Here is a 143,501-nt window from a genome sequence, read left to right on the forward strand (position 1 = left end):
CCTCCAGTCCCTTCCCCATTAGTATCTTTTAAAAGTGACTAATGAGGGGATTTGATGCCTTCTTTCGTCCTCCTCAAGTACCCCCACACTTGTGCACACACATATGTATACACTCACAACACAGAAATAAATAAAAGTGACTAATGAACTTTGTGTAAAATGAAATCATTATGAGTGGAGCTGGGATGTAGCTCTTTTGGTGCAGACTTGCCTAGCATGCATGGAGCCCTTGGAACGTCATAAACCAGACACCGGGCACACATTGGCAATCATGGCATTTGGAGGGGGAGGCAGGAACATTGGAAGATTAAGGACCTGGAGATGGCTCAGCCGCCACCCTGATAATGAGTTTGATACTCGGGAGGAACCTGGTAGAAAGGGAGAACTAGCTCCTGCCAGGGGTCCTCTGACCTCCACACACGTGCTGTGACCCTTAGGTGGCCCCCTGACACTTGTGTATACGCACATTTTGAAAAATGAGTATATGAGAGCTAGGGTACATGAGGCCCTGTCTCAAGTGCAGATGAACAACAAAAACACAACAACAAATCCCTACGAGCACATCTGAATACAGCAGCATGCCAACACAGTGCACTGAATTCCCAGCCCCTAAGAGGCTGAGGTAGGAGGATCACCTACAAGACCCTGTCTAAAAACCATAAGGTATCATTATAAACTCCTAGACTTCATGTGTATATACATATTTGGGGCTTGTGAGATGGTCTCCTATAGCCTAGACTAGCCTGGAACGCATGTATTGGAGGATGGCCTTGAACTCCCCATCTTCCTCAGGCTTCACATGGTGGGATTACAGGCATGAGTCAGCACACACAGCTCTAAGCTTTTCCAGTGGGGGAAGAATCTTGAAGGAGAAGCAACTTTGTGAGTTCACAATGAACAAACAAACAAACAAAACCCATTTCTATATAGATGTAGCTCACGAAAGGAAAAAGAGACCTTGACCAGTCAGCAGCATTTGCAGGTTTGGTCGGGGGTACAGCTCTGAGAAGTCAAGACCCCTGCTGAACTTTGTGCCACCCAGCTTTCCCCAAATATCTCTGCCTCCACAGCCCCATCTTTCAGATTCTTCCACAACTGGTGGGAGCCTTCTCTGTGGCTTGTTCCCCTGAGTTTCTGGCCTTGTCCACTGGTCATTGAATGCCTAGTTGGGAAGAAGTGTGGACAATCTCTCCGGAGCTTGTCCTGCCCCACCGGGTCCCTTCTGAGGACAATGGGAAGCTACTGATGAATTCAAAAAGAACGGCTCAGAGAGTTCTTTCAGAAATTTGAAGGGTGTGCAGCTCCAGAGGCTGGACTCAAGACAGGTTGTTCCCGGTGTCTGTAGCCCCTCAGGAGACAGTTTCCAATGCCCCCCTCCCCATCCTGGGCCCTGGGAATCCACCGTCACCGGCTGCACAGGGACACCCATCACTATTCCCCTGTGGCCTCTGAGCGGGCTTGGCCGTTGGGAAGCAGCATTGGTAGACTGGAGAGCACAGGATTTGTTCTGCCGGATCTCTGGGAACTGGCTCCTCTTTCTACCCAGGGCCCTATCAGGCAACTTTTCCAAACACTCCTCCCCAGGGCAGTAAACAATCTTGCCCGGAGACCCTTGGGCCTCGAGCTAACGATTCTTGCTGTAACTGGCCCCAGAGGAACTGCGTTATTCCTAAGCTCTGCCTTGCCTCTTAATTAACTTCTCCGCAAATCACTCCATTTGAGTGGACCACCTGTTTCCTGCTGGGATCCGGGCCGATACACAGTGGACCAATTAAGGTCTCAATTAGGGAGAGCGTTGGTGGTGTGCACTGGGTGTTGGGATGGAAGGAGGTGGGGGAGTTCTGGACGTATTTGGGAATTGGAACTATTTGGTGGCAGTTGTAGGAAGAACAATGGGCCCTGGATTCTTGGGCTAACAAGCGTTACTCTCTTCTATTACAGAGCAGGTGGGGGAGCACAAGCTTCCATCACCCTGCACAGAAGATAAATACATAAGCGGCTCTGATTTTTTTTTTTTTAGAAAGACTTATTTTATTTGTAATTATGTGTATGCATGTGCATCTCTGGGCAGGGGGCAGACAGGATGTATGTGCATACGAGTGCTGTTGCCCAGAGAGGTCAGAAGAGAGCGCAGGATCCCCTGGAGCTGCAGATCCAGGCAATTGTGAGTCACCTGACCTAGGTGCTGGTTACTGAACTCAGGTCTTCTGCAAGAGCCGTACAAGTTCTAACCACCCAGCCATCCCTCTAGCGCCCCAACTTTGATTTCTCTCTCTCTCTCTCTCTCTCTCTCTCTCTCTCTCTCTCTCTCTCCTGTCTTTTTCTTCTTTAAACACCTGCCCGATCCTAAGCATACTTGTCCTGTACTCTGGGCTTTCTCCCTTTCTCTGAAGACCTCCCTATCACCTCCTGGCACCTCCTCACCACCCTTCAGCTCTGACCTGCCTGCTTTCTTGGCTCCTAACTCAAAGGCAAGACTCTCTTCCTCTTCTCCGTCTCCCTCCTCCCAACCGCTGCCAGGATTTACAGCCTGCTGGCCCTACTGGTTTTCTCTCAAACTTTAGTAATATTGCCCTCTGGCTAAAATAAATAAATATATAAGGAAGAAAAACAACAATAAAAATCCAAGGAAAGCTGAAATCAACCCGTCGTGAAGCCCACTGAACTCCACGGAGCACAGCTCTCCACAGACTTTTCTATCCTCACAGTCCCAGCTTGCCGACCCTTCCCAAGGCCTCACCGGCTGTCAGTGTGACTTATGTTCCAGGGCTGCTCTGAAAGTCTCGTGTAAGAAGCAGCTAGGATTTACCGTAGGCGAGCTGTAAATGGTAATACTATTAGAAAACAAAAAAGGGGAAATTGTGCACTTGTATCTTAAATTTGGGTAGAATTTTGGACTTCATACTGCAATTGTATTATTATTATTGTATTATAGTTTTAGTAAGTTTGTCTGAAAAGTTTGTGTTGGCGCAGCGTGCATAAGGATTTCGGCTCAGTCTCCACTGAAAGTGCACACATATGCACACAAGCAAAGCCAGCTGAGCTGCGGGTGCTGCTCAGAAAGTGAGTCCTTGGTGCGGCCCCCAGCACCTCATGGATTGAGGAGTGGTGACATACACCTATTGTGGAGGATCCGTAGTTCAAGGTCACCCTCAGAAATGAGTTCTAGTTCAGTCAGGGGTAAACGAGACCCTGCCTGTAACAAAGAGTAAAATAACCTTTGGGAGACCGGAGAGGTGACTTAGCTCTTGTGGAGGAACTCACCCAGTCAGGCTCCCAGCACGCCAAGCAGGTCCACAGCGTCACTCCAGCTGTGGGGGATCCGACGCCCTCTTCTGACTCACATGCACAAACGTGTGCACAGACACACAGAGTAAAAAATAAGTATAACCTTTTGGTCCTCAATTTTTATCTTTTACTCCTAGAAAATAATTTTGAAATGAGTATATAACATATATACTTGTGGTAAAGTATTGGCCTACCACAGACAGGTGCAAGGCCCCCTTACTGGAAAAATAAAAGGTATGCTTGATAAACGTACTCGGTCACAGCCGCTGGCCCTGGTTACAGGAGTAAAAGACATTAACTATAGATACACAGAGCTCGGAATTGTGGCGGCAAGCTCTTGAGAGGAGTTACCAGACACTCAATAGAAAGGCTAGTGTGATGTGAACTAAAGAACAACTTCTATAAAAGGCCAACTCTGCTTCTTCAGCTCCCGAAAAAGCAGAAGGTACCCACACACCCGTCTTCACTGCCCGAGACTAAGTTCTGTTCAGTGGGAAAGGGACAGGGCTCACTGGTGGCTGCTGAGGACCTTTTAAAAAGAACAGACGGGGAAGGCAGATGGCAAAGCTGGAGCTGCTCCCCTTCTGGATTGTGACTTTCAGAGGGAGGAGAAAGTTTCTCAGAGAACGGCACTGTGGGAAAGTGACCTTTCCTTAACCTGAAGTTACTTTCATTTTTTTTTTTTTTTAAATGAAGTGTGTGCGCAGGATGTGCCTATGGAGCGCAGAGGACAACTTGGGGGAGTCGCTATTCTCCTTCCACCATGTGGGGCCCAGAGATTAAACTCGGGGTGTCAGGTGTGGTGACAGTGCCTTCTTTACCCACTGAGCCCAGAATTCATGTTTGAGATCCAAGGATCTGGATCAAAAGCACAGAAATACGGGGTTGAGGAGACGGCTCGGTCAGTTCAGCGCTTGTAATACAAGCTCAGTCCTCAGGTTCTCGTCAACAGCAGCAACGAGGCTGGGTATGGCGGCCTGTGTTTCTAAGCCCGGCTCTGGAGCTGGAAGCAGACACAGGCAGCTCCCTGGGGCTGGCTAGCCAACCAGTCTAGCCTCATCAGAAAGTTCCAGGTCCCAGTGAGAGACTCCATCTCTCTAGCCTAATCAGAAGGTTCCAGGTCCCAGTGAGAGATCCCATCTGAGACAACAAGATCTTTAGATTGAAATACACTCTTAAGTAAACAAGCTCTTTAGATTTAAATTTTCGAAATCCTAAAATCCATATCTTGACGCACAGAACAAAATTGCAAAGTAGTCAAATGAAGACAGGATTGTCTACAGAGAAACAACTACGGGGGGCAGGGACAGAGGGTTGGGGAATGAAGTTCAGTTGGCAGAGTGTTCACCTGGTAAGAAAACACCTGATTGACCTCTGGTGTTCACAGGCACACACACATGTGCACTCACATATACAGGAACAACCATACACGTGTTCACATACAAGAAAAAAAAAAAAAGAAGGGGCTGGAGAGATGGCTGGGTAGTTAAGAGCACTGGCTGCTCTTGCAGAGAAACCTGATTGGGTTCCCAGCACCCACATGGTATCTAGTCACCCTCTGTAAATCCAGTCCCAGGGGTTCTAATGCCCTCTTCTGGACTGTGCGGGCACTGTGTTTGGGTGGCGCACATACAGAAAAGCAGAAAACACGCTTACACACATTAAATAAATAAAAGAGTCAGTGAGTGAATAAGCAATGTTTTTTAGGGAGGTGGGGTAGAGGGAACAGGGAAGGAGAGAAGGAGGGGAGAGGAGGCAGAGTATCATGTTGGGGGGCAGGATAACACACACGGTGAGATTAATGACTTATTCCAAAGACGGCTTTGCTAGAGAGCGGGCATTTTAAGATAAAACAAAAACCAAAGAACAATTTAGTTGAGCCACATCTGTTATCCCTGTTCCAAAGAGAAGATAGGGATTATCTACAAAGTAGCAACTATCAAACTAACAGGGAAAAAAACACCCAGAACCCTGGGGCCCAGTTAGAGATGCTCCCCTAGTGCACAGAAGGTTCTGGGTTGTGCCCCCAAAACCTTCGGTGTGTTTGTTCTCACCTGTAATCCCAGCAGTGGGGAGGTGGAGGTAGGAAAACTAGACCAAGATGGTTCTTGGCTACATGGTGAGCTGGAGGCCAGCCTGGGATACTTGAGACCCTGTCTCAAAAAGTCAACAGCAGGACAGTGAGACAGTTCAGTGAGGAAACAAGAAGGGAAGCTTGCCGAAGAGAAGTGAAGTGTGTGTGTGTGTGTGTGTGTGTGTGTGCGCGTGCGCGCGCGTGTGCTGCTGCTGCTGGGGAGGGCTGTGGCGGTGGTGTCTGAGTTTCCTACGGTGGCTTCTCACCGTGACAATGCAGTAGCGGCTCCCTTGTGGTGGGACTCCATTCTAGGGCCCCCAGTGGTTGCATGAATTACAGACAGCATTGAGTCCTCTGCATACACTTTCCCAGAGCCACCTTGCCGGCCCCCACTGGCGCTTTTTATTAGGTGAAATAAAGGTGACCAAAGCATTTTATGGCAGTTGATCTGCTACCCGAGACCCTGTGACCCAACAGGCAGGTGGTCTCTACAGCACGGACGGACGGACATGCTGGGCAAGCGGATGCCTCCCATTCATTTGTGAGATGACACCAATTTTCAGTCTGCTACTCAGATTGGCAAGCAATGTAAAACTCATGAATTATTAATTTTTGGAATGTCCCACTTAATATTTTTAGACTATGGTTGATGGAGTGTAATTGAAACCTTGGAAAACGAAACTGTGGGTGGGGAGTATTCCTCCTCCTGTGTGTTTTCAGAGCTGCTAAGTGTAGTGACAACTTTCTCATCCGGTTGGTGGCTTCCTATTTCAGGAGAGGTAGTGGTTCCTTTGCTGGCTCGTTTCTGGAGCCAGGCCCTCAGCATCCGAGTCTGCTACCAGCCCTCCGAATAGGTTACCAAGCAATTCCTTTATTATCTGAACTAGCTAGATGGATTTCTAGTTTATTTGGTTTCGTTTGTTTGTTTATTAAGGTGGTGGGGAAGGGAGCCTGACTCACTATGTGGACCTGGCTGGCCTCGAACTCACAGAGCTCTACCTACTTGTGCCTCCCAAACGCTGTGATTACAGGTAAGTGCCACTGCACCTGTTTATATGCTTGTGTTGGAGACAGGGTCTCGGTATGGCAGCCCTGGCTGGCCTGAAACTCAATATGTAGATCAGGCTGTTCTCTAACTCACAGAAATCCTCCTGCCTCGGCCTCCCAAGTACTTCAGTGTGTGCCATCATGCCTGGCTTTTTTTTTTTTTTTAAGATTTATTTTGATCATATTTAATTATGTCTGTGTGTCTCTATGTGGGCATGCACACATGAGTGCAGGTCCTGTGGAAGCCAAAGGTGTTAGCTCCCCTGCAGAGGGAGTTACAGGTGGTTGTGAACACCCAGTTTGCTGAGTACCAAACGGGTCCTCTCAAAGAGTAGCGAGTGCTCCTACCCACTGAACCATCTCTCCAGCCTGTGCGCACTTGCTATTATCTATCTATCTATCTATCTATCTATCTATCTATCTATCTATCTACCTACCTACCTATCTATCTATCTATCAATCTATTTATTTTTGAGGCAGGGTTTAACTACACAGCCTAGAATGACCTCTAACCTGTAATCCTCCTGCTCTACCTTCCAAGTGCTGGGATCTCAGGTATCTGACACTATGCCCAGCCTGGCCTCTTCTTGTTTGAAACTAAACTCAGTGTGACACAGAGGCAGAAAATAACAGGTAAAGGCAGAGCTTGGGTGAGGCTGGAGAGATGGCTCAGTGGTTAGGAGCACTTACTGTTTTTGCAGAGGGCCAGGGTTCAGTTCCCAGCACCCACCTGGCAGCTCATGACCAACCATCTGCGACTCCAGTTCCCGGGGATCTGATGCCCTTTTCCAAGCTTTCCTACACACACATCTCGCACATAAACTCATGAAAGAGCACATATACACATGAAGATGAAGAAATAAAAAACAAAAAATGCATGGTGGATAGGCCCGACACAGCAGATATATAAACCTAATTATAACCAAAGAATCTGGGGCTAGTAAGGAAGCTCTGTAGGTGAAGGTGCCTGCACTAACCTGAGTTAGATGCATGGGACCCACACGGTAGGAGCAGAGAAATAACAAAGTCAACTTGACACGTGAACACACACATACAATAAACAAATTTTAAAAAATCAACACATCCTAAAAACATCACAGGAAATAAAAAAGTTGCATATCATGTCTATAATTATGTTTTTGTGACAAAGTCATATAATCCAGACCGGCTTCAGTCTCAGGAAGGATGACCTTGAACTCCTGATCCTCCTGCCTCCGCCTCTCAAGTGCTGGGATTACAGACTTGTGCCATAATACACAGTCTCATTTTTGTACAAACTTAAAACATAAAACTTCATATTCTACATACAGTCATTGGATTAATAAATCATACACAATAAAAGCATAAAACATGAACAGTAAATCAGTGTATGTTAATTTTGGAAAAGATGAACAGTAACGATAGACATCAACAGGAACATGGTCACAGTTTATGGAGACAAAGAAGAATGAGGGCGGGACTTTTTTTTATAAACTCCATGGGTATGAAGCAAAATGACTTTTTAAAAGTTTTAGTGTGTGTGTGTGTGTGTGTGTGTGTGTGTGTGTGTGTGTGTGGTATATGCTTGCCTCAGCCTGGGTGTGGAGGTCAAAGAACGATTTTCAGGACTCAGTTCTTTCCTTCCACATGGGTTTTAGGGATCAAACTCAGGTCATCTAGCTTTTATCCACTGAGTCATTTCACTGGCCCCAAAATGCTTTTTCATATTTATTTGCAATGCTGGAATCAAACCAAGGGCCTGAGGCTTGTCATACAAGCGCTCTACAGCTGAACACCATTCCTGGGCCCTGCAAAAATGTTTTGATGGTTTAATCATGAGGTGCGTGGGTGTTATTAATGTTACTTTCTGCATGTCTCTAATACGTCCTAATTTATAAAACACAGACATGCTCAACACTCTCCAGGACATCTTGGTGTACAATTATGCTGGAAGCAGCTTCCGGGCTGAAAAGGGGGAAACATGATTAAGCAACCGGTTGTTTTAAAAAGACAAAATTGAACAGGCTGGAGAGGCGGCTCAGCGTTGAAGACTGGTTCTCAGCCTATGGGTCGAGACCCCTCTGGGGTTGAAGGACTCTTTCACAAGGGTTGCATATCAGAGATCCTGCATATCAAATATCTACACTACGATTCACAACCGTAGCAAAATTAGTTATTAACTAGCAATGAAAATAATGTATGGTTGGGGGTCATTACAACATGAGGAACTGTATTAAAAGGTCGCAGCATTTGAAGGTTGAGAACCACTATGTTAAGAGAATCCCAGCACTTGGGAGGTAGAGACAGGCAGATCTTTGTGAGTTCAGGCCAGTCTGGTCTACAGCGTGAGTTCCAGGACAGCCAGGGCTACACAGAGAAACCCTGTCTCAAAAAAACTAAACTAAAAAAAAAAAAAGTATATACTGCTCTTGCAGAGGACCCGAGTTTGGTTCTCAGTCCAGGGTCGTCTGGATTCTCTGATATCCATGGGCAACTGCATACACATGTCCACACACTTATACATAGTTAAAAATAAAACGAATCTTTAAAAAAAAAAAAAAAAAAAGATAGAGTTGGCACCGCCTGAAGCTGGGGTTTTGTAGACACCACAGGGGCATTTGCAAAGAATGGGGGCTGGCGCTCCGGCTGTGAGTGACAAGGCTGCTGTGGCCTGCACAGTGTCCCTAGTTGGTGTAAAACAGGAGTTAGGGTTAGAAACTGAGATCCAGGCTTAGGCTGATTTTGGTGGTGGTGATGGTGACCTCAGAAGGCCACCAGGAAACTAAACCGGAATGGGTAGGAGGCGGCAGTCGTTGGCCTCCAGGCCGTTCCAATGAGGTCCCCAGGTACGCTCCGTGGAAAACTCCTCCAAGTGAGGTCCATCAGGTCGCACCCGCAAACTAAATCACGCTCGCTGGGAGAGCGTAGGGGTATTGATTGGCACAACCCTCTTCTCAACGAGTCCCCTCAATCCAAAGTCCATCCCGAAGCCGGAGGATGTGGGCAGTGGTACCCAGCGGCGCCCACGCATGGGCGCGGTTTAGCTTTGCCGACGGGGAGGTAGGTGTGAGGGGACCACCAGGCTGGGGACGGCGGGCTGAGCGCCGTCCGCGCGCGGGAGGTCGGTCGTTCGGTCGGGCCGGGCGGCGGGGAGGCCCGACGGGACCGCGGGAGGCCGGGCTTCGGGGCCGGGAGGCCCAGCCAGCAGGCCGCGCCGAGGGCGGGGCCGGCGCGTGGGGCGGACCTCGGCGCGCTCCCGGCCGCTCGCTGGCTCCGGGGCCGCGGCGGCTCCTCTGCCGGGTCGCGCCGGAGGACAGGCTTCGGGCGTCGGCTCGGGCGGCCTGCGGAGCGACCGGGTGGGCCGAGCCGCCGGGGGCCCCGCGCCTTTGCCGTCTGCCTAGCCCGCTGGCGCGGGGCGCGCGCCATGGCCGCCTCGCCGGGCTCGGGCAGCGCCAACCCGCGGAAGTTCAGTGAGAAGATCGCGCTGCACACGCAGCGGCAGGCCGAGGAGACGCGGGCCTTCGAGCAGCTCATGACCGACCTCACCCTGTCGCGGGTGAGGCCCGGGGCCGCCGCGGGCGGTGCGGGCGGGAGGCGGGGGAGAGGTCGCTCCGGCCGAGACGGCGGCGGCGGCGGCGGCGGCGGCGGGGCCGGGCGGGGGCCGCGGTGGGGAGCCGGGCCGGGGCGGCTGCGGCCTGGGCTCTGGCCGGCCTGGCGACACCAAGTGCGCCTCGCGATCTCGGTGGAGGTGCGAGGGTCGCCCGGGCCTTCGGTGGGTGCGGGGAGCTGGGAACGGCGGAGCCGGGGAAAGGCGGGCAGCGGCGGCCTAAGCGGGAGGATGACCCCGAGAGGAAATCGCACGCAGCGCCGAGGCGGGACCGAGACCCGCCCGGTTCGGTTCGGGCGGTGCGGCTCCTCGGTGCTCTGGACACCCACCGCCCACGAGCCCTGGACTGTCGGCCTGGAAGGGGCTCGAGGGTCGCGCATCCTCCCCCGGGGAGGGGGGGAGCTCGGTGCGCGCACAAGTGAATGGACGGCTGGCCCGAGTGGCAGGGGGCCTGGGTACCGCGATGTGATTCCGTGACGAGTTTGTGGCTTTCCCCCTTTTCGCCTCTTAGAGGTGCTTTACGTGGTCCGGTGTGTTTGCTCGACATCAGATGTCGGGTGGGATGGACGGGTCCCGGGCGGAGACGGGGACTGAGGAGGGACCCAGAGGAACGAGTAAGGAGCAAGTCGGGACAAACGCCTGGGAGGCCAGGTCTCTGGAGCAGAGCTGCAGAGGATGGAGAGCAGGAGAGTCTGTGCAGGACCGCAGAGGGTCGACGTGTGAGTGGGCAGCCTTGAGGATCCTGAGTGCTGGCCTTGAAGGCACGTTGTCAGATGCGAGAAGCCGGGAAGATGCTGGGGGTGGGCAGCTGGAAGGAGACGGACGTGAGGGCAGATTGCAAACTGGTTGTTTCCCTGATCCCTGATTTGCAGACTTACTATATTTTTGGCCACCATAGTGTTCAGGAACTTAAAACAAGAAAATCTGTTGCCAGGGTTTTAATATAGGGTGTTTTTCTTTAAATATAAATTTAGCACAGACTGAACTAATATAAATTTATAATATAAACTACATTTACTTTAAAAATTGAGAGACCTGGTAACGATCTTGAATTCTCATGTTGCCACTCTCAAGTGGAGTATGAGCTCTATTTTTATTTTGCTATAATACAAGCCACAGCACTCACTGGCACAGTCCCCCACACCAAGACCATTTATAATATTTATGTAATGTTTTCTTCTGGTGTAGCTAAGACAAAAAAAAAAAAAAAAGGATGGATAAAGAATGTTTTAAGAAAAAATTTGCTCGTGCCCTGACTAGCTCCACCCCTTACCAGTTGACATCCACAGGCCTTTACATTTCGTGACCTTGATTAGGCTGAATTTGACAAGTTTAGAACACATTGAAGAGAATGTGTGGGTAAAAGCCACGGATTAATATAAGGCCTGTGTTTTGATGCTTAGAGGCATATGCTGTACACAAACACGTAATCCATATGTGTCTGTGTGCCTAGAGTTGATCCAATCACTCATGGGATTTTTGAGTCCCCTTTAAACCATCCTTCGAGGTGAGGCTGTAAGTAATTCACAGGTTATTTTTATTTTTATGAGACAAGGTGGCCCTCTATAGCCCAGCTGGCTTCTAGCCTGCCATCCTTTTTCCTTAGCTTCATAAATGTTGGGATCATAGGCCTGCACCATCATATCTGGTTCAGATTTTTAAACATAAAAAAAAATCCTCACAGATTCTTAATGTTCACCTGATTGTGATTTTACTCATGTGTGTTCACACATAAACTTGTGTGTGAAGTTCTTTGGGTCGGGCTTTGATACACCTGTAAACCAAAGCATTTATTTGTGCAGCATAAACTCAAGGTTACAAATGCAATAAATCCAAGTAAAATTTAATTTAGTATGATAATGCCATTCTGCTGAACTGAACTGAGGCCCTCTGTGTGACTATGTTGACTTTAGCAAGCCTGATCAACTGTGGCTCATAGGCTAATCCAGTTGCTGTTTTCTGCTAATAACTACAAAACTATGTCACTTTGCCCTTCACCTGGCACAGGGAATCATTTGCATATTAATTCCCCTTGTGTCTTCTCCCTGACCAGTTGGTCCCATTGTATTCACACATACAAGTACCAACACTGACTTTACCCAGGGGTTTTTGTTTATTCTGCATTTAAAGGATTATTTTTCCCTAAGAAATCACTTCTTATAAAGAACTCCTAGACCCTCAAATATGTGAGCTTCTGCTCATTTGGAGAACAATCCATCTGGTTCATAGAGGGTAACTGGATGGCTGCTACACTGACCTTCCTTACTGCTTATAGAAGACTTGTTATTGGTGGGCAGGCATTGAAACTGATCTAGGTACCCTTTCTTCTCAAGACTGTCAAGCTTCCAGATTCTCACTGTAATCACAGCCAGTCTTTCAGGGCTGGACTTGAACTTCACTTTCCAGGTAGGTAGGATATTCAACCTGTGGGTCCCGCCCCCACAGGGCTCTCCTATCTGATATTTACATTATAATTCATAGCAGTAGAAAAATTGCAGTTATGGAGTAACAACGGAATAATTTTATGGTTGGGGGTCAGCACAACATGAAGAATTGTATTAAAGGGTCACAGTGTTAGGAAGGTTGAGAACCACTGCTCTAGATTTTGGAGAATTTTTTTCTTTCCAGCTTTAGTAGTTCAGCTGCATCAGAAAGCAGTGTGAAAGGTTTGGTTTGTTTGTTTGGTTTTGGTTTTTCGAGACAGGGTTTCTCTGTGTAGCTTTGGAGCCTGTCCTCGAACTCACAGAGATCCGCCTGCCTCTGCCTCCCGAGTGCTGGGATTAAAGGCGTGTGCCACCACTGCTGGGCGGGTTTTGGTTTTTCAAGACTGGGCTCTGTGTAGCTCTGACTGTCTTGGAACTTGCTCTGTAGACCAGGCTGGCCTCGAACTCTGGGATTCTCCTGTCTATGGCTCCTGAGTACTGGGATTAAAGGCATGTTCCACCATGTCTGGCTAGCAGCGAGAAAGTTTTGAGAAGGGAGTACTAGGAGGATTTCCTGGTAAGGAGAAGGAGGAAATTCGAGGCAGATCTGCCTGGGAAGAGTGCTGTGTTGTCCATTATTCCTGTGTTGTTTGTGAGTTGGATGCTGTTGGTGGGGTTAATGGACTGTCTGTGGTATGTGTGTGCAATGCAAGACAAGGTGTTTGCTGGGACAGTCTCCTTAGTGTGCTCACAAATGCTGTGTCTGTAGTGTGTGCCTGGGTTATGGTTAATTGGGATGCGGTAGTGGCCTAGCAACAGTCTTCTGATGGATGGTAGGCTCTAGAGAGGAAGATTTTTAAGGAGGAAAGACCCATTTGGGTAAATGTTATAAAAAGGAAGTAGCTGGCGCTCTGGGCATGTGTAGGAGAAAGTCCATGCCACTTCTGATGGCCTAAAGGATCACTGGTATGGGGAAGGAATGTGGGGCTATGTGTGTGAGAAGGGGGTGTGCTTCAGGCAGAGTTCTAAGGTCCAGCAGGCAGATTAGAAGAGAGATTTGAGAAGCTGGAGACTTCACAGGATCAGGTTGTAGAGATGGGATTTGGGACTTGATCTTAGGACAATAGTAGGCCATTGAGGAGGTTGAACCTGGATTGATTTGTATCTTAAAAGGATCCCTCGAGCTCCAGAATAGCCTTAGAATCTAGGAGGCCAGAGTGGAGAAGCTGCTTCAAGGCTGTGACCGTAAGCTCAGGCAGGAGCGTGGTGGCATTGACTGGGGTAAGAGTGAGCTGAGGGATATTTAGAAAGTGGGAGGAGCTTTGGAGAAGTGAGACCGGTAAGAGGGGAGGGTCCAGATGATGCCCAGACTTCAAGCTTCAGGCACACCAGGTCCTTCACGAGAGAACTCTGGCAGGAGCAGGGTGTGGCTGTGAAGAGGTCCTGAGTTTGAGGAGGGTCTTCGAGGCTCGGACAGCATGTCCAGCAGGCATTGGTTTGTATGGACCTGGGGCTCAGGAAGGAAGGCTGGGTGATGATACAAATTTGGGGCTCTTCAGAGTTTAGCCACAGGGAATTTGGCTGCTTGGGAAGAGGCCACACCCTAGTGGTAGGGTGCCTACATTGAATGCTCCAGGTCCTGAGTTTGGTCCCCAGCAGAAAGCAGGTGTGGTGGCCCACACTTGGAATCCCAGCACTTGGGAAGTTGAAGCAGGAGGATGAGAAATGTAAAGTCATCCTTAGCTACATAGGAAGTTGGAGGTCAGCTTACCCTATTTCAAACAAAAGAAAGCAACACACACACACACACACACACACACACACACACACACACTACAGACAGACTGTTGGCCTACACCCTATTTTTGGCTCTCGGACATATTTTTATTTTGTTTTCTTGGCCCAAAGTGTGTGTGTGTGTGTGTGTGTGTGTGTGTGTGTGTGTGTGTGTGTGTGTGTGGTGGGGGTCATATGTACATGCACATGCCTGTGGAGGTCAGTGGACAGTTGGCAGCAGTCAGTTTTCTCCTTCCGCCATGTGGGTCCTGAGGGCCAAACTTTCGTCATCAGGCCTCACAGCAAAGTGCCTCTACCTGCCGAGTCATCTCACTGGCCTTTCCATCATATTTCGGAAAGCATGGCAGCAGTAGTCTGGTGATGCCCCATTAACTAGGACATGTGGTGGTCTTCAGTCGGCCACAGTCTCCACCACCTCTGTGGCCTGCCTCATGATGCTCCAGATTGCCCTGCTGACTGAGCTTCCCTCCCTCAGACTTGAATTTGTCCCCTGCTGTAAAGGGAAGTGTGAAGAGGGCCTAGAAGCCAGGAGCCCCGACGTTTAAAGGGGAGATAGAGGATGAGGTGCCCTCAGAAGCTAAAGGACAGCTTGACTGGCCAGAGGGGTTGCTGTGAGGAGGAGGGATGTCCGCCGGCTCAGCCAGCGCCGCCGCATGATAAGGACGTGTCCTTTGGTCCCATTGTGTACAGGCCATCGGTTCCCGCTGCATGTGCGGACGCTGTGGAAGGTGGAGTGTGAGGTGTGGAGAGATGGGTGGACAGAGAGGGAGACTGTTGGGAACTTCAAGGTGCTTGGCTGTGAAGGGCACCTTGCTTTGTTTTTTTGTTTGTTTTGTTTTTGTTTTTGTATTGTTTCTATGACAAGGTCTCATATAGCCTTAATAGTGGCCTGAGACTCACTGTTGTCAAAAATGACATTGAGGGCTGGAGAGATGGCTCAGAGGTTAAGAGCACTGACTGCTCTTCCAGAGGTCCTGAGTTCAATTCCCAGCAACCACATGGTTCACAACCATCTGTACTGAGATCTGGTGCCCTCTTCTGACCTGCAGGCATACATGCAGGCAGAACACTGTATACATAATAAATAAATAAATCTTAAAAAAAAATGACCTTGAACCCCTGACTCTCCTGCTTCCATATCTAGATGTTAGGATTACAGGTGTGTACCACCGTACCTAGCTTATACTGCACTAAGGAGTGAACACTGGTGACTCAAATGTTAGTCAGGTCCTCCCCCAGGTGAGCCACAGCCCCAGCTCAGTCCATTCCTTGGTTTTCTGTTAAAATAAGCAATGGATATGCTGTAGAATGGTGAGGCCTCTGAGCCAAGAGTAGAGAAAAAAGCCTGGAGAGACCGGGTTTGGCTTAAATCCGAGGCTCTGTGACAGGTCCTACGCTGATCTCTTCACTTTTTATCTCAGGCAGTTTTCAAAATGACCTTGTGGTTTGTCTAGATTTTCCATCATTTTGTGAATGGAGTAAACTGAGGCTTAGGGAAGTTTCTTTACAAGGCTGGTAAGGGCAGAGCTAGGACTGAATCCGGGTGGCACACTGATGTCTGTGCACTCAAAACCTTTCCCTTAGTAAAGGTGTGTGTGTGTGTGTGTGTGTGTGTGTGTGTGTGTGTGTCCCCATCTGTCCGTCTGTCTTTGTACTCTCTGTCACGTTTCCTGACCTTTCTCTCTACCCCACCTCCTGGGATTGAACCTAAGGATTCATACATGCTAGGCAGTACCCTAGCCCTCAGCCAGTATTTCCACCCTAGACTTGTTTACAACAGCATGCTGGGTTACTATAGCTTTATAGTAGATCTTGAAACTATTAACTTAAATCTTGTAATTTAGCCCTTCTTAAAAATTGCTCTCGGGGCTGGAGAGATGGCTCCGGGGCGAAGAGCATGTGCTGCTTTTGCCGAGGACCCCCGTTTGGTTCCCAGCAGCCACAGCTCATAACTGACTGTAACTCCAACTCCAGGGCGCCCAGTGATCTATTGGTCTCTGTATGCACCTGCACTCATATGTGTTTATCCCTACATAGACACATAATTAAAAAATAAATCTTTAGAAATATTTCCCGCTAAACTGGGCCATTTGTACTTATATAAATCTTAGAATTATCTTGTCAATCTATAAAAATAAGACTGGCTGGGTTTGTTTTTTTTTTTTCACTTTTATTTCTGTTTGGTCCTGGAGATTGAACCTTCAGTATGCTAAACTGTGCTCTGCCCTGAGCTATGCTCCCAGCTCCCTGCTGGGATTTTGATTAGGATTGTGTTGACTATTGTGAGACTTTTCCAGAAAAGAATTAGAGCAGGTTATGTCTCATTTATACAGGCATTAGAAGAAATTCTACTAAAGTGTGTGACTGTAGGCCAGATCTTGCTAATGATTGTTTCAGCGTGAGGTAGATAAGGAAGATGAATGGAAGGACCAGGAATTGATGGCAAAAGGTAGCTAGCTAATTCTTAGCCACAGAGGTGAATGACAGGGCTTATGGAGGCCTGGGGCAAACAATCGGGGCCCTGGGAAGAGCAGGCAGTGTTGTCAGGCAAGAATATGAGTTAGGGCTAGTGAGCCTGCTCTGCCGGTAAAGGCACTTGCTGGCCGCCCCAGGACCCACATGGGGAAAGAGATGGTCAACTCTTGCTTTCTGAAAACTGCCCACACAAATGCACAACTACGTGTTCAAAACGCATGAACGTGTACACACACACACACACACACACACACACACACACACACACACACACACATATGAATTTAGTGTTGTTTGCTCTTTCAGTCAATGAAGTTAGAAGTCAGGATTTTATGCAGACTCCCAGGTTCTAAACTTGAAGTTGAAAACACTGAACAAGTCAGAACTCCCTGTGGGCTGCCAGTCTGTGACCTCTGCCTTAGTCTAGTCATTCTTTAGTCCTTATTTTCATCATCTGTAAGCACGGAGGTGTTGAATTCAGTCTCAAGTTTCCTTCTAGTTTAATGATTCCAAAATTGCAAAAGAGGAAAGTGTCAAAATAACCGAAAGGTTTTAGAGGTAGCTGAGAACATCTACAGAAATAGTAGCCAGAGAACTTGCCCAGGTCTCTGTAATTCACATAACACCATCGTATTTTTTATAGTTATCCTTATATCCTTTGTGAAGGGCACAGGATGACTTGGCTAGCCACATGAGAACTCACGCTGGTGTCACACAGCCTTTGAAGGTTCTGGAGAGAGGCTCCTCCAGAGGGCGAGCAGTTGTGGGGTCCTCTGCAAGGGCCTCAAGTACAGCTGAAGGCAGGTCCCCAGCTGGCGTATAATTGGGCCTGGTTAAGTGTCAAGGCTTCTGGGTAAGGGTTGACCTTTGTGGGAACCCTCAGGAGGAGGAGCTTTGGCAGGTGTGTACGCTGTAAGCTCGTGCCTGGCATCGTATCTGACACACAGTGAAGTTTTTATATAAATGAAGAAATGGATTGGGTGAGTCTGTGAAGAAGGAATGAAAGGCTTTAGATGAAGGTAACCAAGAATCCTGCCATAGCATCTCAAGGATTGCGAGTCAATGCTTCTAGTAAGTGCATTTAGAACGGTAAGTGGAAAGCTGGCTTTATTCTTAAACTTGGCTCATAGGTAGAAATAGCTTACTGAGTCTTCAGATTTGACTATGAGATCTGAGTATTAATTTTGATTAATATATATAACATGATTAATATGTCTCCCTATACAGCATATTGAGAAATCAAGTACTGTAAGTATAAGGAAGACACCCAAGGGCTTCTTCATATGCCTTTAAAATTTACAAACAAATATGTGTACTTATTTTTTGAATATGCATATTAAATTAAGGAATATCATCACATCTGGGGGTTCTCTTAGGGTACCAAAGGTAGTGAAGGAGGCAATGATGATGTCTCAGTTGGTAATCATAGAAGCTGATGGATAGACAGAAGATGATTTCATTCCAGTCATTTCTATCTTCTGCATATCTGAAAGCTTTCATAGTAGGTATTCATAGATCAGAGTCATAGGCTCCACAATGAATTGTGAATCTTTCAGACTTTGTAAATCGTATGGTCATTGAATTTTTCTTGTCATAATTTCCTTACTATCATACTGACAGAATACTTATATTGTATTAGATAATTTTTGATAATTAATTTTAAAATTTGTGTGTATGTGTGCCTGTGTGAGTTTATGTGTGTGGAAGTGCTCTGGAACTGGGATTATAGGCTGTTGTGAGCTGCCTGATGTAGGTCTGGCACCTGAACCTGGATCGTCTGCGAGAACAATACACTTTCTTAACTGCCGAGTCGTTACTCCAGCTCCTACACTGTATCAGATATTTTAAATAATAATAATAATAAATAGTATAATCATTAAGGGAGAAATGGAAAACAGAAACATAGCATGGTAGGAATAGGAGTGTGGGTTTTGAATGTAGCAGCTGTGGCTTGGCCTTGGGCAGGACATTGAACTTACCTGCATCTGTGTTCCCTGGTCTGTAATGCAGGGTAATGCAGTTTCTCTGCATTATTGTGCAGAAAGCTAAGGGTGAAGTGGACCAGGTATCTAAGGACAACACCTGGCCTACCCTAAGGGCGCAGGGCTGGTGTACTTCATTTCATAGTTAAAGGACAGAGTATGGGAGGGTAAGAATCTGCCTCGGGCGTCTCTCTAGGACCTTTCTCCCTTGTATGAAGTGTAAGTCAAGGGTTATATAATTCACAGTTAATGTATTATTTTAGAAGCAAAACTCATGAAGGGCAAACTGCATCGCTGTGGGCCTTAGAAGAACTATGACATTTGACTGCCCTCTGAAAGTAAGAATGAAGCTGTGAAATCTGTAGGATACTGCTTGATGCCTGCTTGCTTGGCCTCCTTCATTAAATATTTGCGTGTGTGTGTGTGTGCGCGTGCGCGCGCGCGCACACACACACGCACACATGTAGAGGTCAGAGGACAGCTTGCAGGAGTTGGTTCCCTCCTTCCACCATATGAGCCTGGGGATCAAACTTGGGTCATCAGGCTTGGTGGCAAGTTCTCCCACCCATTAAGTTATCTTATTAGCCTGCCGTGTCCTCCTTTAATGAGTCCATATCTAGAGATTGAATAATCACTCATGCTTAGAATGAGTTAGATTTCAGGAAAATAAATGTTACATAGCCATTAAAAATTACGGAGAGAGAGAGAGAGAGACAGACAGACAGACAGAGAGACAGAGACAGAGAGAGAGACAGAGACAGACAGACAGAGACAGAGAGACAGACAGACACACACACACAGAGAGACAGACAGACAGACAGACAGACACACACACATATTATATATTGATCTAGAAAAGGCTCATGATATAAGTATGCAAGATGGTGCCTATGTTGGCTGAGTGTGGTGGTGCTATCCCAGGACTTGGGAAGGAGATGTGGTTGTGGGGTTGGGGTATTGGGATTCAAGGCTTGCCTCTGCTACATAACGAGTTTTAGGCTAGCTTAACTATATGAGACTCCAGCTAAAAAAAGAAAGAAAGAAAGAAAAAAACCAAACCAAACAAACAAATCCCCCAGCAAGTTATATCTGTGCTATGACCCCTCATACATAGTTATGACGCATAAATGTACATGGGATTGGGGAAATCTGTGGAGAAGGAAAGGAAACAATGTTTTTGGTTTTTAGATAGCTTAATTTTCTTTTAAAAAGTCTTTATTGTTAAATATTGTGCCTGCATGCCTACACACCATGGTGTGTAGGACATTTGGAATATTCATAAATTCTTTCTAAAACATAAAGCAGCCAGGCTGTGGTGGCTCACGCCTGTAATCCTATACTTAGGAGTCAGAGGCAGGAGGCTCAGGATCCTTTGCTGTGCAGTGAGCGTGAGGTCACCCTAGTTGTGTGGATCCATATCTCAGAACAAAACTCAAGAGACAGATCCCAGAAAGCTCTGGAAACTGAAGATTGTGGTCACTTAAGTAGAAAAAGAAATCGAAACCAAGACTTTTTTTAAAGCATTCTACAAAATACTGTACTTGGATGCCTCTTTCAGATCTTGCTGAACATTCTTGAAATCACTCTGTTTCCAGGTTCAGTTTCAGAAGCTTCAGCAACTGCGCCTTACACAGTACCACGGGGGATCCCTGCCTAACGTGAGCCAGCTGCGGAGCGGCACACCTGAGTTCCAGGTACTCCATTGCCTGCTTTTGTGACATGGAGGGAGTGTAAAGAGACAGATAAGCCTGAGAAGATTAGCGTTTGAAGAATGGCCTCGGCCTGAGTGCAGGTCGGTCTTCTGGGAAGTCCAGGAGTAAATTCTTTCATAGTGTCTGCCAGGGAAGGTGATGTGATGTCACAAGTAGTCAGGCTGAGCATCCAGTTGAAATGTGTGCAGAGAACTTGCCTAGCATGTACCAGGCCCTGGATTCCATCCTCAGCATCATCAGAAAACAAAACAGAGAGCACCCCAAACTGTAACGGGAACCACATGTTTAAGTTAGAGTTTCCTACTAGCTACACTAAAGGAAAATAAACCGGTGAAATGAAGTTTAATATAATTTAAACAAAAGGTATTTATTTGAAAACTTACTATCATTGAATGGATGTGTGATGTGTGCATGTGTGTAGACATGGCTTGTGCCACAGCATGTCTGTGGAGGTCAACTTTCTTTTTGTTTGTTTATTTTTTGAGACAGGGTCTCTCTGTGTAGTCATGGCTGTTCTGGAACTCTCTCTGTAGACCAGATTTGCCTCGAACTCAGAGATCCACCAGCCTCTGTCTCCTGAGTGTTGGGATTATAGGTGTGTACTACTATGCTCAGCTTCAGAGAACAACTTTCAAGAGTAAGTTGTCTCCTACCATGGATTCTGGGAATAGAACTCAGGTCATCAGATATTTACAAGTGCTTTGACCTGTCAGTATTCTACTGGCCTTAGCTTAGGGTTTTTGAGATAGAGTCTGTATAGCCCTGGCTGCTCTAAACTTGCTGTGTAGACCAGGGTGGCTTCAGTGTCCCTATCCTCTTGTCTGTACCTCCTGAGTGCTGAGAATACAGGTATCCCACGACATCGAGCTTGTTGTTCAGTTTTCTCTCTTCCTTCCTTCCTTCCTTCCTTCCTTCCTTCCTTCCTTCCTTCCTTCCTTCCTTCCTTCCTTCCTTTCTTTCACTTTTTGTTTTTGTTTTTTTGAGACAGGTTCTTACTGGTCTTGAGCAGATTAAGCTATATAGGTGAGGATAACTTTGAACTTTTCATCCTCCTGCCTCTGTCTCCAAAGTGCTGGGGTTATTGGGGTGCTGGGGATGGGACCTAGGACTTTTGTAAATGCTGTTCTAGGCAAACACTCCACCAGCTGAGTTACATCTTCAGCCCTGGTCTTAAGTCTTGATTTTCTTACTGTGGCTCTCCAAGTCCTGGGATCATAGGCATGTGCCAGCACGCCCAGCTTCGTTTAAATACTTTGAATACTTATATAACCCAAGATATACCTTAATACCATTTCAACATATAATCAACGCACAAACCTAAGAGAGTTCCCATATTGTTCTGTGCTGAGTCTTGCAGTCTGTTGTGTATTTTATACTTAAAGCCTATCTCAGTCTTGACTACTCATGTCACCAGATTCAGATGACTAATGATGGCCTCACGGGGCAGGTGGGCCAGAGGCATAGATAACAGTCTCGCTGCGCTGAGATTAGTGCAGTCTCAGGCGCTAGAGTCATTTACCAGAAGAGCCTTACTTAAAACAATGTGGGATTAGTGTTGCAGACAGTAGTAGTGCCTGGTACTGCAGTTAAGATCTGAGTTAGACCTACTTTGATGTCCTACTCACAGAAAAGTTAGAAGCCTGCCATTTTTAATTTAACAAGTTAGGATTTGATGTTAGAGTTGATATATAAACTTTGTGATAAAGCATCATAACTCCATGCCTTTGGATGACCATCTATCTTATTTTGGGGATGTGTATACGTGGTGTGTGTAATGTCTGTGGTATCTGTGTGTTTGTGTATATGTGTGGTATGTATGTGATCTGTGTCATGTGTGCATGTGGTGGGTAATGTATGTGTGTGGTATGTATGTGATCTGTGTCATGTGTGCATGTGGTGGGTAATGTATGTGTGTGGTATGTATGTGATCTGTGTCATGTGTGCATGTGGTGGGTAATGTATGTGTGAGGTATGTATGTGATCTGTGTGATGTGTGCATGTGGTGGGTAATGTATGTGTGAGGTATGTATGTGATCTGTGTGATGTGTGCATGTGGTGGGTAATGTATGTGTGAGGTATGTATGTGATCTGTGTCATGTGTGCATGTGGTGGGTAATGTATGTGTGTGGTATGTATGTGATCTGTGTGATGTGCGTATGTGGTAGGTGACATGTGTGTGTGGTGCGTGTGCGTGCATGAGCGTGTGTGAGTCTGAGCTCAGTAATACTGAGGTCATGGGCACACAAAGCCGTTCTTAGCTTTTACGTGGGTGTTGGGGACTTGAGCTCAGCTTCCCAGGCGTGCAGAGCATGTGTTCTTACCCAGCTGTCTTCCCAGCCCCACCTCCCTTCAGTTCGAAAGCTGGGTCTTCTTTGTTGAGAAACGGAGTTCATTGCTTTTATGAGAGCCAAAATATTGTGGAGCATTTGTGTGTGTGTGTGTGTGTGTGTGTGTGTGTGTGTGTGTGTGTGTGTGTGTGGTGTACTTTTGTGTTTGTGTTAGAATGGACACAAGCATGTCATGGCACACATGTGGAGGTCAAAGGGCAACCTTAGTTGTTAGTCTTCACCATCTGTCTTTTTGAGACAGGGTCTCTTTGCTGCTGTGTACACCATGCTAGCTCGCTCTCTCTTTGCTACTGTGTACACCAGGCTAGCTCTCTCTTTGCTACTGTGTATACCAGGCTAGCTCTCTCTCTCTCTTTGCTGCTGTGTACACCAGGCTAGCTGTTGTGCAGGCTTTTGGAGATTGTTCTCTCTCTCTCCCATCTCACTCTAGGAGTACTAGACTCACAGATGTGTGCTGTCATGTACAGCTGTATGTGGATTCTAGGGGCTGAACTCGAGTCCTCATGACCATGGCAAATGCTTTACCCATGGAGCCATTTCCCCAGCCCAGAGACTGGAATGTTCAACCAGTTCAGCTTTTGCTAATATTTGAAGACACTGGGATCTGTGACACTTCTGCTTTTAAACATTCATACTAAGAATCCTATTTTTTTTTGTTTTGTTTTGTTTTTTGAAACAGGGTTTCTTTGTGTAGTTTTGGTGCCTGTCCTGGAACTCACTCTGTAGACCAGGCTGACCTGGAACTCACAGAGATCCTGGCTCTGCCTCCCGAATGCTGGGATTAAAGGTGTGCGCCACCACGCGCGCCCAGCAAGAATACTTTTTTTTAAATACTAAAAATTGTTATTTTAAGCTAGGAATAATGACAGATGCCTTTAATCCCAGCACTCAAGAGGCAGAGGCAGGCAGATCTCTGAGTTCAAGAGCAGCCTGGTCTACACAGAGAAACCTGGTCTTGATAAAATAATAATAATAATAATTACTATTATTATTATTTGGGGGAGCTGAAAAAAAAGTCCAGCAGTTAAGAGCATTTGCTGCTCTTGGAGAGGACCCAGGTTCAGTTCTCAGCACCCCATCAGGAAGTTCACAACTGCCTGGAACTCTAGTGCCAGAAGATCTGATTTCCTCTTCTGGTCTCTGTGAGCACCTTGCACACACATTGTGCACATTCATACATTCAGGCACACGTGTGTACACATAAAATAAATAAATCTTTTTAAAAATTATCGTTTGAGGGCTTGGGGAGACAACACAGTAGAGGAAGTATTTGCTGTGTAAGTATGAAGACTAGAGTTTGAATCTCCAGAACCTACAGAAAAGCTGGGCCTGCGTGGCCACCACCAGAAATCACAGCCCTGAGGAAGCAGAGGTGGCCAGCCACACCACCTGTGCTTGGTGTACCCACACTTCAGCAAGAGGCCCTGCCTCAATAAAGTGGGGCGGCTTCAGACCTTCATATATGCCTGCACACCCATCTACCCCCCCCCACGTGTGCCTATACACATGTGTAAAATGTGTTTTAGTTCGTTTTTTGGTATGTATCCCAGGCTGGCATCAAACTATCCCCCTGTCTTGGCCTCTAAGTGTTGAAATTATAGGTTTGGTCACCATGCACAGTCAAATTATTACTTTGGGGTAAGGATGTTACTCAGTTGATGGAGCCCTTTGTTGGGTTTCTAGAACAATGTGAGCAGGAGGGTTAGAAGTTCACAGTCATCCTTGACTATAGAGCAGGTTTGAGGCCAGCTGGGATTAATGAGACCTTGCCTCAAAAGAACCCGAAAAACCGTTTTGACTTGTGTGACCCGACATTTTTGCAGTTATAGGCAATTATTTTCTAGCACAATCCCTGCTGTCTTTGAACACTTTCCGGTTCTCAAGATTGAACCCAGGGCTTCACATGTGGCAGGGAAGCCTTCTCCCGCTAGGCGCAGGCGCCAGCACCGCTCTCTTGGGGCTCGTGTTGTATCTTTGTGATGAGATTCAGATGATGGTGTGTCGGAATAGCTCAGAAGTGATGGTTGGATCCCATTAGGCATGTGATTTCATTTCTGTCCTGTGACTGTGGCTGTGCCTTTTACCAGATACAATCGGTCTTTCAGGCTTCCCGCTCTGAAGTTGCTCTTCTTCTAATGAACGACTGTTCTGTGCACAGCTACCTTAAGTCTTCACTAAACTTCATTAAACTTTGCATTATAAACACACATGCCTACACACAAATGTGTATGTATTTATTGATATATATTTATTGATATATGTATATTTATGTATCCTTATTGACATATATTTAGAGTATATCTGTGTATGATTTAAGAATTCCCACTTTGTTCAGTGGATTATGGTCTGTAACTGTTATTTTTATTTGATGATGATATACTCTTCATTTAGGCTAGTAGGAGCCTTCTTCCAGATAGAAAATTTTGTAACAAACTGATGTACAGTTCTTGGGGCATAGGTTTTCGTCTGTTACCTTTCTTGAGGTATAATCGACTCTTAGATCTACTGTGTCATAAACCGCCATCCCAGTCACTGAGGTCTAGACGGTTCCTCACTGCAGAGAGGCTGTGTCCCTTGGTGGACATTCTCCGTGCCCCCCCAGAGCGCCCTGTGAATGGAATCAAAAGGATGTGGTCTTCGGGCTTCTTGGTGCCTTTAACCGATCACACTGGAGTCTCATCTGTGTTGGTGCATACACTCGTTTCCTGTGGCTGCTGGTACAAAGGACCACAACTTGGTGGCTTACAGTAGCGAATTCACTTTCTCACAGTTCTTAGTCCGGGAGTCTGATCACGGAGTCGGCAGGGATGCCCATCTGAGCGCTCCAGGAAAGAGTCTGTCCTTACCTTTCCCTGGCATTGGTTAGTAGCTCTGTCACTGACGTCTGTGGCTCTGTTGTCATGTGACCTTTCCATTTATCTGTGATTTAACCCCGTCTTTTGTCTCTTATAAAGACACCAATTCTTGAATGTAGGGCCATGCTACTCTAGTATGACCACCTTCTGAGTTAATGAATGGTGTACAAAGATGCTGGGATTTTTTTCCTTTCCTTTTTCCTCCTCCTCTTCTTCTCCTTCTTCTTTTTTTGTTTTGTTTGTTTGTTTTTGGTTTTTTTTCCCTGTGGTTTTTTTTTTTTTTTTTTTTTTTTTTTTTGAGCCAGGGTTTCTCTGTGTAGTTTTGGTGCCTTTCCTGGATCTCACTCTGTAGACCAGGCTGGCCTCGAACTCACAGAGATCCGCCTGGCTCTGCCTCCTGAGTGCTGGGATTAAAGGCGTGCACCACTGCTGCCTGGCCGTTTCCCCTCCCCCCTTCTTTTGAGACAGTGTTTTATCTTGCAACCCAGGTTGTCCTGGAACTCATATAACACAGAGTGACCTCAGACTTGGAGCAATCCCTCTGCCTCAGCCTCCTGGGTGCTGGAATTATGGGTACCACCACATCCAGCTTCATGTGCCATTGTGCTCTGTGCAGATGCCTAGAGGGACTGGTGGATCCTGTGGTGATTGGGCTCTGTGTGTTTCTGGTGCAGGGGACTGGACTTGGCTTTTTGGTACGCCGACCAAGCCCTTTACCCCAGTCGGTACCCCAGCCCTCCTTGACCTTTACAAGACGTTGCCACCCGGCTTCCAGAGTGCTTACCGTGTCACACTCCCACCAGCAAGGTGTAAGGGTCCGAGTTCCAACGGACCCTTATCTTCTCCAGCACCAAAAAACCAGCCAGGTGTGGCAGCATGTGCTTTGAATCCCAGCAACTGGGAGGCACAGGCAAGTGGATCTCTGTGAGTGTGATGGTTGGCCAGGTAGGGAGGTATAGGAAGACGTCTAAAACAAAACAAAACAAAACCAAAAACAATCATCCAGCCAGCCCCCACCCTCAAACACACAACTTGCCATCTTAATAATTTTTAAAATAGACAATTCAATGACATTAAGAACATTCATATGATTGTGCAACCAATCTCCAAGACTTACAGCACTGGAACTCGGTACTCATTGAGAAAACGTTTCTGTTTTCCCTTTCCCAGCCTGGGAGCTGCCCTCTGCTTTCTCTCCGTGAATGGGACTGCTCTACGTGCCTCATTTAATCAGACACTGTCTGTCTTTTTGTGACTGACTTGTTTCGCCTCACATAATTTCCTCAAGTTTCATCCATATTGTGACAGGACTTCCTTCCCTTTTAAGGGTGAATACTATTCTATTGTATGTGCATACCATGTTTTGTTTATCTGTTCATCTGGCGGACACTCGCTTTGCTCTGCCTCTTGGCTGTGGTGCGCAATGCTGTGGTGAATGTGCTGTGGTGTGCAGATATCTCAAGGCTCTATTTCCTGTTTTGTGACAGGGCTCAGGTAGCCTAGGCTGGCCTCAAACTGGCTAGTAGCTGAAGATAATGGTGACTTTCTAATCCTCCTGCCTCTACCTCCAAGTTTTGAGAGTACAGACGTGTGCCTCACATCTGGTTTAAGAATCTGTTTTCAGTTTTTTTAGGTATAAATTCAGAAGTGGGAGTGCGAGATCATTTGTAGGTCTCAGGAAGTGCCTGTTTTCTGTAGCAGCTGCTCTAGTTTGAGTTCTTGGCCATAGTGCAGAGGGTTCCAGCTTCCCCACACCCTGGCCAAACTTCCTCTCCCTCCTCCCCAAAAGCCATCTTAATAGATGTGTTATTGCAGTAGAAAAAGCTTTGTGTCTTCAGTTTTCTAATAACTGATAATGTTGAGGGTTTTTTTTTTGTGTGTGTGTTTTGTTTTGTTTTGTTTTTTTTAAGAGATAGTGTCTCACTATGTAGCCTTGGCTAACCTGGAATTCACTATGTAGACCAGGCTAGCCTCAAACTCAGGGATCTGCCTGCTTCTGCCGCCTGAGTGCTGGGAATGCTCATGCCCAGCTTGAGCATCTCTTTTTGTATGCTCAGTTGACTTGGGGCCGCTGCTGTCCCCTCCTCCCTCTTCCTCCTCTGTTCTCCTCCTCCTCCTCCTCTCTTTCTCTTGCCCCTCACCCCTTCCCTCCTCCCTCTTCTCCGTTCCTCCTGCAACATTTTCCTTTCCTATTCTCTCCTTCCTCTTTCTGGTAACGGCAACAGCAACTGCCATCACTGCTGTTTTCATAGACAAGGTCTCACTTTGTAGCCCAGGCTGTCCTGGGACTGCTAGTGACCCTCAGCCTCCCTAGTGCTGGATTTCGGGTGGGGAGGTGGGACATCTTGATAATATGGCATCTTTGTTCTTGAGTATGGTTCCAGTTCCAAATACTGCAGAAACACAGATTTTAATTAAGTTGCTTGTAATCATTTACTTATACACAGTCCTTTTCGTTATGTCTTTCCTTTATTATATTTTAGTTAACAAATAACCGTGTATACTTACATTGTACAACTTTTTTTTTTCTTCCTCTACTGGGGATTGAATTTAGGATGTAAACATGCTGGTCTAGCATTCTTCCACTGAGATCCATCTCCCAGTGGTTATAACATGTTTTGGTACCTGGAGAATGGCTAAATCAACCTAATTAGCCTCATATTCTTATCACTTTTTGTGAGACTCCGCTCTCAGAATTTTCAATTATACAATATGTTGTTAGTAATTATAGTCACCATGGGTCCACTAGATCCTTTGAGCTGTCCTCCTGTCCACTCATACTTGTGTTCTGTTTTGGGATTTGTGTCTATATAGCCCAGGCCAGCCTACGACTCGCTATGTGGCTTCAGGCTGACTTTGAACTCTCTCCTCTCGACTCAGTTTCCTGGGAGCGCACCAAGCCCAGCCTGTGATGTTACTTACTATCCATTGGCTGGTAAGCAGAGTACTATTTTAACATGACTAAAGGCCAGTTCTTTATCTTAGGGGCCGACCTGAAAGCACATTCTTTCCTCTGCTCCAGAGGCCCCTCACAGGCGACACAGATTCTCAGCTGAGTAAAGCAAAGCATGCCATTGAAGTCCTCTTCTGATAGTCCTTAGCATGGGGTCCAAGTCCTTAGCTGTCAGTCAGAGCTCTCTCCTGGTGGGACTGGCACATGCACACTGCAGCCAGTGAGGCGGGAAGCGGGCAGGTCCTTTGAGAGCCAGCGTTGCCCCTTTAGGTTAGAGGAGGAGTAATTTTTCCACTGTCGTCTTCCAATCTGAATCACAGTTTGGGCACCTGTTGGTTCTGTGTGTCCGGTTTAGGCAACCACAGAGCAAGGGACTGAAGGCTTCTGTTTATCTGCACTGGACTCTCTGACTGTAACTGCAGCTTTTTGTAGCCTTCCTAGACCATACCCATCCTTTCAGATTATATCACCAAAACCAGCTGCGAATTGTATCACCAAAGACTTCTACATTGTAACAAAATTGCATCATCATGTTTATAAACTGAGTTCCTACATTCTGACTGAATTTGAGAACAGTCTGGTAGCCAAGGGAGAAAGCTTTGTTGCATGGTGGCAAAGGCTTTCAGGGAGAATCCAAAGGTAACTCTGCTGAGGTTCACTACCAATACATGTGGCTATAAGGAAGCCGGCCGGAGTCTGCACAGGCGCTGTGTTAGAGAGCCAGGGCTTAAAGATCAAGGCTTTGACCCTAGTTCAGTCTCAGTGGGCTTCCTGTACTACGTTTCCTTCCCTAATTCCATGGGGTTCTGAAAAAAAGGAAAGGAAAGCAAGAAAACAGACGGACAAAAACCTACTAGTCCCCACAGCAGCATAAACTGAGCTCACACTGTGTGCCAGCTACTCCATTCAGTTCTTTACGTAGACGTACTTTTTACAGAATCCCCTTGGGGTTGATGTATGATGTGGTAGTTGTCAAACAGCGTAGTAACAAATTGCCCGAAGCGGAAACCCCCAGTAAATAATAATGGGACAGTAGCACAATTGTGGCTTTTAAATTCACTGTAACGGCCTGAGTCACGAGACAAAGATAATGGAGAAAGGTACCAGAAACAAATTAGAGTCCCTGTCTCCCAAAGTGTGTGCATGTATATATGTATGTGTGTATATATGTAATTGATTATTAAATTATTATTAAAAATGCATCTATATACACACTTATATATTTGTTCTCCAAAAGGAAAAATACATTTTTTACATACTCATAGAAAAAAATTAAAAATATTTCTCCTGATTTTGAATGTGATAGTTGCTTATTATAGAAGCAGATAGCATCTTTCTTTGTATTTTGATTTTTTTTTTCCAGTGGCTTTGCTGTGATAAGTGTTCTTAACAAATAAGTATTATATTGCATGACTGTTTCATATTTTCTCCCTCTTTCTGTTGTGAACAGTGCCTCCTGTGTTTAAACAGCCTTCTAAAGAATGATCTGGTTTCTCCTTGGGTTTTGTCACACACATGTACCACAGTTTACTTAGCTTCTGGCTCCCCACTCTTGGGCATTTGGTTGCTTTGCTCTTAGTTCAACAGACACATGCTTGTGCATGTTGGTGCATACATGCATGGGTCATTTATAAGACAAAGTCGTTCTCAGGAGAAACCAGACCTGAATGATATAAAATTATAAGCCAAAATTAATTTAAATTAAAATATTCTGGGCTGGAGAGTTGGCTCAGTGGTTGAGGGCACTTCTTATTGTTATGAAAGACCTGGGTTCGATTCCCAACACTCATATGGAGGCTCACCACCTCCTCAGACACCAAGCACACATATGGTACACAGATACACACACATAAAATAATAAAAATAAATCTTAAAAAAAGTTGGAAAAAAAAAATCCAACCATTTGAAAAAAATTAAAACTTTAAAAAAAAAACATTGGGCCGGGCGGTGGTGGCGCACGCCTTTAATCCCAGCACTCGGGAGGCAGAGTCAGGCGGATCTCTGTGAGTTCGAGGCCAGCCTGGGCTACCAAGTGAGCTCCAGGAAAGGCGCAAAACTACGCAGAGAAACCCTGTCTCGAAAAACCAAAAAAAAACCAAAAAAAAAAAAAAAAAAAAAAAACATTGGATGTATTGTTAGATCAGTTAGACTATGTCAGTCAGAAAAAGGACCACATTTGAATAGCTTATATACACATAAGTATATTACATAAATATATAACTATATATTATATAAAACAGAATGTGTTTATATTTAAGGCACTAATTTTTACCTAAATCTAGAGAACTGTATGATGCCTGGTGGTCCACACCAGGAATTCTAGCACTTGGGAGGTAGAGGCAAGAGGATTAGGAGTCCATGGTCAGCCTGACTTACATGGGACCCTGACAAGCAGAACAAACAAACAAACAGATAGAAAAACAAGAACTGTATGAAAACAAATAAAGCTGAAGGGTGTATAACAGAGCTGGAAGAATGTCTTCACACTGAAATCGGCTGAAGGCTGTCGATTTCTCTCCAGAGAGACATGTATGCACATGCGTACCTTATTCTCTTCTCTGAAATTATACTTTAAAAAAAGGTTTTGAGGCCGGGCGTTGGTGGCGCACGCCTTTAATCCCAGCACTCGGGAGGCAGAGCCAGGCGGATCTCTGTGAGTTCGAGGCCAGCCTGGGCTACCAAGTGAGCTCCAGGAAAGGCACAAAGCTACGCAGAGAAACCCTGTCTTGAAAAACCAAAAAAAAAAAAAAAAAAAAAGGTTTTGAGATGGGTCTCAGCATGTAGCATTTGTTAGCTGGGTACTTGCTATGTAGCCCAGGCTGGCCTTGAACTCACAGAGATCCTCCTGCCTCTGCCTCCTAAGTGGTGGGACTAAAGGTGTGCACTACCACACCTGACTTAAAAATATTATTATTTTAAAAATTATGCATATGTGTATATCTGTTTGCAGGTATGTGCATGTGGGTGGGGTACCTTTAGAGACCAAAAGAAGGTGTCAGATCCACTGGAGCTGGAGTTGTAGATGGTTGTAAGCTGCCTGATGTAGGTGCTGGGAACCGAACTTGGAAGAACAGGAAATGCTCTTAACTTGCTGAGCATCTCTTCAGCCCCCCAACACCACCATTTGAAAAAGACAGGGTATGGCTAGGTAGCTCAGACTGGCCTGGAACTCCTGACTACCTCATCTTCCCAAGTGCTGGGATTATGGATATGCAACCCCCCTGGGAAAATACACTTTTGAATAGGTAAAACTTTGAAAGTATCACTCTCATTTTTGTCTATATATTTATCTTGTGTCAAGAACTCTTGGCCTAAAATGATTTACATTGTAAATTGTATTAAACAGAAAAATATCATTGAAAGTGGTGGTGTACACCTAAGATCTCAGCATTCAGGGGCTCAGTCAGGAAGCTCACAAGTTCATGGCCATTCTGGCCTACATGAAAAACACCTCCCACTCCCCCAAAAGAAAATGATGCTCTTGTTTTTTAACCTGGTTTTCTGGTTTGTAAAGTGTGTGTAAAGGAAAATGGAAGAAGATTTTGCAGTGACTTGGCACCGTGTCCAGCAGACAGAGAGGAGTGGAGTGAGATAACCTGCTTCTCCATCGCCCCCTTAACCTCCTCAGTAACCTGTGAAATCCTTTTGTCCTCATGCAGAAAATCATTCCTTGTGTGTGTTTGCATGCCAGCTCGTGGGACCTGGTGCTTTTGAACTTCAGAGTAGTAGCATAGTGTCATGAACGCAGCCAAGCAGTGGAGAACACCCTTGCCTTACAGGTGGAAGCTAACTTCTCAGTTCTCCAGGCCTTGTCCTCTGCCTCCGGGTCCCGAGTCTGGGAAGAGGGATGCCCTGGTTTGATGTCTTCGCTGTGATAAAGCACACAAACAAAGTCACCTTGAGGAGGAAAGGGTTTATTTGGCTGACCTATTCCGGGTCACAGTCTGTTGAGGGAAGCCGAGGCAGGAACTCAGGTCAGGGACCTGGAGGCAGGAACAGAAGCAGAGGCCATGAAGGAGTGCTGCTCACTGGCTTGCTCCCCATGGCTTTCTCAGTGTGCTTTCTTGTCCGCTCCAGGCCCCCTGCCCGGGGATGGTACCACTGACTTGTAGCCTTCCTTCACTTAACCACTTTCCGGTGTATGCATTTGAAGCAAGGACACCTGCAAACTTAGACTGGTGGGATGGCCCACTGGAAAGGCAATGATGGTCTGTCACGGCTCTTCCTCCTCTTGCTGTGTGCACAAACTGGCCTGTGAGGGCGTCCTCTTCTCTTCCTGTTCTGCTCCCTCCCTCTCCTAAGAGAGTTAACTACTTTCTTCCTTCTTTCCAAAGAAAGAAAGTTGGCAAAGATGTCTTTCTTTTCTTTTTTTGAGACAAAATCTCACCATGTAGCCTCTGGTCATCCTGAATTATTTCCACTATATGGATCAGGCTGGCCTCAGACTCACAGAGATCCACCTGCCTCTTCCTCCAGAGTGCTTTGATTAAAAGCGTGTGCCACCACCACGCCTGGTATAATCTCTGTTGTTTGTTCATTTGTGTGGTGGTACTAGGAACTGCAGCCTCTACCGCTGAGCTATGGCCTCGTCTGGCAAATGTATCTTGAATACCTACTGTGTGGCAGGCTTAGTGTGGGATCCAGGAAACATGGGATTGAGGAAGAGCCTCCCCCAGCAGTTGCAGGGCCTCTAGTTCTGGTTTAAAACCTCCAGCTCTGCTTCTGCTCATGAAGAAGGGCTTCTCTGCTTCCAGCCACAGATGGCCTTGAAATCCCAGTCAGCATCTGAGGAGACCACCCAGCAGTTCTTTGGAACATCTTCAAATCCTCTGTATCTTTGGGGTCAGCTCCTGACTCCTCAGGTCCCCTGACCAGCTCTCCTTTCTAGACTTCAGCTTTCTGCAGTTTTCCCTTGGCTTGCTCTCAGCTGCTGTTGGTTTGGTAGTGCTTAGGCCGAGCTCTTCCGCAGGCAAGAGTGTGGGCTGACACATGACCCAGACCTAAATGGCATCCTCATCTGTGAGTCTGTGCTGTGGGCATTTTCTCAACCTCTCTAAGGCTGTTTGTGGGGTATGATACTGATAATTGTATGTAGGGTAAACTGAAACCACAGGAAACAGGAGGCATTGACCAAGGGATTTGGGAACTGGCGTGTGTCAAGAGAACTAGCGTGGAAAGATAACAGATTCCTTCCAAAGCCACCAGCTCAATTCTGTTTATATATGTTCACTCGTCATAGTTTGTGGCTTTTGTGGCAGAGTCATCTGTTCAAAACTTAAAAGTGAGAGGGAATTTTGTTCCCAGGGTCATAAACCTTAGTAGCCAGCCCCCCTCTTGAGCACCGGGTGCTCTTTGCCAGCCCCAAAACAACACTGGTTCATCCAAGTGCGATTTGAGAAAATGAGATGGGGCAGTGACCTTGGGTCTCTGCATGAGATTTAGAAGACTGCTTCACAAATCATTTTAGCATGAATTGTTTCCAGGAAAGACTTGCACTGGCCACGGATATTTGTTTTTATGTTGCGTCTTACTTTCTTTTGCAGAAAGTGACCTTGTTTCTAAGTTCTGCGCGGAGTCCGTCCCTTGCAGACTAGATACGCTTTGCAGCTGGGACTTCTCTGTGTTGCTCTCTGTTTGCCTTTGATTTTTACCCTCGGCTGTGTGTCCTTCTTTCCTGCTGCAGGGAAGAGTGAGAAGCACAGAAAGTTAGTGGCTTACTTAATGCTTGTGGAATGTGCATCTGTCCTAAAATAGGAACTGTGACCAAGGATATGGTTGTCATATTTTAATACAAATTTGAATTGTGCTTTTTTTCCCTCTTTCTTTTTATCTAGCCATATGTGTTGAATGAGAGACGTAGAGAGTAAGAGGGAAACGTAGACAGCTCATGAATCTCTAGTAGTCTGGAATAAAGCCTTTGTTTGAAATTAGGGAAGGAGTAAGGAAATACTGGCCCCAACACTGAATTAGGAACATCTGTATCTATGAGAACTTGGCCGGGAACCCTGAGCAACTGGAGCAGTGCCATCTGCACGCTGCCCTTCCATCCGACCCCGGAGTTCCTGCAGCAAGGGTCAACAATGGCGCGGATGCCTGAGGAGCTGGGGATGGGGCTCATTGGGATCGTGCTGGGCTGACATTCATGAAACCCTAGGTCTGGTCCCCAGCACTGCATAAGCAAAGTGTGATGGTGCTCACCTTTAACTCAAGCATTCAGGAGAAAAAAGCAGGAGGATCATAAGTTCAAGGTCATCCTCAGCTACATTGCAAGTTTGAGGTCAGTCTGGGATAGAGAGATACTGGTGGGTTTTTGTTTTGGTTTGGTTTGGTTTGGTTTTTGTTTTTTTGAGACAGGGTTTCTCTGTGTAGTTTTGGTGTCTGTCCTGGAACACACTTGGTAGCCCAGGCTGGCCTCGAACTCACAGAGATCTGCCTGTCTCTGCCACCCGGGTGCTGGGATTAAAGGCGTGCGCTGCTGCTGCTGCTGCTGCCACCACCGCCGCCGCCGCCGCCGCCGCCCCCCCCCCCCCCAGCTGAGATACTGTTTTCCATAGTGTTTTAAAAAGGCACTTGCCACAATAACACCCACTTGTCCCAGCTTTTCAGGAGGGCAGTAAGTAGGCTTGTGCCTCGGTTTGTCCACCTCTAAACTGGAGATCATCAATAATGCCAGTGTCATTGGAATTTTTGTTTGATTGGGAGGTATAAATGAGTTCCTCTGTATAACACCCCTTGACTAGTGCTCCGCACAGGGTGAAGCAGGTAGGTGGTTCCTCAGCGTGGTTTCTGCCGCCCGCCCCTGCTATTGCCGCCGTAGTGACCCCTCCCACCGTCACTGCCCCCCCCACGGCACCTTGCCCGTGTAAGTCCAGACGTCACTATTTCTGCTAATAGTGCCGACCTTCGAGGACCGTGGTGGGGATGCAGTAGACAGGCTGCATGGCAGTGTGGGTGACTGCTAGGTTGCAAGAAATGCTTCCCATGGGTGGTATTGTTGGGACCCCAGCAGCTCCTGACACAGGAGTTGTTCACACCAGGGCTTCGCTCTCCACTGTGCGTCGTGTCCCTTGGGAGTCATTTGTTCTTACCAATGAAGTACCAGTGCCCGAGAATTAATTTCCTTTAATGATGAGAGGCATTGGAGTCAGTGGGTAAGCATGGGTACTGCTCTTGCAAAGGATCCAAGTTCTGGTCCCAACACCCAGGTTGGACAATTCACAACTGCCTATAACTTTAGCTCCATTGTTCTCCTCTCCTCTCCTCACGTGAACATATCTCCATGTAGACACACACACACACACACACATACACACACACACAATTAAAATAAAATAATCTTTAGAAATAAATTAAAAGTCTGGGTGTGGTGGTGTATACCTTTAATCCCAGCATAGGCAGACTGGTCTCTGAGTTTAAAGCCATCCTGATCTACATAACAAGTTCCAGGATAGCCAAGACTTCATAGAGAGGCCCTGTCTCAAAAAAGCTTAAATAAATAAATAAATATGGCTAGAGCTATATCAAAGCTGTCTGCGTCCTCATATTACTACTACATGTCCATCTTGAAAAGCAGGAGGGTGTTTGCACCCCCAGGATTGGTCACATCCTGGCTATACTCTGGGTACAAGGTTCCCACAGCTACTGGTGAGTTATTTGTATGGTCAGAAAAGAGATTTGAAAATCACAGGCCCAGGGTGCTGTTAGGACACCAGGACTTCAGTTTTGCTCGTCTGTGTTCACATTTACCGTGTGGCAAGGCTTGGCTCCTAACGATTGCCAGGCCAAAGCACTATAACCCTGTGCAACCCAACTGTGCTTATCTTGTCCAAACATACTTATATGCCAGGAAATACTTGTTCAGATTATTAAAAATCACTTTTCTGTTACATTAAGCAGCTATTGTTACTTGCTCTGAATTTATTTACTAATGTTATTGAGTGCCTGTTATGAATAGATATCTGTGGGCTTGTGAAGATAATTCAGAGACTATCTGTTTAAGAAGTCTTTAGTTGGACATAGTGGTGTATGGCCGTAATCCCAGCACTTGGGAAGCAGAGGGACAAAGAGAGTCCAAGGCAGCCTGGGTTACATAGCCACACCCTGTCTCAGAAACAGCAATAAAAACCACTTAGAATCAAGTCTGATAAGCTGAGTATTTGCATAATAACTGTAGCACAATATCCAGTGCTCTAGCATACTTGTCCGTCCGTCCCTCCCTCCCTCAACCCTCCCCAAGACAAGATGTGATAGGGTATCAGGTATCCCAGGCTGTCCTCAAACTTACTGTATAGTCAAGGCTGACCTTGGACTCCTGCTTGTCCTAATTCTCCTGCTTCCACCTCCTAAGTACTGCCTCGCATTTTAAAGCTTAAAATAAAAAATATAAATATACATATATATGTATTTTTTTACTGTTTTTAATTTTTAAGTATATGAGTGTTTTGCCTGATAAGTGGCAACTACCAATTATAGATAATTGTGAACTACCGTGTGGTGCTGGGAATCAAACCCAGGTCCTCAGAAGAGCAGCCACTGCTCCTGACTGTTGAACCTTCTCTCCAGCTCCCTCATTTTAAAACCTCCTGTTCACTAAGAGTGTGGTGGTACACATGGGTAATTCTAGTACTTGGGAGGGCAAGGCAGGAGGATCAAGATTTGGGGGCCAGTCAGGGCTATGTAGTAAGACTGTCTCCAAAAACAAAACAAAATCTTTTATATTCAGGGAAAGTAATAAATACATTACATTTGTGTGTAGCTTGGTTCTTAAGCCTTTGTTTTTCACTATAAAGTAATGCATGCTCACTACGTAAAATTTAGAAAATACTCAAAATTAAAAAGGAGTAAGTTGGATGTGATACTTGGGAGGTAGAGATAGGTGGATCTCTGTGAGTTCAAGGCCTGCCTGATCTACATAGTGAGTTCCATGTTAGCCAGGACTACATAGAGAGACCCTGTGTCAAAAGGGAGGACAGAAAACTAGTCACATATTTATGTATGTATGCACACACACGCGCATATGTATATTTTGCTTTTGAGACAGGTCTTACGTACTGCAGAATAGCCTGGAATTTGCAATGTAGCTGGAGATGCCTTTGAACTTCTGACCCTCCTGTCTTCCCTCATGACTGCTGGGATTGCAAGTATGCGCCATCTTGCCTAGTTTATACATCAGACCCAGGGCTTGAAGCACTTCACCAGTAGAGGCACATTCCCAGCCCCCAGCCATATCTGAGGAACTGGAAAATAGCATTTTAATGTTGCATTTCAGTCCTCATGTATCTTTTATACAGATGAAGTCATCCTCTGTCCCTGTCTCGTCTCTGTCTCTGTCTCTGTGTGTGTGTGTGTGTGTGTGTGTGTGCGCGCACACACACACACACACACACACACACACACACACACACACACACACACATATATTCCTGAGCATTAGATTCAAGGCCTCATGCCCTGTAATCAGGTCTTCTTCAGTTGATCCTCCTGCTTCAGTCTCTCCAGCCCTCACCTTTCATATTTGTATTCTGGCACTTTGTTTCAGCTATTATCTAATAATTTTTCCCATGCCATTAACATACTTTGTAAATACAGTCTTAAAAGCTAAACAGAATTTTATCATCTCATCTTTGACATATAATTCACACCCATTCCCAAAATATCAGATTCTGATTTTCTTTGATTAGAAATAATATAGTAGTAAGTAAATTTATGTATGACTCATCTATACTTTGACCCTAAATTTCTGCCAGTAAAATAAGTCAAAGGGAACTGTCTGCAAGGGTTTTACTACATGTGGTCTCGTTGCTTTTGGCAATGATGGTTAGTCTTATAAAATTTGTGGTGCTGATTGATCTGGATATTTATTATTTAACTACAAGAGACCCTTAGCTTTTCTGGAACTCACATTCCAAGTGTATGTTTACCATTCAAGAATGACTCCAAAGTCCATGATGTAAAGAAGTTTTTGTGTTTACTGAAGCTCACAGTTTGATCACATGGGCTGAGCAGCTGAGAGGTGACCAGTGCTGCTTAGCAAATGTCCCTGGGGCTCCCTATCTCTGTGCAGTACCTCTTATGTATTTATTGACTTAAATATTTTACCTTTTTTGAATATAGAGAATGTCTGTGGGGACTGGAGAGATGGCTCAGGAGTTGAGAGCATGGGCTGCTCTTCCAGAGGACCTGAGTTCTGTTCTCAGCACCACGTGGCAGCTCACATCTGCAACTCCAGCTCCAAGAGATCTGATGCCATCTTCTGGGCTCTGCAGGCACCGGAAATGCATATATGTGCAGGCAGAACACCTTAACACATAAAATAAAAATAAATGAATCTTTTTAAAAAGAGGAGTTTTTGCTGGGCGGTGGTGGCGCATGCCTTTAACCCCAGCACTCAGGAGGCAGAAGCAGAAGGATCTCTATGAGTTCAAGGCCAGCCTGGTATACAGAACAAGTTCTAAGACAGCCAGGGCTATGGCTGAGAGAAATCCTCCTCCCAAATACACACACATAAAGAACAGAAGAGAAGACTTTTTTTGAAATTGTCCAGGCCATTAATTTATGGTATACAAACCTGTAGAAGAAAACCGTACCTGCCCCAGAATTGTACTCAAGGAAACCCCGGAGGACACTGACGCTTGTGACCAAAGACTGCAAGCGCCGCCTAGTTTCTAGTGCCTGGATTATGTGTTCATCTTTTACTTCTAGCAGATAAATCGGGTTTTATTCTTAGTACCAACTCAAGTAATTATTTTCTTTATAAAAAGTCATGAAATTATATATACATATAATTAAACATGAAAAATAAACACATCATTGAAGCTGTCATTGATGCATTGAGCTACTGATGTCCTTCCCCCATTTACTTGCTATAATTTTAAAAGAGGTTCTTTAGGAAAGGAAATATGTAGAAAATAGTTTAATCTGTTTCTGAGAAAAACCTAGCTGGAGAGACACCGCTTTGATCAATTGCAAGTCTGAATTAGTGTCTTTCCTTACCCATGCCGACTTCCTTGAACACATGTGTGCTTTGTTTTTGTTTCTCATATGTGTGCTTTTTGTTTGTTTTTGTTTTGTTTTTCGAGACAGGGTTTCTCTGTGTAGCCCTGGTTGTCCTGGAACTCGCTCTGTAGCCCAGGCTGGCCTGGAACTCACAGAGATCCTCCTGCCTCTGCCTCCCCAGAGCTGGGATTAAAGGCGTGTGCCACCGCTGGCCTGTGTGTACTTTTAAGAGAACCAGCCACCTGCCAGCCCCCTGCACCACAGATAATGCTTCCTTCCTTCCTTCCCTCTGCTGACAGGGCAGGTGGTGAGCTACAGTGGCCTCGTGTCTGGTGCCCAGAAAGCTCATCTTCTTTATTTCATAGTCTCTGGCAAACTTGCACCCCAATCCTTCCTTTGAAGGATTTTTTTCCATTAAGATCTTAAATACACACAAAATGGTGTCCCTCTTGGCCAGCTTTATACTTCTTCATTTCTGGGTCTTTCATTTAATGATCTAAATGATAATAAAGTTTTAGGCATAAGCTTGATCTATAATATGCCAACCTCCCCAAGTGTTACGGCTGTTATGGAGGTATAAATAGAGTCAGCTCTGATTGGCTTCTGGTTCCTGTCGTTGCCTCATCCCCTAGGCTCCTGGGCTCCTTGACCCCCAGCTGGCATTCATCTTGCCCATCTCTAGGTTCCAGCCAGAATTGAGGCAGGGGACTCAGAGTGCTGCACATTCTGTAGTTTGTCCTCTAGTCACCATAGTTGGCCTTGTGCCTTAGCTCTGAAAGCTGGACTCAGGTCCAGTCCTCTGTGCCAGGGTCCCATGGTAACCGCCTCATTTCTTTGTGGCTGCTTTTTATCAGCCCCATTCCCAGGGAGTGAAACCCAGTGACCATTGCGCTTTCCTGGTATCAGCCTCCAGCCTGCCGTTTGGACCACACTGTGGAGAACTGTTGCTCCTTGTTCTGGTGCCCACAGTCAGGAAGTCCCTGTTCTGGACACTTATCTCAGCAAAGAGCAGCTGTGTTCTTCCAGTTCCTCAGGCCAGAATTCTGGGGCCATCCTTCACCCCTTTTATTCATTCACATCTGCTTTGAGCCTTCAGCAAATTCTTGACTCTACTTTAGGAGCACATTTAGTGCCGGAGATGTAGCTGGTTGGTAGAGTGCTGATCTAGGTAAGTAGCATGCATAAAACCCTGGGTTCAGTCCCCAGTACTGGATAAACAAGGCCTGGTGATACATGCTTGCATCCCCTGCACTTGGGGGGTAAAGGCAAGAGAATCAGAAGTTCAGGGTTATCTTCAGCCACATAGTGAGTTTGAGGCCAGCCTGGGCTCCATGAGATCATGTCTCAAAATAAGTAATTGAATGCATACATACAATAAAAGCACTCCAGAATCTTGACTGCTCTGGTCTGGCCCATCCCCTCTCTTCCCTGGAACCTTACAGTAGCCTTCCTGCTGGGTTCTGACAGGGGAGTCCTTCTCAGCTGCCTCTGAGTGGTCCTCTACAACATGACCTGGATTTATCACAAGAAGCAGTCTTGGAGGGGCTTGATGGCATCCAGTATATAGCCAAAGTACAGACGAAGCCCATCGGTGCCCCACACGCTCCCGTCACCTCTGCTCCTGGCTGACGCCTGCCCCAGGCCTGACTCTCTTCCTCGCTCTGGACACTTGGCCACACTTCCATGTTCTCTGTCCCTTCAGCCCTCTCTAGGACTTCTTTAACAGGGCCATTCTTCCAGCTCTTCCAGCAGCTTCTTTCCTCACTTTCCCCAGCTCTTCATTCCCATCAGTGAGGCAACGTCAGATCCTGAAAGTTACATTCCCATCCCAATCTTTGCAGGTGTATTTTCCTCCTTACTCCTTATCACTGTCCAATACATGATAGGGTTTTTATCTGTTATTTACATTATGTCTCTTCTATCAGAATGTAAGCTCCAAGAAGGAAAGGTGCCAAAGTCTGAAACAGTACCATCTCCAGAGGAGTGGTTCCTAATTATTGACTGAGTGGAGGGATGAGAAGTTGACAGTTCTTTACCTGTGTGCTAATACATTTCATATGTGTTAACAAATGCTCACAGTGACCTTATGTCACGGTACGCTCTTGATTCCCATTTTACACGTAGAAAACTGAGGCTAAGCGACTTACTCAAGAGCATCTGAACCTCCAGACAGATGCTCAGATGGGCAGCATGGCTGAAGGAGCAGACTTTGGCATGTGACTAGCTAGGTCTATGTTCAGGTCTCAGCCCTGCCAGTGATTGAGTTTAAACCTCCAAGCTTCAGTTTCCTTATATATAAAATATGGACAGTGATTCTTCCTCTCAGACTCCTGGAAGGGTTATGGGAGTTCTTAAGTATGTCATTTTCTTTTGTCTTTCTCTGATTATTGGCAAGGTTGAATTTTTTTTATATATATTTTTTATTGACCATTCAGCCTTCCTCTGGAGAGTTTCTGTTTATAACTTTTCCCAGCTTTCTTTCTAATTAAGTTGGGAGGAATTCTTTGAGTATTAGAGATCTGGGTTGTCTTACAAATAGTCTTTCTCACTCTTTACCTATTGAATGATGTTTTTGGTAATAGCTTCTCTTCATGTGGTCACAGGTCCAGTGTTAGTTGATAATCAAGTCAATGAGAATACAGATTTATTCACTCAGCAAATATTTGTTTCCTTAGGGCTAGGACATTTGGGGGTGCCATTTCAGCTAGGACAGCTCTAGATCCTGACTTCCAGTTTGTGCCACTGCCCTTCAAATTGGCTTTAGCAGATTCTTGAAAGAGGATATGTTTTCTCAGAGCCAAAGAGACCCAAACATTTTCCAGGTTTTGGCCATATAACCAGAAATTTCAAAAGTTCTGGAATTTATCGGCTGGCCTCCAAGTTATCAGGCATCTGTTGTGCTCTGAGAGCGGCTTTCTCTCAGCTCACTCCACCCCCCAGCTGCGCAGGACGGATGGGTGGGTGATGAGTGCTTCAGATGTCCCTGTGGGATGAACCCCAGAGGCAGTCTCTGGACTTATAATTCATAGGGTCCAAACGTGGCAGGCTCTGCGGAAGTGCTCTGACTTCCTGTCAGACCACCGGCTCTGCAGACCCTCCAGGTCCGGGTGCTGCAGCCCTGGGGAATGAGGATGGCACCCAGATACTGCCTACCCTAGCTCAGGTTCGCTTTGAATTTGAACAGAAAACCCGAGGCCTCCAATGTGGCCCTGCGTGGCCTGAGTGGCCCTCTTAGGCCAGGTTTGATTTGTGCAGATGTCTCACACAGGAAATATCTTGGAGGTCGAGCACTTGATGGTCGATGAAATGGGTCTTTCAGATACTACTTTTTTAAAAAAAAAGATTTATTATTTTACTTTTAATTATGTGCACATGGCGGGAGTTGGGGAGGTGTGTGCACATGAGTGTGAGTACTGGTGTAGGCCAGACGTGTCCCTAGAGCCAGAGTTACAGGCAGTTGTGAGCTGCTCAACGTAGGTGCTGGGCACCAAAGTGCTCTTAACCACTGAGCCGTCTCTCCAGCTCCTCTGCAAGTCCGTTTTGTGTGTGTGTGTGTGTGTGTGTGTGTGTGTGTGTGTTTCTGTCTCTCTTTTGTTCTTCATTTGAGACAGGGTCTTATGTAGCCTAGACTGGCCCACAACTCTCTATGTATAGTCTAGGATAACTCTGAACTCTTGTTCCTCCTGCCTCTACTTTCCAAGTCTGGGATTATAGGCACACACCACCATTCCAGGATTACGCAGTGATGGAGATCAAAACCAGGACTTCTGCACATGTAGGCAAACACTCCATCAACTCAGCTACATCCCCAGTCCAAGATTTTTTTTCTTTTTTTAAGATTTTATTTTTACTGGTGTGTGTGTGTGTGTGTGTGTGTGTGTGTGTGTGTGTGTGTGTACATGTGCATGCATCACGCAGAGGGAGCTGAAGTTACAAATGGTTGTGAGATCCCCTGTGTGGGTGCTGGGAACTGAACTCGGGTCAAGAGCAGCAAGCACGCTTAACTACGGAGCCAGCCATAGACCTGTGGCACATGTCTATAATCCCAGCTCCAGAAGTTGAAGTAGAAGGGTCCCAAGTTTGAAGCCTGCCTGGGCTACATATTGAGACTCTGCCTCAAACAAAACAAAACGGTTAAAACCTGCCAGCCATCTGATGCATGAAATATCTAAAAGTTTCATGTCCTGATTTGACGTCTTAGATTGGCTGGTGGTCAGGAGTGTTCTCCCTGAAGTCAAGCTGCATCTCGCTCCCAGCTTCTCAGTAACTAGCATTGGGTCCTTCGGTAAGATTGTTAGCTCTCTGCACCTAATTTATGATCAGTAACTCTGGTGACTGAGAGTACCTAAGGTAGACTGGCAGGATTAAGTTAGCTTGTACATGTACATACTCAGAATAATGCCCGGCATGTAGTTATTGCTCAATGAATGTTGCAGAATTCCTGTACCAGCTTCTCTTGAGTGACATGCTGGAGGCTGGGCATGTCAGCCTTCTTGCGTGATTTCAGTAAATTGTTGATACCACTGTTCCTCTCTATGGGGTACGCTTTCTAGGGGTAGAGAACTAAGTTTTGCTATTTCTATAAAGCTTCTTTTATTTTTATTTTTCTAAGGTGAGGTTTCATGTATCCTAAGCTGGACTAGAACTCATTTGAGGATGACCTAGAACTCTGTGTGTGTTTGAGAGAGAGACAGAAAGAGAGAGACAGACACAGAGAGAGACAGAGAGAGATAGAGACTCTCACTATGTAGCCCTGGATGGCTTCAATTCACCTTGTAGATAGATCAGGCTGACTGGGTCTTCATAGAAATCTACCTGCCTCTGCCTCCCAAGTGTTTGGACTAAAGGTATGTGTCACCACACCTGCAACCTTGAACCTCTTCTAATCTTGCTGTCTCCACCTCCCAAGTGGTGAGACCACAGGCCTGTGCCACTATGCCCAATTTATGCCACGCTGGGGATTGAACCCAGGGCTCCACGCATGTAAGGTGAGCACTCTACTAATCGAGCCACACCTCAGTCCCCCTCCATCCCCAACTCCCGTCAAACAGACCTCGCTGTGCTGCCTAGGCTGTCCTGGAACTGACAGTCCTGTGTCAGCTTCCTGAGGGCTAGAATTACTGGCCTTCCATAGAGCCTCTGAGATTCTCTGCAGGCTGCTTCACATCTGAGTGATTCCTCATTGGCTGGCTAAAAATACCCCTGCTGGAGTCTTAGCTGGCCCAGCCCGGGGTCATCAGACTGGATGTGAGTGTCCTGCCTCAGTGTAGCTCCAGGAGAGGCAGGGACTCTCAGAAAGAAGACAGCCAGGACATGGCAGAGCTGGACAAGGGCCGAAGCTCTTTCTCCGGGTGCCCTTGCGTTTGGACTCCTCCGACTGCCAGGCCACTGAGGAGCAGGGAGGGAGCAGCAGGCGCGCAGGGCCTGCCTCTAAACTTCTAAGTCACCACATATTTTGGCCGGAGAATCAGCCAAAGTTTTGTTCCAGTTCCTTACAAAATTTCACAATATTCAGGCGTTAGACTTGGTCCCTATGTTGTGAAATGCCTGGGTTTTATGCTTTAGACTTGAAGATGAAGACTTAGTTGTTGATTATTACTTTGGATGTTTTCCAAGAGTCAGTCAGAATGCTATCTGTGGAAGTTTCTCCACAGGCCTAAATGCCAGATACTGGAGCAGTTTCCCTGTTCAGAGACAATAGTCCGTGTTTCAGGACACTCCCTGGGTACAGAAGTTGGTTGCCTTGACAACCGATAGCTGATGCCTTAGCTCTTTTCTTTCTTTACTCCCAACCTCTTGGGAATGTGACTTCAGAAAGCTCTCCCCTCCCATTTTCTCCTGGAAACTTGTTTGTAACACAGTAGTAACCATTTTGTATTCTAGTTCCTCTCTACCTCACCCCCCACCTCCCAGTACCAAGGATGAACATAGTTTTAGCTAAACATCCTATCATTGAGCCATATCCTCATCCATTTTTAATTATTTTATTTGGGGACAGTGTCTCAGTGAGGTGCCCAGAGTGGCCTTGCACTCTCTCTGAAACCCAGACAGACCTTGAACTTTCAGCTTTCCTGCCTCAGTCTCCTGAGTGGCTGCAAATTCAGGCTTGCACCCCCAGGTCCAGCTCAAACTTTCCCCCTTTTTTTTGAAGGAGGGAGGTTGGGGTGCTGGGGATTGAACCCAGGACTTCATGTGAGTGCTGGCAAGCGCACTACCACTAAGCTAGACTGCTAGCTGTTCTGGTTTGCTTATTTATTTGCACGAGCTCTGTGTGTGCGTGTGCGTGTGCGTGTGCGTGTGCGTGTGCGTGTGCGTGTGTGTGTGTGTGTGTGTGTGTGTGTGTAGACATTGCAAGCCACAGAGCATGTGTGGAAATCAGAGGACAGCTTGCAAGGGGAATCGGTTCTCTCCTTCCACCATGTGGGATCTGAGGATGTCAGCTTGGCAGCAAGTGCCTTTACCTGCCGACCCCTCGTGCTAGCCTTTATTCTAATGTATTTGTTTGTGACTTTCGTATATACCTTTTAGTATCGTGTGTGACGTGTGTGAATGTGTGCATGCAGGCCCCCCTCCCCCAGCACACGTTTGGAGGTCGGGTTTCAGGATTGAACTCAGTCTTGGGCACAAACACCTTTATGACTGAGTCGTCTCAGCAGCCCTACTCTAGTTTTCCGAGTGCAAAGGAAAACACTTCCCCCAGATGTTACAGATGTTAGCCAGGAGGCATTTGTTTGGTTGAGACAGAGTCTTACCGTGTAGCCCTGGCTGGCATGAAACTCTTCCCATAGACTAGGCTGGCCTTGAAGTTGTACTGATTTTCCTGTCTGCCTCCTGGATTGCTGGGGTTCCAGGAATGCGCCCCCCTGGCACCTGCTGTTTTCAGTCTTGTTTTGGCGCTTTGGATTGAACCCGCTTTCCGAAGCCGCACTCCAGCCTCTAGGCAGGTCTCTCGGGGAGAGGACAGAGCCACTGAGTACTGAGCTCCATTCTGTGTGTTGTCACTTAATTCTCCTGCTGGAGTAGAGACTGGCGTCTTGTCCCCATTTGACTAATGCTTAGACAGTCACCCAAGGCTACGGTGGCAAGGGACACACCGGGTTCTGACCCAGGATTTTCACCTCCCCTGTTGTCTGTTCAGGCCTTCGCTCTTATTTAGCAAATAAGATAGGACACGCAGGGTCAGATGTTTTCCGTGGAGCTGTGGTTTATCCTTTTCCAGGCTATATAAAGGCCCTTTCTGGCCTCTGGAACCTTCACATGGCCACTTAATGTCACTTTCGCCTGGTCATTCTCTTAGATTATACTGTTTATTCACTCCCCCGCCACCTGAGACATAGTTTTGTTAATATAATCCTGCTTTCAGCCCTAAGCAAACTTGTCTTCCCTTAACTACCAAAGAAAGGTTTCCTTTTGTCAGTCCCAAGTCCCCGTTCTCTGAGACTTTCACACTGGAACCTGGTCAGAAGAGGCTGGAATTGGGAGTCTGTAGTCCTGATGGAAGTGGTCTGTTATCAGGGAAGAAAGCATCCAGACCAGAGGACAAGCAGCGCCCCACAGGTCAGAAGGCCAGGGAGGGTGAGTGGCCAGCCAGGGCAGACATGGCCACACAGAGCACGGCCTTCCTTCCCCTGAAGCGCGTCTGCCAACACTTAATCTCTTCCATATCTCATCGCCATCTTGGCATTCATGAAGTTGCTCAACAGACACACTGGACCAGTCTGTGCCTGTTTAGGCTCCGAGTAGTTTTTGAGGTTTGTTTAGAGTTAATTAATTAGGGTAGTCATTTAAAAGTTTTAATATGCAGTCATTACATGTTAATTAGAAAGAAAAAAGTAGAAACTCACACACAGCTCCTGAGTTAAGTGTGACTGAAAACAAGCAGAGAGACGGCTGAAGCGAGGCGTTGAGGGCAGCGCAGCCTGGCTTGGGGGTCTGCCAGCAGCAGTGGCTCGAGCTTGTCACAGCCCTGTCCGTTTCATGACTCGCCCTGGAAGAGCAAAATTTACAGCACAGGGGGACTCTAGGCTGTCAGTGCACAGGCGCAAACCGGAAGCAAGAGAACTCAGCAAGCAGTTAGTGTGAGTGTGAGTGTGAGGCCGGGGCGCTGCTCTCCAGGCTGAAGCCTCCCAAGCCCTGTGTGAGCTTTGCCGCCATATTGGCCTTTGTCTCTCAGTCAAGTGGAAAGGGAAGTCTGCTTCTCTCTGCTTTTCTCTCTCCCCCTCCCTGGCCTCTCTCTCATCTCTTTGCTCTTGTTTTGCCGTTGAGACAGGATCTTGCTGTGTAGCTTTGGCTGGCCTGGAGCACACTGCATAGACCAGGCTGCTCCTGAGCACTTGGTGATCCTCCTGCCTCTGTCTCTCTCGTGCCGGATGACAGGTGAGCCTCAGCTTCACAGCGCCTGACTCCCTTCTTTCCATCAGTTTCTACCAGGAGTATTTGGTGTCCCGCTAACTGCCGCTGCCATTGCGGGTTAAAAAGCACGTTCGGTCTGTGCCACGTATCACATGGGCGCGGTGGCTAACCCTGGAGTAGGTGCCGCTCCTGCCCCCAGCTTACAGACAGGGCAAAGACGGGGTAGCCAGGCTTCCGGCCCTTCCTGGGGCAGCCTTTCCCTCTAGAGTTGACGCTTGGAACCGTAGCTCTCCGCCAGTAGCTTTTGCTCTTTTGTTGGTTTTCCGAAACAGAACTGTTTTCTCTGAATGCAGAAGTTGAAACCTGTTAAGGAAATTCAACCAGAGTATTTCTTGAAGAAAAAAAGAAACCATTTCCTGAGTTCTTCATTTGTTAACTCCATGATGTCATCAGGCTGGTATACTCAGCTCTCTTGACTTCATACTAAGAATGAGTGGAGATAAATCCTTTGGGAACTGAAGCTGTTTAGGGGCAAAGCTTGGCGCCCTTTGATTTTTGTTTTTGGGGTTTTTGGGGGGCACCCTTTGTTTGAAATTTTTTCTGCCTTACATTTGGTTCTTGAGGCTTGAGTCAGGAGTAAAAGCAGGGAGGGAGGTCCCAACTAGTCCCTGCAGGGACTGAGTCCTCTGGTGGGCTGGGCAAGTGCTCAGAGTTGTGCTAGTCTGATGGACCCTGGACCCAGCTGTCTCCAACCCTGTGGGTTTGTTTGTAGTTCTTCATGGGTAGAAAATCAGGAAGTAGGAAACTAAACCAGCAGAGAAACGTGTGGAGGTGTCTTTGTAGTTAGTGGCGTGCACCACTGCAGGCCGGAGGGGCAGAGTTAGGCTTAGAGAGCCTGGGTTCAGACACTCTCCTCCCTGCCCGAGCTTTGCATTCCAGAACTGGAGCTGTCCAAGCCTCAGTTTCCTTGTCTGTTTGATGGGGTGGTACTAGTCCCTCTTCACAGAGTTGCTGTGAGGATTAAGAGTGTGAGCATCAGCATTGTTCTGGCACATTCTGATTGCCAGTCCAGGTTCATTATCAGGCCAAGAGTTCAGCCTTGTCACCCAGTTAGGTGACAATCTGAGTTGAGTTACTCTTTGGTGTTGATGAGAATACTGAAATTTGTTCCTGGTATTATTACAAACGTTGTGATTTGGTACATGTCTTTTAAAAACAGTTTAAGACCATGTTTCATATTAGTATAAAGGATATTAAGACTTTAGCCTGGTGGTGGTGCACGCCTTCGATCCCAGCACTCAGGAGGCAGGGGCATGCTAGGCAGGTGCTGCACCCTTGATCTCACACTCCGGACTAAGTCACTTTTCAGCACATCCTCAAGGAAACTTGAGTAGTTTCTTCAGTACCACATGCATAATGACACCAAGTAGTGATTACTGTAGCAACCCAGAAGGCTGTAATTTAAATCACTGTTTTTAAAGCTAGTATTAGGACAGACATAGTAGTGCATAGCTGTTATCCCAGTTCTCGGGAGGCTGAGGCAGGAGAATTGTGTCAAGTTGGAGGCTGGTCAGGACTACATAGTGAGTTCTAGACTAGCCAGGGCTATGTATTGAGACTGTTTCAAACAAACTGGGGGTGGGGGTGAGGGTGAGGGGCAGAAAACAAGCCAGGCATGGCACACACCCCTTTAAAACCCAGAACTCTGGAAGTAGAGAAGCAGGATCAGGAGTTCAAGACTATCTCCTTGGCTTACACAGCAAGTTTGAGGCCAACCTGGACTACATGAGACCCTGTCTGATAAAACAAGCCAACAAAAATAAGTGATTTGAAAAAAAAAATAGTATTTTACCACATCCTCCTAAGAACTCAGCAATGCTGTCGTTGCTGAGAACAAAGTCACAGTCTCCAGCAGTGACAGCAAGGTGACACGTTTGGTGTGTGTATTTACTACTTGCTCTTTATTTTGGCTTACAAAAGGCTTGGGCTTCAGCAGGGTACAGCAAAGCATTCCCTAGCTAGAATGGCTGTCAGCAAGGTCCTGACAAAATGAACAGACTTAGGGCACAAAACCATCGGATACAAACAGTGTGGTATCTGGATGGAGGGAATATAATCCATCTCCCACCATCTGTGTCCCTAAATGATAATAATATGCTTATGTTTCTTGATAGTAAGAGTCTTATTCAGCACATTATAATCCAGGGCTGGGGAGGCTGAGGCAACAAGATTGTCACAAGTTTGAGGCCAGGCTGGGTAACAAAGTAAGATCCTCTCTCAAGCAAAATACTGAAACAAGTCGCCATCACGTATTTAGTGCATGCAGTTCGTAGTCTAGACACTCTGCTTGATGTTAGAGATACAGTCATGACCCAGACATGCCGGGTCACTGCTAGGCGGAACTTCAGGCCAGAGGGAAAGAGGGATGATTTTACAACTTTTAACACCATGTGATAAACCTACAGTTGAGTGCAGAGCTGCAACACTTCAGAGTGGTGCCTAATCCAGACTGCAGCCAGGGAAGCCTTCCTGGAGGAGGAGGTGTGGAAGTGTGACCCAAGGGCAGCGCCACTAGAAGTTGGAGCCCTGTGTTCTAATGAGAAGCACTGTTTGGCCAAGAGATCCATGGGGTAGGAGAAAGTGTGCACTGTGTGAGGAACCGAAAGTTTGGGGAGTCTGAAACTGCCATCACTGTGAAGAGGAGCAGAGGAAGCCTGGAGGGGAGCCAGAACCAGATCACACACCTCACTCCTTTAGTAAGGAGTTCCAGTTTGTCTTGAGGACAGTGCAAGGCTGGTGAAGGAATAGTTATTGCTGTTTGCTTACTTGTTTGCTTTTCAAGTTTTTTAAAATAAAAAATACATTCATACCTATATTTAAATAAATAAACTCAAATAAGAGCTAGGCGAGTTGGTGCACACCTTTGATCCTAGCACATGGGAGGCAGAGGCAGGTCTCTGTGAGTTCAAGGTCAGACTAGTTTATATAGCAAGTTCTAGTCCATCCAGGGCTACACAGTGAGACCCTGTCTCAAAGCAAACAGACAAACAAATAAACAACCCAACAAAACAAACAACTGAAAAAAACCCCTTCAAATAATATTTGAAGCCTTGTAAAATGGAAAGCCAAAGTCCCCTTCTCTCATTGATGTCACATCAAATTCTAGTCCCCGGCAGGGCCTTTTATTGCCGGGTGTTGTGTTCATCTTTTAGGGGTTTCCGTGTATATGTAAGCTTTTCAGCCTGTGTACACATACTGTCCTTTTCCTCAGATGGCATTGTGTCACCACACACACACACACACACACACACACACACACTCACACACACACACACACACACACACACACACACACAGCAGTACAGTTTACTTTTCTGTACTGTTTCATTTGCTGAACCAGTTTCATACTGAGAGGAATTTAAATTACGTGTAATTGTTCATTATTATAAGGGAAATCTTGGGCACGTTCTGTAATCCCAGCACTTGGAAGATGGAAGTAGGTGGATCAAAAATGCAAGGCCTTTCTCAGCTACACCAAGTTTGAAGCCAGCCTGAGCTACAGGAGACTTGGTCTCCAAATCAAAACAGAGAAACCCTGAAGCAAAACTGCAGTGAACACCCTCGATAGCATCCGTATTTGGATGTTTACCTGAAGGTGTCTGTGACACACAGTTCCTAGAAGCAAAACAGTCAAATACAAGCCAGATCTGTCGTCCAGTATGTGAAAGGCTGAGGTGAAGAATGGCGAACTTGAGGCTAGCTGACCTCACATAGAGATCTGGGCCTCAAAAAAGGTGTGTGTGTGTGTGTGTGTGTGTGTGTGTGTGTGTGTGTGTGTGTGTGTGTGTGTGTGTATATGTACGGTTTTGTGGTGTTATGTATACTCACTTGTTATGCAAAACTGATCTCCAGTACCTCTTCATCTTGGAAATTAGAAAGTCTGTACCCATTAACAACAGCGCCCGCTTCCTCCTCCCCTCCTCCCCTGGTCCCCACCATTCTGCATCTATGACTCTGACTGGGCTTGAGCCGCCTAAGTGAAATCAGACACACTTTGTCTTTGTGTGGTCAGTCTCTGTCATTTAGCACGATGCCCTCAAGGCTCATCCATGTTGTGGTGACAGGCTTTTAAAGGCTTAGTAATATTACCTTGTGTGTATATACCACCCCTTTGCCCTTTCACCTTAGGATGGACAGCTGAGTCGTCTCCACCCCTTGGCTGTCATGCTTAAAGCAGCTCTGAAAACAGTTAACAAATACACTGCTGGATGCGTACCCAGAAGTGGTTTTGCTGGACCATAAGGTACTTTTAGGTTGGTTCATTTGCACAGGCTGGCCTGGAACTCCCGGGGAGCCAGGAGTGTGGGCGTGCAAACGGCACCCTCTTCCTTGGTGTTTGTTCTGCTTTTGTGTGGCGCTAGGGAGTGCACCCAGAGCTCGGGTGTGTGGGTTCTGCCACTGAGCTTCTCCAGCCGCAGCTCCCGGCTCTACGGTTAGTGGAGGGGAGACTGCTGTCGTGGTTTCCATAGCACTCACAGCGTTTTATAGTCCTACTAACTGTATGCCCCGGCTCCCTTTCTGTTGCTGAGAAGACACCCCACAGAAGCAGTTTAGGGGAGAGGGTTTGCTTTAGCCCAGCACCTTCTGGGTTTTGTTGGTGAGCTTAGACAGCTTTATTTTTTATGGTAGTCATCCAGCAGGTGTGAAGTGATACCTCCTCAGGACTTCATGCTTCTCAGATCTTAGATAGGAAGCATCTCTCGACGGTTCTCGGCCATTCATATCTTTTTTGGGGAAATGCTTATTTCAGTCATATCTGTCATCATCTTCGCCAAGAATGTAACAGGCAAACTTTGGAGGAGATATCTCCTTGTTTTATCAGCACAGCTCTTACTTTAGTGAAATTAATTCATTCAACAAATAAAATTGAGGGATCCCCATGTGTCTAGGCTTCTAAAATCCGGGGGTGTAACATATAAGTCAGGCTGAATACGTTTATGTTGCTCTGGCCACTTTATCTTTTATTAGCATATAAGAATACTAGATATGTTAAGCAAATTGGCTTTTGGTGTATTAGTTGTCTGTTCTTGCATTTCAAATGGCCTTAAGTGTGGTGTGGCAAAGCAGTATACATTTTATTATCTGGCAGTTTCTGTAGTGAATCCCAGACATGGCTTCCCTGGGTTGTCCGTTTCAGGGGCTCACCAGGCTCATCCAATTGTGGGGACAGGGCGTGGACTCATCAGACTCGGCTGGGGATTATTTTCTCCTCCCTCAGGGTAGCCAGATTTCCTTCGTGGTTAAAGCAGTACAGCATCCATTTGGGGCAGCAGCTCCTGAGCTCCTCGAGGCCTTTCCGACCTTGCAGACTTCTTCAGCATCCACTTGCTGCACAGACGCTTACTCCTGGAAGCCAGGCGAGGGGAGGCTGCTAGTCCTTCTGCTAGAAAACAGGGGCGTCACCCTGGGAATGACACCCCATCACTGTGGCTTATACGGTTAGTAGAGGCATGTTCCAGGCCCTGCCACAGTCAAAGAGTGTGAGCACGCGCGTGCAGGCATATGTGTGAATGTATGTGTGTGCATGTGTAAGTGTATGTGTGGTGATGTATATGTATGTGCGTTCATGTTTGTACATGTAGGTACTTCATGCCAAGGCATGGAAACTGTGAGGTGGGGCTGTTGGGGCCCCTTTTACCTTGTTTCCCACAGTCTTCTATGTATATTTCAAACAATCTCTCCGTTCAGAATGTGTCTGGGAGTTTTCTGCTCTGTATATTGAAGACACTGGTATTTTGTAAGGCTGGCTTTTAATTTCTAGTACGCTTAGAATAGACTTCACTCTAAGACTGCCCATTCACTCTTTAAAATCCATATTCTTTCCTAATGCTGTAACCATTTTGGAATTTACCACCACCTTTAAGGCAGGGTCTTGCTTTGTAGCCCAGGCTGGCCTCAAAGCTAGAGTTCCTCTCCCTCAGCCTCCTGAGTGCTGGGATCACAGGCATATGCTACCACATCCACAGAGTGTTTTTATTTTCTTTATTATTGTGTGTATGTGTGTATATAATGTGTATTTGTGAGTGTGGACATGCATGTGTGTGAAGGTCAGAGGACAACTTTCAGTAATTGCTTCTGGGAGTCAAACTCGGGTTAGTCCATGATAAGTTCATTTGTTTTTCTAAAAAAAATTATTTTTAATTACATGTACTTATGTGTAGGGGGGGGAGGGGGGCGGGGTATGTGCACACGATTTTAGGGCCATTGGATGCCAGAAGAGGGTATTGGATCTCCTAGAGCTGCAGTTATAGGTGGTTGTGAGCCACCGTGTGGGTGCTGGGACCTGGACTCAGGTTCTCTGCAAGGGCTTCTTAACTGCTGAGCCGTCTCTCCAGCCCACCACCATTTATTTCGAATATGGTTTTCCCAAGTTTTCTTACTAGTTTGATCCGCTGGTGTGGTTGACCATTTCTTGGTGTGTCTTTCTGTGGGTTTAGAATATAGCCTTTAAGTTTAATTTTAGTTATATGTTTTCCAGATCTATGAATACATGTTCACGCGGTCCAGAGTCAAGGGCAAATGAAAGATGCTCAGCCCGAGCATCCCTTATGTCTCTGCTCCAGTTACTTCCTCCCGGCAACAGGTGTTGTCACATGCTCTTACTCCTTTGGGGCAGGTCATAGACACATCCACAATGGTCCTCTGACTCTCTTCCCTGTATTTCTGGACCTGGCTCTTTCCCACTTAATATATCTTGGGGATCTCTCTATACCATTTTTAAAAGTGTGTTTGGTGTGCATGTGTGTGTGCAGGCATGTGTGTGCCATGCATGTGTAAGTGTATGTGGTGTATGCACGTGTGTGAGTTCATGTTTGTACATGCAAGTCTCAAGTGCACAGCCTCAGATGTCAGTCTTCACCTTTCACTTTGGGACAGGACTTCCAGGCACTGTTGCACACGCCCCAGGGATCCTTCTGCGCCCGCCTCCCTTGTTGCTGGAGGAGCACTGGGTCACAGATGCTTGATGCTGTTTTACGCAGGCTTTGGGGATCGGCGCTCAGTTCTTCACACTTCTCAACGTGCTCTGCCCGATGAGCCCTCTCCCCAGGATCGGCGCTCAGTTCTTCACACTTTTCAGCGTGCTCTGCCCGATGAGCCCTCTCCCCAGCCCAACCTCCTTATTGTTTTGAGGCTGAGTCTTCCACTCCTTTGGAGCTCACTGGTCCAGCAAGACCAGCTGGATAGTGAGCACCAGAGATCGTCCTGGGTCTGCTCCCCACTGCTAGGGTTAAGAGCATACACCGTCATGCCTGGCTTTTACTGCAGGTACTGGGGATCCAAACTCAGGTCCTTTGCTCGAATGGCAAACACTTCACCAACTGAACCATTTCCTCAGCCCCTCTCTAAGACAAAACAAAATAACACAGTCTTCTACTAGATGAGCATACCGTGATTTATTCTTGTTATACACGTACAGTTTCATATACGTACAGGCGTAGCTGCGAGAACAATTTCTAGAAGTGAGTTGATGGAGCACTTGTTGGTTTACTTTGTATTGCCAGTTCATCCTCCTGAGAAGGTGTACCAGTTTATGCCCGTGTCTGTTCTGTTAGAGAGCCTGTTTGCCCACATCCTCCCCAGGGTTTGAGAGACTTTGTGGTGTGTGTGTGTGTGTGTGTGTGTGTGTGTGTGTGTGTGTGTGTGTGTTCGTGTGTGAGTACAGGTGCACACGTGTGTTCCGTGGAACAGGTATGAGAGGACAACCTCAGGTGTCAGCCCTTGCCTTCCACCTTGTTTGAGGAGGGGTCTTTTACTTCTTAGCAGCTGCACATGCCAGACCACCTAGCCTACAGATTCTGGGGTTCTCCTGCCTGCTCCTCCTCAATGGAGGTAGGATGCTGGCTTTGTGTGGGTTCTAGGGAATCCAGCTCCAGTCTCTGTGCTTGAGCAGCACACACTTGACTCACTGGCCATCTTCCCAGCCCTGGGGGGTTGGTTTCCCTTGTTGCCTTTTGTTTTTGAGACAGGCTCTCTCTGGGACCTGAGATTCAATAAGTGGGCTAGACTGGATGGCCAGCAAATTTTAGGGGTTCCCCTGTCATTGCCTCCTGAGTGTGGGGCTGCAGGTGCATGCCACCATGCCAGCATTGTCTGCCAGTCCCGGGAATCAAATCCCTGGTGCTTTACCTACTGAGCTGTCTCAAATCCTCTGTCTCCCTAGTGCTGGGATTAAAGGTGTGCACCATCACCGTCTGGCTCTCTATGTAGTTTTAATTTGCATTTCTCTTATAAATGAAGTATGCATTTTTCCTGTTTTTGAGCCATTTGTATTATCTTTACTTTGCATAATTTATGTCTTTTGCCCTTAATTTTAGTGATTGGGTGTTATACGTTAGAAAATGTGGCCATTTTTTCTGTGATTTGAGTCATATATATTTTCACAGTTTACCATTTCTTATCAGACTTTGTGATGGGATTTTTTCGTGTGAATTTTTTTTTATGAACGAAAGTTTGGGGACTAAGATTACAGTGCAGTTGTTCTGGTGCCTGAGTTCCAGGCGTGTGCCGTCTGCCAGCCTCCTTTTTGTGGATGTAGCTGTCCTTGTCCAGTGTCATACTGTTTTGTCTAATTACTGTCAGCTTATATTACAGTTTAAAATAGTAATCCACTTTCATGTGGCTTTTCAGTTATTTTTTCTTTCTTGGCCTTTCTTGAATGTTTGTTTTCAAGATGATTTTAAATTGGCTTATTTGGGGTTGCGGTGGTTTGAATGGGAATGACCTCCATAGACTCAGACATTTGAATGCTTGGTCTCCAGGTTTTTTGGAACTGTTTGGGAAGGATGAGAAGCGTGACTTTGTTTAAGGAGGTCATCAATAGGGAAGACTTTGAGGTTTCAAAATCCCATGCCATTTCCGTTTGGTGCTCTGCCTTGTGGATCTAAATGTACTCTTAGCTACTGCTCCAGCACCATGCCTGTCTGCCTGCGGCCATGATGGTCATGAACTCTAACCCTCTGAAACTGTGAGCCTCCAATAAAGCCTTTCTTAAGTTGCCTTGGTCATGGTGTCTTAGCACAGCAAAAGAGATGTAACTAAGACAGAAGTGATTTTTTAAATGTGTTGTTAATAACTTCTACCACTAAGCAGGGCTGTCAGATTCACATTTTAGGGGCTTATCCTGACGGCTGTGTGGAAACAAGGGAGGAGGTAACAAGACTGGAGGCGACAGACGGTTCTAGCTCAGCGTGGTGGCACACACCTGTGGACCAGGGGAGTGTGGCCAGCCTGGCTAGACAGTGAGACTTCGTCTCAAAACAATCAAAAATAAAACACCCAATCACAAGGCTGTTTCAGATTTCTTGGAGAGAATAACTGGATGGGGAATTAAGGATCAAGGTGAGTGTGGAAGAGACGGAGACCCACGTAACCAGGTGTTGCTGATGAAGAGAGGAAAAGGAAAAGTGCTCAAGAGTCCAAATGCTGTGGGTTAAACAGCCAGAGAGGGCCGATTGCTGAGGTCCAAGGTGTGCAGGCCAGGCCACTGTGGGAGGACGGAGGCAGAGTGGTTTGTCAAGGTGTGCAGGCCAGGGCCGGTGTGGGAGGATGGAGGCAGGGTGGCTCGTCAAGGTGTGCAGGCCAGGGCCGGTGTGGGAGGACGGAGGCAGAGTGCCTCGTCAAGGTGCGCAGTTGGAAACGTCCACTGGAGCCCTCCGCAGCTGTCCGGGGACTGTTGACTGCAGTCTGTAGCCTGGAGAGATGTGGGCTGCAGGTGGAGTGGTGTGACTGACCCCCAGGGAAGCTCAGCATTTAAAGGATGGTTCGTGTGCTCAGATTCTGTAGAGGCAGAAAAACAGGAGAGTGTGGAATCGTGGAATGGAAGGTTTCAAAACAGAACAAATCATCCCAATTTCATGCTTTTAGGATGTCAGTAAATTAGGAGCTGAAGAAGTCCATTTGGATTTAAGGGCAGAGAAAGGCTGTGAATGCCACGGGAGTTTCAGTGGAGTCGAAGAGGGTGGGGGCTGAGAGATGATCAGGGTGCCGAGGCGACTCCCACACCAGGAAGCCTGCTGCTTAGAAGAAGAGACGTGGGATGAGGGAGAGGGGGCATCGTCATGTTCATGGCCCTCCCGAAGCGTCACACAGGAGAGTCTTGGCTGTGCTCCTGTGCTGACAGGAAGAGCCAGTGGAGCAGAGGAGGAAGAGGGCTGGGATCTGTTCCGTCAAGAGCAGCAGGGTTAGAGAAGTCGGCCAGCATGGTCTGTCTGGGAGAGAGAAGTCCGCGGAGGGGGCGGGCGGGTGGAAGTTAACAAAGAACTAGTGTTGCCATCCCAGCGCTCTGGAGGTTGAAGTGGCAGGATTGCTGAAGAGAAGAGAAAGGAGGGAGCAACAGGAAACACAGACTATCTAAGAAATTGGAATCAGCTTTAGGAATTTAGTGGAAGAGTAAGTTTAAGAAGCAGGCACCAGCCGGGCGGTGGTGGCGCACGCCTTTAATCCCAGCACTTGGGAGGCAGAGGCAGGCGGATCTCTGTGTGAGTTCGAGGCCAGCCTGGGCTACCAAGTGAGTTCCAGGAAAGGCGCCAAAACTACACAGAGAAACCCTGTCTTGAAAAAACCAAGAAAAAAAAAGAAGCAGGCACCAGCAAGTAGCTCAGTTGGTTAAGGCGCATGCTGCCAAGCCTGGTGATCCGAGTTCAATCCCCAGAACAGAACTGACCCCTGAAAGTTGTCTCTGACCTCCACGTATTGGCCGTGGCATATGTACCCACCCCTCTATACTAGCCCATCCTACCCTCAAACGAAAATAAATAAATGTAAAATAAGAAAATTAAAAGTAAAAAGCAAGGTGTAAGGGCCGAGAACGTTGCTCAGTAGTACACTGCCTGCCCAGCACGAATAGGACCATGAGTCCAGTCCCTGTTACTGCGGAGAATAAATGGAGAAATAGAAGGGGCTGGGATTCCTCAGCTGGGGAAGTGCTTCCTGCACAAGTGCCAGGCCCGGGTCAGTCCCCAGAGCCTCGGAAGAGCCAGCTGTGCGGTGGGTGGGTGGGTGGGTGCGTGTGTGTGTGTGTGTGTGTGTGTGTGTGTGTGTGTGTGTGTGCGCGTGTGCGCGTGCGCGCGCGCGCGTGCGTGCGTGCGTGGAGTCCCAGCCCCAGGAGTGGTCACTGTCCAGTCAGCTTGGCCCGCTCAGCAAGTCCCAGAGCAGGGAGAGAGTCTCTCAAGAAGGAAGCCTGGTGAATGGTCCCAGCGTAGACCTCTGGCCTCTACCATGTGGGCACACACTTGAATAAATAAGTCACAAGCAAGCTGTAATTATGACTATGTTACTGTTGGTGCTAAAAGAGGACTGGAAGGATCGTCTGTCCCTGCTTGCTGTACACACTAATCGTGATTTGAAGGACTCGTGAAGCTATTACCCTGTTTACGTATTGGGAAGCAAGAAGGGGAACTGGGATTAGAGGTTTCCTCCACACTCTCCATCTTTACATTTTGTATTTGTTGAGAATGTAAATAAATACTAATACTCACTAAAATAACTTGATAAAATGGTTTATTGTTTTTAAAAATAATAATTCCAACAAGACTTGAATTTTCTTTTTGAGACAGATTCTTGTGTAGCCTGGGCTGGCCTTGAACTTGCTGTGTAGTTGAGGATGACCTTGAACTTCTAACCCTCTTCCTCATACCTTCTGTGTGTTAGGAATAGAGGTGTGTGACCACCGTGCCCTGTTCTATGGGGAGCCGGCGGGGTGCAGCCCAGGGCTTTGTCCGGGCTAGGCAGGCACTTTGCCACCTTAGCAGTGCCCCAGCCCCAGGGTCTGGGTTTGCTCAGCTGCTCTGCAGAGCTCTAAGTGTTCCTCATTTGTCTGTTGAGCCTCTAAGAAACAAACGCTTGCTTTTTGTCTGAGAGAACGTTGCCTTTATTTGACTCTCCCTGATTGGGGACCAGCAGGCTTGGGGAAGCATCCCAGGATCCCTGGGTCAAGGAAGAGGTCTGCAGCCTGCCACAGCTGGTCCTCTTAGCTGTGGGTTTTAAGGCTGGCTTACAGCCTCAGAAAGGAGGAAGAGAGAAGTCAGGATCTTGATGGAGCTCTCCACACTCAGCTGTGACACACGCCAGTGGCAGTTGATCTTCCAACTTTGCCTCTTCATCACCATTATAAATGATTCCCAGAGACTACAAAACCTTAAGCATTTCCCCAAATAAGCAGGCGTAAGAAACAGAAAATCGAAGGGGGAATAAAGGATTCCAGCATTTCTCACTTCGTTCTGGTGTTGGAGCAATAGTGAAATGATGGCATGGGTTTAGCATATTTTATTTTAGTGTCTAGTTCTTATATTCCCCGCAAATAGTGACTCTCACTTGAAGCATCAGAGGAAATACAGAAAACCCCCTCAGATCTTGGATGAGGTAAAAAGGCTCAGTGGCAGAGTCCTTCCCTAAACTTGTGTCAGAGTCTGGTTTGCTCCCCACTACCACACAGACAAGAAAGGAAAACAATTCAATATATAAATTAGACATTGAAAGTCCACAAGACTCCCAGATTCACTAGTGGCCATTTCTCTTTACCCATTTTTAGTGTACCAAGTAAATCATCTAACCTGAGAACTGTGTTAAGAGTATGGATGACACTGAGTCAGCATTCAGATTTCTCCTTTAAAATCCTCAGGTGCTGTGTGTCTCAGGTCACGAGACTGAGGGGCTTTTTAACCACTGTTCTCTGGTCTAGACCATCACTGCTAATGAGCCTGTGAGAAGTCAGTGAAGGGTCACTTGTCAGCTCTGTTTATGGTGCCTCAGGAACTCCTAGATCTGTGGGCTGGACTGTGTGAATGGGTCGCGCTTCCAGGTGAAGCCAGCTGACTCAGCTGGAGCCGGGCTGCCAGGGGCTACCAGCCCCACCCTTCCCAGCTGTAGGCTGAGAAGCTGGGGAATGCCTCATGCCTGGCCTGGGAGAGAGCTTGCTAAGACTGTTGGGAACTAAGAAGCTGCGGCTGCTGCCCAAGCCTATGACACATACATGTTCAAAAGAAAGGCTCTCACCAGCACAGGCCTATGACACATACATGTTCAAAAGAAAGGCTCTCACCAGCGCAGGCCTATGACACACACATGTTCAAAAGAAAGGCTCTCACCAGCGCAAGCCTATGACACATACATGTTCAAAAGAAAGGCTCTCACCAGCACAGGCCTATGACACATACATGTTCAAAGGAAAGGCTCTCACCAGCACAGGCCTATGACACACACATGTTCAAAAGAAAGGCTCTCACCAGCACAGGCCTATGACACACACATGTTCAAAAGAAAGGCTCTCACCAGCACAGTTGGAGAGGTCTGTTTTCCCTTCCATGTCTAGGCAGAAGTAAGAGCTTAAGATGGGAAAAGACTCCACATGGGTCCTACAAGTTTGTCTGTTTAACAGAAGAGTTTCAAACAGGTTTAACCCAGCTATAAGTAAGCAACCAGATCCAGTTTTTTGTTGTTGTTTTTGTTTTTTGAGATAGGATTTCTCTGTGTAACAACCCAGGCTGTCCTGGAACTCACTCTGTAGCCCAGGCTGGCCTCGAACTCACAGAGATCCACCTGCCTCTGCCTCCTGAGTGCTGGGATCAAAGGCGTGTGCCACCACCGCTGGGCCAGATCCGGTTTCGATTCAATGGAGAATCTAGGAAGGAGGGAGGAAGGAAAGAAGGAAGGAAAAAAATTGAAACCAAAATTGAAACCAACAACCTGAAAAGAATCTGGTTCTGCAGACCTATTCTTCACTTTTGGTAGCTTGGTTCCTCATGGGGACAACTGATTGAGAATTTTTAGCAACCTCTCATCTGGGCAAATGCCCTCAAGAGATGGTGAATGCTTTGAGGGTACTGCAGCTCGGCCTGAAAGAGAACATCCCAGGAGCATGCAAGAGAACAAGGACTGCACCCTGAGAATGTAGTGTGTCCTCGTGTTCAGTGGGACCTGGAGGCAGCCAGGCAGTCAGGGTTAAGGATGCTGCCTGCTTGGCTTGGCTGACCCGAAAGGTCATCATAAGCTCTTGTGACTTGGTGAATCCTGAAGAACAGGACACTGTGTCTCATCATGAGCGAGAAGCCAGATGGGGATAGTACCCTATGCTCTTTTAAACCAAAAACAGGATGTAAGGGTTGCGGGTTTTTTAACCCGATATCTTTATTTAGAATTACCATGTGCTGTATCTAACTAAATGTTCCAGATTATTTTATTCTTTCCAGACACATTTTCTTATACTTTAATACTTCGTTTGTGAAATTAAATACTTGTTTTGTTCTTTATTAATTTACTTCCTCTTTTCCAGTGCTGGGGATCAAACCCAGCATGCTAGGGAATTGCTCTGCTAAAAGCTAAATATTCTAATTTTGTCCTTTAAAGACATCAGGAATGGGCCAGTGAGATGGCCCAGTGAGTAAAGATGCTTGCTGCCAGGTCTGGCAGTTCCAAATCTGAGTTCCATCCCTGGAGCCCACATGGTGGAAGGAGAGACCCTGCTCCCACACGGTGTCCTCTGACCTCCACCTCACACTGTGGTGTGCATGCACTGAGCAACCTCTCATCCAGGCAGATGCCCTCGAGAGATGGTGAATGCTTTGAGAGTACTGCAGCTCGGCCTGAAAGAGAACATCCCAGAAGCATGCAGCACAACAAGGACTGCACCCTGAGAATATGCCTGCAAATACAGACATTTTAAAAAGAGATATCACTAGTAAAATAAAACAGCAATAGTTAAGAAAGAAAAACAAGACATAAAGTTATACATACTCTGTAGGGGTGAGGGGAGCTTTTTTGTTAGCCAACTATATGTACTCTTACTGGTTTCAATATCTTCCAGGTGTCCTGCCCACCCCACTCCCAAACCCCCCACCGCCCACCCCCGTCTGCTTGGCATTAACCTAGGATTTTATGCACACTAGACAAGTGTTCTACCACTGAATTATATTCCCATCCTTTTTTTTTTTTTTTGGTTTTTCGAGACAGGGTTTCTCTGTGTAGCTTTGCGCCTTTCCTGGAGCTCACTTGGTAGCCCAGGCTGGCCTCGAACTCACAGAGATCCGCCTGGCTCTGCCTCCCGAGTGCTGGGATTAAAGGCATGCGCCACCACCGCCCGGCCTCCCATCCATTTTTGCGCTTTTTAATTTGAGACAAGGTTTCACTAAGTTGCCCAGGCAGGCTTTCAACTCACTCTCACTCTGTAGTCCAGACAGGCCTTGAACTTTTGATTCCCTGCTTCAGCCTCCTGAGTAGCTGGCATCACAGGCCTGTGCTACCAGGCTTACTACACTATCTTCCACATTAGTATCCTCCACATTTTGCTATTCTTGTCTTGTCTATTCCCCTCTCAGGTTTTTTGTCTTTTAATCTAAATTCTAGATCTCTCTGAAACTCAGTGAAGTGTCTCACCAAGTTTAATCACAGCGGTGAATCTGGTGTGAGTCAGAATGCATCAGGGCTATAAAGAGGGGAGCAGGGCAACACCCCATGACTGTCTCCTCCTCTACCCATCCTCTGTGGCAGGTGCTTTGATCTCTTCCTAAAAGGGGGGCCTAGAGTCTCTGTCTGACCCTTTGGCTGTTTTCTCAGCATCCTCCCTCCAGTTGATCCCATTTCTAGGTCTGGCTCCTGCTTCGCCCTGCCCTGACTCAGCTCAAGCCTTGGTTCATCAAAAACGAGTTCTCTCGGAGGGCTTTCTGACCTACAACAGAACAGGATGTGATGGCACATACCTGCAGCCCCAGTACTTGAGAGGCTGAGGCAGGAAGGATGTCCAGTTTGAGGAGAACCTGGAAAACACCCAACTAAACAAAAACCCAAGCCATTTCTTCCCTCCTCGGTTCTTTCTGTCATCAAAAGAAACATGGGCCGACTGGAGCTGAGTGGGCAGACCTCAATTTCCCAGAAGAAAGGTCTCCAGTCCCACTCAGACTTCAAGGGAGCTGTGCTGAGCAGGTGGCCTTGCTCACCACTAAACATCACTCCAGGCAGGGAGGTGGGAAACAGGAAGTTTAAACCTCTTCTCCGGGAGCCAGAGTGGCATGACCCAAAGCAGAGTACAAAGCCTTTCAACGGTTCCAAACCTTCATTCTCCATGGCCGCCTGCCCTGAGGATTTGAAGTTGAAACTCTTTGTTTTAATATGGAAATTTTTAGCTGGACACAAAAGTAGAAAGAATGGAATAATAAACCATCACTACTTTTAATAATTATCAACATCTTGCCATTAAACTTTCTGATCACTCATGCTAATGATAAAAAGAGTTTTGTGTCACCAATTTGGGCATATTGTTTGTTTATAAATTGTATGCATATGGCACTTTCCTGTTAAACACATACACAAATATAAAACTAAGTGGGAACAGAACTATATTCATGCTGGGAACCCTTGGGGGACACACTCTGCTCTGGAGCCTGAGTTGCTAGAAACATTAGATAATTAAGCAAACACGTTGGCACCCGTTACAGGGCAGGCACCATGTGGTGCTGGAGGGAGGGATTGGCGCTCTTGGCTCTCAGGTCTGTCAGCCAGGGTGCCACCTCCCCTCTTTAGGATGGGGAGCCCTGCCAGAGATGCTGTGCTTTTCATCCTCATCGTCTTAAAAGGCTGCCCCGGCTGAGCCCGAGCCTCCACACTCAAGCATGTTTGGGGTGCTGTTCTTTGTTAATACCCTTGTAACTTTTTTCTCTTTTGAGACGGTCTTGCTGTGTATCCAGGCTGGCCTGGCACTCACCTGCTGCCCTGGCTGCCTGCGTGTTAAGATTCTAAGCATGTGCCACCATGCCCCAGCCTTTATTTCTTGTTTGGACAGATTCTTTGGCCTGGCCCTTTGTACTCATACGAGCTGCCTTGATTGTGACCTTCACTGCCAAAGCAAACAACCCAACAATCAAAACCGTGTTGTAGTCCAGCATTTTGTAGAGCAGTCTTTTAGCTTGGTTCATTTAATTAGGCTTCCTTTCCTTTTGTGTGGCACTTTAGGCTGAGGAGGAGGAGATACCTGGAGAAAAGCAGGACTCCACGACAGTTAGGAGCTCGTGGGAGTTTGTGCACTGAAATCCCATTCTCTGCTGGGCTCTACTGCTGCAGAGGGCAAAGGGATGTGGGGATGCCGCGGTCAGAGAGCCTGGCAGGACATTGGCATATGTGGCTGTGGGCAGGTTGGTCTTTGTCATGTGTGCTGGTTGATTTTGTCAACTTTACACAAACCTAAACATGCTTGGGGAGAGGGAACCTGCACTGAGAAAATGCTTCCATCAGATTGACGTGTAGGCAAGTCTGTGGGCCATTTTCTTGATTAATGATTGATGTGGAAGGTCCCAGATCACTCGTGTGTGTGTGTGTGTGTGTGTGTGTGTGTGTGTGTGTGTGTGTGTGTCTCTGTGTGTGTGTGTGTGTGTGTGTGTGTGTGTGTGTGTGTGTGTGTGTGTTCCCTGGGCAGGTGGTTCTGGGTTGTATAAGAAAGGAGGCTGAACAAGCCATGAGGGGCAAGCCAGTAAACAGCTTTCCTCCATGGTCTCTGCTTCAGTTCCTGCGCTGGCTTCCTTCCCCCGGTGGACTGTGGTGAGCTAGGATATGTAAGCCAGAATAAGCCTTTCCCCCTAAGTTGCTTTGGTCGTAATGGTTTACTACAGGAACTGTATCGAAGACATCATGAGAACCAAAGAGCTTCCGGAGGTGACTTACTTATCACACATGCCTTCGGAAAAGAGCAAGCCTGGAGCATGTCTCCCTTCCAGCCCACGTATAAATAAACCCTGCTCATAGAGCTTGCCCTCACTCCTACCCTTCCTCAGCTGAAGTATGGTCAGTACCTGGGGCCAGTCTTCACAAATTTACCAAAAACTAGAGAACTTCACCATGGCAGGCTAACTAAAGGGTCATTTTGTAGAGCTCAGTGATCCATTTCAGGGTGACCTCAGTCCAAGCACTAACTCACCCTGTCTGCCATCTTACCTTCCGACCAAACTTGCCTCCAGACCCCCTGCTCACCCTTATCAGGGAAGTAGGAGACAGCTGTGGACCGGAGTACAGAGAGGCGTGTAGGACTATTGAAGGAGCATTTTCAGTCTAAAGGAGGAAGCATGGCTTGACCAGAAAACAGCTCTAGGGCTTTTAGCTAGCTGACCATTGTGAAATATGAAGTTGGTTCCCTACCTCAAATGAGATCATAGGTGAATATCACTCCATAGGTGTGTTATATACATTATAGCATAATCAAGTATTTTATCAGGCTACTGTCACTTGACTTTTAGATCTTTAGTAGATTTACAAACATAGTAACATTTAAACTCTGTGTGTGTGTGTGTGTGTGTGTGTGTGTGTGTGTGTGTGTGTGTGTGTTGCTGAGGAGTCAATAAATGAACTAAGGGCCTTATACAAGTGTGCTCTACCACTGAGCTACAGCTCGGGATATATATCTCCATCCACCCATCTCCTGAAACAGAATCTTACTGTGTAACCCAATGTGACTTTGAACTTTTCATCCTTATGCCTCAGCTCCCCAGTGCTGGGATTTTAGGCATGGACTAATATGCCTGAGTAGAGAGTCTTAATAAAGAATTTATAAGTCAGCTAAAACTCTTATTTAAAAATCTCAAAAGCAGTTGATTGTATGTAGGCCATTTAGCAAAAAAGGCAGAGTGATAAGGTGTAAAGATTACTGAATGAGGTTCAGAGATTCAGAATTCAAGTTTCCAGGCTGTTGGGCAGGGTGCCACACACCTGGAATCCCAGCACGCAGGTGGCAGAGGCAGGGGCCTTGGCTGCATAGTTCAGGGCCAGCATGGGCTGTGGGAGAGACTGTCTCAAAAACAATTTAACTAACAAAAACGTATTTCTAGCTCTGCCTTCCTGAGAAAAATCACTATTCCTCTGGACCTAGTTCCCGTCTGCAGAAGGACGAGCAGACCCAGCTTGCCCTGTGGTAGTCCTTGCTTTATTTGTCTAATGCACACTGGTAAACCAGCATCCCCATCCCTACCTTCGTGTCCCCCCCCCCCCCCCGAAGGCTAAAGAGGCCTGTGTGTGGTGTAAGAGAGAATCCCAGGGATTCCCTTCTTACTGTTCTTTGGCTCCCATCTGCTTCTGACTCTTGGTTTCTTGTTTTACTGCTGAGATGGCTGAAGTTGCCACATAAGTGATACTGAATCTTGGGTGGTGTTGAAGTTTCAGGCCAGTATGCATTTCTGGCCCTGGTGGTTTTCTGTGGCTTTTGCCGTTTTAGCCATTCTTTGATCTCTGTTGATCACTTTATGTGTACAGCTCCTGAGAGCTGCCTAGATAGATGGCTTCTGTTTGAGACTGTTGATTGGCAATGCTCTGTGAAGATGCCGGGATTTTGGCATTGTCAATCAGAACTTTCAAGAGATCCTTGTTACCCTTAAACTTCTGGGCTTAAGCAGGTCTCCTGCCTCAGCCTCTGGAGTAGCCAGAGTTCCAGGTGATTACCACCAGGGCTGGGTTAATTAATATATGTATAAACATCCAGATGTGTGTGTGTGTGTCTGTCTGTCTTGGGAGTGTTGAAGATCAAACTCAGGGTTTCATGCATGCTAGACAGGAACAGTTTTAAAATGTTAATAGAACTCATTATATACAAGAATGTCAATTGATTAGCACTGGGAGGTAGTGGCACACACCCTTAATCCCAGCACTGGGGAGGCAGAGGCAGGCCAGCCTGGTCTACAGAGCAAGTTCTAGGACAGCCAAGGCTTCATAGATAAATCCTGTCTCAAAACCCCTCCACCCCAAAAAAGGTTAGTACTTAGAAGCTCGTTCTTTACTTGAAAGTATTATAATCATATTTTTCTGTTTTTAATAACTGTATAGCCAAGTGGTGGTGGTGCATGCCTTTAAACCCGATACTTGGGAGGCAGAGACAGGTGGATCCCTGTGAGTTTGAGGCCAGTCTGATCTGCAAAGTGAGTTCCAGGGCAGGCAGAGTTGTTGCACAAAGAAACCCTGTCTCAAAAAAACAAAAACAAACAAACAAATGAATAAATAATTACTTTGTATAGAAGTATAATCTTAACTTAGAATTATTTTCTATTTTGCTGCAGAAATAAAGTATGTCTTGGTTGATTATAAATAAATCATATACTATTGCATATGTGTACTTTTAAATTTTACTGTTTATCATTATTATTACTAATTATGGTTTTTGAAACAGAGTCTTTCTATATAGCCCTGGCTGTTCTGGAACTCACTGTGTAGAACATGCTGGCCTTGAACTCATAGAGATCTACCTGCCTCTGCCTCCCAAGCACTGAGATTAAAGGCATGTGTCACCATATCCAGCTTATTTTTAAATTTAAGATTCATTTATTTTTATTTTATGTATATGGGTGTTTTGTCTTTGTAGTGCATGTGTGCAGTGCCCTCCAAGGCCAGAAGAGGGCATGGATTCTCTGTCAGTGGCCATGTGAGTGCTGGGAACTGAACCCAGGTTCTCTGGAAGAGCATCCAGTGCTCTTAACCCCTGAGCTGTCTTGCCAGCTCCATACAGGCCTTTAATAATGATAATTCCCTTAAACATACAGCTCTCTGACTCAGACTTCAGCTCACTGAATGACCAAAACTGGCTTGATAGGAATCCCCATATGTTTGCCAGTGAAGTGAGAAAGATGTGGAATTCTAATTAACCACAAATGTAGCGATAGGCCAGCAATGTTGATTATCCGCCGAGAGAGTCAATGTAAATGTGTCCTAGCGCTTGTTGCTCCAGTGGAGGCAATGTATTCCTCTGGTCACTGGACTTGACTGAGTCTAGTGGAAGGGGAGGAGACCAGCTGCAGCTGTGGCTTTCAGAAGCGATATGACGTGGACACCTGTGTGCTCTCTGTCACCTGTGTATGGTCACCCACCCACGAAGAGCCCTAGCCGGGGCTTGGAATGCAGCTCAGTGGCAGAGCGCCTCCCTAGTACCATGGTGGTGCACATCTGCAATCCGGCACTTGTGAGGTGAAGATGAGAGGCCCAGGAGTTCAAGGTCATCTTCAGCTAAGTAGGAGGGCGGCCTGGGCTATATCAGAATCTGCTTAAAAACAAAACATACAAGCAAACACAATACCCAAAGCCAGGCTATTCCTTCTGTGGCACCCCTCCCACTCTGTCGAATTGTTTCTTCCTTTTCCCTAATAAATCTGGGTGTGTGTGCATATGTACACACACACACACACACACACACACACACACACACACAGGGGTGTGGGAGAGGTTGGTTGCTACCCAAGATCTTGGTCCCTTGGGGGAGTGCTCTCAGAGTATAATACAGTGGGCTATTAGCTCTAGATTTCTTCACTGAAACCCACAACTTGCAGAGGCCTGGTGTTGTAAGCCTGTAATTTGAGCTACTGAGGAGGCCGAGGCAAGAGAATCACAAGTTCAAATGCCAGACAGAGCAATAATTTAGCAAGACCTTATCAAAAAGTTAAAAATGACAACCACCAAAGCAATTCAACCAGGTTCGGAAATGGACCTCGGTGGTAGGGCGCTTGCCTAGTACTGAAGGGGTGGGGGTGGGGTGGACATTGACCTTGAACAGTACTGCGATTTCAGCAGTCGTTGTCAGAAAGGTTCTGCTGTCTGTGTTAGCTATGGCTCCCCTGCCTTGTCAGCCACTTAATACCTGCGAGGCAGGACTAGTTTGCTGCCCTGGTAGATACATTTTCCAGAACAATTCGGGAGTTTACTATCCTGAAAGATAAGGAGAGCCTGAGAGCAAGGTTCTTTGCATGTGGACATTCAGTTCCCACAGTAGTTTGAGCTGCGTTGAGTATCCACATATCCCCTTTCCTCATAGCTCACCACAGAAACAAAGGAAGAAGTGGCCTTGGCCATCTCCTGCCCACCTGAGTGCTAGCCTCAGCCCGCTCCCTACCTCCAGGGCTCCATGGAATCTTGGTGTTTGGAGCAGGCTTTACTCAGTTTGCCCTCCTGCAGATGGATAACTTAGGGCCAGAAGAGTTCTTGTCTCTTGGATTGCTATGCTACCCAGGCACTTCTCTGTGCTCACCCCAACAATCAGGTCCTCTTGTAGGACAGCCCAGCAGCCAGCCCTGGGCTGCTGAGGTCCTGGCTGGCCTCCTGGTGTTAACTTGCACTTTCAGGCTATTGGTGGTGTTTTCAGTTGCTATAACAACGCCCTGTGCTCCCTCCCTCCGCTCTCTGGTGCTCAGGGGCCCTCTTGAGCAGCGCTGGCTCCAGACCCTGACACGGTTCCTTGGCCAGCCCTCCCTTTATTGTTTCAGAATAAAACTAAGTTATCCCAAACAAACACAATGCCATGGAAATACAGCTGAATTTGGGTTTCTCCCACAGTGAGTTCTTGGAATTGTTAGAAATTCTTTCAGATGACTTTTCCACCTCTGTTGCCCCGCTGTGCTGACAATGCTCGTCTGCCTCGAGTGGTCCTCACAGCACCCCAGATAGCACTGAGTCTCAGATTCTGGATCCTCACAGTACTCCTCAGAGCTGAGCTGAGCTGAGGCTCTGCTGAAAGTACATGGCAGCAGTGTGTACAGTCTTGGATTTCTCGTTGGGAGTCGTTTTTTCTCTTTCTCTGCTCTCCTCAGCGCAGCTCTTCCTGCTGTCCCTACCGAAGCAGGAGGGTTAGCTACAGGAACAGCCATCCAAACACCAGGGCTCTCAGCAGACACCTGCTCTTCACTTGGATTACAGGCAGTAGCTGCAGGGCACCCCCTGAACTTCTCCTGTGTCTTTCTGCAGTCCAGGCAGAAGGAACATGCTTTATTTGGGACCTAGCATTCTCACAGCAGAAAGGAAAGGGTATGAGCGGTTGTTTGGACCAGATACCCATTTGCTCCTAAGTCACTGACCACTGCCGCCTCAAGTCACTTGTCCACTCACCCCCTCTCCCTCCACAGACATTCATTCCAGCCTACAGCTAGAGGTGGTGTGGCCTGAACAGCAGATGGTGCCTCACTGAGGTCTAGGTCTGTTGAGGGAGATGTAGGGAGGCTTCCTTCCCATGCTGAAGAAGATACTAACCATGAGAAGAATCTGTAGGGTGACCTTTAATGGGATGTTTCCCAGTATGCCCCATCACACGTACATCTATCTTCCCTTCTAATGCCCAGATATGTCTGGGACAGAGCAGTCCACACATAAGGGATCTCATTTCATTTTATTTTGTCTTTATTTTTATTACATTTATTTATTGACTTGTTTATTCATGTGTGCCACGGCATGTGTGTGGAGGTCAGAGGACAATTTATGGGAGTCGTTTTTCTCTTTCCCCCATGTGGATCCTGGGAGGATTGAACTCAGGCCATCAGGCTTGGTGGCAAGTACCTCAACCACACTGAGCCATCTCACTGGTCCCTCTTTTTTTTTTTTTTTTTTTTTAAAGACAGGGCTCTGTGTAGCCCTGGCTGTCCTGGAAACGATTTGTAGGCCAGGCTGGCCTCGAATTCACAGCAGAGATCCACCTGCCTCTCTGCCTCCCAGTGCTGGTATTAAAGGTGTGCGCCAGCCGCCTGTCCTCACTTCACATCTTAACAAGCCCAAATGGAAACTATCATTCCTGTCTTATAGGTAAGAAAGCCAGAGTGACTTGTTAGCAAGAGGAAGCTGTTGAGGCGTCTCTAGATCATACAGTTTTTGAATTACAATGTAGATTGCTGGCTGTATGAGTATTAGAAATGAAGTACTATGTGATTTCTGAATTAGTAAATAGAAAGATTTTATGTTATGAAATAATGTTAAGTACAAAAATAGATCTCAAAAATATATTCACTGGGTACAATGCAAAAGTTGTACACAAGTAAGCTTGAAAAGCAAAGGAAAAAATAAGTACTTTCGGGCAGCAGAGTTTAATTTCTTTTTGATACTTATTTATTTATTTATTTGAAACAGGGTTTCACTCTGTAGCCTATGTTGGCCTTGAACTCATGATTCTTCTGCCTCTGTCCCTTCAAATTCTGGGGTTACAGGTGCCACCCAACTCAATATTTCATTTTTAAACATTTGCGTATGTGTGTGCACGCGTGTGCTTGAATGAGTGCACACTCGTGCATGGGTATGGGTGTACATTTTGTGGTGCTTGTGGAGAGGTCAGAGAACAGCTTGCTTGGTAGAGATGGTTCTTTCCTTTCATCTCTGTAGGATCTGGGGGTTGAACCCAAAGTTCGAGCTTGCGAGGCAGGCACCTTTACCCACAGAACCATCTTGCTGGCCCAGTAAATACATTTCAAAATTCTAGCTCTCAGAAGGCAAGAAGAGACCGAACGAGCGTGAAGCCATAGTCCCTCGTTCTCTATTTCCTAATTATGACAATTTTTATATATAGTCTGTCTGCTTCCATAGTAACACATTAAAGACTATTTCTGATATATTCTGTAATTGTGTAGAAACAGCCACATGGGACATTTTATTTCCCTTGACACAAAGCACCAACATGCAATAGTACAATTAGAAACTCGGGCTTTTCGCCTGTTCTCAGTCGCTCTGGAGGGTGAGTGGCGACTTCATGGTTAGAGGCCAAACGTTCTCCTTTCTCTCCACAGCAGTCCTTTCATCAAGCTGATAACGTTCGCGGAACCCGCCACCATGGGCTGGTGGAGAGGCCAGCCCGGAACCGCTTCCACCCGCTCCACCGACGGGCTGGGGAGAAGCCAGGGAGACAAATATCCTTTTTCACGGTCTGAGGAGAGTGTGCGTTCTGAAATGCTTGAGAACCGCTCAGGATTTATCTCGCTGTCATTCTGTCTGATCTGCGAGAGGAAGCAATAAAAGTGACTGATTTCAACACTGTAAACACTCCTGCAGCCAGGGAAGGACCACGGGCAGTGTTTATGAAAACCTCTGGAAAGCTCTGTTGACTGGAACAACAGAGCATGAACATGTAATTCTGGCATGTAAGGTATCCTCAGCATTGTCTCCAGAAATCAACAAAGTTAAGCTTGACTTGGAATCAACTTAGAGAGATTTAGTCCATCTAGCAAGAAACGGGCAAATTGGTGTTTGCATTTCTGTTGACCTGATGACCTGCTTTTGGAGCTTAAAGGAGAAATCGCTTAAGATTGTCTGTTTGTATAGTTTCAAACTCAGTAAGTGACAAGTAAAATATAAACTTGGTATTTAGGAAAATTCTTTTTTTTTCCTTTTAATTTATGTGCATTGGTGTTTTTCCTGCATGTATGTCTGTGTGAGGGTGTTAGATCCCCTTGAACTGGTGTTACAGACAGTTGTGAGCTGCCACGTGGGTGCTGGGAATTGAACCCTGGTCCTCTGAAAGAGCAGCAAGTGCTCTTAACCACCGAGCCATCTCTCCAGCGGTATTTAGGAAAATTCTTCAACAGTGATGTGACACCAAACTCTGTGTTGCTAAGTAATAAAGAAAAGGGGCCAGTGAATTCATCGGGCAGTTTGATTTAAGTGGTGCTTCTTAGGAGAGGGGCAGGCTGGGGTGGCATCCTGTGAGGCCCCCACAGTGCTGAGGTTTGGGGCAGACAAAACTGAGCTGGATGCTGTGGGAGAGGGAGCAAGAGCAGCCTGCCAGGAGCTTGCCTCACTTCACTCTCAGCAGGCGCAGGCTGAGGAAGGAGCCGAGAGGCGGGGCCAGTCTCCCTACAGAGAGCTGATTCCTGGCAGTGATGGTAGAGTTGGCTTCACAAGCTCAGAAACCAGGAAGTGGGGGAGGGCACTCATGTTTACTGAGCACCTACCCATGCCAGGCACTGTGCGGGGTAATTTATAAGTCATTTAGCCCTCCGAATTCAATGAATCGTTTATTTTTTTAACCCTCATTTTCCCACGAGAAAACTAGATGTCAGAGTAACTTGCCTGTGACTCATGTAGCCCAGGCTTGTCCACTCAGTGGCAAGGAGAGCCATGTGCTAGAGAATACTCCTGTTCTCCTAGGACTCACAGAGGAAGCCCCAACTGTTCTTGCTTTCCAGGCCCCTTGGGTTTTCCTCTATTGAGAGGTGAGGACAGTGATCCCGGTGAATACTGATCTCTCCCATCTCCTCTCCAGACACACGAGATTAGATCCACGAAGGTGCAGTGACTTCTGACTTTGTCTGTAATATGGCTGCTGTCAGGGAAAATGAAAGTGCCAGATGGTCTTGAGAATTCATTCCTTCCTGGAGTGAGTGATGACTTCACATAGAATGCAGAAGGTAAAAGGGAAACACAGTTTATTTATCTAGCTAGCACATGTGGGTCACGGAGTGGCACACCAAGCAATTGTCCAAACTGCTTGGAATTCTCTAGCAAAAGACCAAATGTTTCTCTGCCCGATTTAACAACACATGGGCGAGAGAGTACAGCTCAGTGGTAGAGTACTTGCCTAACGTTCTCAAGGTTTGGGGTTCAAGAAAAAATATTTTTCCTGCTAGTGTGGCTCAGTGGCTGAGAACCTATCTTGTGTAAAGCAAGCCCTGGGTTCAGTTCTCAGCACGAAAAAGAACTGGAGGGGGAAAGGGGTAAAAAGAAGGAGGGGGTGGGGAGAGGAAGAGGAGGAAGGAAAGGAAAAGGAATGGAGATCGAGGCTTGAGGGTTAAGTAAGAAGTAGGGTGTGGTGGGTCCATTCGTTAAACGTGTATTCATGGAGACTCTTCCCTGGACCAGGAGATGTCTGGAGGACTGAGGACAAAGTGATGAATAGATATCATCCCTGTATTCTTGAGTTTTACATCCTTTGGGAGATGACAGACAGCTAAGAGGCAAATAATAATAATTAATTAAGGAAAGTAACTTCAGGTCGTGTCTTAGTGACTTTTCTATTGCTGTAATAAGACACCATGACCAAGACAGCTCATGGAAGAAAGAGTTTATGGGGGACTTAGAGTTTCAGAGGGTTAGAGTTTGTGACCGTCATAGTAGGGAGCATGGCAGGAAGCAGGCATGGCGCTAGAGCAGTGGCTGAGAGCTCACATCTTGAGACAACCTCAGAGCAGAGAGAGAGCTAGCTGGGATTGTCTTATGAAACCTCAAAGCCCACCCCCATAACACCTCCTCCAACAAGGCCACAACTTCTAATCTTTCCCAAATAGTTCCACCAACTGGGGACCAAGTATTCAAACATATGAGGCTGTGGAGGCCGTTCTCATTAAAAACCACCACAGATGGTAATACGTAAGAGTTCAGGTTCCAAAGAAACGTTCTGGCAAAGGGAATGGAACTCCAGAAGAGACTACACTGCATGTTCAGAGAACCTGTCTCTTTGTAGGTACTATGTCCTGAGGATGACCCGACTGAATCAGCCTGTTAAGAGCGTCAGCAAGGCTTGCCAGCTCCCAAGGGAAAGGAAAGGAAGGAATATACAGAGAAAGGTGTTGAGCTTCCGGAGGGATGAGTCTGATTCACTGATCAGGAGCCATTTCTCTGTGGTCATCTTTTAAGTCCTTAATTTGGCTTCTGGGCCTGGACATCTGCTGGTGTAGAGAAAGTTCACTCGTCTAGGGGTATCCACCAGTGAACTCTGGCGTCCTGTTGGAGGGGTCAAAACACTAGGAGCATCAAGTGAAAGCAGGATGCTTTTACATCTCAGGTGGTAACTTATTCACAGTTTGGAGGGAGACACCTGAGTCGTTCGCTGTTTTCCTGGCCGGCATTCTGTTGGCTGTGAAGTAACTCCTTTAAACTGGTGCCTTTCATGTTTGTCTATAGTACCAGTCTAATTTTTCAGTTATCTCTTATGTACATGGATGCTTTGCCTGTGCGTGTGTCTGTGCACCATGTGTGTGTCTGTGCACCATGTGTGTGTCTGGTGCCTATAGAAGCCAGAAGAAGGTGAGAGGCTTCCTGGAGTTGTTGTTACAGACAGTTGTGAGCCGCCATGTGGATGCTGGGAAGCAAACTCAGGTTCTCTGAAAGACCAGCCAGTGCTCTTAGCCTCTGAGCCATCTCTCCAGCGCCCAAATTTGCCATTTTAAAAGCCAGAAAACTGGTTTGAACCTTTGTTGATACAAACAGGAAAAAAAAAGATGTATTCAGAATTCTTTTATTGCAGTTGTTTCTTAGCGTGGGTATTGTTTAGGGTGGGCAGTCTGCTAACAAGGGTTTGGTCCAGGGCTACAATGGTCACAGATAAAATGAACATTGTTCAGCAAATAATCCAGCTTCCTTCCCAAGTGGGCAGCCACGCCCGCAGGGCTCAAGCACAGCAGACTCCTTCTGCAGTAGGCCATGCTTTTGGCAGGCATGGTTGCCACAAGGCCAGGGCATTGCCGTTGCAGGCAAAGTAGAGGCACCACAAAGGCTCCTCTTGGCTTGAGGAGCTCAGTCTGGAAAATGATGCCTGTTTGCCACAGACCATGCCTTCAGCACACCCCCTCGCCACCCCTGCTTCTCAAAGGTCGTAGACTTGCTCTGTCTCAAACACTGTTTTGTTAAGTTTCTGGACTATTTTCTGATCTGTAGGTAATGTGTTAGAAAATGCCGTCTTCTAAGAGAGGTGTGTTGTTGTAACAGAAGAAAACCAGTGTTTAGACAGTTCCCCAGCGGAACTGAGACCCTGGCCTGAGCAGTCCTGGAACACATGCCTGAGGAACTGACAGGAGCCTCTCCTCTGCAGCCAGCCTTGGCGTATCTGGTCACAACAGGATGAAAACTGTAGAACATGGGACACTGTTCTTTGAATTCATAGCCTGTTAAGTCTAAGAAACACTGTGACACACACACACACACACACACACACACACACACACACCGCCACATGCACACCTGCTCTTGGAGTCTCATGGTACACAGTGGAGTTCTGAGAAGCTGTAGAGTTAATAGATGTCTGTCTTTATGGGTTTTCAAAACCTATGTGACCTCAAAAACCCACCCCTTAACTAACATTCCTATCCAAAGGCAGAGAGAGAAACACTGGTCCTTTAGAGTTCTAAGGGAGAACATTCCTGGTTTCATAATGTCCCATGAAGCCTGCTTCCTCCTCACATGTGCAGACTTAGAAAGGTCTCCTACCTCTCTTTTCAAACTTGACTTGAGGCCCGGCAAGGTGGTTCAGCAGCTACAGGGCTTGGGATGCATGCTTAGCAGCCTGAGTCCACCCCCAGAACCCACGAGAAGATGGACGGAGAGAACTTGCTCCTTTAGTAAACCAATGGGCCTTGGCGTGGTGCCCCTCCCCAGCATGCACACACTCCTGGAGACTAATAATTTAAAATTTCTTGTTTGGATAAATTCTTTTTATATGAGCATATTTGGGCTGAATATGGTGGTTTACACCTGCAATTCCAGTGCTCAGGAAGCCGAGACAGGAAAATAATTGCAGTTCAAGGCCAGCCTGGGCTATCCAGTGAATTCAAGGCCAGCCTGGGCTATTCAGTGAATTCAAGGCCAGCCTGGTCTAGAATGAGACCCTGTCTTAGGAAGGGAGAAAAATGAAAGAAAAGGCTGGGCAGTGATGGCTCATGCCTTTAATGCCAGCACTTGGGAGGCAGAGGCAGGTGGATCTCTGTGAGTTCAAGGCCAGCCTGGGCTACAGAGTGAGATCCAGGACAGGCACTAAAACAACACAGAGAAATCCTGTCTCAAAAAACAAAAAAAAAGGAAGGAAGGAAAAGAAAGAGAGAGAGAGGGAAGGAAGGGAGGGAGGGAGGGAGGGAGGGAGGAAGGAAGGAAGGAAGGAAGGAAGGAAGGAAGGAAGGAAGGAAGGAAGGAAGGAAGGAAAAGGAAAGAGAAATCAGGGAACAAGGGAAAATGGAGTAGCAATAACGATCCAGTACAGACAATGGAATGGACTCAAATAGTTTCCTTCTCTTAGACAGAGAAGCCTGGCTTCTCAACTTTCCATGCTCAGTCCCATCCTTGCTAAGCTCAGAGTCACACGAGCATCCTTCCTCCCTGAGTCCCTGCAGTCAGCAAGGTTAAACTGAGCTCAGTCCATGGACAGGGGCCATGCAACTTTGATTTTTAACTATCCACTGAATTAGATGAGATGGAAATAGAGAACCCATAGGTCACATCTTCTAGCTTCTTTTACCTCAGCCTAGGCACATGAAGAACAGCCAGGATTTGCTACATTTTCATGTTCTCAGTGCTCATTAAGCAGGTTAAAATGCAAACTCACTATACCTCAACATTGAGGCAGCAAATACTGATTACTGTGTTACTACGCCATCATATTCTAGCTTGAGTGGCCAACGCTTTGTGATGGGACTTAATGATTTTTTTTTTTGAGGCAGGGTCTCCCTATGTAGCCCTGGCTGTCCTGGAACTCACTATGTAGACCAGGTTGGTCTTGAACTCACAGAGCTCTGCCTACCTCTACTTGCTCAAGTGCTGGGATTAAAAGTGTGTGTCACCATGCCCAACTGGGACTTCATGATTTTAAGGCTGGCAGTGTACTTGAAAAACCATGCTAGACGTCTGCTTTATGAATTGAACTTCTGTAAGCAGAGATTCATCAAATTTTCAGAAGAAAGGCCGATAAGCACAGACTGTGAAACTCAGTGTCTCCTCCCTACAGGCTTTGCCAACGCCAACACTGATATACTCATGTTTCATGGGGCCTCTTATTCCCTCATCACCTCTGTCTTTTTCCTCTTTCCAGAGATCTACCCTGAACTTCATAGACAGGTTGAGGAAAGGTGTCTATGGAATATATCATTGTTTAATTGTGTTGGCTCAGAGTCAGATTGAGAAATAAGGTAATGAGACATGACAAAGAAAACAAGTTTGTGGAAGACAAACCTAGCAGTTATAGCACTCTTCCTGGCAAAGGAAGTCATTAAGATCCCATCACTACCCACATTTCTCTAGTCCATGTTTTGTATTCACTTGAGATGCCTACCTGGGCCTCCATGGCAGGTCCCCACTCCATTAAGACACCATTTTTTCCTGAGCCCAAGCAGGTGACTCTTTCCTTTCTAGGCTCCATCTTCTGAGAACACCCCGAGTACATGTTTTTTCTGGGGCTCATGGTGCCAGTTCACCTCCTCCCAAAAGACCGTATGGCTTGGTACAGTCTGAAGCTTTGGTCAGTGAGTGGTAGGTTTGATCCCAGCCTGCCATGCCAGCTGTGGCATTATGGATCTCTCAGTTCTTCTAGGACTGAGCCTCTGTCTCTTCAGCCATGAAATGGTCATCATGTCATCTGCCTCCTAGGACTTTTAAGATTATAGGGGAGCTGCCAGGAGATGGTGGCACACACCTTTAATCCCAGTACTTGGGAGGCAGAGTTTGAGGGCAGCCTGGTCTACAGAGCAAGTTCTGGGACAGCTAGGACTATACAGAGAAACCTCTCTCTCTCTCTCTCTCTCTCTCTCTCTCTCTCTCTCTCTCTCTCTCTCACACACACACACACACACACACACACACACACACACACACACACACACGACTACAGGGGAGCATAAATTTGCTTAACACAAGCCCAGCACACAGTAGGTGCTTATTATCTCCATTTTCCTATTTCTGATATCTTAATGTATACCTTGCATGTTCTATACTATTTCGTCCTCAAATATAAGAAATAAGGATTTCTAATCAAAAGCAGTATTGGTGATGGTTAAGTGTGTATGTGATCCCATCAGTGACACAGAGACAAAAAGAGTGGGTTTGGTGATGGCAGTGAAGAGTGAGCCAGGTCGGCGAGGAGGCTGTGTGCACCAGAGAGGACAGGAGAGGGACCCGGCACCAGCAGAGGCAGAAGACTAATCGTGGTAGTGAGCCCAGACCAGAGAGGAGGTGAGCGAAGCCCAGGGCCCTGCAGCCACACTGTGGGATGACATCTCAGACCAGAGAGGAGGTGAGCGAAGCCCAGGGCCCTGCAGCCACACTGTGGGGTGACATCTCAGACCAGAGAGGAGGTGAGCGAAGCCCAGGGCCCTGCAGCCACACTGTGGGGTGACATCTGCTGTGAAGTCTGATTAGCCTTTCAGCAAGAGAGAGTGTTGGAAAGTGGGGTTTTTAGGATTGATTTGTATTATATTTAAGCATATATGTATGGGGGAGAAGTATGTGCATATAAGTACAGATTCCTGAGGAGGCCAGAGACATTGAATCCCTTGGATCTGGAATTCCAGGTGGTTGTGAGCTGCCCATCCTTAACTATTTAGCCATTTCTCCAAGCTCCCTTTTAAATGAATTAATTCTTTATTTCTTTTTGAGACAAGGTCTCACTGTGTAGCACTGACTGGCCTGGAACTTACTATGTACACCAGGATAGCCTTGAACTCACAGAAATAAGCCTGCCTCTGTCTCCTAGAGTGCTGGGATCAAAGGCATGTGCCACCATACCCAGCTTTTTAATTTGTTTAATTGGGATAATAACAATATTTAAACTATCTTAAAACAGTCCTCTAAGTGCAAGTCACCAGGTCACCACCAACAGCGCTGCTGTACTCAGTGTGTAGTAAACATTCCATTTGTCTTTCCGTGTGTTTGGAATGGGTCCTGAGACGTGCTAGACCCAATAAGCAACACAGAACCTAGAAAACAATACCTTTACACCAGGAATTTACGTCCACTTCGAGTCTAATACAGTTCTTTTTTGATTTAGAAGTAACATGAACTCACCGTAATTTGGAAAGAGAACTTTTTTTTAAAGATAGGTATGGCTATAAATGCCTATAATCTCAGCAGTCATGAGGCTGAAATGGAAGGATTGCTTTGAGTCTGAGGCTAGCCTGGGCTACATGATAAATTCTAGGCCAACCTAGGCTACTTAATAAGTGCTTGTCTCAAAAACAAACAAACAAAGCCTCCCCCAAACAAATTCAAAAGGTAAGTGCATCCCCCAGCCCTGGGGATTGAACCCAGGGCCTTACACATGCTAGACAAGTGATCTGCCACTGAGCTGTAGACCCACGACTTCTCGTTTTTACTTTGTTTGAGAGAAGGTCTCACTAAGTTGCCAACTCTGGTCTGAAGCCTCAGCCTCCTGAGGAAAAAGGAAGTGTATCACTGGAACCCAAGGGCTGTGGCCAGGAAACCCTGTGTTATCATTATGACTGACTATCTCTGTGGTGTTGACTTCTTGCATAGACAAGCATTCTGGAGCCACCTGGACCCAAATACCTCATGAAAAGCCCCCTGGAAAGTACTCTCCTTGGTCCTGTTTGTATCTCAAGCCTATCCCTGAGCCAATTGCTGTTTGAAGTGAATTAGATACCTTGACTAAAACTAACTGGGCCTGAGTCCATTCATCCCATGAAAAAGGCACCGGTATAGGATGGCCTTAGCAGAGTTTGTAATGCAAGTAGATGAAGTTCTTGAAAACAGATGTTGGACAGGACGGACGGACGGACGGACGGACGGACGGACACACACACACACACACACACACACACACACACGAGGCGGGGGAGGGAGGAAGAAGCCTCAGTGGGCAGAGTACTTAGCATGTAAACTTGAGGACCTGAGATTGATCCCCAGAACCCATGTGAAAGAACAGGATATGGTGACTGACACCCCGCTTATAATGAGAGCACTGGGGCTGGAGAGATGGCTCAGTGGTTGGGAGCACTGGGTGCTCTTCCTGAGGACCCGGGTTCAATTCCCAGCACCCACATGGCAGCTCACAACTGTCTGTAACTCCAGTCCCAGGGATCTGACACCTTCACACCAATGCACACAAAAAATAAAGTTTAAAAATAATGAGAGCACTGGGCAGGCAGAGTCAGGCAGATCCTGGGGTGGGCTGGCCAGTCAGCCTCCTCAGCAAGCACAGCAGGCTGCAGGCCAAGGAGAAGCTCTGTCTCCACAAACAAGGGGCCAGCCATGGTGGTGCGAGCCTTTCATCTTGGCTCTCGGGAGGCAGAGGCAGCACTTCAAGGCCAGTGTGGTCTACATAGCAAGTTCCAGAACAGCCAGAACTGCACAGGGAGACCCTGTCTCCAAAAACCAAGATCAAACAACAGCAAAATACCAAGGTGGATGGCTTCTGAGGAATGGCACTTAAGGACGACTCCTGACCTCCACAGACACACACCCACACACACATTTACACACACACATTTACACACACCCACACACACATTTACACACACACACACACACACACACACACACACACACGTGCACATACACAACACACAAAGAAAAGGAACACCACACACGAGTCTGGTGAGGACACTGGTGAAAGCTGGAGACCTGGAACTGCTGAGAATGTGTGGACGGATGCCCCATCAGGTGTGGAGAGCAATAGCCAAGAGTCGGCGGCCTAACCTCCAGTTCAGTTTCTTAATTCTGCCTCAACTCCCCATAAATTTTGTTTTCCTTTATTGAAATTTCTACTTTGATGGAAATACTTTTGCAGCCGGTTACTCTTCGCAGCCCCTGGATGAGAGCTGGCCAAGGTAAGAGAGCTATGTAGAAGTGTTTTGTTGTGTTTTATGGAAGTATTTTTTTAACGTATGTATTTTTATCTTGTGTACGTTGGTGTTTTTCCTGCATGTCTGTCTGTGTGAAGGTGTCAGATCCCCTGGAACTGGAGTTACAGACAGCCTGTGAACTGCATACAGACAGTGGAGGCTGGGACTTGAACCCAGGTCCTCAGGAAGAGCAGCGGTGCTCTTTTCCCTGAGCCGTCTCTCCGGCCGGTTATAGACGTATTTAACAGATAGGAGAGAACCTCTTTTTAAGACGGTTTAACTTTATTTTAACTATCTTGAATGCTGTTTTAGACTTATTTATATATTATTTTAGTTTTTTTCAAATATTTGAGTCAAGGTCTCTTATAGCTCAATCTGGCCTCAAATTTGTGATGTAGCCGGGCGGTGGTGGCACACGCCTTTAATCCCAGCACTCAAGAGGCAGAGGCAAGCGGATCTTTGTGAGTTCGAGGCCAGTCTGGTCTACAGAGTGAGTTCCAGGAAAGGAGCAAAGCTACACAGAGAAACCCTGTCTAGAAAAAAAAAATTGTGATGTAGCCAAGGATGGCCTTGAACTCTTGATCCTCCTGCCTCTGCCTTTCCAATGCTGGTACTAGAGACAAGTTCCACTATATTTTTGGTGGTGGTGGTGGTGGTTTTTGTTTTTTTGTTTTTTTAGGCAGGGTCTCTCTATGTAGTCCAGGCTGTCCCAAGTACCTGGCCTAGCTAGAAATTTTCAACATCAAATTTTGTTTTATCTTATATGATGTAAGTCTTGAGCTAGGGGTGGTGGCATATACCTGCAATCCCGGCACTTAAGAGTCAAGAATCACAAGTTTGAGGCTAGCCTGAGGAACTTAGTGAACTCCAGGTAGCCTGAGCTATGAAATGAGTCCCTGTCTCAGATCACGACAACATCAAAAAACCTCAGCCTTTCCATGGATAATTCTGAGCTTGTAAGAAAATAGAGAATAAAAATTACTTAGGCAAATCTAGATTCAAATAAAAATACATTGGGAAAACATTTACCAACAGAATGTCTGATTTGGTAGTCTTATGACAGACATGAAAAATAAACTCTTTCTGTGGCATTTCTTAGTCAGTTACTGAAAGGAATGCAAGACTTCTGACTTGAAAACGTAAGCAGTGACTTTGGCTTTGAGTCTGTGACTGTGTCTTACATCTGGTGTAATGGTGACCCGTCATACAGTGACAGAAAGAGGACTGCCTGTGATGTGTGTGTGCGTCACTTCACACCTCCATGTCAGACTTAGGAGACTCTTCAAATGATGGACCTCCAGGAGAGGTGGCCCACAGCTCTAATCCCAGAACTTGGGAGGCTGAAGCAGGAGGATTGCTGAGTTCAAGGTCAGCCTAGGATACAGTGTGAGAGCCTGCCTCAAAAAACAAACAAACAAAAAAAAAAAACAAAAACAAGAAGACGTTAAAAAACAAAAAGAAAGAACTCTGTGAGCCTCAGCTCTCAATTTTTTTCCTCATTGATTCTTTGGGCAAATACTGACTGAGCCCTCATCACGGATAATGTAGTCTGGATCCGAGAAAGGAGGTCAGGATGGCCAACACTAGCCCCACATCAAGCAGGTTTTCAGCCTCCTCAGGAGTCCTGAGTTTCAAGTGTGTAAGATAATACAGTATTGTATTTTAAGTCAGAAAGGGCAGATCTCCAAATGGATGTGCTTCTTCCCTGTATCCCAGAAGTATCTTTTGCTTCTCAGAGCCCTAGGGTTGGTGAAGTGAATATTTTCATAGGATGGTTAGCAGTATATTGCTCTCATGGCCTTCCATATGAGAGAGCAGAATGTTCACAGCCAGGATTGCCAAAGCAGCCCTGCACACACACTCAAGGTACATGATGAGGGGTAACTTAATACACTGGAATAAGACCTACTGTCCCTTGGAGAGGGAGGTCATTCTTCCTTTGACCAGTTCCAGCCAGCATCCAGGTGTGCCCAGCTGGCTGATGCTGTGCTATGGATTCGAAGTAGTTATCCTGGAAATCAGAGCTGTTGCTCCCGAGAGGTTCCTCAGTCTGGCCTCCTCTCCACAGTGGTGAGCAGAGTGAGGCCTGGGCATTTTAGGGAGCTCTGGCTAGTGTAGAAGGGCAGCTATCAAGCACTCTTGGGTCCTATAGCTTAAGCTTCTTCTCTTTTTATGCCGTTCTGGTTTCTCAAGGCAACAGCCTCCTTGGAAAGAAGAAAAGCATCCTGGATTCAGGCTGACATCTGCACTTAACAGGTATGTGGACTGTTCCATAGTAGGAGTACCTGGGTTTGGCCAGGTAGTCCTACATGTTGTCTTGCTGCCCAGTTTGTTTATATCAGTTGTGTTTATAGGAAGCGATAAAGAAAAGGAAAAAACATTGAGTGTGTAGGAGATGGTGTAATAAGAACATCAAGTCTGGAGGGGACCATCAAGGTGTGCTCTGACCATGTGATCCTGACAAAGTCACTTCTGACTGCCTTGGTTAGTACATACAAACATGGAAGTGGTCATTGTCCTCATGATGGGATGGATTGGCTGTGAGGATTAAATAGGATGCTACATGGAGGCACAGGACAATAAACACCAGCTGTTCTCGAGGTTGCCTACCCAGGCCCTTGTTCAGTCCTGACACGGAAAGGATGAGCGGCCTCTTCTGCTCTAAGAGGACAAACGACTTTCCCCAGAAACCTTAGCTAATCTGCGGAAGGAACTGGAATTTGAAAAACTACAACGAAAGACGTGAGTTGGGCATGGTGGCTCAGGCTGTAATCCCAGCTCCCAGAGCTGAGAGGCAGGGGGACTACACGTTGAAAAGCAGTATGGGCTGTGGAGCCGAACCTTGGAAAATAATTTAGAAATTAAAACTCTTGCGGGAGGGAGAAAGCTGTAAGCAGCCCTCGTGCTCACTGGGAGAGTGTGTCCCCGTCTTGATTGGCACCCTGCCAATCTCGTTTCTTCCCTCCCCCTCATGTGCCATTCCATGACCAGCTAGATAAAGCTTCTCTCCGTGAATGTCCAACAGTAAAAGGCCAATGAGGGGCTTAAAATAATAACCACAATGTGATTAGCAAAATTAACCATACTTGTTTCTACATGGTCTAGTAGCCAGTCTACATTCCCATTTTCCTTCTCTCTCTCTGTGTTGGACTGATGTTTTCGGGGTTTCTGTGACTCTGAAGGAGCCAGGAGCCCTCGGGGCACACACTGTTCCTGCAGCATCCCAAGAGTCCCTCCCTTGACGCCTCTTCCCTTCTCTGAAGCCACGTGGCGTAAGTCACATGAAGCTGTCGCCTGGAGCAGAGCATGAAGAAGCATTTTAGGCTGACTTGAAGTTGCTCATGTGCCCCCTTTATGACAGACAGTTTGACCTTTGGATGGGATAGATAAATCGTTGTGGTCTTTTGGAGCTGAAGTTGTGCGCACACTAGAACTCTCAGAGAGCATTTGAAATACTTGCTATCCCAAACGTTTGCTTAGGACTATTTTACACTGCGAAAAACCCACCAAAGCACTGATAGAGCATTTCTGTATGTGAGTATGCCCATTGATACTCAGCTGCTGCTGCTGGAAACCTAACAGATGTGAAATGTTCCCCTTGGTGCCTTTCAGCAGAGCACCAATAAGCTTACACATGCCAACAGAAATAGTACCTTTAAAACAAAGATACCCACTGGCATTTTCTAAAGCAAACAAAATGTCCAGAGACTAGTTGATTCTTGTACCTCTGGCAGCCATGGTCAGTCCTGCCTTCAGTCTGTTGTGCGTGACAGCGCACATCTTCTAGAAAGCCCTGCGGTGCCGTCCCAGGGTGAGAATGTAGGGCATGGTGGTAGGATTTTCACCTTGCGTTCTCCCTGAGAAGGCGTGAGGACTGCTGTTTCGGCTGCTTTTCCACATAGGCTCAGGAATTCTCAGGAAGCCTCGTGCAGCCAGTGTGGCCTGGCCACAGACCTTCTTTTGAGATGCAGAGAGGGAAGGGATGGTCTCATGGAAGCTGTGAGTCTGAGGCCAGCCTTGCTGAAATAGTTCACTGTGCCATTAGCATCCTAGTGTAAGACTATCCAAGCACAAATTAAACTCTTTTTGAACATGTGGTGGTCCTCAGGTGCCTTCTTGGTGTAAAGGACAGGTAGGTCTTGATCCTTTATTGTATGGATGTTTGTAAGTCAATTATTCTCATCTTCTCTCCTGTTGGTAATTTTTAGGAAAACAAAAAACAAAAAACAAAACTGCATTTCACTGAGGAAAAAAAAATGGATTTTCAGCCAGACTCTCTCTTCCCCTCCTTAGGACCAATTCTGATTCTGCTCTTCACACGAGTGCTCTGAGCACCAAGCCCCAGGACCCGTATGGAGGAGGCGGCCCGTCCCCCTGGCCTGCCCCATACATGGGTAAGCCACACAGGCCCGCTAACAGGGCCTGTGCTTTCTCCTGCGCTGTAGAAACCGAGAGGAAAGCGTCTGTGGTGCCGGCCTCTCCCCAGTTGGGTGGTCTCCAGAGAAGAGCTCCCAGCAGGGGATGTGTGTGTGTGCTCACGACACAGTTAGAATGCACCCCTTCCTCGCCTCTTCCCTGGGGCCCGCTTCCCTGTTGGCACCTCTCGGCTCTTGAACTTCCTCTTCCCTGTAGCAGCTGCCCTTTTCTAGACTCTCGCCATCTTGTGCCCAGGCTCCTGCGGTAGCAGCCTTGATGGTCTCTGTCCTAGCTTACATCCTTGCAGTCTGGTTTTGCTGGGTTCTCCAAGGCCTTCTTTTGTTACTGATACGACCAGGTTGGAGGAGGTGGCTTCACTTTGCGGGTCCATGGACCTTGTATGGTTGGGCCTGAGGATGAGGCAAACCCCCCCCCCCCACCCGGGGCCTGCAGAACTGCCGCAGACAACCCCTATGGGAAGAGTAAACAAGACGGGCTGAGGAGAGTCAAGGAGAAGACCTTTCTGCAGGAAGCCATGTCCCAGAGAACCAGGCAAGGAAGAGGAGAACTGGAGCCGAGTACCGTCACCTGCTCCTGGGTCTCCAGTTCTTCTCAGAACACTGGTTTTCTCCCTGTGGGCCAGAGAGAGTCTGAAAGAGAAAGGCCAGGAACCGGGCGGGAGAGGGCAGACGCATGCCGCCTCTGCTTCCATTGCTAACCCCGTCTGCTCCTCATGCTCTCCTGCCGAAACCGTCCGGACACTTCCCTTCAAGGCCTTTTTTCTGGCTTTCCATGAGCATACGTCCTGTTCCCCAGCCCACCCCTCACAGCTGTGTGAACTCGCTAGGTCCTGCTGCTTCAGCCTTTCCCCACGTCTTCCTCTCCTGCCCAGCCACACTTCCTCGGGGTGAAGGCCTCAGCTGTGTCTGCACTTGCAGGGCCTTTCATGACTGGTCAGGAGCTGTCCGGAACTGTCCGGAGCTACCCATGTCCTCCAAGCTCCTACACAAAGGTGCTGTGACTACTGCCTCTTCGTGGAGAGTGCTTCTCTCCCTCTGCTTAGGGTGAATTTCTTGAAGGCCCTATCTTAAAAGTCTTGTCCTAGCCAACACCTGACACAGTGCCCAGTACAGAGGCAAGCTTTTACTGCTGGAGAAGTGAGAAAAAAAATTACACAGTGCTGAGCACTCTCTAAAACTCACTCCAGGTGCTCACATCTAACCTGCACCCATAGTGGGGGTGCTTCCCAAGCACGTCTTTCTGGGCCTTCTAGAAAGGACACAGGTTTGAATCATCTTTTCCATATACAGGTTGACTTTGAGTGTAAGGACTGGCCTAGATACGAGCTTTTCCAGTTTTCTTCACAGTTTTGGTTTATTTAAAGCCTAAAATGTCTGTTCCTTCCAAGGAGAGCCATTCATGGTCTTTACTCCCTTGCATATAGGAGGGATAGGATTTGATAGTGAGTGTTGCTCTATTTGTTCCCTTGGTGCAATTCCTTTGCTGAAATGACTCTGTAAAGCCTGGGAGCTTCGGAATTGGTCAGGGACATCTGCTGTATTTCCACACATGGGAATATATGAGAGGGAAGTTGGCAGGGAAGTTGGAATTGGATATGGGTCACTAAACAGTGCTTAGACAAGTGGGGGGTGTGGGAAGTTAGAGGAGATTGGCTTCAGGATAGGTAGAGATGGCTGTGTATAAACAAAGCCTTAAAAAGCAGAGACTAACCAGTGGGGTGCCTGTGCACCCAGCAAGGCCTTTGTCACCCTGACTGGGTGCCAACTAGCCTCACATGATCTTCCCTGGAGCCTTGGTGTTGCCCTCTGTGCTGAGATTATCCTTTTCTAGAAGGGACTAATGGCCTGGAGAGGACAAGGGAACCATTAGTAGTTTGAGGAGCATTTGCGCTCCCATGTAAAGAGAAATTGAATTGAATATTTACGCCAAGAGTAACGTAGTCGTAGTCTCCAAGGGAAGAAGAGAGCTGTCAGCGGGCGTGAGGCTGGGGATGAGGGTGGAGCAATCAGACCCTGCTCCATGGGCAGCAAGAGGGAAGTGGGAGGAAGCAGTGAGGCCTGGACAGGGCTCCTGGCTGTCTTGGGAACTTTGGTGGGCTCTCCTTTGCAAGTCAGTGTTGGAAATTGTGAGGCACAGTATCTGCCAACTGCAGAAGGTGGGCCAGCCCCCAGCATGGATGTCTGCACTGTGAGCCTGGTTCTGCGGTCGCCTCCATATCACAGAACTCAGAAACACGTCCAAATATGGATGTGTTTACATGGGAAAGCCAGTGTGTTTAAAATATTATTCAAGTCTCCAAGGATGGGAATTATTTCTGGGGAATTATATTTGTTGGTGGGAGCTATTTTAAATGGTTTTATGTATTTTCCCCCTGTAATTCATTAAAGTTTTTCATTTTCTTTCCTTTTGGATTTTAAAAATACCAACTAGCTTCACAAAAAAGTATTTCTTTTTATAGGACCCACCAAATAAAGTAAAGATTTTAAAAGTGATGGGAAAATATAACCAAAGCCCAGAACTAGATTCTGTAGTAGAAATAATAATAATGGCCCTTTCCTGGGAATCTTTGCTGGGCATAGTGATGGAGGCCCGTCATCGTTGTTGTTGTTACTGGGAGCAGATGATGAGGGGGTGCCTGCTCTAGCTGCAGGAGCCATCAAGTATATGATCCATTTGCCAGCTCAGTTTGTATCCCCAGGAAGCAAAGCTGTTAGTCTGATACATGGTTGGTACTTTTCATGATGGTTATTGAATTACATGACAATTAGACATAAATGACACGAAGTTGTAAATGACAGGAATAAACTTTTATGCAACCAAACAGGGTTTTTATCATTTCTCTCTCTTGTTGAATTACCCATTCCCCTGGTAGCATGTGCAGTTTAATTACTCTTTCGTATGTCCATGTGGGTGGATCAGCACAATGGCTCTCTGTGACACTTGCCCTGTCCCACAGCTTGGCTTTATCTCCAAACTGTCCTCCTTCATAGTAGCATGTAGAAGGAGCTAAAGTGGCCCTTGTTCTTCAGGGAGCAGCTAGGAGGGCAGAGTGCAGCCTGTGACTACAGACCGCCATCGCTGGGGACTGTAGTCCCTTGAGTCTCCTCTGAGGGGTAGAGATGTGATCTATAGCTCAGTGACCCTTCAAGCAGCACTAAGCTCTGGCTCACAGTGTAAGGAGACGGTTTAAAGTCAATTAGCCATAGCAGAGCTAAGCCTGCCAGTGACACTTGCCTTCCTGACAAAGACACCTCCACTGGGCAGACTCAGCAGGCGAAATACTTACCATGCCAACGTGAGAACCTGTGTGTAGATCCCCGGAATCCAAGTAGAAGCCAGATGTTGCCATGTACACCTGTAATCTGAGTGCTTCTATGGGAAGGTCCCCAGTTCATGGGCCAGATAGTCTGGAGTATGCAGCAGCAAATGAGAAGAGACCCTGACTCAAAGAAGGTGGAAGTTGAGGATGAACACCCAAGGATGTCTTCTGACCTCCACATGCACATGCATCATGGCGCGCGCGCGCGCGCGCGCGCACACACACACACACACACACACACACACACACACACACACACCAGGGGGCCAGGGGGTGGAATAAAATAAAATATAAAAAACAAAACAAAAGTAAAAGTGTCATCAGGATGGCAGGAAGGCCCAGACAGGAAGGCTGGAATTCTAGAAACTTCTCTTAGGATTCAGTGTGGTTACAATATCTACACCTTGTATTTCTACTTCACACGAAGACTGTGAGGCATTATGTAGGCTTGCCAGACATGGGAGCACGTAAAAGGAACATGGTCTCCGATGTTAGTTAGATCAACCCTCTGAGGCTCCAAGGCTATGGGTTTCCTGCTACACAGATGTGGTGTTGGTCATTGCAGTCCTGTCCCCTGTGGGACTGCAGTGAATGGATTTCCTCTTTTTTCTAGATACCCAGTCATAATCCCCTGCTTTCTGTTCTCATCGCTTTTGTTAAAGTTGTACCCTTTGGTAGTGTGTGTGTGTGTGTGTGTGTGTGTGTGTGTGTGTGTGTGTGTAATTGTGTGTAGTAGTAGTAGCAGTAGAAGTCTAAATTTGGCTATTTTATTCTATGCTAATTTCAAATAAATTTGTCAGTCATGGCTGCCCCCGGCCTCTGGTCACTTAAGTGGACCCCCTGAGAGTGATGTTTAGCTTCCCTTATTCACTTACCTTCACCCCACACTCCAGACAAACTGCTCTTGCTCCCTGCAGTGTGCCTTGTGTCTTCACTGCCAAGTACCCTACCTCTGGGCTGCTTGTCCAGTCTGTTGGTTTTCTGTGGTGTCCTGGCCTTGAGGCTGTCCCAAGGCATCTCAGGTTCTGCCATAAGAACAGTCTACAGCTCATGACTAACCCAGGCCTCTGCTCTCCACTTCATCTGATGACTAGCGGACTCCTCCCAGCTTGTGCCCGGCCAGACCTCACCGTTCCGGCCCCTGCCGTGTGTGTGTGTGTGTGTGTGTGTGTGTGTGTGTGTGTGTGTGTGTGTGTGTGTGTTCCTCTTCTCCTCCCTGTCGTCACTCCTGCCCACTCTGTCTTCACCGAGGAGGCAGCGCTTTAACCTTTCCTCCACTCACCTCAATTCCTCCGGGGACAGCACATCGGCTAGGGACGTGGACTTTCTGGAGGGACCATGCCCAGAGTTCTAGTCCCAGAACCAGCAGTGTGCTCTTGGGCGTGGTGAGAACTCATGTCTCAGACAGTTGCTCCAAGGATTACATGAGATCACTGTGCGAGGTGCCTGGCACACAGCAAGTGTTATCATCTCCCTCCCTGGTCTTCCCTGCCTGCCTGGGGATGAAGCCTGCTTCCTGCACCAGTCTGGGGAAGAGGGTAGCACCAGCGGGATACCCCACAGGGAATCTGCTCACCTCTGAGAGTCACATGGTGACCCCCAGTTGGCTCTTCATGCTGGAGGGACTGGTCAGCCTTAGTAATTAAACTTCGAGTGTCTCGATGAAGAGATTCTTCAGTGTACCATAGTAGACCATTTCATAAATGTAATTTGCCATTTTTAATAGGATCATCACGTTTGGGTGGTCAGAACGGTCACGTTCCTTGCCCTTTCTCAAAAGCCACGCTGCATGAGAAGCTCCCGTCCCCCCGCTGTCAGTGCTGACTCTGGAGCGCTGCCTTTGTCCCTGTGCACTGCATTTTCTGATGGCCTCCTGGCCACACGGCCTTTCCCTAGAGTGCTAAATCACAGACTGATTAGTAGCCGCTTGTCCAGCTCTGTGCAACTTGGCCAGTTGGCTTTTCTCCTTTGCTTTTTCTTTTCTCTTTTTTCTTTCTTTGTGGTGCTGGGCTCAAATCCATGGCCTCAGCATGCTCGGTGAGCACTCTGTCTGCTGTTGAGTGACTTGCAATTCACATTCCTTCTGCATCAACATCTTTAAAGGTTGGGTCCAGGAATCCTCATCTTAACAAATTTACACCCAGCGTGGCTCACGCCTTTAATCCCAGCAGAGGCAGGCAGATCTCTGTGAGTTCGAGGCCACCCTGGTCCACAGAGAGAGTTCTGAGACAGTCAGGAATACATAGAGAAACTCTGTCTCAGAAAACCAAAAAGAAAAAAAAAATTACCCTAGTGGTCTTGTAGATGCACTAAAATAGTTTTCAACCACTAATTTAGATTCTGTTTTCTGGGGGCCTGGGAGAAAGCCTGCGTTTTGTGAGTATGCTTAACTACTGAGCTCTTGGCACCCTTGGGAACTGTTAGTGTCCATCTGTCCCTCTTCCTGTCTGTCCTGCACCACCTGCCCCAACCCTCTCACAAACTGCAGGAACTGTTGAATGAATGATTATCAGGTATTTTAAGTTTTATAGACTAACTGGGTTAGTTTATGGTTTAACCATTTCATCTAGAAACTTACCTAAGCTGAGCTGTGTTTAAAGGCTTAGACTTAAAATTGTATCCGAGTCTCTGCTGAAAACTCACTTGGTGTAATTGATTGCTCTGAGGGGTAGCTCTTTAGTTTAGCTAGGTGCTGAAGGGACTCCGCACAGTCATCTGAAGCATACTTCATAGCTCTTCATTCAGTCAGGACTGATTCCAAACCAGCTTTTAAAAATCTTTGTGAATAGCTGTCATATATACCCTTATCTTGGCTTAGACTCTAGATAGGTATTTTTTAAAACAACTCGTGTAAGAATCCAGAATATGCCGGGAGGTGGTGGAGCACACCTTTAATCCCAGCACTCGGGAGGCAGAGGCAGGCGGATCTCTGTGAGTTCGAGGCCAGCCTGGGCTACCAAGTGAGTTCCAGGAAAGGCACAAAGCTACACAGAGAAACCCTGTCTCAAAAAACCAAAAAAAAAAAAAAAAAACCCAGAATATGTCACCGTGTCCATCATGGAACCTCCACCCATGGTAAGTGTCAGGACAGTGACTCGGGTTCCAGGCTACCTGCCCTCCCCTAGGATGACACATTTGGAGGTGTGACAAAGCAAAGTTTTTGCTTTGTATTTTGAAGATAGACTGCCTTCAATTATTTCTCAGACTGTCAACCGCTGTTCTCTTGAAACAGGATCAGCAAGAACAGTTAAAGACACTTTAAAGGAAAAGCAGCTCTAGACTCAGAATAACTGCGTCTGTTTGTAGTGTGAATGCTAAAGCACCTGGAATGAGCATTGTCAAAACTGCTTTAGAATTTTCAAAATTATATTTCACATCAGAAAGTTATTCTAATGCATTAGTAAATGAGAGCATCACGTATAAAAGTGTTTTTCTTTTTCTTCTCTTTTCTACCAGGTTTCTGTGATGGAGAAAATGATGGCCATGGGGAAGGTATGAGCAGATGTTGGGGTTGACAGTCATTCATGTGAAGGCTCACAACTGTTGCTTAGATTACTTATCTGAGATGCTCAAAGAAAATTAGCCAAACACGATCAAAGCCACGAGAGAGGAAATGTGTGACTAGATTACAATGGTCCCTTGTTACCCAAGTCCCCTCAGTGCCACAGTCACAAGGTTGTGCAAGGAAGCAAGAGTTGCAGCCACATGAAAACGTGAATTAATCGAGTACTTAACCCGTTGTTCCTCTGCCTTTCCCCAACACTGCCTCGGCCCATTTAGAAGTCACTGTGAGTAATTGGTAGACCTGATAGCAGGGCAAGGAGCGTGCCAGTGTGCACCAAGGCTGTGACTCAGGTGGACTGCTCGGCATGCATGCTGCAGTCCAGAGTTCTCTCTCCAGCACCAAGTAAACCAAGCAGGTTGTAAACTGTAATCCTCCACCTGGGAGGTGGAGGCAGGAGGACCGGAAGTTCAGGGATAGCCTTGGCTACATATAGAGCTTGAGACTAGCCTGGGATACATGAGATCCTGTCTCAAAAAAAAGAAAAGTAAGTGCAAATTTATTATAAGATCGAATTATGCATTTTGCAGAAGACACTGGACTTTGTAAAGCCAGTTAAAATCATGCTAGCGATCTGCTGAAATGAAACTGAAAACCATCAGCAAATGGGGATCCAAACCTGTTCCTTTAGTCATTTAATACCTGGCACTCTTAGATCTTTATAAGCTGAGGTGTAATTTTCATAATCTGAATCAGCTGAATGGCTAAATTAGTGTGTATGTCCCAGAGGCCAGGCTTGTGGAGAATATGATAAGCAAGGAGCACTTGCATGAGAGGTGGAGCCCTCTGACATCACCCTGAACACTCCTTTTCTGAGCGGACCACTTTAGATGTTAAATAAAATCATAAAAACTTGAAACTGATCCATCTGATCATTCAAGGTAGAAATGAAGAAATTGCTTCAGGGCCATTCTCTGTTAATTCTTTGAAGAATTCCCAACAAACCTTGTACATGGAAGGAAACCACAACAATGAATTCCTCAAGGAAACAACCTGTTGAGGCACCGTGGCCTGTCCCAATCACAGTCCTGTGACTGATCTCTTCTGGGCCTTGAGTCATGAGGCCGCCTTGCTTAGCTCCTTCAGAAGCTTCAGAGCACATAGTTATCCTTGTTCTCCCCCTGCTTTGAACCATAAAGGCTCACAAAGCCATTGCTCCTGTCTCCCCGTTGTGGAGAGTCCCTGTGGATCTGCATGTCCCAGGCACTGTCTGTTAAACATCGTCCAGAAGTAGAACAGTCTTAGAGCCTCGTGGGGCTTACATCTCTGAAGCATTCATATTCATGATTAGAGAGAGCCCACAAGAACATAGACAAAATACCCTCTTCAAAAGAGAGTAATCTATCTGGGGTGCTCAGCGAGGGAACGTAGGACTTGTCAGGCCCATCCTTAGCAGTACATAAAGGGGAACAAACTAAAAGGAGGAAGAAAAGGGGAGAAGGAGAGTGAGGGTGTGACTCTCAGGACTGAGAGACACGGAGGCATGCTGATAAAGTCTGGTTGTCTCAGCAGAAGTGACATGTTTCACTGGCGCTGGGTTAGCCATGATGAGCACTGTATGTTGGTGCTGTGCCAGCCACTGGTAGTTAATTCGGGAAGTCCACAGTTGTAATTATTTCCTAAGTTTTATTAACTTGCAAAGAAAAGGAAACTCAGAGGTGTGTTTATTTTAACCATTTTCTCGGAATTCATTCTGAAATTTTGGCCCTTGTATTATTGTTTGTTCTTTGAGATATGGTATCATGTAGCCCAGGCTAGCACTGAACCCTGATCCTCTTGCCTCTACTTCCTACATGCTGGAACTGTGGCTTATGCCAACATGCCTAGCTTTGATCTCACTTTTAAGTGACTTCCTGGGGTCTGTTACTCATCTTATGTGGGCCAAGGGCAGGACAGGCAAGACAGTCACAGTGGAGCCATGCAGTCCCAGAACCCTGCAACATCCCTCATTCCAAGCAGTCTCCAGGGTCTGCTGTTGAATAATCTTCCTGACATTAGATCACATAGTTCCTCAGAGCTCGCCTTTGACCTCTGGTCTGTGTCTGAGAACAAAAAGCCTTCACTTGGTCTGTGGCTTAGCCCGCCTTCTTGCTTTCATTGGTATGGCTGAGAGTGTTATCACAGCCGAGGAACAGTCCCTTCAGGTAGAGCCAGGTCATCCTGTAACATTAAAGACCCATTAGAACCCCGTCAGCTGCTCAGCGAAATGTGCCTGGTGATTATCAGTCCTTCCTTATTCCCCATCCCAGCATTTACCAAGTGGTTTCACTGCCACTGATTTCCATACGTTGTTTCTATTCTCCATTTGTGTGCATGCGTGCGTGCGTGCGTGCATGCGTACTGTATGTGGACACCTTGGAGGGCACTTGCACATACATGCACATTCATGTGGAAGCCCAGAGTTGGGTATCTTCCCTGATTACTCTCCACTCACTGAGGAAGGAGAGCTGTTGAATCCAGCACTTGCTGATTTAGACTAAGGTAGCTAGCCAAGCCTGCTCCAGGAGCAAGGAGCCCCGGTCCCTTCCCTGACGCCCTGGGATTACAGGCAGCTGCATGCCTACCTGGTTTACATGGATTCTGGGGATTCAAACTCTGGTCCTCACTCTTACAGGGCAAGCACTCTCTACCCACCGAGCCACCTCCCCAACCCACCTCTTCATCTGTTGTTTCCTTTATTTCATCCTTTCTTTATCGGTGTGTGTGTGTGTGTGTGTGTGTGTGTGTGTGTGTGTGTGTTCTTCCTTATCTTTTCTCATGCCCACAGGGCCCTGGCCTGGTCTCATGCCTGTGCATTTTATTTCCTGTCACTCTCCTTTACCTGGACTGTAGTCCACATACAAAGAGCACCCTGGCTGGTGGTAGGCACCGTCTCTTCTCGAGGCCTTTTACTTTTCCTGGACGCTCTTGCTTGAATGCCCTTTGCTGTGTCTCTGAAGGGAGCCCAGCCCACCCAGCTCCAAAGCCTTGATATTCTTCTCTGCTCTGCTCTGAAGCGAGGATGCATTACTCTCCTGGGCTTCCTTCAGTCTTAATGACTGTCATAAGTGTGTTGCCTTCGTCCCCTGGCTAGTTTATAGACTGTCTCAAATTTGAATCTGTTTCTTAATTGTTTCTTCAACCCCCACAATGACACACAAAGCAACTTCCCAGGGGACTATCAATAAATATTTGATAAAGGGGCTGGAGAGATGGCTCAGTGGTTAAGAGCACTGCCAGAGGACCTGGGTTTGATTCCTAGCTCCCACAGGGTAGCTCATAATCATCTATAACTAGTTCCATGGGATCTGATGCCCTCTTCTAGCCTCCAAGGACGCTGGCATTCAAGTAGTATACAGACACATGTAGGCAAAATATCCATACACAAAATAATACAATATTAAGAAAAAAGAGTATGTAAAAAGTAAATGTTTGCTAAAGAAATCCTGTTCACTAGGCAGTGTGGCACATGCCTGTAATCCCACCACTTGATAGACAAAGGCAGGTGGGTAGCTGCAAGTCTGAGGTCAGCCTGGACTACATGGCAGGTTCCAGGGCAGCCAGCCCTAAATGCTAAGAACTACTTTTAAATAGTTTTCTTTTCTTTTTTTCTTTTTATTTTAGTTTGTTTGTTTTTTTGAGGCAGGGTTTTTCTGTGTAATCCTGGCTGTCCTGGAACTCACTCTGTAGACCAGGCTGGCCTCAAACTTAGAAATCTGCCTGCCTCTGCCTCACCAGTGCTGAGATTAAAGGGGTGCGTCACCGTCAGCTTTTTTTCCCACCTTTTGAGACAGGGTCTTTCTATGTAGCCCTAGCTGTCCTGGAACTTCCTATGTAGAGCAGGCTGGCCTCAGATTCACAAAGATCCACCTGCCTCTGCCTCCTGAGTGCTGGGATTAAAGGTTTGCAACACCCCCACCTCCACCCCCACCCCCGCTCTGCCCCAGCACTTTTAAATTAAGCTAATTGTTTGGCCAAAAGTCAGGTGGCTAATTTTAGTTCAGTGAATGTGCTTCTTCTCTCTTTTAGTAGCATCTTTCCCTGGTCCGTTGAAAGAAGAGAATCTGTTAAATGTTCCGAAGCCACTGCCTAAACAACTGTGGGAGACCAAGGAGGTGGGTGAGCAGTCCTCGGGTGCAGTCATCACCCTGGCTGTCTGCCTTGCAGAGGCAGAAACCAGAACTAGGGGAAGGGAAGAGAGGATTTGGCTGGACCCCGAGACTGGCAAGCCATAGCCAGGGATGCTGTTCCAAACAGAATCATGCTCGTAGTGGTGAGCTAGTACCGTGGTCTGTGGCTTCCTTGCTTTCGTGTGAATTCACTGATTCTCAAAAGAAAACTGGTAAGCTACCGGACCTTTCCCGGTCAGAAACATGGAGAGCTGGCACGAAAAGGCAGACATCTCTGCTTGGAGCCACTCTCCAGCTCCAGTTGAGAATTGCTGTCCTGCCAGATGATCCTTTCTGAAAGCAAAGGCCTTTGACCCGAGCTCTGAGAGGCAGCAGGTGATGAGTCATCTGTTTACTATGATTTCTCTGAGCTTCAATCTTAGTATCTAAAGTCCTCCTGCTGGCCTCCACCTCACTGTGTAAACCTCGCCTGCCCGCCCGCCCGCTGAGGAGAGGGAGGCCCCCGGCTAAGCCTGGCCTCTCTTTCTGCAGAGCAACTGTTGTGAGAGAAAAGTCCCTCCTTCCAGTGCCTGATGATGCTCAGATGTAGCTGGTTGTTTGGTCTCTGGGCCTCACTGTCCTGTCTATCAGGGTCCTGCTCCTTCTCCCCCATCAAGTCTACCCCAGTCTGTTAGCATTAGGGTGGTCCTGAAAGGGTTCTATAAAAGCAAGATATGTAGCTGATGTTTTCTCTTGAGGGACCTGAAAGAACTAAGAACTAAAATCCACACATCTAAACAGCTCTCTGCCCTCTTGGCTGTGAAAGGTGGTTTTGGAGACCTGTTTGTAGAAGACAGAAAATGGGTATGCAGGTGTCCAAGTGCCTGGAGCTGCTCTCTGTAGAGAGATGAGCTGTCCCCTTGGTCCTGTGGCTTGCAGTATCCGTCCCTGTCCCCCACCAGTTTACATTCTAATTAGATTGTCCTTTTCCTGGACATTCATTCCCTCCTTCATTGCCCTGTTTTGCTTTTTCATTTTCTTCTTTTTCTCCCTTGCCATTTGAAAAGAAATATTTAAAATCTGAATGTGCAAAACATTTGCCTCTTTGAGGGAAATAACCATTTCACTCAAAGACAAATTAATAAGGAATCAAGAAAATATGTTAATGTTATACTTCTCTTTTGACTGGGAAGTTAAGAACTTTTAAACTCCCCAAACTTCTGTGGGTGCTCTGTGAAGATGCCCTTGGCCTGTTCTGTCTGTCACTGGCTCTAACTAGGATGCTCAGATCCCCACTTTTCAAACCTTTGAATTTGGCTATGCATTGAATAAGTCCAGCTTTCTTTGTCTCTTCCCAGATCCAGTCTCTGTCTGGGCGTCCTCGATCCTGTGATGTTGGGGGCGGCAAGTAAGTAATGTTCCTTCTGCTAGAGGTTCTTGAGAGAGTCTTCTCTGCTTTGTCACAGAACTGGGAACTATAACTTGCTCTCTATAAACCCAAGTTAACTGCATTTGCATAAAAATAGCTGTTCTCTTTTGGTACATATAGTTCATGTATTTGAGGCAGTTCCATTATATAACTGCCAAAGCCAATAAAACCACCATAAATGTGTTTAAGAATAGCCCAATTGACTCTGGGCACACACAGAACCTACCTGGTAGAAATACAAGTGTGCACGTGTCCATTGGAGCCCAGGGCAGGCCATGGGCATCAGTTGACAGGAAAGGAAACCATCAGTTAACTTGGATGGCTACATAGAAGTTGATTAAAAAAAAAAAAAGTTCCATGAATGTACTTAATGCTTCTGAGCTATGAAGTGCAAAAATGGTCATAGGAGCAAAATTATGGTATGGTATGTGTATTTCACTACAACTTTAGAAAAGGATGAATAGTAAGAGTTACAATTTAAAATGAGTCTATGGCACTATTTATTAATTAATGTTTATTATTTGTTTTGGGGGGTTGTTTGTTTGTTTTGAGGTAGGAGTCTCATTATGTAACCCTGGCTGACCTTGAATTCACTATGTAGACTAGGCTGCCCTTGAACTCACAGAAATCAGTCTGTACCTGCCTCCCAAGTGCTGAGATTAAAAGTGTGTGCCACCACACCCAGCTTAATAAATGGATTTTGTAACATACAGATATACTCCCTAAAAGATTTTGCATAGATTGTTAAAACACATAAAATACTTGTGGTACAAACAGATGTAACAAGTTTGTGAGGAAGATGAGAATAAGGGAGATTAAGGAGACAGAAACGGTCGTGAAGCCTGGGTATTGACACCCAAAAGGAGGCTGGTGTAGGTGACTCAATTGGGGACCCCAACAGACTACTGTTAAGGGGGGCACAGTTCCCCCAGCCTTTGAAACAGCTGGATGATCTGTGCACCCTTCATGGGGAGGACCCCTCGGCTGGACAGCGTCCTAAGAGAGCTGTGAGAAAAAGCTGCATGGCCTTTGCTGCAGTCTCAGCATAGTCCCAGAGCGTGGGACCAAAGCCAGCTGAGGAACAGCAAGTCTTCCTAGGACCAAAACAGTGTGATTTGAAAATGAGACCTTTTCATGATCTACCTTGACACGAACACCCATTTTAAAGGATCTGTGGGTAAATTAAACTAACTTCAGGCCACTCCTAAATAGTGTTTCACCAACTCTCCCATGGTTTCACAGCAGTGTGTCAGGGCATTGAGTGCCCACAGCTTGGAATGCTGTTTTGGTCAGTTAAATATAAACTCCTGTAATTAATAGCCCACAGAAATGAGAAGAGAATTGACCTCTTTAGAACAACAGAAATCTAGGAACATGACAGGACAAAGAGACCAGCCCATCCAGAGATGCAGGACCTTCCTACAGACAGGGCCAAGAGTTTTAAAAACCCAAAACATTGGGAGCTAGGATTGTAGCTCAGTTAGCAGAGTGCTTGCCCAGCATGCGCAAAGCCATGGTCCCATCCCCAGCACTGTATGAACTAGGTATGACTGTGCACATCTGCAGTCCCAGCATTCCAGAGGTGAGTGCAGGAAGAGCTGAAGTGTGCGGTCATCCTCTGCAAGTTTGAGGCCAGCCTGGGATAATTAATACCCTGTCTAAAAAAAAATGGGGGAGGGAGGACTAAGGAGAGGACTCTGAGGGTAAGAGAGCTCTCTATGCAAGCATAAGGATCTGAGTTCAAATCCCTGGTACCCATGTAAGAAACTGAGCATGGTTGTGTGCATCCAGCACTGTGGAAGGGGTGGAAACATGAGGATTGCTGGGACTTGCTGACCACCAGCCTAGTTTCGGGTTCAGTGAGAGAGTGTCAAGGAAACAAGGCAGAGAATGATTTAATGCAGGACAGCCAGCCTCCTCCTCCAGCCTCTGTGCATGCACCCACATACCACTCACACCACACACCACACACCACTCACCACTCACATACACATAATAATGAATTAGCTAAAAGCGTGTCTTGGCTGGCACCTAGACCAATCAACACTCCAGGCTCCAATGCCTTACGTCGTAGAACTGGGGCTGCAATCTGTTAACCCTGGAGAGCTCTGGAGCTAGTATCTGCTACGTAAAGGAAGTTGCCTTCTTGCTTTTATGGTAACGATAGCATTCCATCAGTGTTCTGTTCATGCGGATGGTTATTGACTCCTAATTGTAGGCACCAGATCCAACAGTGAACAGAACAGGTCAGTCCCTGCTTGTAAAGAGCCAGTGTTCCAGAGACACACATAGGAGGCAGCAGGTAACTCAGAGGAACACAGCGGGGAGGTGGACATTGATAGGGAAATGGTGACAGAATCCAGCCTGAAGAAAGGGCCTGAGGGACCCGGCAGGCAGAGAGAACAGCACCTGCGAAGACCCAGGTGAGCGTAAGGGGACTGTAGTTAGAGCACACCTAGACTCAATTCACTGGAGAGATCTGAACCAGGAGGAACATTGCTCGCCTTCCGTCAGATCTAGTGGGGACCGGAGTGATTGTAGCAACATTCAGGAAGTAGCCGTCTGTATGTCTGTATTTCTCTCAACTACAGACTTGTTTTGATGTCACTAATGGCCAGGCTCACATTGGTCACATCACTGTCTCCCTCTTTGCTGGTGTCCTCAACCCACCTGGCCACTGTTGTGCCTGTCTCAGCCTTTATTCCTGCCTGCTGACACAGGAGGCCCACCTGCTCTTGAGTGAGCCACTCCACTGTCTCAGTTTTATGTTCTAGTGCCTGATCTTGGCCCTGTAGCCAGTTCCACACATCCGGCCATCTGAAGATAAGGTTTTCGTGTTGTTTTCTTCCGGCAGCCTTTCTTCCTCACTCGTCCACCTGACTCCGTCCACTGCCAGGTTCTCCCTAGCTCCTTCAGTTAGCCTCGCCCGGTTCCTTTTACAAAGAGAAGAGGCTGTTAAGGAATACACACTCGGCTTCCTTCTGCTGCTGACACTTCCCACAGCTTCCTTCTCCCCAGCCTCTTCTCCATCAGGACACCTTCTTGATCAAGGTGGATTGCTTCCATTTCCTGGCCCTCTGCTGCATTGGCTTCTCTGAGACCTCTCTCCACTACCCAATGTTCCTTCTGATGTCTAGAATTCTCTCTCTCTCTCTCTCTCTCTCTCTCTCTCACACACACACACACACACACACACACACACACACACACACAATTTTATGTGTACAGGTGTTTTGCCTGCATGTATGTCTGTGTACCATGTGTGTGCCATGTGTTGTAGGCTAAAAGAGGGCATCATCATATTCTCTGGAACTGGAGTTACAGATGGTTCTGAGCCACCATGTAGGTGCTGGCAAACTTGGGTCATCTGGGCAACCAGTGCACTTAACTCCTGAGTGTAAGCTGACTTTTTCTGTGTCCCGGAAGTCAGCCCTGTCCCACAGCTGGCTCCCAGATAACCACACAGAGACTTATTGTTAATTATAAATGCTCAGCTGATAGCTTAGGCTTGTTACTAACTAACTCTTACGGCTTTAATTAACCCATATTTCTATCTTATGTTCTTCCACATGGCTCAGTACCTTATTTCAGTATGGCAAGTACATCTCCTCCTTCTCTGCATCTCCTTGCAACCCCTGAGACTCCAACTTCCTTCTTCTCAGTGTTCTCTCTGCCCTGAAAATCCTGCTTAGCTCTTTATTAACCAATGAGAGTATATACATTCTCACAGTGTTCAAAAAGATTATTCCACAGTTCCTGAGCCCCATCTCCAGCCAGCCACACTTTTTGAAAGAAGCCCAGCTTCTGCTTCCATTATTTCAGTATTCCACTAGACTATGAGTAATCTCCTCTAGGGCACCCCCCAGTGATGGACATCCCAATTGCATGTCCTCCTGTGCAGCCAAAGTTAAGTATCTAAGATAGGATTTATGCTCTCACTCCTCTTCCTGCCCTTCCCCCAGTCTATCATCGGGTCTAGTGGCCCCCGTCTCAGTGAGTGGCTACCCCAGGCCAGATACCTCCAGCATCCATCCCCGCTTCTCCGTTCCCATGTTCCCATGTCATTGCATGCTCCGGTTGGATAACTCAGCAAAGTTACTGGTTGCCCCTTTGCCTCCAGGATCTGCTCTTTGCCTCCCAGGTCTGTCCCCGAAACCATTCTAGGAAAATTTCCCCTGGTGTCCTTGCCCTCAGCACTCTGCCAGCCTGGGGTCCTATGCCCGCTTCTCCAGTCCCACCTCCATCACCTCCCGCCCTCCTACACTTAACCCTCAGTGGTCATCAGTCTTCATGGTTCCTAGACATACCGTGTGCTTCAGGCCTCCCTTTTGCCCCTGCTTTGACCTACGCCTGAAATGGTTTTCCTGCCTAACGCACCTGAATTCTTCAGCTTTCAAACTTAGCTTCCCGTGCCTCCAGAAGCCTCCACCCATCTGCTGGTCACTCCCTCCCTTCTAGATACCATTAGGCTTTGTTGGATTAGGTTGTAGGAGTAGGTTCGATTCCTAAGTTGCACTCTTTAGGACCATTCTTTGTCGGGGTCTCCCCCAGGCCCCGAGGCCAGTTGTCGCACCCGGTCACTGCTCCACACTGTGTGCTGTGTTAAGTGAATCAGTCCTTCTCCTGCTCTGGCTCATGCGCTTTGCTTCAGCTCTTCCTGTCTCTTCAGCCACACGGCTCTGTCCTGGACCAGGCTGGGTCACTGCAAGAGCTTCCTGCTCCATCTGTGGACAGGACACCCTCTGTCCCCTTGAGTCTTTCCCACTGTGCCCACAGCAGCATCTCCAGTTTGCACTTGGCTCCCTCTCTCCTATAGTCCCAGACTGACTCATCCCAGCAGCATCTTCCCTGCGTTTCCTCCCCTCCCGCCCCTCCCACTTCATCCCTCACCTCCTGTACTACTTGCCCTGACCCCAGCCACACCAAGCATCTTGAGGTTCCCCGAGCCCTGTGTCATGCCTAGCAAAGCCTTCCTCGCTACAACTCTCCCGTCTTTGGCATCTCCAGCTTTTGTGCCTGGTTTTGCTTGTACCTCTTGGTTGACCACCCTAGTGACTCCCAGCACAGCACGCTTCCTACCGTATTGCAGTTGCCTGCTTGATCATCGTGCCGCCCCATCTATGACTCCAAGCATATGATTCCCGCATACGAGGACTCAGGAGCCTTGTCCTTTAGAGGGCCCACTCCCGAACTGCACAGAGTCCAGGGGTCTGCAGGGACCCACAGTACACACGTATGTGGGATGTCCACATACCTGCCTTCCGGTGCAAACCAGGGCTGGGTAGGAAAAGGAAATATGGACTGAGGATTGGGCTGGCTGTCCCAGTGTGTGTGCTAGTGCAGGATTCCAAGAGTCTACGAAGTCTACGTTTGAACCCCAGCTACTATAAATGTATGCTTTGTCAAGACGTGAGTTTGATCTTTGCTTCATAACTTCGGAAGGTTAAGCAGGGGCTGGGAGAAGGCTCAGTGGGGAAGAGCCTCGGCTGTGAAAGCTGAATTTAGATTCCCAGTCTCCTCGGGAAACGCTGGGTGTGGCTGCACACATGCCTATAGCCCCACTGCTTTTGGGAGTGAAGACAGGAGGATTCCTGGGTTTTGCTGGCTTCCAGCCTCGTTCCAGCTCCAGAGAGAGACCCTGTCTCAAAGGAATAAAGTAGAGTCATTGAGCAGAACGCCTGACACCCTAGCTGGCCTCTGCATGTACGCGCTCCCCACCCCCTCCACACAGAGAGATGAAATCAGATGCAACGCTACCTTCCATTGGCAGCTTGCACCCCTTCCCCCGCTGTGCAAATGTCAAAGGCAAACCCGACCATGAGCATACACCTCACTTGCTCATCGTACCTCCTGGGCCTGCCTTGGGCCTGGCACACAATGACCAGTCAGTGGTTTTAATAAATGAATGGCAATATGTTTTCCTTATTTTCAAGATTATGGAAACTTGGCTGGAGAGATGGCTCAGTGATAAAGAGCACTTGCTGCTTACTCCTACAGAGGACTGGATGGGTACCTACAACCACTTGTAACTTCAGCTCTAGGGGTCCAACACCCTTTCTTAGTTAGGGTTACTATTGCTGTGATGAAACACCTTGACCAAAAGCAATTTGGGGAGGAAAGGGTTTATTTCACTTAGTTTTAGTTCCATATAACAACAGTTCATCCTCAAAAGCAGTGAGGGCAGGAACTCAAGCAGGGCAGGAACCTGGAGGCAGGAGCTGATGCAGTGGCCATGGAGGGTGCTGCTTACTGGCTTGCTCAGTCTGCTTTCTCATGGAACCCGGGACCACCAGCCCAGGGATGGCCCCATATGTAATGGGCTGGATCCTCCCCCATTAAGCACCAGTTAAGAAATTGGCAGCGGTGGCACACACCTTTAATCCCAGCCCTCGGGAGGCAGAACCAGGAGGATCTCTGTGCGTTCGAGGCCAGCCTGGGCTACAGAGCAAGTTCCAGGACAAGGCACCAAAGCTACACAGAGAAACTCGGTCTCGAAAAACAAAAACCAAAAACAAAAAACAAACTATTATCCAACACAACTCTCTTCTGGCCTTCCAGGGCACTTGCACCTCTGTCAATGCACTTGTGTGTGTGTGTGTGTGTGTGTGTGTGTGTGTGTGTGTGTGCGCGCGTGCGCGCTCGAGTGCACACACATGAGTGCACACATGCACACACATAAGCATAAATAAAGCAAATCTTTAAAAAATGAAAGTTGTTATGTTTTTAAAGTTTATGGAAATGTAATCAAAACAGTATGTCCTGGGAGGTATAGAGTTGCTTTTTTGTGTGATTTTGGTAGCAAAAATAATTTAGAAAGGTAGCAAAAAGAGCTCTAAACATGCCATAGTATCTCACATTTTATGCAGTGAGAGAACTTTCAGCACTCATCATCTAATCTGCCTGGGAACACCCCGTCAGGGAAGCGTAGGTGAGGTCATCTGTCTCATTTCATGAGCAAGGATAAGCCGATGACCGCACTCTCAGGAGAGGCAGGGTCTCCAGAGACTGCATTCACCGATGTGGAAAGGGCATCCTGTGTGTCCCATTCTCCAACAGCCAAACGCATTGTAGACAGTAATCCTTCTTCCCTCCTTTTAGTGCTTTTCCGCATAATGGCCAGAACATCGGCCTCTCACCGTTCCTGGGGACCCTGAACACCGGAGGGTCATTACCAGATCTCACCAACCTCCACTACTCAGCACCCCTCCCAGCCTCTCTGGACACCAGCGACCACCTCTTTGGTAGCATGAGTGTGGGGAACAGTGTGGGCAATCTTCCAGCTGCTATGACTCACCTGGGCATAAGAAACTCCTCTGGTAAGTACTCCCCTGTAGAAAGGGCCTTAGCCGTGTTCCCTGGTGTGTCTCTTTGGTGCATCTTTCGGTGACAGTGACCACATCTCAGTGACATATGATAGTGCCCTTCAGACTGGTTAGTGTCTGCTCTGGGGTCCCAGTTCTGCTTGTCTGACAAGCATCGGAACAGTTCAGCTGCTCCTCGTTCTTCATTGTCTGCACAAGCCCCTGTATGCAGAGAGCTTGGGAAAGAGCGTTTGGGAGTAGAGACAGGTGCTGTTCCATGCCAACCCAACAACGCTAGCAGTTCTTATCGGCACGTGGTGGTCTTTTAATCATTATTATCATTTACTCCATTTCCTTAGCTCTCCCCGGTTCCCCACTGGATTTCAAAAATTTTAGAAAATGTACAGTGGGCATGATGAAATACTTAAAGTAGAAATCTACTACAGTTCAACAATATCCAAGTGCTTACGGACGTGGCGCTGGCTGGAGTCGTGTCACTTGTAGTGTGGGGTCGCTGTGCAGGCTTGAACCATGTTGAACTGCATGTTGAACCAACACTGTTCCTGTCCCACCTAGAGCAGGCGGCACATCCCTCCTCTGGTGGTGTGGTACAGCCCCAGTTGAGGCGCTGCTGTGGAATGTTCCATCTGGAAGGCTTCCTCGGTGGTAGTCTGTAGGTGGAGGAAGTGGTTTCTGGTTTCCACTCTGGGTTCAGTGAGACTCGGCAGGCAGAGCAGAGCCTGCCCACCTGGGAGTGGCCCCTAGGGTTCCCTGCCTGTCTCCAGAGGTGCCACGGCACTTCTGCTGAGCAGCGTGGATTCCATTTTGCACAGCTGGTTGCAGAGACCACCTTTATTTTTGTTTTAGGAGGTATTTTTGTTTCGCTTTTGAAGGGGGTGGCATCTAATAATAAACCATCTTTTATTTCGTAAGACTGAGTTTTGAGTTTTTAGAAATCAAGTTACACGTGGGCAAACTCACCGTGACACTGTCTTGAATGCAGGGTGTTTCCAGATGTCCTGGAGGACCTGGGATACTCTTTAAGAAGACACCAGCCTCTCAGCTCTGAGTTTCTTTGATTTGTTTCACAACATGAACTCGTAAACCCTTTGAGAGTTCTAGACTCAGCCTGGGCAAGTCCCCTTTCAGATGAATTCCCAGTGAGCAATGATGCCCAGGGTCACTGAAACAAAGCAACATCCCCCATAGCTCCCTGGGGTCTTGAGGAAGCTGCCACCTGTAGGCTTTACCCCTTGCTTCTAGCCCAAACCTTGTGTTCCGTCATTGACTATCACCTTCTTCAGAACACACCGCTTGATTCGGAAGACCATAGATAAGTGTCTAGCTCCATAGTGTCATGCACACTTTAAAGTGTGTGGTACAGAGACGACAGAAATGGTCCATTGGTTAAGAGCACTTGCTACTCTGTGCAGAGAACCCAGGTTCAGTTCCCAGCATCCACACGATGGCTCATAATCCCCTGTAACTCCAGTTCCAGGGAATCTGATGCTGTCTTTCCGCCTCCACCAACACCAGGCATGCCCATGGTGCTTTTATGTGTGTGTGTGTGTGTGTGTGTGTGTGTGTGTGTGTGTGTGTGTATGCAAGCATTCCTACACATGAAAATATTTAAGTATAGATCCTAAAAATGTAAAAAGCTGAGGCAGATGCATCACGAGTTCCAGGCCAGCCTGAGCTACTTGTCTTAAAAGGCCTGGTGCACTTGTTTTTTAAAAATATTTGAGCTTTCTTTCTGAAGGAGGCTTCTTTTATAGTCAGCGTTCAGACCTTCAGCTCTGCTTGCTATTCAAGCTCCTGGGTCTCCTGTTCTCATTGATTGAGTGGTGAGATAACCATCAGGAGTCTACCGTAACCATCATTTCTAACTCTGAAAGGACGTTTCAGCCTGTGAAATGGCTCAGTAGATAAAAGCGCTTGTTGCCAAGCCTGGCCACCGGAGTTTAATCCTCAGAAACTACATAAAGGTGGATGGAGAGAGCTGACTCCACACAGTTGTCCTCTGACCGCCACGTGCGCCATGGCTCGTATGCTACCATACACACACACATCATACCTACTAAGTAGATAAGCAGTCTTAAAATTAGTAATGTTGTATTAGGTATGGTGTTCCACACCTGCCTCCTTCCAAGCAGTTGTGACATAGAAGCAGGAATTCCAGCAGTTCAAGGTCATCCTCTGCTACAAATCAGGTTCTGCTCAGGCCTGGTCTACCTGATAGATGCCCTGTCTCCATTAAAAAAAATAATAATTTAATTGAATCATCATAATTTTGCCAGCTAAAATAGTTGATTTTGTAATTTCTTCATTTCCACAATTTTTATCAATGTTTTGCTTTTTGTTGTAGTTTTACTTGGTGGGCGTGTGTGCACATGCAAGCACAGTACACACGGGGAAGTCAAGGAACCAAGGGCCTTTACCTATTGAGCATTTGGTTTTTTGAGACATTCTCACGTGTCCCTGGCTGGCCTCCAGCCAGCAGATCTGAACTCCTGGTTCTCCCCCACCCCCCCACCCCCCAAAGGGCTGGGATTGCAGGCGGCTATTCTTACTTGTTTCTGCTTTGGTTTGGCTGGGTTTTGCTCATGGTACTAGAGATTTTGCCTAGGACCTCAAGAAGTCCAGGCCAGTGCTCTGCCACTGAGCTATCCTGACCCCCACACACAAATTTTTATCAACATAAACACACATTTCTGCCTCTCAGCTTTTAGCACAAGAGCGGTGGACTGAACTAACCATGGCTGTGGCATTGTTGAAATACATGGAACAGCAGCAACTTTCTTGTTCACGGAATGGAGTCATTCCGTCTGGGCTTGAGCTGAGTGCCACAGTCCAGTGGGGCACAGAACGGGGTCCCAGCTTCCTGGAACTCTTCTCTTAGCTGCACCTCAAAGGAACAGGACTGTCAGAAACATCTTTTCCCTGAGTTTGGAAACACTGTTAGCAGACAGCTTATGAAGAGGCCAAAACCAAGAGTGAGGGACTGTAAGGCTAAGAGGTCTAGGTGGACTGTGGGGACATGTTTACCGATGGTCATGGAGGATCCAGGCCATGTGACGGGCACATGCCCTAGGGGCTGCAAATCGAGGGTTATGTAGCCTCAGGCTCCTTTCCCTGAGGTGGAGCAGACCTCACTGCTACTCACCTGTTCCAGCTTCCCCAGGGCTGTTTTCTCAGCGTTTTTCCTCTTTGGAAGCAATAGATGTATGCTCTTTCCTTCCCTTTCCATTGGTACACCCCAGTCATTTCCAGTAGGAGAGCTGCCCAGAGACTTCTTCACACACACACAGTCATCACCTAGCTAGTGGGAAGTTGGCTTTACTCTTGAGGAAACAAAAGCTTTGATCTGAAGTCCTAACAAGAAACTTGTAATTTGTTATCTTGCAGGTCTCCAGAGTTCTCGAAGTAACCCTTCCATCCAAGCCACACTCAATAAGACTACGCTATCCTCATCCCTCAATAGCCACCCACAGACATCTGTGGCCAGTGCGTCTTCTCTTCACCCGTCACTTAGACTCTTCTCCCTTAGCAACCCGTCTCTTCCCACCACGAACCTGAGCGGCCCCTCGCGTCGCAGGCAGCCTCCAGTGAGCCCTCTCACGCTCTCTCCTGGCCCTGAAGTACATCAAGGTTTCAGCAGACAGCTCTCGTCAAGCAGCCCACTGAACCCTTATCCTGCCTCCCAGGTGAAGAAGACTTTAGAACCGCCTCCATTCAACAGGCTGAGCAGGGGATGATGGCTTTTCCTCCTCTGGACCATTTGGGCCTGGTCCATTGTTACTACACTGCGCATCCCCGAGACTGCAATACACTCACTTCTGCCTTATTCATAAGCTAAGAGAGCAGAGGTGTGCGTGAGGCAGGATGCATTAACGATGTTCTAATAGCCGGCTTGTGATACTTATTGCCCTTAAGCAAATACTAAAGAATCTGTAGTCATTAACTCATGACGTTGGGGCTGGGGGAAGAGGTGGGGTGTGAAAGATGAAAGGCAATTCAGGGAAACCAGGTTAAAATCACGGACTGTGCACAGAAAATCAGTCATTGACCCAATAACTACCGCAAGCCCCAGAGAAAAGCCCCAACCCCTGGGTGTCCTGGCACCTGTGGTGCATTAACCCTCCTCCTCCTCCCCTCCTGTGACCGCCTGAGAAGCATTCCTCTCATTTTGTGAACTGCTCGCTATGAGGAGGGGTAACAGCTCTAAAAGGAGTCTGCTTAGCAGGAGGCCTGTTTGGGGGTCACCGCCACTGCAGGAGTAGAGGGTGTCCCATTGGGCTTCTGACTGTTTTTACACTCAACTCTTAGGGCGTTCCTCCATTTCATAATCACTGATAAATATATTTTGGCCCATTTACCACACCCTAGATGCATTATAGCATCATTAACTACTCACTGCTTCATGTAAATGAGTAATGGTTTGCACAGAGGACTTGGTAGATCACAAGGGAAGAAGTCACATGACCTGGTGATTAGTCACTCTGCCAGTTACTGGCGATGGGATGCTGGGAGTGGGAGCCGTTTCTTCCGGGGAAGATGAGACAGCATTTGGGAATTTTTAAAAATGTTTAATTTTTTAAAATGCTGTTGGATTGCTGGGTGGTGTTGGTGCACACCTTTAATCCCAGCACTCGGGAGGCAGAGACAGGTGGATCTCTGTGAGTTCGAGGACAGCCTGGTCTACAGAGTGAGATCCAGGACAGCCAGGACTACACAGAGAAACCCTGTCTCGAACGCTCTTACCCCAAAAATGTTACTGGAGTCCTTTTAGTTTTTCTTTGTGAGATTATTTTATGAGCTATAAAAGTGATCTTGCTTTCTAGCTACATTTTAAGAGTAGAGAATATTGACTCGCTAATATTTTTTTTTTTTTTTTTTTTTTTTTTTTGGTTTTTTGAGACAAGGTTTCTCTGTGTAGCTTTGCGCCTTTCCTGGAACTCACTTGGTAGCCCAGACTGGCCTCGAACTCACAGAGATCCGCCTGCCTCTGCCTCCCGAGTGCTGGGATTAAAAGCGTGCGCCACCACTGCCCGGCTACTCGCTAATATTTTTATTTATTATTTAATTTTTAGGTTTAAAAAAAATCTTACTCAGGCATGTAGTTTCAAAAGACAAATAGTTCTGAAGGGCTTGTCTTTCCTAACCATTAACCACAGGCTTCACTGCCCAGAGTCGGCTGTTTCCAACCCTTTTAGTTAATCTCTTCGCTATAAACATGTTATTTCGTGCTTACTTTCTTCTCGGTTTTTGCTGTTAAGCATTATCTAGGACATCCTGCCGTCCAAGATTGGGATCTAGCTTTCTTTCAACATTCCCACAGCCCCTTTTACACACCTTACTCAGTCTGCTCCTTTATGATCATTTCAGTTAGAACAATGTGTGGTGTCTGTGTAGTCAGACTTGACCCCCATAGTACACGATGAAATAATGTCGAAGTGATCGTTTGGTTTGCTCCCAGATGTTAATGTCCTGCTCTTCGGAGTTGCTGATCCGGCTTTCTAGCTGTGTGTTGCTAATTCAAGCCCAAACTCTGGTACTGGAATAATCTCACCACATTTCAAAACAGATCTTCTGTAAAACGTGGGGGAAAGAGCACAGGCGCCTTGCATGACTATACAGTGCCTTTCATTTAGTTAATCGCTGGGCTAGATAGAGAACTCCGAGTTGAGATATTTCCCTCTGGGACTTTAGAGGTATTGACTGGTCTCCTCCAGACTTGGAATGGCATCTCCTTCATGCCTCTGGAGGCATCTAGGATAGTCCTGCTGGTCTCCAGTATTGTGAAACTTTGAGATAATGTGGCTTGGCATAAGACTGGGGAGTCACTGAGTTTCTTTTGTCTGGAAACTTATGTCCATCGGGAATTTTAATTATTTCTTCAATGACATTTCTCTTGATTTTTCTCCATTCCTTCTGCAATTCCTGTTGAACAAATGCTGAACATCATGAAATTTTTCTCTAATGCCCATATTTCTTCTCTCACTTCTCGTTCATTCATTTTTCCTTCTTATATTTATTTGTTTATTTATTTTTAGTTTTTTGAGACAGGGTTTCTCTGTGTAGCCCTGACTATCCTGGAACTCTCTCTGTAGACCAGGCAGGCCTCAGAGATGTGCCTCCCTCTGCCTCACAAGTGCTGGGCTTAAAGGTGTGCGCCACCACACCAGGCCAAAGTAAGCCTTTCTTCAATGGCTTAAATGTTAGGATAGTAAATTTATTTCCTCCTCCCATACTTCTTCCTTCCCGTGTTCCTGGTCTGTGTCAGTTTGGGCTCTGATGATCATACCAGTCCTCTGTCCACCTGGAAATGAGGTGCTCTGACAGTCCTTGGTTCTCCCCTCCCGTTTACGAACAAGACACTGAGTTGCTGACAGGCAGCCCTGGGAGTAGGAGCTTGCTGAGGTATATACCTCATGACAGAACCGTCTCTCCCTTCTGTGGGGAGCTTCTGTCAGAGGCTCTGGTACTTCTCTCTAGAGAGGTCGCAGGCTGGCTCAAAGTCCTTGAGCAGCACTCTAGTGTGTGATACTTGGGTTTGTGTCTGGAGAGCAGTCTCTGGGAGCCAAGTCGGAGGAAGATAGCTCACCTGTGGCAGGCAGAGACCTTACCTTGCTCTCTGCAGAGCCAGCCTCCACTCCCCTGGCCAGCATCAGAGAGGGCAGCTAGTCACCCCTCACAGAAACTCTGGCCAGACCCTCCTGGGGTAACGTCGGCCCCTGCTCCCTACTGTCCCCAGGCCCGGAGCGCGAGGGATAGGGTCCCATGACTCAGATTAGCTCTGGGGTTTCTTGGATGACAGTTGACTCGTGGCCTTCTCGGTTCTGCTGTCTCGCAGACTGGGTCGCCATTTTCTCTTCTCCGGCTGTCTTCTCCTCCCATTGGTGGTGTTCATGGTTGTGGTACTGTTTGTTGGGGTTCACTGTCGGTAGTGGTGTGTTCGTGTCTTGCTTTAGTTTAGATGGCAGCGCAGCTGGGTACCTTTTCAGTCCTCCATCTCTCCAGCAGCTGTGGCTTCAACAGCAAGCATGGCATTATTGTCACTGAGAAAACAGAGGAGATTGCCTGTATTCTTGTTCGTTTAAACAATAGAGATGTCACCAATAGGAAATGCTTCCAGGGGCGTAAAGCTGAGATGTGTTTCAGAGGAGCAGAGGCAGGCCATCTCAGCATGTCAGGGAGCCGGGCGCTCCACTCCCCTCCACTCTCCTACCCCGAAGAAGGACCTTATCACTGGGAAGCTAATGCGTCCCTTGGTTTGTTTCACAGATGGTTTCCTCAGAGCAAAGCCCACTTCCCTTCCTGCCCACAGAACCTCAGGCCCAAGTGTCTCCACCGCCCCCGTACCCCACCCCCCAGGAGCCGCCTCAGCCGCTCCTGCAGCAGCCCCGTGCCCAGGAGCCACCTACCCACCAGCCCCAGGCAGCCTCCTCCCTGCCACAGTCGGACTTCCAGCTCCTCGCTGCCCAGGTAAGGCCCCGGGGGACATGGTGAGGTGGGGCGCTTACTTCACCCTGAACCAGCTCCAACTCGAGTGACCTCCTTATTTCCCAAAGGGCTCGTCTCTGACCAACTTCTTCCCAGATGTGGGCTTTGACCAACAGCCCCTGAGGTCCAGTCCTGCCTTTCCTCCACAGGTAAGGACACTCCTGGCCGCCTTTCCCGAGGTATAAACTGCACCGCCAAGGCTGTTCTGTGTGTAGAGCCTTCCGTCTAAGAGACGAGGCTCCCTTCTGTGTCCCGTGGCCAGGAGATCCTTGCGCCCTTCCTCTTCCTCGGTCCTGGTGAGGCTGCCTCATGCCTTGTGTGGGGTCAGCAGAGGGACTTCATGAACAATGGTGGATTTTGATAGCACTCTAGTCACAGGGTTAGAGAGAGAGTTTAATCAGTAAAGCACAGGACTTGAGTCTCACCCCTGAAACCTACATTTAAAAACGAAGTGGATGCCAGGTGTAGGGGTACGCTGTTAACCCCAGCATTCGGGGGGTAGAGGGAGGTGGGTTTCTGTGAGTTTGTGGTCAACCTTGTGTACAACCAGGCCTACTTAATGAGATCCCCTTTCAAAATGGGGAAGGGGAGACTGAGGGAGAGCTCAACAGATAAGAACACTTGCTGCTCTCACAGAGGACCCAGGTGTGGGTCCCAGCACCCACACAGCAGCTCACAGCCATCTGTAACTCCAGTCCCAGGGCATCCAATGCCCTCTTCTGGCCTCCTCAGGCACCAGGCATGCATGTGGTGCACAAAATATGTGTAGGCAAACACTTACACATAAAAATAAGTCTTTAAAAGCAAAAGAGAAAAGAAAGAGATTCTTGGTGTGATTGCACATACTTGTAACCCTATCACTGGGAAGGCAAGGACAGGTGTGTCTCTAGGGATTCTGGCTAGCTAGTCAAGTTTAGCCGACGAGTTCCAGGCCAGTGAGAGACCCTGTCTTAAATATAAAGGTGGAAGGCATCTGTGGAGTAGACCCATGGTATACACACACACACACACACACACACACACACACACACACACACACACGTACATATACACCTACAGGGATCATGGCTGACTAATGGACACTGACACACACACGTGTGCATATCTACACACAAAGGACCATATCAGCTAACTGATAAGCTGCTTTGCTGGGGAGTCTGGAAGACAAGGAGACTCAGCCCTGGCTGCACTAGCCGTTAGAAAGAAGCGTAGCGCGGTGTCTGTGGGCTGGTGCAATGCCCAGCTCAGTGCGTGACCTTCTAGAAGAACTTGGCTCAGGACCCGGATGGAAGTTCCTTCCCCAGGGTATTTTCATTCATCCACTTTCTTTTGCTTTTGTGTTTTTAATAGTATTTAGTAAAGATAGGCCAGGCCCCAGGATGGATTAAAAAGAGAAGGGAGGGTTGACCCGCCTCCAGCACTTACTGATAGTGACACAACTAAAGACAGCTACAGCCAAGTCCCTGTGTTGATTCCTTGTGGCCGGAGGAGCCGGCCTCACCTCTCTGGCGTTTCGTGCTGTCACTGTTTGGTATTCTGTGGTGCTTGCCATCAGACCCAGGGTCTCACACATGCCAGGCGAGCACTATAGCGCCCAGCTGCCCCATCTCACTGTTTGATGAAGAGCTCTATCAGGTCGGTGAGGACCAGCACTTCCCTCAAAAGTGTTGGAGCTCTTTCTTCTGAGATTTTTTTAAATAGTCTAGAAAATTAATTTCAGCAAGAATTCCTAAATCAGGCCCCATTTCTCAGTAGGCCTCAGAGGCTTTGTCTAGAGAGGTGCTGGCCAGGTGCGAAGGGAAGGTTTTCGCTCTCTTACCCAGAAGCCAGAGCACCCACTGTTCCTTGAGCACAGAGGGACCTCTGATGGGCTCCCACGTGCCTCGGTGAGGCTGAGGAGCGGAACTATCCGAGACTCAGAGAGAATCTGGAACTGTGGCCACTGGTGTCTCCTGGGGTCATGTAGCAGGAGTGTGTGGGCACAGAAAAGCCGTCCACACTGTGGTCCTCACTGGCCCCTCCTGATACCCAGGGAGGGCTCTGCCTGTGTTCACACACACAGCCTTCCGGGATCCTGGGCAGAAGGGAGTGGGGGTCAGTGTGGGGACACGCTGCACGTGTTCACACACACCTTGGAAGCAGAGTGCTTGCCCACTGTGGCTCTGATGCTTCCAGGTGCCCTTGGTGCAGCAGAGTCCTCGAGAGCCACACGACGCTTTCCACTTGAGACCAAACCCGTATTCCAACTGTGGGAACTTCCCAAACAGCATCCTGACAGGTGAGTGTGTGCCACCCCTCAGCTTCGTGTTGGCCTCCTTTCAGTGTGCTGACCTCCGAAAGATAGTTTAGATCATACAGCATTCTGTAAATGAAACAACCCCCCCCCCACACACACACACACACACACACTCCGTCTGACTTGCAGATGCAGGTGGCCAGGCGTAGAGACGGAGGCAGGCAGTGAGGAAAGCCCTGGTGATCAACACGTTTCTGAAACAGTTGGTCTCAGGTGACGAGAAACCATTCAGAAGGGGGCGGGAGGACTACCAAAAATCAGACTTAGTTGGACATGGCAGTGCATGTCTGTCATTCAAGCCCTTGGGAAGCTGAGACAGGAGGGTCCCCTTGAATTTGAGGCCAACCTAGGCTACAGACAGAATGAGACCCTGTCCAAAAGAAAGATGTTGATTCCAGAGGCGAGCGCTGTGGGCCGGGGAGTTGAGTAGGTGATGCTCGCTGGCCTGTCCGGGAAGATGGCAGGATAGGCTGCTGGGGACGGTCACTCTGTAGAAGCCTCAGTCCTCCTGTCTCTGAATTTCCTCTCTGTTCCTTCCAGAAGACACAAGTGCCAGCCTCTTCAAAGGCCTTAGTGGAGGGCTCTCGGGCATGCCCGAGGTCAGCCTGGACATGGACACTCCCTTTCCATTGGAAGAGGAGCTGCAGATCGAACCCTTGAGCCTGGATGGACTCAGCATGTTAAGTGACTCTAACATGGGCCTGCTGGACCCCTCTGTGGAGGAGACGTTTCGAGCTGACCGGCTCTGAGCTAAATACAGTGAGCAGGGGACTGAAACGGCCAGAAGAGGCTAGAATGGAGCCATCCGCACGGAGGGAGGGAGCGAGCCATGCTGTCCAGGCTCTCCACTGCCGTCCTAGCTCAGATGTCGTGGCTTTTCTAGACACAGCTGCAGCCTGCCTCTCCGGCCTGTGGCCCCAGTTCACTGCTTGCAAGCCAGCTACTCGGGAGCGTCCGACGACTGGGAAGCTGCGTGTCTGTCACCTTTGTTCTGTCTGTTGGCCGTCTAGTCCGTGTGTCAGCGTAGACAGTGCTGTGGTAGCCTCCACAGCATCCACAGATCCCAGTCAGCACTGAAGATGGGACCCAGCGTAGGAGTCCTGGGGAGGCCACAGGCCGCGGAGTTGGTACCAGAGCACCATGATGCCTTTCTCTCTGCCCACCAAGGCCAGGCACCTCCAGCTGGTGAATATTCTGGGCCTAGCCATTGCTCTGCCCGCTGGCGTAATGAAAACGAAGAAGCCTAACCGCCCGTCCCAGGGCAGGCTGTAGGGAGACAAACGGAGCTCGGTCTGCCTTCTCCCAGTCTGTGACCTCTTTTCGGCTGCTTCCCAGACAGGAGGAGAGGGAGACGTGCTTGCTCGCTGAAGGAAAGTTCCCTGGAAAAGAGTCTCAAGAGGCAGTGCTCCTTCTGGGAGGCTGTGGGTGTCACCTGCACAAGATGTCCTCCAGCCTAGGCCGGCCACCCTGCAGGCCCCCCCCCCCCCCCCCCCCCGATGGAGCTGCCGGGACTCCCGTCAGTGCAGAGCAGCTGAACTGCCCTTTCCTTCCCCGGCTTCCTCTGTTGAATGCCATCCCACTAGGCTGTAAGCTCCGAGAGGGCAGAAGCTGTGCCTTGTTCCTTATTGGACCCCTAGTGCCTACCAAGTGCCTGGTAGAAGTGCGTGCTGTGTGGCTGGGTGTGGCCCAGCCGTGGGGGAGTGAATGAGTGCCACGTGGTGGGCATCTGACCTGCAGCCGCCTCTAGTCCCTGCCTAAGCTCAGCGCTCCCCTTCTCCTCCTGGTGCCTCGATTCATACTCACTTGAATATGCCTTAACACGCGAGATGGCCACATCTGTCACTAGGCTCTGCAGCCATCCTCCTTGGGATTGTGTCCCTCAGCAGCTAGGTGGGAATCATCCGGAATGACTGGGCACACCAAAGCCCCTACGTGCAGGACCTGGGGTCTTCACTAGGCCCCACAGCAAAACCTTCCTACTCAGATCCATGTTTCGCTCTAAATTGCCTACAATAGAGGTGCATGCTTTGAGGTTCAGAAACAAGTTTATAGTGAATGAGGCCTGACTCCCGGGGCTCTGGCTGTGCATTAACACCATGTCACACAATAGTTGGACCAGCTTCTGCCACCACTGCCTCCAGCCCAGAGTGGGCAAAGTGGTGCCGCCACATAGCATGCAGGGGAGGAGCCAGGCATGAGGAGATGGGGGAGGGGAAGACACCCTAAAGGGGAGTCTTTGCTTAGCAGCTGCCACCCTTCCTGAGGCTCGATGACTGTTTCCACCCGGGCAGGCAAGGATGAAGGAGAAAGAAGCTGCCACATCTGTACCTGTGGCAAGAGGAGCCTTCAGACAGGAGGCTGCTCTGCACCTCTCCTCACCATGTCTGCGTCATCTCTTCTCAGGCCTCCCCTGTGATCCTTCACAGCCCTGATGGTGCCATACTCCTCCTTCCTCTAGGACCCAAGAATTTCGTGTTCCCTTTTACCTCAGTCTCTGCTGTTGAATTGGGAGACCAAATTAGATCCTGTCTACCCGATTCCGCCCCCAGAAGATGCCACCGGCCTCTGCTTGTGCGCCCTGTTTCCAGTGGAGCTCTCCTGTGCTTTGTGCCTGAGACCCCAGAGCGGGGTGACTTTAGTCATTCTGCACTCTTCCTGCTGGCCAGCACCCCACCACGCCACGGAAGCCAGCTCCTATGTCAGGGGCCCCTGAAATCAGAGCTCAGCCTTCAGGCAGGCATCGGTGCTGATGGCAGAGTCTAGAGAAAGGGGGTCCCAGCTCAGTCTGTTCCCCGCATCGTGCCTTATCCGTGGGATCGTTGCATCAGGGGAAGACAGTGCTGTAATAGGAGACCCCGAGACCTCATACCCTGAGTTGCCCTGCCCCTGGGGTATTTTCCAGCCAATGGGGAAGTAGCTAAAAAGACAATGCAGTGTAGCACTGAATTAAACCTGCTCTTAGGCCCACCAGCCTGATCTTCCCATGGGAGATGCTTGAAGCCACTGGAGAGCACACCTTGTCTAGGCGTCATCGGGGACACCAGAAGACAGTGTCGCCTACCCCAGTCATGTCCACCTGCACTTACTGCTGCCTTTGTGACAAGCCTGGCTTAAGCCTCAGCATTGAAGTGGCTACAGGCTTCCCCAGACCTCCTTTTCAAAGTTTTAACTTTGTCACACCAGCTGTACTCGGTTTTCCCTGCTGTGTAGCGGTTGTGGGTTCTAGGATGTGCGTGTGAGGAGAAATGTTTCAATCCTGTCCAAGATCGGTTCTCTTTTGCCCTGCTCCCTTCTCCTAAGTCTACTGTATCCTCTGAGCTGAAAAGTGGTGTAGGCATGCTCGCGCACGTATCTGAAGACATTTCCTGTTCGCTCTCTCCAGGGCTCTTCTGATTTATGCACAGATGGTTCCCAGCATTGCCGCCGCTCCAGGATGGGGCCATCCCAGCAGCTAATCAGACTTCCTGCCAGCGTCCCAGCTCCGGCCCTTTGTCAAGCAATATTGAAAGATTGGACTTTGTATAAAGTAGCTTCCAAGTTTTATAATGCATCATTTTACATCTTTCGTAATTAAAAGCAGCACAGTATGGTTGTATCTGCTGTTCGCGTTTCTCTCCGACCTTGGGCGCAATGGCTGGTGGGAAACTTCGCTGGCTGTCTCTGCCCGCGTGGCTGGCAGTCCCTGGTTTCTGAAGTTCTCTGACTGGGTCCTTCACCTACTGAGCTTTCTCATGACCAATGCAAGGGACACAGTCCCTTTGAAACTGGGTGACAAGGGCAGGGTCCCCTGGGCGGCTCGGTCTCCTGCCTCCACTGAAGTCCAGGACCGGCCTTGACCCCTCTTCCCAATGCCCTCTGCCCTCTCCTTCAGAGGCGCACTCCCTCAGCTACACTGAGCACTGGTGTTAGGGGAGACTCCTGAGATCTTCCCCAGAAATCTTCCTCTGGCCAGTACCTTCAGATCCCTCCATCTCAGCTCTGGTCCACACATACCTTGTTCTTGGACCCACCATGAATTCTGCCCTTCTCTCAGCATGCTTGGCCTCTTCGGGCTCCTTTCCCCTCCTTCCTGACTTGGTGCCCAGGTTTAGTAGCCTCTAGGATGCCCTCAGGGAGCTACTTTTGCTCTGGCTCCCCACACTGGGCCTTTGACCTTCAGAAACCCAGCATGGCCACCCCAAGCAGTCAGCACCGCTCTGTCCCTCTGCCCCCCATCTCATCCTCTCTCCCCCAAGCTTGCTGGGATCTCTCACTGCCTTGTCCCCCTCCCCCCAGGCCTCTGCCAAACCCGGGTTTCATTTTTCCTGTGTCCCTGCTCTTCCTCTAAGAACACCCCCCCCCCTCAGCCTGTGCATCTGTCTCGGTCTCCCTCCTGCAGCAGAAATCAACCACCCTTTCTTCATGCCCCGCTTCTCCTCAGACCACGGCTGTCTCCTTCCTTTCCCAGAAGGCAGCTCCACCAGCGATTGCCACCCACGGCCATCTGTGAACTCCCCCTGCCCGTGTGCGCTGTGCCTCTGGCCAGTCCGGTCCTGCCCCTGTTAGTTCCCATCCTGCTGACCCTTCCCCGACACCGAAGCCCTCCCTCGGACCACAGCCCCCTTCCCTTCAAACCCTCTGCGGCCCCAGCAGACCTTTCCTTGTCCTACACTCAGGTTCACGGTCTCCTACGTGGACTGTCGCCACTGCCCCAGGCGACCTGATCCACCTCCTCCAAGCTGATGCTCCTCACCCTCTGTCCCCACTTGCCCGTCAGCTCGGGCTCATCCGCGTGCCACCCCATCTTCCTGCCGCTTGACCGTTATAAATCTGTGTGTGAGAAAGCATTCCTCCTCGCCTGCCTTCCATACCCACCTTCTCCTCCAGTTCTGAGTCCTGGAGAACAGTGGTCCAGCTCTTGGCCTCACTCCACACCCCAGTACCTGGCACACAGCCAGAGCTCAGTCAGCACCTCCCGGCTGCCGAGCCCTCTCTGGTCACTCCCACGCTCAGTCTGCAGCACAAGCCATTCTGTCCGCACTCCTCAGTCCAGCCTGAGCCCCAGGGGAGCACTGAGAACCCCCTTTTCTGGCTCCCTCCTCATCGCTGCCTCCCCGTGTAGTGAGTTTTTTGCCATAGTTTCTGCCCATTCTTTGAGAATTTCATATGTGTGAACAATGTATATGGATTATATAACGCCCCACTCCCCATCAGCACCTCCCGCTCCCACCATCATTTCCTCTTTTCATAGCCCAAGGGGTCCAGTAGGTGCCGTCCTTGCCTGCATAGGACAGCCATTGGGACATGGGCATCCTAACAGGGGCCACTTGCCCTCAGAGTGACAGATTTTATTTCCTCTCTCTGTACCTCTAAAATGAAGCAAACGCCACCACCATTCCATGACACGGGGGTGTGTGAAATGAGCACGCACAATTCAAGAACTTAGGGTTGTTCCTAGCACCTAGTCATCTCTTAGTCAAGCTCAACTTTTTGTTGAGATGGGGTCTTCCTGTGCAGCCCTGGCTGGCCTAGAATTCACAGAGATCTGCCTTTGCCTCAGTTCCCAGCGCTGGAATTAAAGTCGTACACCACCACATCCGGCAGTCAGTGTCATTTCTTATAACTGTTCGTTCCGTGAACCTGTCCCTTTAAGGACAGAATGTACTGATGCTTAAGAACACTGGGTTTGTACAACACTTGATTTGAGATCCCAAACATTAGCACTGGAGGACTGCTCTGAATGGACTTCTCTGTGGGCTTCCATGCAGTTATGCAAAGTAAGGCCTGCACCTTAGCGGTGACTGTGTCCCCATGTGGACACTAGATGGAGCTGAGTCTCCGAGTGCTTCTCGGGACCCGGAAACAACCAGAGAGCCCCTTGATCCCCTTGGTCTCCGGAAGAGTGGCATCAGTAAGGAATGAACCTCACGATGACAGAAAGTTATTAGCTCCTTAGAGGCCACTACACACTGTCCGACACTGCGCATCACACGTCCCTTCCAGCAACCTAAAGCCAATGCGGGGCAAGGTGACTTTCCCACTTTACAGAGAGGCTCAGGCTCACCAGCTCTGCTGGGGACACAGGCCCTAGGGAGACAGACTCCAAGGTCGCTCCTGGTCTCTGTACATGTCGTGGCACTGCATTCCCAAGGCTTGAAGATCCATCCTGACCGGGCAAGCTGGTGTGGTGCACACAGGTAAGCCCCACACTGGGGAGGTAGAGCCGGTATTTAAAGCTGGTCCCCAGCTAGATAACAAGATTGAAGCAGCCTGGACTACATGATACTGTGTCTCAGAAGCACACACACACACACACACACACACACACACACACACACGCACACGCACACGCACACATGCACGCATGCACGCACACAGGCACACGCGTGGGGCGGGGGGCGCTAGAGAGAGGACTTGATGGTTAAGAGTACTGGCTGCTCTTCTAGAGGACCCAGCACCCACATGGCAGCTCACAACTATCCACAACTCCAGTTCCAGGGACTCCCTGCCCTTTTCTGGCCTCTGTAGACACTGGATGCATGTGTTGCACAGACATGCATGCATGAAAATCACCCATAGCCATAAAATAAAAAATAAATTTGTAGGACCAGGCATGGTGGCACACGCCTTTAATCCCAGCACTCAAGAGGCAGAGACAGATTTTTGTTTGTTTGAGGCAGCCTGTTCTACATAGTGAGTTTTAGGATAGACAAGTCTGTTACACCGAGAAACCCTGTCTCGAAAAACCACAAAAACAAACAAACATTTTTTAAAATGTAAAATTGAAAAATCTTTTAAAAAGGCTTTACTGGCCTGGAGAGGAAGCGAGGCCCTGAATTTGATCCCCGCCACTTCAGGGAAGAAAAAGCTTTGATTTTATAAAAGTAGGTGCCCATTCATTAACACAAATGACAAGTAGTACAGAGCAATACCAAAGGCAAGGCTTTCAAGTTGTTTGGAACCTAGGACTCTCAGAAATAATCAGGCCTGACCCCCAGACAGCGCCAGTGGAGATCAGTAGAGCACCCTGGATAACTAGAGAAAAGGACAGACAGGGATGGAGATGGGTTCCTGTAACAGTGTACTTTTTAGGGAAAAAAAAATCAGTTTAACAGAACAAAAGGAAATCTAAACATGAGGAAGTTACCAAGCCACAAAGGGTCTCACTGCTTCTTGTGTTTCTGCGGTATTTTCCAAAGAGAAATACTAAGGCGGTTTGATTTGTGCTTTGGTGGCTTGGGACTGCAGAGGGCATCTCCCTGCAACCCCAGGCTTCGGGAAAGGAAATGAGCTCACCACCACTTCCTAGCTCCTTCCCCTCCTAAATTTTATGAGTTTGAGTTTTCGCATTGTCAAGGCTTACACTATTTACATCCTGTCCGGCGGTCCTCATTCCCACCATTGTCTCACCCTGCTCCGGGTGTGGATTCCTTGCTCCAGCCTGTCCCTTCAGAATGGACTTCCCATTCCTCAATTATTTTCATTCCCCTTATGGCTTTGTCATCAGGGGGTCTTTCCAAGAAGGGCTGAGCTGGTCACAGCCACAGGCGTCTGGCTGGCTGCTAGGCTGCAACCTTGAAATGAGATGGACAACATTTTCCTTTTTGTTTTGTTTTTTTGAGACAGGGTTTCTCTGTGTTGCTTTGTGCCTTTCCTGGAACTCTCTTTGTAGACCAGGCTGGCCTCGAACTCACAGAGATCCACCTGCCTCTGCCTCCCGAGTGCTGGGATTACAGGCGTGCGCCACCACTGCCCGGCGAGATGGACAACATTTTCCAACAGGCTGTTTTATGCTGGGTGTCTAGGGAAATGGAGAGAAGACACCATCAATGTACCTTCCAATATGACTCCGTGCCCAGAACTGGCGTCCTGAACTTGGATTTGGTGATGTCTCCTTGAAGTTTTAGAATTTGAACTACAGAAAATAGCTGGGCTGTCCTGGAGGGGAAGAAAGGGGACTCAGAACCGAATTACAGTTCTTGCCTCAAATTGCATATAGCCAGTGAGGAAGCAAGACTCTCTTCAACTAGAGAAGCTTTTCAGTTAAGACAAGTAAAGCCATGACCTGGTTGTGGTAGCACATACCTAGAACCCCAGGATTGGGAGCTCAAGGTCACCATCTGCACCATAGTGAGTCTGAGGCCAGCCTGGGCTACGTGAGACTCTGACTCAGAGACAAAAAGGAGAAAAGAAGAAGAAAATGAATCTCTGCAAGTCCCCATTACTGTTTCTGGGCTGTAATTGCCAACACAGAACAGCAACTGTGGAAAACGGCGCCACAGCTAAGGACAGGCTGTTCGCCTGCAGGAGGGGCAGCGGGGGGAAAGTTTTCTGAACATAACCCAGAGCCCACAGTCGGAAATCTTAGCTTCTTTGTGAAGTGCCCAACAGGAGGGGTGCGTGGGGAGGAGCACCGGGAGGCAGAATCCCTGGGCACGGCGGCTGTGGGCACAGCGGCTGTGGGCAAGGCTTCGCAAACTGCCCACCAGTGTCTTCCTGGGATAGCCTAGAACCCTCATGCTAACATGCATTGCCCAAACAGAAGCACCCCGATAACAGAACCACAGAACCCCGATAACAGGACCATAGAAACAAAGGGCCCCTGCTCAGGAGCGCACCCGGAGGCAATACTGCTCAGGGGCTGACTGAGAGACTAGGGTTCGAGTCTGCTCTCCACCCTTCGCTGTGAAAAAGAGACAAGTCACTGGTTGCTCTGTGCCTCCCTTTTTTTTATAAAATGAGGAGCGGGATACCCCTTCTCAGGGTATCATGCCCCCACCATAGGATGAGCCTCCTAAATTACAGCCTTCATTTCCCCTATCAGTGTTTTGATTTGGGTTTTGCTGTCATTGTTATTATTTGGTGGCCCATGCCAGCCCCCAACTGCTGTGTATTTGAGGACAGCTTTGAACTCGCACTTCCTGCTTTCCACCTCCTCAGTGCTGGGATTATGGGCATATGCCACCACAGCTGGTTGTCCTCTGTGTTAAAACAAGCCCTTGATTACCGAGGAATATCGAGTCCACACTCTGAAATGAGGACCTCACTCGGCTTTTGTGACTACTCAGAAGGGTCACGTGGGTGCCGCTCTACCTACTCAAGGTACCAACTTCCATGTTCAGGAGCCTCCAGACCAATGTCCAACCGTGCTTGCTTGTCTGATACTTGTCCCAAGCCTCCCTTTAAAACCAAAGCTCTTTCTCTGATGGTTTCCGAGGGGACTTCAATTCCTCCAAAAACTCTGCGGACCTCTAGGGGTGTTTTTTATTGGGCCCAAGATGGAGCCCTGCAAACTGGAAGCCACTTAGGCCCTCACTTCCCCGAAGCCAGCCATGGAATTCCACGATGCTGGCCCCATCCACACAGGCCCATCAGATGAACTCTCTCAGGAGTCGGAAGCACTGGTGGGAGAGACACAGAGTCTGGGAATGACTCACGCCAAACCAAATCAATGGCCATGCCCCAGAGAGAAGGTTCTGGGAGGCCTGCTTGTTCAGCAGCTCCTCGGTCCACACGCTGCTTTCTTCTCAGAACCCCGCTGTGTCACTTCAGCTGGCTGGCTTGCCAATGCCCTCTCCCTGAGGACTGTCTGTGGTGCCCAAGCCCCGCCCCTCTTCGGACCTGCTGATTCTGCCCCCTTGCTGGAGTCAGTCAAGGCGGTGGGAGCTGATGAAATGTGTCACTTCCAACTCAGGCTTTCTGAAGCTCCTTGACCTGGCTCTGGGGAACTTCCTGTGTGACGGACTCCACAACATGTCCCCAGCCACTGCTTTCCATCACTTCTCACCCAGGGGCCTGAAAGTCGGCATTCCTGGGGGAAGGCCGGACAAACACTGGTCGTGCAGAGTTCCAAGGGTGGGTGTGCACAAACAGGGACTTGTGTGGGCTTGGGGTCCTGCCTGTGTGCTTTAGAGGGGCTTGCACTAGAGGACTTCTCAGCATCTTCCAAGTGCCAGGCCATCTCTAAGGGGCTGGCCTGGCCATCAGTCGTTTCCAAACTGAGCCCGAATCCTTTCAGTCTGGGAACATCTTGTGGGGCCACAGGAGCAAAGCTGCAGGGGCAGGTAGACGGAGGAGACAGAAAGGTGTTGAGAAATCAAAGGGAAGGGAAAAAATGAGACCAAAACCAAGAAAAAGACAGGACACCACAGAGCCTGCAGTGCGGGAGACCAGTGAGGGTCAGGGACCAACCCATCAATGGTCTTTAAAAAGCTTTCCTGAGCCGGGCGGTGGTGGTGCACGCCTTTAATCCCAGAGACAGGCAGATCTCTGTGAGTTCCAGGCCAGCCTGGTCTACAGAGCGAGATCCAGGACAGCAAAGAGCTACACAGAGAAACCCTGCCTCAAAAAAAAAAAAAAAAAAAAAGTTACTGTTTTTAATTATGTGTGGGTGTTGTGAGTCTGCACATGGATATGACCACAGGATTTCAAGTGCCCTCAGAGGCTTCAATTCCCTGGAGCTGGAGTTCCAGGCAGTTGAGAGCCACCTGATGTGGGTGCTGGGAACCCAACTGGGATTTTCTGGAAAAGCAGCCAGTGCTCTTAACTGCTGAGCCATCTCTCCGGCCCCTCCATAAATGTTCTTACTGTAATATGAATATGAGTGAATAGCCAAGAAAGCCTGTTGGAGGGCCGGAAGCAATGACTCAGTGGTTAAGAGTACTGGCTGCTTGCCCAGAGGCCTGGGGTTGATTCCCAGCACCTACGTGGTGGCTCACGACTGTCTGTTACCTCAGACCCAGGAGACGGGCTCTGGAACCCTCTTCTGGGCTCTAGTGTGTGTGTGGGGGGGGGCACTCATGTGGTACACAGATACATATATATGTGTGTGTGTGTATATATACATATATGTGTGTGTATATGTATATATATATACACATATATACATATATGTGTGTGTATATACATATATACACACACACACATAAAGGCTAAACACCCATATACAATATACATAGACAGAGAGAGAGTTGTTTTTTTTTTTTCTTAAGGAAAGAAAGAATAGTTGAAACCACTACTGACTGGAGAGGGCACCATTACCAGTGAAGAGCACCTGTTGGTGACCTCTCATGGCTTTATGGTGACCATTTCAAAGCTTCTAGCCAGCCGGGCGGTGGTGGTGCACGCCTTTAATCCCAGCACTCAGGAGGCAGAGGCAGGCGGATCTCTGTGAGTTTGAGGCCAGCCTGGGCTACCAAGTGAGTTCCAGGAAAGGCGCAAAGCTACACAGAGAAACCCTGTCTCGAAAAACCAAAAAAAAAAAAAAAAAAAAAAAAAAAAAAAGCTTCTAGCCCACAGCAGTCTCTGGGCTAGAAGTGGGTTTTTATTTTCAAATTTAAAAAATTCCACCTGGTCATCTCATTTTCACAGACCACGGTGTGACTGACAGATGCACACTTGTTAAGAACTCAGGCGCCGGCTAAAGACCAGGTGCGGAGGAATCCAGGCCTCCGGTCTAGAGAAGACTGCGTTCAAACCACAAGAGGTGGGCATGGTGTTACCCACCTGTAAAGCCAGCCATTCCAGAGGGCTAACCAGGAAGTTCACTGAGCTATCTAGACAGTGCCAGGCCAGGGGCCGGGAGCTGACTCATTTGGTAAACGCCTGCCACACAGGTATCAAGACCTGTGTTCAGATCTCCTGTGCACATATAAAAGCCTGGTGCATGTCTGTTGCCAGCTCTGAGGAAAGCAGAGACAGGCAGATCCCTGGATCCCATCTAAGCTAGCAAAACTGATGAGCTCCAGGTTCAGTGAGAGACCCTGTTCAAAAACTAAAGTGGAGAAAGATGGAGGAAGATGCCTGGCCTTCATGCACACATGTGCACAAACTCACATGAGCAAATACATATACCACACAAACCCACGTATACACACACAAAGAGAGTTTCAGGTCAGCCCAGACTATAGTGTCTTAAAAGCCCAAAACAACGAAAACAAACAACACCCTCAACAAAACTAATAAGAAAAATGTTTCACGGTTCTATAAAAGGTAGCAGGGCTTCTTGCCTCTGCCTGGACTCCTGTGTACAGCATGAACATGTAGTCCAAATCTTATTCACTACCTCAAACCCACACCTCAGGGCATCACATAAAGGATTCCCACAGAAAAGAGAAGACCCCTTTCCAACTTTAAAAAAACAGGGGAGAGGGAGGCAGGAATTGAGGAGATAATGGCACCCACCTCTGGCCTCCATAGGCACACCAACACACAAAAATTGTGTCTTGTTCGTGATTACGTACATGCTAATTTAAACAACCACAATCCATATATTGCTCATCGTTAACAAATTATGAAATTCTGCCTGTGCTCAGAAAGAACTGTACCACAGGTGGACTGATGTTCAGGACATCAGCCTTTTAGGGGAACAGTTTGGCCCCCAGTATCAGCAGAATCACTGAGGTCTTGGAAGGAAACATGATAAAATACTTTTATATTCTTGGAATAGAGGAAAAACTCTCTAAGCAAAATCTTTAGAAATCCTAATATTTGACCTCATAAAAGGAAAAGCCTCATAGAGCTGGAGCCCACAGCAAAGGTAAAGAACAAATGGTAGATACTTCATGCAGCATGCATAATCGCCCTGACATCCAAAGGGCCCCTCACATCAGAGGGTGCAGCTTCGTAGCCCACTACAGACACAGCCCAAGGATAAGAACAGTCGATTTACAGGGAAGAAAAGACATTGCTGCTCACTGTGGATCAGAGAAATGCAAATTTGAAAACCGATCATATCTAACATCTGCAGGAGGAAGGGAACTCGCCTGTAGACTGTGCGCACCACTTTTGTTGGGCCTTCTGAAGGGCCTTGGGAAGACCCTGTCAACATATCAAACGTGTGGATGAACTCCTAGCTGTTTGGCTTATGGCAATCCAGACTCAACTATACTTGGCAAGGAATGTCTGAATCAGAGAGAAAATGGCATCTCGGAACAGCAGGAGTGGGAAGGAAAGGGACGGCTCACTTTTGCAGTTGTGTGTGTGTGTATGTGAGAGAGAGAGAGAGAGAGAGAGAGAGAGAGAGAGAGAGAGAGAGAGAGAGAGAGAGAGCACTTGCATGTGTGTGCATAAGTAATGTACATGCACATGGGTAACAGGGGCTGTGCCCATGACAGGGGACAGTTTTCCTACCTCACCTGTCTCTTCTTCGTTTGTTTGTTTGTTTGTTTTGCTCAAGGACAATCTTACTAGAGTTTAAAGAAAAACTCTGGGCCGGGCAGAGGTGGCACACACCTCGACTCCCAGCACTCGGGAGGCAGAACCAGCGGATCTCTGTGAGTTCCAGGCCAGCCTGGGCTACAGAGTGAGTTCCAGGACAGGCTCCAAAACTAAACTGTCTCAAAAAAATAAAATAAAATAAAAACCTCCGGGGCAGGCAGGCTGATGGAGGGAGATGGAGAAGAGGAAGAGAGGTGGCCATGTCATTGGTGAGCAGCCACGTGGTGGAAGTGGGGCGAGAAGATCGATCCAAAAGAGATAGGAAAGAGAAAGAAGGATAAAGTTGGGCTTTTTTCCCCGAGACCTGACTCAGAGCCACGGGCAGGCCTTGGCAGAGCAGCTTGGTCGGCTCCACCAGCCACTGCCTCCTCCTACTTTGTGTTTAAAACAGGTCTTCTCTCTGTTCTGCTGTTCTGCATGCTCCAGGCCTCTGGCCGGTGAGCTTCCAGGCTCTTCTCCTGATTTCAAATGTGCATCCACTGCACCAGATTTTTTTTAACATGGGTTCAGGATCTAACTCAGGTTGTCAGGTGCAGGTTTGCACGGCAAGCCTTCTCCCTGACTGGGCCCTCTCTCTGGTCCCTCTTTTGTTCTGTTTTGGGACAAGTGCATCAGATATCCCAGACTGACCTAGGACTCACAAGGTAGTTTAGGATGACTTTGAACTTCCGACCCTCCTGCTTCTACCTCCTCGGTTCCTCGGTTCTGGGATTACAGGTGTGCCCCACCAGGCCTGGTTTGTGCGGTGCTGGGAAGAAAACCCAGGACTTCGTTCATGCTAGGTAAACACTCTACAAACTGAGTTACAGCCTCAGCCCAGTTAGGTATTGTATTTGTTTTGTAATGAACACTAAAAAGGAAAATTGATTTTTATAAAAAAGGAAAAATGTTCAATATCTGCTTCCAGGAAGTTAGAAGACTGATCTGAAATTCTGGCACCTTCTGCATAAATGTCTACCCAGACCAGATGTCAGCCACAGCCTGCCCAAAGGAGGCTGAGAGAGGCACAGCATCCATGCAATCCAGCCTCTCTCAGGGGAAGAGGGAAAAGCAGAGGAACCCCCCTCTCCCCCTCACACCCCCACATCCCATCCCACCTGGCTGGAGGCTGACACAGGGGAGGGTATGCCACCAGGTGGGCACCATCATGACAGAGAACAGCCAGGACAGGGGACAGGCTCACAAGCCAGCCCTCCGACATCTGGTGTGGAATTGTTCGGGATGGAAAGAAGATGGCTCACCCAGGTCACGCCCAGGCGCAGAGCATTTACAGGGAGAACATAGAAACTTAGGCGCCCAGGAGAAAACCTGGGTGCTGAGGGCCAGGACCGCAGTGAAGCTGGGCTCCATGCTGGTGGCTCCGTCTTGTGGAATGCTCCCCTTCTCCTTGCCTCCACCATATACCTTCTTCTCATAGTCTTGTCTCTCTCCTACTGGTCAAAACAGGTAACCCTGCCTAGCATGGGCACCTTAGTGAGGCATCCAGGGCCTCACATGTTTGAATACTTGATCCCAAGTGGGTAGCCCTAGTCAAGTAACTTCAGGGGGCGTGGCCTTGCTGGAGGAAGTATGTTGGGGGTGGGGGAGGCTTTGAGAGTTTCTAATTCTCTCTCTGCTTCCGGTTTGTGAGCCTACCTGCCGACGCCACACAAAATCTCAAGAGCATCCAACAATGAGGCTTAGAGGCCACCCTGCCGGGCACTTCACAGGCAGACACCCCGTAGGGTGACCTGCCGCTGGGAGCCAGGCGGTCCCATGTGATTACAATGGAGCCCAGTGGACACGCCGCCGCCAAACAAGAGTCAGCAAGGGCTGGAGAGAGTACTCAGCACTAGGAGTGCTCGGTGCTCTCGCAGAGGACCTGGACACAGTGCCCAGCAGCACCGTAACTCTACATGTATATGTACAGAATAAAAATAAATAAGGTATTCTTTAAAAGCAAGAAAAAAAGAGGAAGAGGGAGAAGAGGAAGAGGAGTAGGAAACTGACTTTCAGGTAAGAGTTTTGAAGCAGCTTTGGCAGACTCCAATTAGCTCCTTAGAAAGTCGGAGCTGGGTCGACGGTTCAGCTGGCAAAGCAAAGCAGTTGCTTCAACTTCTATTTGGTCCCTAGAACACACACACACACACACACACACACACACACAGAGATACACACACATACATACATACACACAAACATACACAGATACACACACACATACACAGATACACACACACACACAGATACACACACATAAACACACACACTTATACAGATACACACACACACACAGATACACACACACACACACACACACAGATACACACACATACATACATACACACATACATATACAGATACACACACATACACACACAGAGATACACACATACATATACAGATACACACAGAGATACACACATACATATACAGATACACACACACATACATACATACACACATATACACACACATACATACATACACACAAACATACACAGATACACACACATACACATACATATATAGATACACACACATATATACATACACACGTACACACGCATACACACATACATACACATACACACATATACACACACATACATATACACACACATATACACACAAACACACGTACACATACACACACATACACACACACATATCTTTAAAGCTTGTCATGGTGACGTGTGTTTCTGATCCCAGTGCTGGGGAGGCAGAGACAGGTGGGTCCCTGGGGCTTCTCTCCTGCCAGCCAGCTTAGTCTCTTTAGCAAATTCCAGGTCACTAGGACCAAAAAAAGGTGGATGACACCTCTTGCCTGTACCTGACAAGTACACACATGTGTAGACACACACACACACACAAACACACACATTAAAAAAAGAAAGAAAGAAAAAGGAAAAGTCTACCTTTTTTCTAAAAACATAGACCACCACCTTCATCCCCTTTGCTAGTTAGTTTTTTGGTCATCTTGACACAAGCTTGGGTTATTGGTAAGAAGGACTTCAATTGAGAAAATGCCTCCATCAGATTATCATGTAGGCAAGTCTGTGGGGGTACTTTTATGATTAGTGATTGATGTGGGAGGGCCTGGCCACTGGGAGCAGTGTCAGCCTTGGGCAAGAGATCCTGAGAGAAATGCAAAGCAGAGCGAGCCAGTGAGCAGCCCTCCTCCATGGCCTCTGCTTCAGTCCCTGCCTCCAGGTTCCTGCCTTGAGTTCCTGCCATGGCTTCCCTCAGGGATGGACTGGAAGCATAAGATACAGAAGCATAAGCTGAAATAAACCCTTTCCTCCCCGAGATGCTTTCGGTTAGTGTTTTATCTCAGCAACAGAAGCTAAACGAAGACACCCACCAACACTGAAATATTTTCATTAACAAGAATGCCCACAGTCATTAAATGCTCACAGCACATCTCTTAAAAGAAGCCAGTCAATCAAACTATCAGGGACACATTTCTGAGAGGAAGAGCCTCAGCCCAAGCAGGGGTTCCAGAATAAGACACCATCATCCCAGGAGGTGATAACCCATGAGTGTCACTGTCCCCAAAAACCAACTAATAGGACAAGCACGGGATGGGGATACGGTGATACTGATGGGCCCAGCCCTAGGCAGGCCTGGAGGAATGAGTGTGCTTGTGTGTGTGTGTGTGTGTGTGTGTGTGTGTGTGTGTGTGTGTGAATGCAGTGTCCTTAGAGGCTGGAAGAGTGCATTAGATTCTCTAGATATGGGTGATGGGAATCAAATCTGGGTCATCCTGCAAGAGTAACATGCACTTACAAAAATTACATTATGTATATGCATGTTTAGTCTGCATATACATCTCTGCACCACATGTGTGCCTGGTGCCTGTGGAGGCCAGTAGAATCCCCTGAATCTGGCAATTGTGAGCTGTCATGTGGGTCCTGAGAACTGAACCTAAATCCTCCACAAGAGCAGACAGTGCTTTTAACCATTGAGCCATCTCTCCAGTCCCTTGGGTCTTATTGTTTAACAAAAATGTTTAAAAGGTTTTTAAAAAACTAAGAATAGAAGTTTCTGGAGTAATGGCAGAGATGAAGATTCTGATTGGCCCATCTTGTCCCATTGTTCAAAGACATGCTGTGAGTTACTAAGCTGTCTGGGAGAGGGTCTGTCCAGCTTAATCAGGAGTCGGCCTCCTGGGACACCAAGGTCAACAAGTCTAAAGCAATACAATGGCATCTGATTTGAGGACTGATCCTAACATCTCCCTGTAAGACTACTCCATATGGTCACAGTTACTCATGACATTCCTTAAATTACTCACGAGTTTCTGTATTATAGAGTACTACCTATCAGCCAATTTTCCTTCCAGAAAGGGGACAGATGGCTGTCTCTCTGGATGACACCAGATGAAGTAGAATGCTTGCCTTATGGGTCATGTTGTTTGAAAAATAGAACTCTGTCGACATAAGAGCCCCACTTCTCTTGAAGAGCTGCTCCCCATGTGAGAAGCATATGAGACCCACACGGATGCCTGGGAGACGCAGGGAGGCTCCCACCAGCCTCTGGGAGAGGCTTCCCTGGCTTCTGGCCATAGTCTGGGGCTTTCTCTCTTGGTGGAACTATAATCAAGGCCCTCTCTGACCTTCCTCTTCCTCTTTATTTCCCTCAGTCCCCTTCTGAACATGGCATTAAAAACCATCACCCCATTGCTCTCGTTGGGTTTACATACAGTTAGAGGGAGACTGGGTACAGGGAGAAAACTAATCTGGTCTCTTCAAGAACAAGAGGAAAGTGGTGTGGTGGTCCCCATCATCCTGTTCCCTGAGCCTGATCCCTCCCGTGGGGAAGCCCTCAGGTAACTGGGGGACCATGGGACCCCAGCCTTGCCCTCTCTGTCTTTTGCTTCCCTGCCATGGGGTGATTGAATCTGTTCAACCACAGGCTGATGAACTGCCTCCCTGAGGTCCAAAGCAATGAGACCTTTGAAACGGTCAACCTCGATGACACTTTCCTTTTGTAAGTTGATTGTCTCAGGTGTGGGTGATGGTTACAGAAAACAAACACATACACAGTTGCAAAACCCCCAAGGACCGAGTTTATGTTTCCTCCACCCAAGGTGGTGCACTCACTTACCTGTGTCCCACTTCCAAAGCCCCAGGTGGAGGGCCACTGGATGGACCTTGAAGCGGCTCCCTCTGCATCCCAGCCCCTGTGGTCCTGTAACTAACGTGGATGGCAGCAGAGTGTTTCGTGGGGACAGAGCCCACTCTGGGGAGTGGTAATGGGTTTGGGAATTCTCAGACAAAAGGGCAAAATGTGGAACATCCTTCAAAAGCTTCTATTTAGGGCTGTGTATGTCACCGTGTATTGTTCTAAAGCCCTGGAACACACACCAGGGGGACCTGAATGTAAGAGAAACTGAACTCAAATGCACTGGTGTGGGCTGTGCGTATAACAAATGGCCATTTCTGGGGCTGGAGGTTCATAGAGAGCATGCAGAGGGCCAGAGTTTAGGACAACCCTGTGCCTTCCTCTCTAGTTTTCTATATAATAATTGGACAGGTTCCAGGTCTCCAAAGAGAGATGCAGCACCAAGAAGTCCCCGGGGAAGCATCTCTGTGCACGCTGTCTGAGGCCCTGCACTTTCTCTGAGGGATTGTATAATTATATGTAAATTCCGGAGGCTGGACAGAAATTACCTCCACTCGTGCCTGCAAATGAGGTGGAAGGTGTCCCTGGGCCCCCGGACTCAGGCTGAAAGGCTTGCTCGGCTGCACATGCTGCGGCAGCGTCTCCACACAGCTTCTTCCTCATTTCAAGATGCTATAATTATATATCACGGCCTGACATCGCTGAGCGGCTATGTAAAAACTTGGCCCACGAAGAATCGAAACACGATATGCACTTTCCATGATTTAATGTGGCCAAGATTTTGTCTAAAAAAAATAATAATAGTAATAATAATAAACTGCATGTTGTCAAAGGCAGCTCCAGGAGCAGAGCTGTCTCGGAAGACGCCCTCCGTGGATCTCGGTGAGGGACCGACGGGGAAGGCTGGTGGGCAGCCAGCAGAAGGCACTTCCCAAAGACACCGCTGCTGGAGTGGCGGTTCTCATAGACCCGGGCTCCGCCGCAGAGAGGAGACTCCAGCTTCTGTCTTCTGATGTTAAATAAACCCCAGAAGACAGGGATGCCTGCTTTGGCCTCTTCATAAAAACCAAGTGCAGCCGAGCTCCTCAATCGCACATCGCAGAAATCAGCTGCTGTCCAGATGAGGACCTTGCCAAGGCCGGGTGGTGGCCTTGTCCCTTCTCAGAGGCTTTGGTGAGTGCATGGCTTCTCTGTTTTCAAGCTGTGCTCTGAAAGACTGGCATTCAGGGCCTGCCCTCTGACCCTAAGCAAAGCAGCTAGAATTGGCTCTGGTTGATTTATCTCCCTCATTTAATTGTTGTTTGATTTGTTGTATCTTAAATATCGGTTAAATAACAGCTCTCTCCTAACCCAGCCCTTCAAAGGTCAGACTCAAGTGATTTACATGTGGCTATTTATTTCTTTAACTCCAAATACTACGCTTCTATGACCTTTGGGGTCTTGGGGGTTTCCTCGGCTTATGGGGGTGGGGCACATACCACGATGCTTGTGTGGAGGTCAGAGGATGACCTGTGGGAGCTATTCTCTCCTTCCACCACGAGAGTCCCAGAGATAGAACACGGATGGCCAGGCCTGTCGACGGGTACCTGTGCCCACTGAGCCAGCTCGCCAGTCAGTGTGTTTACTTCTTGAGACAGGATCTTATGCCGATGGGGTTAATCTGAACTCACCAGGGAGCTAAGGATGACCTTGAATTCCTGATCCTCTTGCTCCCTCATCCCAAGTGCTACAATCACAGGCTTGCACTCCCACCATTCCCGATAGACTATGGGTTTTTGTCTTGTTTTTAAGCCAGCATCTGATTCCTGACTTAATTTTTTAAAAATCATATATTCTGTCCCCGTCTACACTCCTGCTCCGACACACAAAGACATGATTCCCCTCCTAGCGTCCCCAAAGAGTAAATATCACAGTGTTTAATTAAGTCAGCAGTGTTTATATTATGACCATAGAAAATGTCGCTAGACTCTGTCCATCATGGGACAAGTGAGGGATACAGGACAGATTTCCAGAAGAGGTAACAAAGAAAGCGACAAGGTTGTGATAGAAGGTCAGGGGACGAAAGGACAGAAGAAACAGCAGCTGTCTGGTGGTGTGAATGAGAACGGTCCCCATAGGCGCAGACCCTGGGTAAGTTTAGGAGGCATGTCACTAGGAGCAGGCTTTGCAGTTTCAAAGCCATGTGTCATTCCCAGCTTGGTCTCTCTGTTTGCAGTGTGAAGACTCAGCTTCCTGCTCCTGCTGCCACCGCCGCCATGCCTTCCCTCTACCGTCAGGGACTCCATCCCTCCGGAACCGTGAGCCCAAATAAACCCCTTCTTCTCTAAGTTGGCTTGTTCCTGGTATTTTATCACAGTGATAGAAAAGGAACTAATAGCCGTGTGGTGGTGGCACACGCCTTTAATCCCAGCATTCAGAGGCAGAGCCAGGAGGACATCTGTGAGTTCGAGGCCAGCCTGGTCTACAGAGTGAGTTCCAGGAAAGGTGAAAAGCTACACAGAGAAACCCTGTCTCAAACAAAAAAGAAAGAAAGAAAGAAAAGAAAAGAAAAGGAAGAAAGAGAAAGAAAGGAAGGAAGAGAGAGAGAGAGAGAGAGAGAGAGAGAAGGAAGGAAGGAAGGAAGGAAGGAAGGAAGGAAAGAAAGAAAGAAAGAAAGAAAGAAAGAAAGAAAGAAAGAAAGAAAGAAAGAAAGAAAGAAAGAAAGAAAGAAAGAAAGAAAGAAAGAAAGGAGAAAAGGAACTAATATAAGGCACAAAGACCTAGAGAGTGACAGAGTTTGGTTCACAGGGACATCGTGAGTAGCTGGGAGCTGGTGTGGGGTGTGAGGCAGGAGCGGTGTGGACAGCAGCAGGGAACCGGCTGCATCCTGTGGACGGTGGGGTTCCACGATGCTGAATACAGACAGAGCTTTGTGTAGAGCTGTGATGTGAGGGTCACCGGAAGCCGTTCTCAAGTATGCAATAAGGCCGGCCGGCCTGAAGGTGGCAGTCAGGCTCAACCCAGGAACCCAGGCCAGCGGGTCGCCAGTCAAGAGAGTGAAAGGTGGGGGTGGCAGGAGACGGCTGTGACTCAGACGCTCAAGTTCAAAGTGCCTGTGGAGTATGTGGGCCGGAAGAGGGGAGCAAAAATTGGGGCTGGAACAAGGTGGGGAAATACTTTTTTGTGGTGATATATTGTGTATCAAATAAAGCTTGCCTGAAGATCAGAGGACAGAACAAGCCACTAGATTAAACATAGAGGCCAGGCAGTGGTGGCACACACCTTTAATCCTAGCACTTAGGAGGCAGAGATCTGTCTGGATCTCTGTGAGTTCAAAGCCACCCTGGACTATATGAGATTGAGTCAGTCTAGGAGAGAAAGAGTTAGGCAGTAGTGGCACAGGCCTTTAATCCCAGTACTTGGGAATCACACGCCTTTAATCCCAGCACGTGAGATCTCATGCCTTGGCTTGGGAAAGGACACACACCCTTAATCCCAGGAAGTGATGGCTGGGCAGAGAAAGGTATAGGAGGTGTGAGGAGACAGGAACTAAAGCCTTTTCAGGCTGAGGAGTCCCAGAGGTAAGACGTGGCAGTGGCTTGTTCCTTTGTCTCTCTGGTCTTTCAGCATTTTCCCAATATCTGGCCCTGGGTTTTTTTATTATAAGACCTTTTAAAAATTCGAGAAACACTTTTTAAAAATAATATCTGGCTTCTGATTTTCTGTGAAGAAATTGGCTTTGTGTGGGAAAGTGTCATGCTAGAAGTTCACCCTAACTGTGAAACTCCCACTCCAGAAAGCCTCGGAGTTATCTCGAGATTCAAGGAGGAGAGATGCTTCGAGGACAGAGAGGATGTTGGAATTGTCATGGCAAGTTGTACGTGAAGGGTGAGAAGCTAAGTGAGAACAAAAGAAATCCAGATGTTGGCTGGCCAAGGCCTCAGAGCCTCAGGCCTTGGAACAACTCCCTGCCAGCACAGGCCAAGACCCCAGAGTGTGCCGGGCGGTGGTGGCACACGCTTTTAATCCCAGCGCTTGGGAGGCAGAGGCAGGTGGATCTCTGTGAGTTCGAGGCCAGCCTGGGCTACAGAGTGAGTTTCATGTCTCAAGAAAAAAAAAAAAAAAAAAAAAAAAAAAACAGAGTGGAGGGGACCACATTCTTCAGGAGAACTGAAGCAGAGGTGAACTGTCCGTCCGTTCCCCAGTGCAGGCGCACAGGATGGTAAGAAGAGATTGGGCCAGGGGACCCAGGCGTCAGAACACCAAGGAGACCTTGAGTTCTCCCAAATGCAAGATGGTTGGCTCCCTGGAATCTCTACCTGAATTAGCCCAGGAAGATAAACACAGTCCCAAGACGGAAGTGGAATGAGGCCGTCAGCCTGAGGAGGGTGGGCACAGAGGGGAAAGGGGCATTTCAAGGAAGCAGAGGTCCAGATGGTGCCAGGAAGCCCAGAATGGTGAGACCTGAGGAGGGCTCTCAGGGGCCGTCTGCTTCAGGAGGTGAATGGATCCCGGACAGGGGAGGGAGAAACTGCATCATTGAGTGTGTGCCTCCCCCCTGTGTTCGTATGTCCAAATCCTGATTCCCTTGAGCCGGGCAAGGTGGCACAGTCCTATAGTCCTAGCACTTGAGAGTAGGAAGGGGGAGAATCAGGAGTAAGGTCATCCTTTGCTACATAGTAAGTTTGAGACTAGCCTGTGCTACAGGAAACCCTACAAAGTAAAATACCCTGAAAGAGGACCCGAGAGATGGCTGTAGCCATCAAGGCTGGCTGCCTAGATTTGGAGTTCCAGAACAGCCAGAGCTACACAAAGAAACCCTGTCCTGGGGGCGGGGGGGAGGAAGAGGAAGAGGAGGAGGAGAATACCAAAAGCCCTAAGTCCCACGGTGATAAGGTCATGAGGATGAAGCTCTCTTGAATGGGATTCCTGCCATTATGAAACAAACCCAGAGATGATCTGCCTCTCCTGTCTTCTCTACCATGTCGAGGACACAGTGATAGACCCGAGTTCTGCAACTCAGATCAGGACCCTATCGGAGCCAGACTATGTGCCAAACTGTTCTCATCTCCCACTGCTAGAGCTGTGAACAGAAATATCTGTGTTTGTTTATTTGGACAGAGTCTGACCATGTAGTCTAGTATACTGGCTAGTTTTATGTCCACTTGGCACAGGCTCAAATCATCTGAGAGGAGGGAACCTCAATTAAGAAAATGCCTCCATAAGACCAGGTTGTAAGAGACATCTTCCTAATTAGTGACTGATGGAGGAGAGCCCAGTTCATTGTGGGTGATGCCATCCCTGGGCTGGTGGTCCTGGGTTCTATAAGAAAGCAAACTGAGGGGCTGGAGAGATGGCTCAGAGGTTAAGAGCACTGGCTGCTCTTCCAGAGGACCTGAGTTCAATTCCCAGCACCCACATGGTGGCTCACAACCATCTGTAATGAGATCTGGTGCCCTCTTCTGGTGTGCAGGCATACATATATAATAAATAAATCTTTAAAAAATAATGTGTAAAAAGAAAGAAAGAAAGGCGGAAAGAAAGAAAGCAAACTGAACAAGCCATGAGCGGCAAGCCAGTAAGCAGCATCCCTCCATGGCCTCTGCATCAGCTCCTGCCTCCAGGTTCTTGAAAGTTTGAGTTCTTGCCCTGGCTTCCTTCTATGATAAACAGTGATACGAAACTGTAAGCCAAATAAACCCTTTCCTCCCCAACTTGGTTTTGGTCATGGTGTTTCATCACAGCAGTAGTAACCCTCACTGAGGCATCTAGCCTGAATCAGACTCATAATCCTTGTGTCTGTCTCCACCTCTCAGATAGTAGGATTTCAGACTTGCACCACCACATTTGGTTCTGAGTGGAAACACACACACACACACACACACACACACACACACACACACACACACGGGCATGAAGTATAACACAAACACCCTCTTTAAAAGAGCCTTAGTGGGAGAGGTGAAGAGCCCAGGGCAGCCCCTCAGTGCTCTGTTCCCTTGCTCTGCCCCACAGTGCTCTGGATTGCATTCTGCCGCTCCTTCCACCTCTGCTTAGCGAGATCCTGGCGGGAGTGGGCAGCCTCGCGATGCAGACGGGGAACAGGCGACAGCGAAATACTGAAGGAACAAAGTGAGAAAAATAGAAAGGGATGAAAACTCTACTCTAGAGACATAATACAAGCATTAGCCGAGACAGGGACTAACCCACACAGAGTGACAGCCTGTAGGACAACGTCCAACTAAAGGGGGCTAGGGAAGGACTGACCCCTGCCAACTGTTTCTGACTAAGGTTTCACCAATATTCAGGTGAGGGGAGCTGCCGCTTAACTCCAGGGCAGAGCTGTGTCCACACTGGGGAAGTCTCTCCAGAGCCGGCTGGTCCTTTACCAAAAAGCCATTCCAAAGTGTGGGTGGGTTTTTCCTCACAAGTCAGTGCTCAGATGGACCTCCCCACCAGGCTCACATTTGGACCAAGAAAATAAAAGGAAAGCCCTGATGGATTGTTGGACATCTTGAAACGCTTTCTTGGGGACAGATGGGTGCGAGGCTGTTGGGTGACATTTAACTATAGCTCCAAATTGATCCAACATCTCCCTGCAGGCTGTCCAAGTCAGTTCGGACATGGGCTCCACTCCACGGTCTGGCCTCCAGGCTGTCTGTGAGCGCTGGCCTCCCACTCACATGGGCACAGATCTCTAGTGCAGAGTATGGTCAGCTACCCGAGCTCCTACCAAGGGCGATTCTTCGTTAAAGACTTTCCTGTCTCTTTGTTCTTACCACAGGCCACGTGGTGTTAGTCTTCTCAGTCACAAGAAGACATTATTAGCCGGGCAACTGAAGTACCAGAAATTAATTTGAGGAGGTAGTGGTGTCCAAGATCAAGGTTCTGACAAGCTCAGTTTTATGCTGAGGCCTCTTCTTTCAGCATGTAGATGGCTGCCATCTTGCTTTGTGACCATATGATCGCTCCTTTGTGAATTCCCACAGAGATTTCTGGCATCAGTGTTCTTATAAGGCCCCACCCTTATGACCTCATTTAACTCTAATGCTTTACCAAGCTCTTATCTTCAAATACAGCCACACTGAAGGGTAAGGCTTCAACTTACAAAGTTTTTTTAAAAGGGGGGGGGCGCTGGAGAGATGGCTCAGAGTTTAAGAGCACTCTGCTCTTCCAGAGGTCCTGAGTTCAATTCCCAGCACCCACATGGTGGCTCACAACCATCTGTAATGAGATCTGGCGCCCTCTTCTGTAGAGATAATAAATAAATAATTCTTAAAAAAAAAAAGATGGTGATGATGATAGATAGATAGAGTGATAGAGTGATAGAATGATAGATAGATAGATAGATAGATAGATAGATAGATAGATAGATAGAGTGATAGATAGAGTGATAGATAGAGTGATAGATAGACCATATGACTGTAATTTAGGAAGTTAATCCTATTTCTCATCCTGCCTTGGGGCTGCCACACGCTAGGAGTTTAGTGTTTAAAGAAGGTACTGAGATAGAACACAAGACATGCTGACCTCTACAGGAGCCTCTGTGATCTAACAAGGTGCTCCCTACCCATTTATTTACCCCAACTTTGTGTGTGTGTGTGTGTGTGTGTGTGTGTGTGTGTGTGCCATGTCTCACATGTGAAGGGAGGTCGGAGGTCAACCTGCAGGAGGAGCCAGTCCTCTCCTCCCACCATATGGGTCCCAGGGATCGAACTCGGGTTGTCAGGTTTGGCAAATGAGTGCCTTTACCCACTGAGCCATCCTGCCGGCCCCATGTTGTCTTCTTAAACAGAGAGGTCTCGTGCTTTTTCATGTTTTCACCATATCGAGAGGGTGGCCTGGGGACCAGGTGTCACTTGGGCACTGGGGTCAGTTTGGGTTAGCGCCTGGTTTCTCAACCTCTGCTCTCCAGACATGTGAGCCCCGAGTGTAAGCAGCAGCAGCGGCCCTTCCCTCCCAACACTGGATGCCAGCTGCCCCTCCCCATTGTGACAACCAAAAATGTCCCAGACATTTCCCAATGCCCCTCAGATGGCAAAACCCTCCCTCATTAAAAACCGCTGGCTGTCCGCTGGGATTCTGGGAAGGCTTCCTGGAACGAGCTGAGGAAGAGCTAGCTCCTCGGGTGACGGTTTCAGCGCTGTCTGGCCCATTCCCCCGGCTGTGTAATTGGGATCGCAGCTCCAGAGTTTACTAAGACATCACCGACGCTGTTTAACCTGCAATGAGTCGCCTGTGAAAAGAGAGGCGTGGAGACTGTGCCGCCAGACACAGCCCAGTGCTCAGAGGACAGACCACAGCTGACCCGGGGGACTTGAGTCCCCAAGATTACTCAAACGCCCGAGTATCCTCGGGCTTCTTTGTGCTGTTCAGCTTGTTTAATCTTCGGTTTTACTGTCACCAAGAGAAAGTCCCATTTAATTCGGACCAGATGCTGGCTTAGTTGCATGAATCAATACAGCATCACTAGAACCCACCAAATGAATCACAAGGACAGACCGTGTTTTTTCCTCTGTAAAACAGTCACTAAAATAGTGCCTTGCCATTTAGGGGGGAAAATTGTACAAGGTTAAGAAGAGGCCTGCTGTGTGAGCCACGTGTTTGTGAGTGGGAAATAAACCGTGGGTCCTGAGAGAGACTCGCAGCTGAGCCAGGTGGGCGCCTGCTGGAAGAGAGAGGCCCACTGAGGAAGGTCGAGACTGAGGGTCCACCAATCCCCGAATCGTTTATGTGATCTGTTTTCATCTGGGTCTCAAGGGTGTTCTGAGACTCAGACGTTTGCTCACCTCCTGCTGAGGGTTGCATGCCATTTGCCCCCCCGAAAAGGTCCCCTGTGAGAAGCTTGGTTTCCTGTGGGTTAATAGGCTGTGGGGACCGCTGAGTATGTGACAGAGGCCTGTAATGCCCACACTCAGGAAGCAGAGGCAGGAGGAGCCTGAGTTCAAGGCTAGCCTGGCTGGAGCTGAATAGCTAGCTGGTCTCAGACTGAAAAGAAGAGGAGGAAGAGGAAGTAGTGGTGAAGGGGAAGGGGGAGGAGAAGTGGGAGGGGGAGGAGGAAGAGGTGGGAGAGGAAGGGGAGGG

At 47.8% G+C, this 143,501-nt stretch overlaps 1 protein-coding gene across 3 annotated transcripts; it reads left to right on the forward strand.

The window, feature by feature from the left end:
• The first annotated feature begins 9,656 nt into the window (after positions 1-9,656).
• Crtc3 (CREB regulated transcription coactivator 3) lies at positions 9,657-119,735 on the forward strand. 3 transcript variants are annotated; one of them, XM_028873767.2, is made up of 15 exons: positions 9,657-9,944; positions 20,268-20,366; positions 72,436-72,555; positions 82,124-82,185; positions 84,394-84,456; positions 86,494-86,594; positions 93,413-93,448; positions 97,527-97,612; positions 98,965-99,014; positions 106,134-106,351; positions 109,742-110,040; positions 113,621-113,821; positions 113,908-113,988; positions 116,015-116,117; positions 116,676-119,735. In XM_028873767.2, the coding sequence occupies exons 1-15, from the start codon at positions 9,813-9,815 to the stop codon at positions 116,882-116,884; spliced, it is 1,860 nt and encodes a 619-aa protein (XP_028729600.1). In that variant the 5' UTR covers positions 9,657-9,812; the 3' UTR covers positions 116,885-119,735. The 3 variants fall into 3 exon arrangements, with proteins under 3 accessions (XP_028729600.1, XP_028729602.1, XP_028729601.1); XM_028873769.2 differs by having other exon boundaries at positions 97,530-97,612; XM_028873768.2 differs by having other exon boundaries at positions 72,439-72,555.
• Positions 119,736-143,501: the final 23,766 nt, after the last annotated feature.

The sequence above is a fragment of the Peromyscus leucopus genome, chromosome 1, assembly GCF_004664715.2.
Source record: "Peromyscus leucopus breed LL Stock chromosome 1, UCI_PerLeu_2.1, whole genome shotgun sequence".
NCBI lineage: Eukaryota > Metazoa > Chordata > Mammalia > Rodentia > Cricetidae > Peromyscus > Peromyscus leucopus.

Excerpts from the sequence above, each read along its gene's own strand:
- Crtc3 (XM_028873767.2), top strand. The coding sequence starts at position 9,813 with ATGGCCGCCTCGCCGGGCTCGGGCAGCGCCAACCCGCGGAAGTTCAGT. Across the intron at positions 20,367-72,435 it reads GCGGCACACCTGAGTTCCAG|CAGTCCTTTCATCAAGCTGA; the intron begins GTACTCCATTGC and ends TTCTCTCCACAG. Across the intron at positions 113,989-116,014 it reads GTCCTGCCTTTCCTCCACAG|GTGCCCTTGGTGCAGCAGAG; the intron begins GTAAGGACACTC and ends TGATGCTTCCAG.